Below are 144,179 nucleotides of genomic sequence, written 5' to 3'. Positions count from 1 at the left end.
GAAGGATACGTCAGGCATGTCCATCCTCAGCCAGGCATTGCAGGTGTGTGCCTGCCTCGTGCATGTGCACACTCTGTCCTTGGAAAATGTCTTTTTATCTACTTCACAATCTGTGCGTTTTCTTTGTTAAAATCGATGATCCTCATTGATTTAATCCTTTGCTGCACAGGCTCTCCAAAACCCATGGAACTTCTGCAGTGACTCCTTGATAGAGTTACAAGTCAGTTATAATCCCAAACCCGCATTCAAAGACGAGTGAAAATAAACCTGAGAAAGGAAGACATAAGCCTGCGTTATGAAATGGCCTGGAGCTCAGATGCTTGTCATAGTCAGGCTTTATGAGCTGTGGAATGACTTGGTATTTCTCCTGTTTCTAGGCTCATGCTACAAATGGTAACAAGCCCCCAGCTGCAGTATGAAGGGCTTGTTTCTGTAATACACGTCCATGAAAAAACCAAAGCATTGCAAAACAGAAGAAATTGATGTTATTAGTGTTTCAATTTTTCTCTTAATTTCTATGAATATTAAATTTTCTGTAAATTTGACAATATTATTTCCATTAAAATATACCTGGCATTGAAGTGTTTTATAATTATTTGTGAGAGGTTGTTTCACAGTTTGAGCCCTTGGCCTGAGAAAAGGTGATCTGAGTTCAGCTGCCAGGTTTTGCCACTGACTTCAGGTACATGGACAAGTCATATAACTTCACTATATTCCTCTTTCCCACATGGAACATACAGACAAATTTATAAATGACCTTTTATAAGGTCATTTGAGGATATGTGCTTAAAACACTCAGAAGTGAGGGCTCTCTGAGTAGATGTCCATGTGCATCAGTATGAAACATACTGCAGTCAAGAGATTGGCACATTCATATAAATAGCAGGAGAAAAGCACATCCACTTGTGACTCTGATCTTACTAAATTTAGATTTAACTCGGTTAGATGTTCCAAGAGGCAACTTGCTTTTTACTACTGTTTTGGGAGCTTTTTTGTTTTGTTTTAGCATTGCAAAACTTAGAGGACTGTGAAGATAGGCATTGCTGTGGTGCCTTTATCTTTACAGCCTGTTACAAAGAATGGTTGGGGTTGGGTTGGGTTGGGTTGGGTTCACACCTATGACTGTGTTTGACTTGGGTAGCTTCAGGTTCCTGATGCAGAGGACCTGTGGGCTTATGCAAATGGGCATATCCCAGTTGCTGTCATGTTCCCAGCCTTTTTGCCTGGACTGGCCCTCAAGAACTCTGCCAGTGCCTGATTCCACAGAGAAGTAGTCCAGGGAGCTCAGCAAAAGACTGGGAATACATAGCAGAGAAAACATCCCTCTGTCACCTGGACTAGCAAGTGCCCTTCTGGTGGCAGGGAACATGGACTGGCTCTTTTGACAGAAGCCCACCATGTTGTCATATCTTCAGCCCTGGAGATCCTTGAGTCACCAGTAATGCAGCCAGCCACCCAAATTTTCTTTTCCCAGCCATAAAATGAGAGTTTTTCCCACCCATAAAATGCAGGGGAGGTATTTTTTAACCCTCATCTGTGTTGAAATCACTCTACCAGCTCAGTGCTGACTTAGGGAAAGGCGAGGAAGAGCATCACAGTGCTCTGTAGCTGTCAGACAGGGATTGGGGCTGTAAGCGTTTGTATCGATTAAGAGCTACTGGCACTGGGCTACTGGCACAGACAAATGAGCGTAAATAATTACTCAGCTGCAACTCAGATTTCTTTTTTCCTGGACAAAGAACAGTTATGCTCCCAGAAGGCACAATTTATAGGATGCTTTAAAGCCAGAACTTGCTACTTTTTCACTTCTTTTATGGATTATTCTTAAAAAGGAGACCAAAAAAGGCATGGAAGTGCTGCTTTGAAAATTACACATTTGCAGGAAATCTCCTTGTTTTAATTTACTTATGCTGCAACATTATTTGTCTGTATCACTTTTTATACTGCTTTATTTTAGCTACAGCTAATAATCATATACAGTGCAATATAAATTGTGTGCAGTTTTTGAGACGTGATTAACTGTGCCTCATCAGTACATGAAGGAAAAAAATTATAAACCATGTAATTGGGGGGAGAGACTGTATATATTGCGCTCTAACAGTGATGTTGTGACACATTGCAATCACTGCACTGAGAGCATGACAGTACTCACTTCAGCATCACTCTGCTTTTGAATGCGTCTCTAAAGCCAGTGGAAATATTTTCCTCTGAAAGCTTGTTTAAATATTCTAGGATAAGGCTGGTTCAGGCTTAAGCACTGAGTGCCTCTGTTCCTTATCAGAAAATGTTTGAGTATGTTTGCATGGAAATGTTGGGGCCCATAGCCATTAGTCACTGACACGTTATGGAACCTGTTACGTGCCAGGAACTCATAGCATGCTTCAATATTTAGGAAATCCATAGATATTTTGTCATCAATGGAGAAGCTTGGCACAACAGACTTGAAAAATGGGAATATCCTTGTGGATCATCTTCCTGTCCATGGAGGGATCACCACAGATGGCCATGTCTGGCATAGTGACTTCCTGTAGTCTTTTGTGTGCTTCTCTCTCTCTGTTTTCCATCTCTTGACATTTACCTAGGGTTGGGTCAGCAGAACCTGCTGTAGAGATCTGTTAAGAGATGGAGGCAGAAAAGGAAACTGTAGCTATCAGTGTATCCTTATGCTGGCTTACATGATGGGCCAAGTTTAGCCTCATGTGCAGAAGGCTTGCTTGATTTGCCCTTGGGAGACCAACCTGGAGTTATTTGCATTGCTAGGACTAATGAAAATACACAGGGCTGAGGAGATGGTGTTAAGAGCTGTGCTAACAACATGAAGGTTTGCCTGCTTCTGAGTCTCACAGCTGTGCACTACTGGAAATGTACACAGGTTTTTGTTAGCTAGTCCAGGTAAAATGTCTGGGTGTGACTGAAGGTTTGCTGTGACACCTCAGAGATCCACAGCACAGGGGCTTACGTTGTTTCCACAATAACATCAGCCCTGTAAGGGCTCGTGGCTGTGTACACTAAATCTCTGAAAATTTGGGACCTGATAAAGCAGGGAGTGGCATCAGGAGTGAACTGAGGAGAGCCTTGAAGGGTTCAGGACTTCACTGTGCAGTGTCACAGCTGACCTGTCTTGGCAGTTGAGCTCCAAGTGTCTAAGCTGGACTTGGAGACCACCACAGGTCCCTTCCAGCCAGATGATCCTGTGGAAGGCTGACCTCTGTCACATAGTCCTGTCCTTCTAGGGAATGCCAGCTGGACACACATGGAAGCACACGTACTGCCCTAAAATTATTCAGTTTAGATCTGGGAGCTACCATTTATTTGACAAGAGAGGGAGCTCCCTTTATCCAGAGAAACCCTCTTGAAACTGTCCTGACTCTGGAAGGACCATAAGAAATGTCAAGACTGTTTTTCATGACACCATAGGTCAGCTGTGGGTAAATATATAGTCATAGTGGGCTCAAGAGTTTCAGGTTTCATACTTCGTTTCTGTACAGGACTTAACTCTTTCTTTGGACTACTTTGTGATCTGGTGATGCTGGGGAAGAACTGACATGAGACATTGCTGATAGTGGTACTGACAGATTTTAAAAAGCTAACAGTTGTTGAGTTGAATATTTTTGTGGATGTGATTCAGTGTCAGAGAGCATTATGAAGGGGAGATGTGTTCACAGAGACTACTGTGGCATCACTTGGAAGTAGAAAAGCTCCCAGATTTGCCCACAGAGGTCCATAGATGTGAATCTGTCATGTTTTAACCTCAGCTGCCAACCAAATACTACTCAGTCACTCCTTCACCTCATCCCATGGCTGGCTGGGGAGAAGAATCAGAAAAAAAAGTAAAAACCTGTGGGTTGAGATAAGGAGTTTGATAATTGAAACTAAGTAAAACATAATACCAATAATTATAATAATAATAACAAAACCCCCAATTGTAGTTAAAGATGGAGAGACAAAAAAACCACAAGAAAACCAAGTGATGCACAATACCATTACTCACCACTCATGGACAGATGCCCAGCCCCATCTCCAAGCAGTGACTGGCCCCTCCCAGCAAACTCTCCCCAGCTAATATACTGGGCATGATGTTCTATGATGTGGAACATCCCTTTGGCCAGTTCAGCTCGCTGTCCTGGCCAGATTCCCTCTTGGCTTCTTGTCCACCTGCTCACTGGTAGAGCACAAGGCACTGTGAAAAATCCTTGGCTTAGTGTGATCATTGCTCAGCATCAGCTAAAACATCAGGGTGTCACCAACATTATTCTCATGCTAAATCCAAACCACCACTTCTACTAGAAAGAAAATTAACTCTATTGCAACTGAAAACAGGACAGGGGGACAAATCATACCTGACAAATCATACCTTGGGTCTTTTGCTGAACATGGCAGGAGGGAGTGGTTGGTCCCTCGGTACGGCTGAGGGTCTTGAGAAGGCTGCCCGCAGCAAATCATGTTCTAGGAGGTCTTTTTGCTCGCCATTATCAAGATTATAGACTGTATGCTTATCAGCTGTTTGTGCAAGCTCGTTAGTTTGGGCAAAGCCTGGATGAGTGGCATGTGATTGCTCACTGTGCCATGGAGGCTGGCCGCAGCAGGAGCACGAGTGAGGGAGGAGGCTGAGCGCAGCACACGTCCCCCTGCGCTTCAGCGCGGCTGCATAAAAACCAGTTGGGTGCTGTGGCATTGCTTTCACCTTTCATATGTTTCTAGCTATTTAAAATTATATCTTGATAAGTACATGAAGTCACAGCAGATGGCAAAATCTGAAACGTTCTCTCCAACTCTTTAATTAGGTTTTCAGTTATCCCTTTATGAAAGGCGCTCTGCGAGTGTCTGAAAGTATTGCAAGTATTTAAATAAGCTCCTGGTGCGACTTCTCAGAGCTGAAGTTGACAGTGATATCTTTATGAAAGGCTTTCTTGGGGTTTTGCTGTTGTTTGTAACCTCTTGTGGAATGTTTTGATCTTGTTCAGATACCAGTTTGATAGCTTTCCTTGATGTGGTGCTGGACACATCAAGACATTGGCCATGCAAATGATCTGTATTCCTTACCCCAGCAGTGGTGACACATGTGATTTGGGGATTGGTCAAAATGCCATTGTGCCCAACAGAGCTGTGGACAGCACATATTTACATACTGTATTTACCATCACTACCACGTTTACAGAATGCAGCAGCTCACAGGCTCCTGTCCAGAGTTAAAATGACTGCATGTTTAACAAGCAGGCTGAAAATAAACTGTAGTCAGGGCTGGTAGTGGTGTCTGGTAAAACATTTGACACTTTCTTCTCTAATTGTGTTCAAAATTACATTTTTTACTTAAACTTGGGAAGAATTTTCTGGAAATGGCAACAAACTAAATATCAGTAAACAGTAGATACCACCCAAGTATAGGCTTGAGAGCATCTGAAGTCGGCCAGCTGAAATTCCAGCCTTCTTTCTTTTTACCCCAGGTTTAATTGAGGCACCAAATAGGGAAACTTTCAGTCTAGGAGGTTAAATTTTATCCAAATTATAAACAGCTGACAGGATATTGGTTAATAAGAGACAGTGCTGACCATGCCACCCATTGTTTCTGTATAAGCATAGCAATACATGGACTGCAGCAGGGTAGAATTAGGCTGGTCTTTGATGGTGCAGTTCACATACAACCTGCATATGGTACCAGTGTGGAAGTGGATTTAACAATGCATTGCATTAATAACAGAAAGGTTTCAGAATAAACTCATGAAATGATGCTTCTTTCATCTGATGTGGCTCCAGTAACATTTTAGATGATGTGATGATGTTTGCCGCATCATTATGACACCAGAGAATTCTTATGTTCCTGCTTTGAAAGCTGTACATAGTCAATGCCAAACATGAGCTGTTCACAATGCAAAGATCCTATTTCTAGGTGAATCATACTGTCCTAGGTGCTGTGCATATAATTCAGAAAGGTATCAAAGCCTTAAAGGATAAAAAATAAAGTGCAAAACACAGGAGATGGCAAGTGGATCTAATCCATAAATTAAGCAGCACAGCAAGTTTATATTTACTTTCCAAAGTATTTCATTGGTGAGATTTTGAGGACAGCATTTTCTGTGCTGATTTAATCATCTGTTGCACTTTGTTTTATCTTTTCCTATGTTTCTCTAAGTGTGCTTCCAACAAAACCCTAGATTAGGAAGAAAATACAGAATGTTTTGTAAGCACAAAAATATTCCTGCAGAATAATTATAGATTGATAATTATATATGATATAATTATATATGATAATTATTCAATAAGATTTTAAAAATATGTTACCCAGCTTTATTTAATTATTCCATCTGTCACAACTGAAAATGAACATTTTCTAAGAAAATTTATGATCAAGACTCAATTGAGAACCATTCAGATCATCCTTATTTGGGACATATTAATTGCCAAATTCGTGTGGAGATGTAGAAGGTGTCCAGCTGTTTGGTCTGTCAAGGGGGTTTAAAGAAGAAATAGATTCCTAGTCTGTAAATGGCAGCTAGAGAGAAAGACAAGGAAAAGCATGGACAGGTAAAACAGCTGTTTTGGGGGAAAACAAATGGGTATAAATTGACTGTGAATAAATCGAGGTAGGAATTGGAGGGTGTTTGTAATCTTTGGTTAAGGTATGCTCTGAGGGACAACTCAAACTGCACCAAAAAATTGTTTGTTAAAACAGGAGTAGGAAACTGCTTTTTTCTTTCATGTGTCCATAGTTTTGCTGTAACAGGAGCAGTGCTGAACACAAAAGAGCCTCTGCAATATTGTGACAGAAATATTTGTTTTCTAGAAAGAAATTGTCCACACTTCAGACTAATCTTACTCATATTAGTCTGTAAAAGTAAATTTGATACTCTGAGGAGAGATTTTGTTTTCTTTTTTTCCCCTTTTCCCCCTTTTCTTCCCTCCATATACCTGATGTTTTTTCTCAGTATGCTATTTTCTTGCATGCTATTGCAAATGCCAAATTTTGGGTTAAATTCCAAACTGACAGTATAATCAGGGAAGAAAAAGATGATTTTTGAGCTAAAGAACAGAAAAAAAAAAGAGAACATACTAACTTGAACAGAAAAAAATGAGAACATACTAACTTCATTCTTAGTAATTGTAACACTGTAATGTGGTATCCTCTCATCAAATACAATTTATTGTTAAAAAGGCTTTCAGTGCAATCTGTCAAAAAATTACTAAAATTACAAGACTAGTGACTTTAATAAGCTTCTGCTTTGTAACAAATCCAGTAGGCATAAATACTTTAAAGGTATGTTTTTTTAAAATTATTTTGCTTAAAGGCATTCATTGTTGTCGAGTGGTATTAATCTGCAGCTGTAATTCATTCTTGTGTCTCTGTTGGTTGGTAATTGACACAGACCAATGTGAAAAATAAGGTAAGCTATTGATAACTCAGTAAAACTCTCTACTGCCAAACAAGGGTTTGAATTTTCATACAGCTGTGCAGTTAGAGGTAATTTCTAACAGCAGAGTAATAAAAATGCAGTATATGCAAATGGTATATTTTCATTCATTATCAAACTTGGCACGAAGGGGTAATAAACAAATTCGAGCTTTCAGTTTAAGATGGAAGCAAGTTGGTTTAAGGCACTCCTTTGAGGAAGGGCAGAGCTGTTCATTTCTCGGGGGTAGGTTGCAGGAGGAAGGACGCAGTGTGTTCCACGGGATGGATGTCATTTTTGGTGTCGCTGCGCGGTGAGAGCAGCCGTGCCCGGGCAGTCGCTCTCTGCCAGGGCTGCCCCAGCAGGGCATGAGCGGCTTCACGCCAAACACGGAATGCCGGAGGTGTCCTGGAGCACGGAGAGGGAGGCGAGCCCTGAGGCACAGCCGCAGCCACAGATTGCTGCAAGCGGGGCAGGTGCCAGCACAGGGGCTCGCTGGGAAGAAACATTGCCAGATGCTTTCTTTTTTTTTTCCCCCCTCCTTTTTGCCCGTTCACTGAATATAATTTTAAATCATCTCTAATAACGCGTTTGTCTGCTCAAGCTTAGGAACTATGCTTGCTGGAACCTGTAAGTGAATGCCTCTCGTCCTGATGAGTTGAAAAGTTAAGCTGTGGTTTCCGGATGCATGTTCACATCTTTAATGAAGGTTTTCTTTTTGTGTTTGGCGCAGGGCCGTATCTGCAGAAAAGCTGGCAAATCAAAAAAGTCATTCAGTCGAAAGGAAGCTGAAGCAACATTTAAGAGTTTGGTGAAGACCCATGAAAAATATGGGTGGGTCACCCCGCCGGTCTCTGATGGCTGATGTTAGCAACCTGCACTTGACAAAAATGCTGAACAAAAGTACTGTGACATCTCCTCAGTGCTGTACACCGCCCATCCTTTTCTACTTCAGCTTCAGTTACATACCATGAATGTCAAGGAGACATCTAAGTTATTTATGAACAGATGTGTTTACAGAGGGAGAGAAAAAAAAAATGCTGTGTAGGATTATATTTCGAGACTGGAGAATGGTCATCATTGAAGTCACTTGAGCGGATGCTGAGATTGCGTCATTTGCCCCCATACAGCCCACATTGTCTTCAGCTTCTTTCCATGACAGCAGCACCAAACAGCAGTACTGGAAAGTCTATCCATTACTGCTCAGTTCATTTAAATGTAAATGAAACAGTTAATATTTAATAGGGAAGCAGTGCATTGCAGGTACATGTTTGCTGTGCTGTTTATCTTTGTCTCCTAGCAGGTCAACATAACTTGAAGATTTGTCTTTATGTGGAACTGTGGTCTGCTGTGACTAAATTTAGACCTCATTTGTGCTCTATATATGACCTTTAATTCATAAATGAAACCAGAATTAAAATGCTGAAAGGTCCTAGTGTTAAAAAATTATTAAGTGGAATCACCCAACCGGTTACAATGTGCTCTCTGTGCTGATATTGTGATGTGCTGTTTAGAAATAAACCAGTGCAGTTAGCTGAAGGTTAGGTGGTTTTTTAAAACACATCCACACCAGGGCTCAGCGGGGTTGGTTGGTGGTAGCAGAACAATGATTACCCTGCCGGTACCTTCTGCAGTAGCATGTGGCCTGTCAGTTCTTCAAAACAGCAAAACAAATGAGTGGAAATGGACAAAGCAACCTTAAAATTTTATCTGTTTAATTTTGAAATGATATGCCAGTAACAGAGTAAAAATTTTCAAGTCAAATGGAACATGGTTTGTAAGATGATTTGCATGACTGGAATTTTTCTTTTTTATTTTCATTCAATAGACATTGTATGTACTTAGAGCCCAGTATCTGAGAAAACCCACTGATGTATATAAATGTCCTATTATTTAATCATTAAAATTTAAGTTTTCTGGTAAACAAATTGAAAAAAACAACTTTCTAAGGGACTCCATAAAAGCTGAAGGTAATGTTAAGAATGGAATAGAAAAGCATTAAAAAAATGTGGATTCCGAATGGAAAATGGTATTGGACACGTGCTGAATAAAATCACCAGTATCGTTTCTGTTGCCTCGGGAATTCAATCATTTTGGCTAGCTTTTGTATTCAAAGTAATGGGTTTCTGTTGTGAGATTCTAAGCACCACCTAGATGTATCTGTTGTGGTGGTATTTTAATTGAAAGTAGGACAGTATCGATTGTAAGACTGATTTGGAGGGGGAAAGCAGTGTGTGTTTGGAAGCACTTTCCATTATATGGCTAACACAAGAACAAATTGAAATGGCTGACAAGTTTCTTTTTGTATTGCAGCAACACTGGAGACTGTACACAGAGCTTGGGGCTTTGGAGTTTGATTTAGAACTACATGCAGCCTAGAAGAACAAAAGCAGTACAATGGCGTTCAAGCACAAGAGAAGAAGCAGCAGAGCAGATATTCTTGCAGTACTGGTGCAAAAACACTGCTCTGTGAGGCTGTTGAGCTTTCTCAGCTAGATACAGAGAAAAATAATCAAAGTCCTCACCAAAAGGAATATGCAGGTCAGAGCTACTCAGTTTTGTGAGCACACCTGGTTTCTTGCACTTCTGATCTCCATCAGTAGTCACTTCTGTTTCTCCTCTGATCATCTGTGGTGTGCCTTAACTCAGTTACAAAGATAAATACTTCGTACCACAAATCTGCCCAGATCTTGCTGTCATTTATCTCACTCTGCTTTCTACTTGGAGACAAGGCTATTAGCAGTGTACATATGTACTTTTCCTCTCAAACTGCTTATCAGTTCTGTGCATCCAGCAGCAGAATGTGTCTTTTGAGTGAGGAGTAACATTTGAAGTAATTCACTTTCTCAATTTTTATAAAGTTTCTTTGCTCTCGCTTATGGAAGAGGAAACTGGTATGTTTATTTAAGCATCAAATAATTTGTAATCCCTAGCAGGACTCCCTGAGAACATAGAGAGTGATCTAGCACTGAAAGCATAAGGTTTGTTATTTCCCTTCAGAAAAGCTCTTCCTTCATCAGCACAGTAAAATTATGTTAAAAACAGCATGAAGGTGTGGTAAGTGTTTCGGGGGGGATTATTTCATTTTCTGCTGGTTTTTAACCTCTTTTTTTTCTGTCAGTGGGTTATTTTAAATCTTCCTGAGAACCGTATCTTTAATATTTAATTAAAGGGTTAGCTAAAAGGAACGTAGTGGGTGGATTGCTACCACTTCCCTCAAACCTACTTATTATGTGTCTTCTTAAGTGTGCTTTAAATAGTTAGAGCAAACATCATCGCTAAAAATCACAGTTACTTTCTGGCTGTAGGAGGTTCTCTGCATCACTCAGTGTCTTGGAGCAGTAGGAGAAGCAAATCAAAAAATCTGGAGTGCTTTGAAGCTGTAGCAGAAGGGGAGCAGAGTGCGTGTGATGATAAAGCTGCGGCAACAACTCGTGCGAGGAGGGGAGAAGGCAAAGTACACTGCATGAACTAGGGCAGGATGAAGTTCCTGCTGCACCAAAAATAATACTGATGCTATTAAAGAGACGATGGCTTATGGCAGGAGCAGACTGTGTTGGGGGCATGCAGGAAAAAGGGGACAGCAGGGAGTGCAGAAGCTTTGTGCTTCTGAGCAGGAAGGGAGGGAGAGAGATGCCTAGGAGAGCAGTTAATTAAGAGATCTGTAAAGAGAGTTTATCTATTTTAGGGAAAATTAGTTCATGGTTTTTGTCTAGCTGTATGCTAGACAGATTCTACTTGCTCTGCAACAGACAAGCCTAAAAGAAAAGTGAGGGAGAAATTGGGAAAGGAAGGATGCATAAGAGGAGGGAAAAGAAGAAGACCCGAGAAGAGAGAGAAAATATGGTCTGGAGAAAATATAACTGGGCAAATAAAACACGGGACAAAAAATGAAAGACTGATAATGGAAGGGTGTAAAACAAGGGAGGCAGCACAGCATCAGAAAAAGCAGTTTAGGTAGGACATAGTGCAGGAACTTATTGCAGCCTTGCTCCAGGTACTTAAGATCCAATTGTGTCCTTTTTGCTTGTATCCCAGAAAGTGAGAGCTTCTTCCATGTTCTATCCTTCTGTCAGCTGAGAAGAAGGATGTTAGGATTTGGAGCTGTGTTGTGGAACTCAGATCAGGCTGTCATGTCTCTTCTGTGACTGAGAAATACACCCAAGTGTCATTCCCAGATTCTAAATTCCAGGAGGCCAAAATGAAAACAGATTGGACAGTCATCTGCTTGGTCAAAGTTCCTCAAAATCAGCGAAATGGGAGGATTTCTTTTGCAGAGAGCAAACCTCAATATTCCCCATTTACCCAATCAAAAATCTCCTTAGGATTTCTTGTAAAATTAGCAGTCAGCACGGGTCCTTCGGCTCTCATTAGACCCATTTTATCAGGAACATTATTTTCCATCTGCTGTCCCCAGAACAGATGATTAATTTGAAACTATCATCTGGGGAGGTGTGAAGCTGTATTGGGAAGTTACTTCCTGGCTTCTTTAGAATATATCCTTTTGGAGGATCTTCTTTGAGTCTGAAAAAGCTATTCGAATGAATACAGGCATTGAGAAAAGCAAGCTTATGATAAAGGAAGAAAGCAGTTCCTGAATACCTAAATGCTGAAAGATTTCCACAAAGAACAGAATTGATGATTTATATGGGAATGTATTTCTGTGTCATTAGAAATTGGTCCTAAAAATTCAACAATCGAAACCTTAGCAGTCAAAGATCTCTTGAACTTATATTATTTTCTGTCCCAAACACTACATGTCTCCTTCATTCCAGCTTAAACTTCAGTCCTGAGCCCAGAGAAAGATCATGGATATGGTGTGTTTATTTGGTGCCGTGATACTCTGTTATGTTAAAAAAAGAGACTCGTTTCATTATCCTTGTCAAAAGCAGTGCATAAGATCCTAAAATGAAACTTCTTTAGTGAACACCAGGGTTGGAACAAAGCCTTTCTAGTATGACAAATTCACATGATGTGACAATGTAACATATATATACTTTTAGAAAACTCACTTAGAAAGACACTGAGAGTCACAACTGCCAAGCAGGGATGGATGTGATGTCCAGTGCTCTGACATCCATGCACTTTCCATTCTACAGGACCTTGCAGTAGGGAGAAATAGCTTCTTGATAGGCTGACTGTACAGAGAAAAATAGTGTAGAATTAACTGGCTTTGGGATTTAAATCATTAATTTAAATTAAATCAGGGTTTTTTCTCCACTTTTTAATTTATTTTTTTTCAGGGTTTTCAGGCACCCACAGGGACCCACACTGGCAGTATGATCAGCGTGGTAATTTACATGACTCCAGTGAGGTGGCTGATCATGAACACACTTTTTGTTGGAGAAGTTTTTAGAGGATAACTGACTTCCAGCTGAATGCCTGGGTGTGGAGCTTGGCAGACGCACTGAGGATTTACTTGTCAGTGTTACGTAGGCAGATGTGATGCATGCGTAGGCATCCCAAAGCTTAGCTGAAATCACGGGAAAGCATTTCCATAGAGCCAGTGTGAAAAGTTTGTCTCTTCCATGCAGGACGTAACTTCTGGCGAAGAAGTTCCTCCCAAACTGTGCTATGATCTATACAACAGAATTAAGTAGGCCAACCTGCTGACACAATAAAATTCTCCAGTTAATGTTTTGCCTCCCTGACAAGTACCAACTCAAATAGTCTGCTATAGACTACACATTTCAGAAGATGACAATTAGTAGCAATGCTGAAGTAAAACTCCTGGATATTATCTCCTCCAGTCTTTCCAGTGCATTCCTGAGGGGAAGATATAGCCCTGGTCTAAGTGAACAAGAGAGAGAGAGAGAGAGAGAGGATTGTGCACATACACTGAGATCATGCACTGCCCTACAAAGTGCCAGCTATGAGATGAGGGGGGCAGCAAGCCTCTGAGCTCACCTACACAATGTGCATCCTGTTTTGTTGTCAAATACTGACCCTGCAAACACTTCACAAACATGCATATTACTTGGATTGAATCAAAGGGTTCAGTACGCCTCTGACCCAAGTTCCTGCTTGCAGAGCAGATGGGTTACTAAATATGCACTGGGGGCTTTCGTGTAAGCTAGCAACACAAAGTTTTGCTTTGCTGGCTCTGAAGAGTAAAGTGGCTGTCAAACTAGGTCTGAGCATGAATAGGTTGGAAGTGAGTCACCTGCTATTATCAGAACAGTTGCTCTGTAGAGGTGGTTTCATCCTTATATCAAAGGGTGGAGGTGAGCTGCTGGGGGAGAGTCACCAGTAGGACATTGCAAGAAGCTAAAAAGACAGCCTACCTCTGTCATGTGTGTGTGTGTCCCACATTACTACTGACTACTTAATTGCATCCTCTTAAGGGTACATTGCTCTGCTTTGTAAATTTTAGCCCCTTCCAAGTTTTACTCATATGCTAAGGAAACGTTAGGCAAGTTGTGTAAATTTACATTAAAAACCACGGTTTCAATCTGGAAGCACACAAATGCCATGCTGACGCCTGTCAAATTTCACCAGCAGCTTCCTTGCACAAGTCATGGACAAATCAGTGATGACGGTAGTTAACACAAAAATAGAACCTCTGTAATTTGGATGTTTGACTTCATCTTTTCACTGATTGCTTTGTCTTTCGGTTTGACTGACTGCAGACAAGAACGTCAAGCTAGCAGCAGTGGAACTGTCATAGCGTTTGTTTATTTATAACAGTTCCTTTTGTTCATGCTGCTAAATAAGGTGGCAATAAATATTCATTGCAGTTGTGCTTCACCAAACAGGAATTCAGAGATAACTCCTCGCACTCTGAAAACTTTGCATTTTATACTCAGTGTTTGCCACCACAGATAGCATTTATTATCTTTTGCTGTCAGATATTCTTGTATTTTCTTATTCAGTGACCTCCTGTGTTTTAAATTATTTGTGGTTCATTAACAGAAATATGTGAAGTATTTTGCAGGTTCTCTTGGCAAAAATCAGTGAAATGTAACTGAACCAATTCTAGTTGCCTGGGTGATGTAGAAGTGTACTTCACTTGCCGTTTGCATTAGCAAAATCTGCAGACTTTTACTAAATATTCCTCAACAAAACCAAGACTTCAGTTTCAGCACAAAATCCATGCTGACATGGATTAGCACATATCTCAGGAATGAATGCAGACCATCCTTAAAAGAAATTTAAACCATTTATGACAGGATCATTTAGTTTTGAAAATGCATGGTAACAATACAACACAGGCAATGTCATATACAGGATGAGGTTTTAATTATTTAATTGTTACATAAATATACTTTTGCAATGTATTAATAGAATTTATGATAATCCCAGCAAACTAGGAGGAATGATTGTTATCCTAGAAGCAGGGCTCACATTCAGAGGGACTCAGAGGAGCTGAAGGAATTGGCCAACAGGAACTTCATGAAGTTTGACATGACAGGCATGAGACCCTGTATTCAAATGGAGTCACCCAACTGACCAGGACAGGCTCGGTCTGTCTGGCAGCACTGCAGGAAAGAACCTGGAGTCCTGGGAAGACAGGAGTTACAAGGGATCAGCACTGCACCCCTGTCTCTAGGTCTCAAGGAAGACCAGCCACCCACTGGGCTGCACTGGCAAAGGCATTGCCAGCTGGTGAAGGAGCGCGATTCTTTTCCTCGCTTGTGAGTTGACATTCAGAGTACTGTGTCCAGTTTTGGCCCCCAGAACATGGCACATTTTGACAAATTGAAGGGGCACCAAGAGGGTTCAGGGTCTGGAGCCTGTGATGTGCAGGAAGAGGCTGAGAGAGCAGCTTCTGCTTAGACTGGGAAGAGGAGGCTGAGAGGGGGCTGACAGCAGTCTTGCATTACCTAGAGAGGGATTACAGAGAAGAGGCATGAAGCCATCTCTGAGGTGAACAAAAGAGCAAGAGGTGGTAGATGCAAATTTCAGGAAGCAAGGTCCCAGCTGGATAAAGGGGAGAATTTTCCAATCATGCAGGCAGACAAGCACTAGTGTAGGTTGCCCAGAAATAATGGAATCTTCACTGTGGGAGATTTTTGGGACTCAGCTGCATAATGCCCTGAGTAACCTGATCCATGCTTGAAGAATTTTGACTGGAGATCTCCATAGGTCTCTTCCAAACTAAATGTTTCCATAATTCTGTTATATTACATGTATTATAAAATTCTTCTCTTCAGTGATATTGGGAAAACAAAAATGTGCCTGATTCATAAAACTGCTAACCACGAGAAAGTATAAAGTATCTCTTTCCAAGCACCCTGTGCTCTAACTTCAGTGCATGGAGTTGAAGTTGTACAAACACCTGCTGAGGGTGTCACTAGTTCACCCTAAAATTCTTGCATACCTACACCAGCTAAGACTCCACTGTTACAAATACTTTCCATGTATATGTGTGTTTTGAGAGAACTTTTAATTCTGCTTTCCCTGAAGAACTTTAAGCTTAACAGGTTTGTCATGTTGTCTGTTTTCCTGCAATACAAGATTGCAAAATACTTCCTTCAGTAGAAGTCATGGAGAGCAAACCTGGAGCTTACAATGGGGATCTTCTGCAAGAAAGATACTTAAATTACAGAAAGCTACTCTGATTGGAGTTCTGTCACAGTGAAGTCTTTCACGACTGCTAAGGTGAGCTATCCTTGTAGTTTTTAGGGCCAAAGCCTCTGTTTTCAATAATGCCCTAGTTTTACCTCCTCTAAACATTCTGCAGATTAACATTTGAGGAGGATTTTGGTGACATTTCTGACAGGGACTTTCTCCTGTGATGTGTCATTTCATAGAATTGTAGAATGTGGTGAGTTGGAGTGGACCCACCAGGATCATCCAGTCCAACCTTTGGCCCTGCACAGGACACCCCAAGAGTCACACCATGTGCCTGAGAGTGTTGTCCAAAGAGTGCTTGAACTCTGTCAGGCTTGGTGTTGTTAGCACTTCTCTTGGGAGTCTGTTCCAGGGCCTGACCATCCTCTGGGTGAAGAACATTTTTCTAACATCCAACCTAAACCTCCCCTGACACAACTTTGGGCCATTGCCTCCAATCCTGTCACTGGTAACCAGACAGCAGAGATCAGTGCTTGCCCCTCCTCTTCCTCTCATGAGGAAGCTGTAGCTGGAGTGAGGTCTCCCCTCAGTCTCCTCCAGGCTGAACAGACTTAGTGACCTCAGCTGTTCCTCACATGGCTTCCCCTTGAGGTCTTTTACCATCTCTGTTGCCATCCTTTGGACACTCGTGATAGTTTAATGTCTTACATTGTGGCACCCCAAACTACACACAGCACTTGAGGCCACCCCAGCTCAGAGTACAGCAGGACAATCCCCTCCCTTGCCCGGCTGTGATGCTGTGCCTGATACCCCTCAGGACAGGGTTGGCCCTCCTGGCTGCCAGGGCACCGCTGACTCATATTCAACATTCCATCAACCAGGACTCCCAGGCATCTTTCTGTAGCACTGCTTTCCAGCATTTCATTCCCCAGTCTGTCCACCCATGCAGGATTGCCCTATCCCAGGTGCTGAATCCAACACCTGACCTTGTTAAACATTTATACAGTTGGTGATTGCCCATCTCTATAATTTTTCAAGGTCTCTCTGCAGGGCCTCTCTGCCCTTGAGGGAGTTCCTCCTAGTTTAGTATGATTTGCAAACTTCGTATTTCTTCAAGTCCTGCATCCAGGTCATGTGCAGTTCTTCTGCTTTGCATATGATGTCCACATTCTGCTGCACAACATATCCCAGTTTGGTCAATACATGTACTTCCCCCATCCACCTCATAGGGTCCAAGGCTCTACAGGCAATTTGAGGACTTGGATTTACCTTTCCTTCCCTGCTCCCTTGTGTGCTTTACATCACTGCACCTGAATACAAAAGCCTTCTCTGATTTCACTTATTTTGACCCCGTTTCTGAGATAAAGTTGTGTTGTCAAGTACCCCTCCCTCACAAGGACAGTCAGAGCACTTGGAAAAACAAAGGGATGGAACAAAGGGCTCATATATTCCAAGTGAGTCGCCCTAGAGCACAGCTGGTAACATTGCCACAGTGAATAGTGCTGTGATTCAGCTCCCCTATCCTCTGCATCCCGAAAAATGGAGTCATACTGGAAGTGCCATCAGTCTGAATGTTAGGCACTGCAAGAGCAGTTTTGCTGCTCTCTGAGAGCACAAGTGGTGCCCAGCCTTTACAGGGCTCTTGCAAAACAAGGTGCATCAGTGCTGAGTTGCTTCTCCCCTCTCCTCCATCACCAAGCAGAAAAAATCTGACCCTCAACCTGACCTTCTGAACAGTTACTCTATGGGCAGTCAGTTATTTCTGATGTACTTTTAAATTTTATATGTATTTTTAATTGGTATTTGCTTTTATACATACATCCACACATATGTATACATACATACATATATATATATATATATGTGTATATATATATATATGTATGTATATATGTGAACCCTGAACCCAAATCAAGAAAACAGTTGAAACAGACTCTGTTCATAACACCCATGAGGTTTTCAGACCTGGGGCATAACTACATAGTCATCTTCTGGAGGACTTGGGGTAGAAATAACAACTTTATCTGTGGCCATTTCTGCTCTACTTTCTGTATTGACAGTAATAAATTTAAAGGTTCCTGCCCACTGGAAGTGCCCCTGAAGAGGCCAAGTATTTTGTGACATGAATTTCATGGACAGATGATGTGATCCATCTATTGCTAGCTGGAGCTATCTACAACTCATGCATCAGCCCTCAAAAAGTCACAGCTGGATGCTGCCCATAATGCCCATGGTTAATTCTTTATGGAAGACATAAATGTAACTAGACAAACCAGGGTACAAGTGGTGAGGATCCACCATGGTGAAGGTGGCAAAGGAGGAGGCAGAAACATCCTTCACCAGTACACCTACTGACTGTGTTCCTGGAAGAGCTTACAGATTCTTTGGCAGGAAAAGAAGCAGAAGTTACTGCAGCCTCCTGAGGGAGAAGCTTCAGTTTATGCTGTTGGTTTATCTTGAAATCTTCTTTTAACAGAGAAGAACATTAATTCCTTCCAGTAAACAAAGCCAAAGAGGGATGGATGAGAAGTCAGGGGTTGCCTAGATATTTGAAAGATTACTAGAAAATTCTTTTTTATAGCTCCTTGTCCTACATTACTTCACATGCCTTGAGAGCTATTTTGTTAAATATGCCTTTCCACCTTCCCAGTGTTTTCCCAAGTGAATTGAAGTACATGTGGATTGTACTCAAGGGGTCTTGTCAGTGACACCATCAAAGGCCAGTACAGACTCCTTTTAAATGTAAAATTGCTGGTAGGAGGGAGAGCACTCACAAATGTTAGTGTATTCTCTGCATCCTCAGCTAGTAGGCACTTGTAACTGCAGAGCTGTACTTGATTTGATATGGTTTTGGGGGAGTTTTGTGCAATACACCAGCTGGAATGAGAGAGGAAAATTGTCCTTAAAATGTAAATTGAAGTGTGTGTTTAGCTTAATGACCACAAAGAAACATGCTGCAGCCTTTGTGTGGCTTCAAGTTATGATTTGCTGGATCAGAGCAATTCTGGCAGTCATGTCTTAGAGCTAAATGTATGAATCTGAGAGTAGAGAGCCTTGGTTTACAACAAGGTCATCTCATCTCTGTCACTGAAATTATTTCAAGAAATAGATTCTCTCTTCAGGACACTTTGTCAAGTTATCTGAGATTTTGCCACATGATATGTAACAGGAGCTCTAATATAACAGAGAAATTTTGATTTCCCAATACTAATAAAATAGCAAATAGCAGTATTTTTTATTTCCCAGTATCAACATCCTTTTGTCCTCTAATACTGATGCTCTTAAATGAGGAAAGCTTAATAATACTCATTAACTCATGAAACTAAACAGCTGGTATATCCAGCTTAAACTGACGTGGGCAAAGCACAGAGCACAGAGCGTTTTTTAAACATTTGTCCAGATTCTACGTAAGCAGAAACTAGTAAAAGGATAGGATGTCCCTGTTTCCAATAAAAAAATATGTCTTCAAAGGATGCTTAGGAATGTCCTTAACTTTTTACAGAGGATAGTTTTACGCTAAGGGCAAAAAATCTCTTTTTGACAGACCCCTCTGCCACTGTGCATTGCTTCCAGCTCCACAGACATGTCCTGCCCCTGTTCCCTGATAGACTGCCAAACCAGGAATACTATTGCTCAGCAAATGACAACACTGGCAAAGCTTAGTCAACATCAGTAATGTAAAGAGATTCCTCTCTGTGACTCAAACAACTAGTCAAAATGTAATACTTTGTAGTAATTCAGGTATCTTCATGGAATCCACCATTTTGTAAGAAAATGTGAAGTCTTAGCTTCTCCATCTAAGAAGGAAATATGCAGTAGGGGACTGCTTCTTATTTCACAGCTCCTTGACCAGAGACATCTCTTTGTCTACAGGCTACCTATGGAAAAGATAGATTTTTTCCCCTTCCCATTGTTTTACTTCTCTAAATGAATTATCTGCTGTTGCCCAAGGATAAGCCTATCAGATTTCTTGTGCTGAGGTAGAAATGGAGGGAGAAAAGTAGGGCAGGGTAAGGGACAAGAAAGGAAAGCAAAGTTAACACAGCGTTAACCTGCAAAGATGTTTCTAATCTAGCCAAAGGGAGCAAATTCAGAGAATCAGCTACAAGAAAATGAATTGAGCTGCGACAGAAAACCACTCTCATGTCACTCCTTCTGCACTCTCTCTTTTTGTCACTATCAGTAAGGCAAACATCCATAAAAGGGACTCACACAATTAAATCTCAGTCGCCAGGAAATACCTTGCCCTCTCTTCGTGCATCCATTCCTTCCTTCCTGAGCAACATAACACTTACCATTGAACCTGAGAAATCACTTAAAAGGAAGCTTCACCTTTTTAAAGACAAAAGTAGTTAACATTCCCACCCCCAAAGAAGACAACAAAACCCCATCCATTTTATCAGCACTAGTCACAAGCATGCTTTTTACTCAAATAAAAATAACTTTTAACTTAGTGTAAAGGGACTCAACTATTTCAGAAAGTAGAAAGTGACCTTATGGAAATCAGTAAGAGTTGGTGTCAACTTCAGTGTGATCTGTGTGTCATTCTGAAGACATGATGGCTTCTCCAGATTGCTCCAAATGACTCAGCACTGGGTATTGCATTGAAGGATGCCGGAAGCATCAGCATTGCCTCAGAGCTGTGCATATCCTTAGGGAGCAATTGAAAAGGATGAGAATCACAGAATCATGGAGTAGGGTGCTTTAGAAGGGACCTTTAAAGGTCAGCTAGTCCAAGCCTCTGGCAATGATCAGGGTCATCTTCAACTCGATCAGCTTGATCAAAGTCCAGCCTGACCTTGAGCATTTCCAGGGATGAGGCATCCACAGTTTCTCTGGGCAACCTGTGCCAGTGTTTCACAACCATCATCATATTTTCTTTTCCTTATGTCTGAATTGACTCTCAAGTTGGAAGCCGTTTCCCCTTCTCCTAACACTTCATGCTCTTGTGAAAAATCTCTGTCCAGCTTTCCTGTTGGCCCACTTCAGGTACTGGAAGGCTTCTATAAGGTCTCCCTGGAGTCTTCTCCAGGCTGAACCACAAACCTCTTAGCCTTTCCTCACAGGAAAGGTTCTCCATTCCTTTGATCATCTTTGTGTCCCTCCTCTGGACTTGCTCCAGCCTGTCCTTCCTGTGCTGGGACCCCAGAGCTGGGTGCAGCACTGCAGGTGGGGTCTCACCAGAGCAGAGCAGAGCAGAGCAGAGGGGCAGAATCCACCCCCCCCCCCCCACCCCCCCCCGCTGCCCACGCTGCTTTGGATGCAGCCCAGGACACACTTTGGATGCAGTTTGCCTTTCTGGGCTGTGAGTGCACGTTGCCAGGTCATATCCATCTTTACATTCATCAAAGCTTCTCAGTTTGAAGTGAGAGCTTTGATTTTGTCTATTATTGCACCTGATCCCTCTGCTCAAAGCTAATCAAAAAGGAATCTTAGTTTTCACATTGTTACATGTGAGGCAGCTTTGGCTACTTGGTAACTTTATTGCCAGGATATTTGAAGGCTCAGAACATGCTCCACAAACATACAGGCTTTTCTTAAAGAATACCTAATGATATTTATATATTGTATCTTAAAACCTTTCAATATTACTTGCAAATTCCAGCCTGTGTTCATGATGTGCAATAAAAACAACTGCTTTATGTTGTGCTAGGCAAGATTTGAAAGAGGCATCTGGTTTGTATTTTTGATGTAATATAGAAATGTTGAGATTGGTACAAATTAATTGTCCAGCTGGATGAGAAAGTCATCTAATTCTGTGTCCTGATGGCTCAGAGGGGAGAATCAGACTCTTGTCCTGGGGATCAGAATGATTCAGGTTGGAAATGGAGATGATCTCATTCAACCCTTTGCTCCAAAAAAGATCATATGGGATATTAGATCAGAATCCTCAGGGCATTGTCCTCCTGAATTCCAAATATCTCAAAAGGTAGACACTTCCTCACTCCTCTGGGCAGCCAGTTCCAGTGCTTAGTTACCCTCCGGGAGTTTCCCCTTTTCCTTATGTCCAATTAGTAGCATGGCTGCTGGCTCTTGTCTTCTTTAGGACAGTCTCTGAGAGAGGCCTGCATTGCTGAGAAGTGAATAAAACCAGTTCAAAAAGATAGAGAAGAATGGTCAGATTTATCCAGTTTGTGTCTCAAGGTGACATTTCAGTGTTTTATCCTCATGGAATCTCCCACCAAGCAGAGTCTCCTATGAGCTGCCTACAAGCAGTGCCCAAATCTCACCACCATGTTGGTATTCTTCATCTAAAATTCAAGTGTTTGTAGAGTTTTATCCTCTCCTTCCACTTCTCTTTTCTCTGTGTTGACTATGAAGGGCCATTTGTCATGGAATCCTCCATTTCCTTGTCTCTCATTAGGTTCTTCTTCATTCAACTCACCTTGTAATAGTCTCAGGCTTTAACTAAACAGCCTTGCAGTCTCCACAAATTTTGCTGACTCACTTTCCCATCCCCTTTCCAAATGTCCACATATTTAATATATCATGTAGATCACCTGTTGAAGCTTAATGTTTTTAAACATCTTGATGTTTTTAATCTTTTGCCACCCTGAAAATTGATTTGTCAGTTCTACTCTACTTGTTGTATCATGGCTATCTTTGTAGCCGTAAGAAAAATCTGAATTTTTAGAGCTGCTAAGAAAGGACTTCCTGAAAGGTTGTTGAAGGCTCAACTGCATTATGTTGTCCTTCATATCTGGGTTTTTGTTGTTTGGTTTGGTTTCAAATGATCAGTTAAACTTATTTGCCAGCTGCAGCTCTAAGTTTTACTGGCTCTTGATTCTCAAATCACCAAGACATCTTTTTTTTTTTAAATCTGGAAAACAAAAAAACCAAAACCAACCAAACAAACAAACAAAAAACCACCTCACAAAAACAAGCCAGAGAAAACCACCCAACCCTCCCCCAAAAAAACACCCCCCACAAACAAACCAAAACAAAAGAAACCCAGAAAAAAACAGAACCAAGACAGACACTCAGCACTGTGTGTCTCCTTAACCTTCTAGCACAAAATCAGGATTCAGTCAGAAATTATTGTCTAATATGTAATAGATACTATTTTGATATTATGTAATATTATTTATATAGATAGACTGTATAATGCAATACTATACATATATTTTATACATTCTATAATGTAAATAGAACTGCTTACATTGTGTTATATAACAAACCATAATAAATCAAAAAGGCTTCAAGGTAGCCTAATTCCAGGCTTCCAGTACCTGAAGGGAGGCTACAAGAAAGATGGAGAGGAACTATTTACAAGAGCAGGACAGGGCAACATGGTTTCAGACGGAAAGAGAGTAGGTTGAGATTAGATATTAGGAAGAAATTCTCTACTGTGAGGGTGATGAGGCACTGAAACAGATTGCCCAGAGAAGCTGTGGATGTCTCATCCCTGGAGGTGTTCAAAGTTAGGGTTTGGGTGGAGCTCTGAGGAATCTGGTCTGCTGGGAGGTGTCCCAGCACATGGCAGGGGGTTTGGAACAAGACGGTGTTTGGGGACCTTTCCAACCCAGGCCATTCCATAATTCTGTAAAATAATATGTGACATATTATTATGTAATCCGATAGCATAAATTATATAATTATACAAACATATGCATATATTATACAATTATATAAACCTATAACAACATACATATAGACTATACAGTGTATTTAATATAGTTTATAATATAAAATACATATAGTTTATCAATAATCAGTAAAAATTTTAAAATAATAGATTTAAAGTATAAATAAATATAAGCATTTAACACAAAGTGAATCAATTAAGGCAATCTGAGTATATACATATTTAATAAACATTGAATGTAGGGTAAGCATTGAGGTTTACAATATGTTATATACTACGACATAATTTCATTTGCACCCCTTCAGTGTCCAGTTTACTCTCAAGCACAAATCAGCTGGGCCTATTGGAACAGACTCCTCTTTTATGTGCCATATTGGTTTGGTACCTCCTATTTTGTTCACCAATTTGCTCTGGTACTTCCCATCCTCAGAAGACTTTACCATCATTCCTGAGCCCAGAACTGGCATCTCTTCAATACTGTCTGCAGAGGCGGTTGCTGTTAGGAAGTCTCATTGCTTGCCTAGCAATGGCCTTAATTGCTCCTTTCAAGCACCAGAGAGAGCAGCTCTTGCACGGGTACATTTCCCTCAGGAGCTGGAGCCAGTAAGTGCATCAGTGCTTCATCACGTTGCTCAGTCCTGGAAAGCAGCACTTCCAGCGCTGTACATACACACGATTCCCCAGAGGCATCTTTTCCTTTTAACATCAGATGTTTGACCTTCAAAATCCTTCCACATTCCTCTCAACCGCAGCCAGCTGCAATACTCTAAATTGCTTCATAGTCTTAATGTTGCAGGATCCTTTTGACTCCCAGAAATCTTCCCCAGCTTCCCAAGTTACTCCTAGTGCTTATCCTCTGCCCTCCCGCTTCCCATCGTGTTCATCCCTTCTCCCTGAAGCTTCCCCTGCCTCACAGCCTCCCTGGGGGCTGGCTGCCTATGTCACCTCCCTGCTAGGAAGCCCTTTGTGAATGGATGCATCCTTCTGGGAAGAAGCAGGCATGTAGCATTTCAGAGCACATCCACAGCCAGGCCACGCAAGCTTTTCCCCTGTGCCAGGAAAGCGCTGCGGGGGCACGGCACTTACAGAAACGAGAAGCTTTAATTTGGCATTTGCAATGGTTCTGCTTGCCTACCTCTGAGGAAACATTGCTTGGGAACACTGCTCTACTGAGGGCTTCTTCACCACCCTGGGCTCCTCCAGACACATCCTACCTCTGCCAGGGGTGCAGGGAGGCAAAGGTTTTGAACAGTTTCTTGAACAAGGTCATGCCCCTCTGATGAACACTGACACCAGGAGAGTTTGTGAAGCTGCTCTCAGAAGCTGCCTTTGCTTTGGCTTCTTTTGGGAGGCTGTTTCTGGGCATCCCTTAGCTGTGCCAGAGATGAGAGCAGTTTGGTGCTGGGAGCACACATCTTCCAGGCAGCAGGGGGAGAGCACCTCTAGAGCCAGATCCAGTCTTTCTGTCAGAGACCTTCGATCCCAGTCAGGGGTCTGGAGGAAAATACGGTGATTTCCAGTAATCACAGTGCATTTGTTAGATTCTTGTTCTCAGATCTTGCTTAGAAACAGTAGCTGGCATCTGTGTTTGGTGCAGCCAGCCATAAACAGAAGTGTTGTCCTTACCAGCTGTTTCAGACTTTTTATATTTCTTTTTACAGCATCTACTGTTAATTCTTTCACAGTAGGGCTCCTCTATTGGCAGTTTCAGCAGTGAGCCTGACAAAAGTTATCATCTGTATATTCCCTCTCTAAATCAATAGTAATTTGTTGGTAATCAGTCATCTCCTACTGAGACCTCTCAGTCATCCTATATACCATGCTTTTTTTGTTTCTTTTCTTTTCTTTGTGTTAAAACACATCTACATATTTCAGGAAAACACAGTATTTCAGTACAGCTGTATAAAGTATTACTCCATACAACTCTCCAGGACTGGGGCAGAGTGGTTGGAAAGCTGCCCATTGGAAAAGAACCTGGGGGTGCTGGTTCACAGCCAACTGCACATGAGCCAGCATGTGCCCAGGTGGATTGTATCAGAAACACTGTGGCCAGCAGGACCAGGGCAGTGATTGTCCCACTGTGTTCAGTGCTGGTGAGGCCACACCTTGAGAGCTGCATCCAATTCTGGGCCTCTCACTACAAGAAGGTGCTGGAGCATGTCCAGAAAAAGGCAAGGAAGCTGGTGGAGGATCTGGAGCACAAGTCCTGTGAGGGGTAGCTGAGGGAACTGGGGTTGTTTAGCCTGGAGAAAAGGACGCTTGGGGAAACCTAATCACTTTCTACAACTCCCTGAAATGAGGTTGTAGTGAGGTGAGGGGTCAGCCCCTTCTCCCAAAGTAGTAAGAGATAGGACAAGAAGAAATGGCCTCAGATTGTTCTAGGGAAGGTCTAGATCGGATATTAGAAAAAAATATCTTCACTGAAGGAGTTGCCAAACATTGGAATGCAGTGCCTAGAGAAGTGGTGGGGTCACTGTCCTTAGAAATGTTCAAAAGGTATGTGGATGTGACACTTGGGGACATGGTTTACTGGTGAACACAGTGGTGCTGGGTCGACAGTGGGACCCACGATCTTAGAGGTCTTTTCCAACCTGAATTATTCCATGCTTCTATGAAAGGGTCAGCTGCCTGCGGTTTTTTGCCATATTTTGCTGAGTGGCCTCTATACAGGAGCAGGTAAGCACTGAAGCAGCTGCTCAGCAAGGCAGTCTGCCCTGGGACATTCCCAAGACTCACCTAGACCCTGAACAACCAGGGAAGTTGGTCCTTAGTGGTGCAGGAGGCTCACTGCATCACCTCCCCAGGTGCCTTCCAACCCAGCCTGTTCTGCTGTTTGCAGGGTCCTGCATGCTCGGTTTAATGGACAGAGTTGATTTGAAACACAGTCATGTTTGCTTCAAGAACAGAGCCCGGAAATTAATCTAGGGAGATGGAAAATGACATCAGTTTCTTGTAGATGGCTGACATGCTACAAAGAATATATCAGGGAAATACCCTGTTTCATGATGTTTACTTTTTCAGATTAAATCTGATTTAATGTGCTTTTCTATAAACTTCAGGAAAGAATCAGGCTGAGTTCGACTTTCCTTTCAATGTAGTTCATGGAGGTCAACAGCATCAGCCTGTTATCACAGCCCTGTACCAAGGCAGCCTGCAGTACAAAATGTTAATGTTATTCCCTCTGTTCAGACACACCATTTGTATTACATTATCCCTCCTATTTCTTCTCCAAGGGAACAGCACAGTGTCTGTAATAGCACGATCAGCGATTTCATATTATTTTAACCCTGTAAACCCTTTTGTATGACATCAGTCCTTAACAAAGTGTGTCACGTCCATGACTTGTTGCAATTTGTCACAGGAATGAAAACATTAAGGAATTAGTTGTTTTTTGAGGATTTTGAGCAAGGTATTATGTGAGTTTTCTGAACATTGGATGTAAATTCAAATCCTGTTTGGATGTGAAAAGCAGAATAACTGGATTCTCCATAGGAATCAAATAAATTGTTCATCAGTTGTGATGACTGCTTTAGTTATATGACACACATTTTCTAGGTTTCTATTTCTCTCTCCCTTTTTGCCAATATTGCTTAAGAATGCTTTGATTAGAAAACAAAACAATACAAAACAAAATGAAACACCAAAAACCAACCAAAACACACCCCATCTAACAAATGTTTTTAGCAAAAAGAAAACATAGATAGGCTAATATCAGAAGCAATTCAGTTAAACACTTAAGTCCCACCCACAGGGAAGTAAGGCTCAAGTAAGGAAGTTGCCTTAATGTTGTCTCCTTAATGTGTCTTTAAGATGTTCCAGAGCAACAGAAATATCTCCATGGGACTGGCTGACATCCTGCACTCCTTATAGGAGACCATCAGCACACACATGTATTACTTCTCTCCACAGAACATTTCTTTTTAAGACAGTTGAACTTCTTGCCTGCTATCAACACCTTCCACTGGTATTTCTTCCCTAGAGGCCAACTTCCTTGGAACATCCTGCAGTCCCACCAGGACAAGTGCCTCATAGCTGTTATTCATTTTGTACCATCACTTCCTTTTTCAGATAATGAACAAACTGAATCTCCTGCACCATCTTTTTTTTACAACACATCAACGAGCAGTGTCTTACACCCCCCTGATCAAAGCTCAGGCCTGGGCTGGTGCTTGCTGGGGTGGGTGGCCATTGCTTGGCCAAAATGGATCTTCCTGTGCCAGTAAAATAACCAGACAACCATGCCTTTTTTTTTTTTTTTTTTTTTTTTTTTTTTTTTTTTTTTTTTTCCCAGGGAATAAAAATGTTCATGACTGCTCAGATCTGCCTTTTCTATCAGAAATTCACAATCATTATGTACAACTCATCCTCTGCCTCTAGAGACAACGTAACATTTACAGCTGAACACATGACTTAATGAAAACGGGAACAATTCAGATCTGAAGATGCCTCACACCAATCATGTGCTGCAGCTCTCCTCAGCCAGCAATGCAGCATTTTGGAACACAGGACACAATTCCCCAGCCTTGATACCTCTGCATTGTTTCTGAATTAACAGTGGTGGTACAAAATGCCACACTGGAGGCTCATTTCTACCACAGCAATCTAACATTAACAATTTCATCAGCAGTTTCAACTCTTTTATCCTCTGATTTATGATATAGTTGAAACAACCATGAAGTTATTCCTCCTGCATTTTGACAGATTCCATTGAAACAGCTTGAATTACAGAAAACAAAACACTGCAATACCAACCTACTGTATGTAGTCAGTAGGGGATCCAGTAACTGTGTTGTTAGACCATTGCAGGCTGGTTTAACTCCAGTTAGACAGGCACAGGTGCTCCCCTAGTCACTAAATGCAATATTTCCATGACTGAAGAGCCAGAGGGTGGGTGATGGTGTACTCAGAAAAAGTCTTCGGGGGCTGTGGCTGCCTGTGCTTGGCTGAAGGCATTCACCTAGGAAGTGATCCTAGAATCAGAAAAAGACTAAAGTTTGAATCAGCTCTGGAGGAAAGCTGGTCCAACCCCCTTCTCAAAGCAGAGCTGGCTTCCTGGCTAGGTCAGCTTGCTCAGGGCCTCACTCAGACAAGTTTTGAAGATCTTCAAGAATGGAGATCCACATCTCTCTGGGCCACTTGCCCCAGTGCTCAGCTCCTTTTGTGGGGAGTAATTTTTTCCTCATATGCCACTGAAGCCTCTCTTGCTGCATCTTTGTATCCTTTGCTGTGAGTCACATTGCTTTGCCCTGAGAAGTGCCTTTGCAAAATGAGATCCAATTTAGCAAGACAATTTCAGAATAACAAAATACCATTCTTTGCAGTTTGTTCTTACCTTGTTGAATGGTCCAAAGAAAATGCTGATAAATATATTCAAGAAAAAAGGATCAGCAGATGATTTCAAGCTGAGCTGCCTATTTATTTCTTTTGAACCTGCATTCTTTATACAGTAATTAATGTATCTAAAATTATGACCTAGCCCTTAAACAAAATGAGGCTATTCATGCAAATAAAATCAATTAATGTTCTTCCTCTTAGGGACCAGAGGAAGAACAAGACAGAGAGTAATGAAATAAGTTACACCAAACTAAATTAGACAACTTCCCAAATTTGACAAGCCCGATAAACATCATCAGAGGGTATCTAGAAAAGTAGCTTTCACTGACTCAGAAGACTTAGCAGTCATCTGAAAAATTGAGTATGGGAGATTAGAAAAGAGCAGATGTCTTTAAAAGGCTGGGAGATGCTGGGAAATAATGGAACAATCGGCTTAACTTCAAGGCTGTCAATCTGCCACCTTTCACAAGCTCTACAGTATTTTCACCAATAAAAAATATAAATCTAGATAACCTAAGCTGATTTTGCAGCAATGAATTTAAACCCCATCATAAAATATATTACTAAGGTGTAAAAGACAAATATTTCTAAGGTGAAGACCATTTCAGATCAGCTAAATGCACTTGTCTCTCTATACTCAGAATCAAAGTTAGGAAATTGTAAGATACAGAAAATGTAAAGCCTTCTATGGGGTAAAATGGCTTTTAAAGTCACTTGGGACAAATGACACAAACAATTTTAGTATTTCAGGCTATTTCAAACTCCTTCTTCATTGTCCTGAATTATCAGCTGAAAATATGGAGACACAGTTGCACAGTGTACCAGACTAACAGCTGGCCAGGGAGGCATCCAGACTGACAATGGCAAGGAATCCTGGTAACATAGTGTACAGGATATCACCTTGTTGCACAAGTTAGTTGGTGAATCTGAAGCCTGAGAAGCCACAGAGGAGTTCAGGAGGTGGTTCTCAAGACCCTCCTTGGTAGGTTTCTAGGTTGATGACCCCTGGAAAAGATAGGGGAAAACTGTCACAAGTTTTGCTGTGCTCCTAAGGACCCTTTCTTTCCCTCCAGTAAGTTGCTATTTTCCAGACAAGAGGGATGCTATGAGAGTATTTTGTGGATGTATATTTAATTGCTTAAACATTAGAAAGAAAATACTATAGTCTCTTTCAGCTTCATCATCCTGCTCATCAGCATTTTATACGAAATTCCTCTCCTGTGACCTAGTCATAATAAACAACCAGGTTAGGATCCCTTCAGATCTACTGAGGACCTGCAGACTCCCAAAAAACTATTCTGAGTGGGATAAAATTCAGTCAGCAACTACTGGTTTAGGTCCAGCTTCAAAGAATTGCAGAAGGACCTTACAAGACCAAGGCAACTGAGTGATGAAACAGCAAACAAATCTCAGTGAAGACAAAAGTGATTTATGTGGGAGACAATAATGCTGTCAGCACATGCACAAAAACCCAGGTTCTCAATTGCCACTCAGAACATAATAATGAGGTTATGAAAAGCAATTCCAGTGAAAACTCAGCTTGATATTTAGTAGCATGAAGAATCACCAAGCAGTGAGGACAGAACAGCGAGCACACGCTTCCACAAATGCCACATCCGAAGCATCATGTGCAGTTATTCCCCCTGGAAAAGGACATAAAAACTCAGAAAGGTTCAGAAACATTTGATACAGATGACAAAAGATCTGGAGTAGTCTCCATAGAGGGAATAAACAAGTCAGCTAGGACTCTTCAGCTTGGAAAAAAAGACGACTGATAAGGAATATGACAGAAGGTAATAAAATCACAAGTGTCCTGAGGAAACTACTCAGCAATCAGCTGCTTGTTGTGGCTTTCAATGCAAGAAATGAGGATCATTGAACAAAACCATTAGGTGCTAAAATAATACTTCACAAAACAGGAGGTAGGAGTTTGGGGCCCCCGGCTATAGGATGTCATGAGAGTTAAAAGTCCACATGGTCTCAGGAAGCAAATTTATGGAGGACAAATACATAAAAGACCACTAAACCCAAAGACATAATCTCTGGTCCAAGAAACTCCTGGAGTCTGGAAGAATATTCTGGGCAAAGGATCATTGTATATTTACCCCATTCTTATATAAATTTGTAAGAATTGTTTTGGCCAGCAGTCATACTGGTTTTCCCTTTGAGAACAGGCAAAAGTCCATTATTAACATGCCTGAAAGCATTTGAGTGACACGAAAAAGAGAAACTAGGGAGAAGTCCATAATTTCAAGGGATGGCAAACAGAAAATGGGGAGAGGCAAAATATCAGAAATACAAGGAGATATGCAGGTGAGGCAGGAGTGTACAGGCATGTTCCCAAGTGATGGTTTGGAGTTACCCATCCTGCCAAAACTATGCATGGATAAACCATTTTTAAAAAAAATGTGGCTACCTGGGCAGGCACCTATGTAGCCAACAGCTTGCTTAAATGTTAACTGAATAGAAATACCGAGTGCCAAAGAAACTTAAGTTTGTAACACAAGCAGCCACACCCTAGGAAATAACCCAGATTTTAGTCAAAAACAACACTCAGGTTTGTTTGAGAAAGGCAACAAATGAAATGACAATTAAACACAACCATGTAGTCGGTAGAAGGGCGAGTCCCAGGTGCGGCAAACCCCTCTGCAGGGAGAGAGGTGCGGGCAGTCGGGCCCCGGTGGGTGTTGGATGCTGCGGGCACCCGGCGTGCTGAGAGACCTCGCCGCGCCCCAGCTGCAGAGGCCGACGGCAAAGGCAGCGGGCACGTCGGCCGGCTCCATGGGGACACGGGCCGGGAATAACAGAACGGCTGTTGTGTCTGCGCCGCGGTGCTGGGGGTTGTTTACAAGGCTTGTCCTGGGTCCTGGGCACGGAGAGCGTGCCGAGCTCAGCTCCGGCAGCAGCGCAGCAGGAGGAGCACGCTGCCGATTGTTTTCCGCGACCGAAGTTTCCCGCTAGAAGAATGAAATGCTCTGATTTTCCTTCGCCGCAGCTTCAAGAAGGGCTTGTTACGCGAGATAAATTGCTTTCTTTTGCTGTTTCATCTAAATTTGAAATTCATGGACAGGTATTTTTCATGAGGTCTGTACACTTGGAGAAGCTTCATTGACTTTTAATAGGAATTTAAAAAATCGCCTCAGTGGCACTAGGCTGTGGTATGTCAATTTTGCAGCAAAGCAAGGTAAGAAAATTCTAACAAATTTCCAAAAGTAACGAAGAATAACATCAGGTAAATGTTGAAGAGAAGCATCCCATGTGGTGAGTTCCCTTTGTTCTCTCCTTAGCTTCCTAGGCTTTTCAGTCAATAGATTTTCTTAAGGATCCAGCAGTTATTACTGAGGACTTCTTTGAGCAGCACATCATCAGACTATTCATTTAGATACATGAGATTTTTTTTCTGTTTTCCTCTCTACTACATATAAAACCCCCTGCCATTAGTGCAAATATCTACAGGCCCATGTTTCTAAAAACAGCAATGCTAACTAGAGAAATCTCACAAAATAGGGACTACTTACAAGGACAGACTTCATAATTTGTGTTCAAGCTTAATGTGATTGCTAATCACTTTTTTCTTTGGCTTCCTTTCAAATTATTTGCAGCAACCACCTGGGCAGAGGTTCAGCCACCTGAGCATCACAGCCCCAGTAGCAGAGAACTCAGCAGAGACAGACAAACGGAACACACCCATTTCATTGGGTTCCCAGCCTAGGAAACTGCAACAGGGCTTTCAGCCACTACCTACACAATTCTGTGCATCTTCCTTTCTGGCTATCAAGGCAAGATCAACTGGGACAGAGCAATTTGCGTAAGGAAACTCACAGTATTTAAAAAAAAACCCACAATAAATCTTCAATCTCTGGATTTGCTTGGAGATGTAGCAACTGCTGAACAGCACAAGAAAATTAGACCCCTAGTTTCTTAGCTGAAATCTCCCACTTGCACTTGACAGCAAAAAAATACACCTCCAAAAAGCCAAGAGCAAAGCAAAATTTCACAGATAACACAGGAAAATGGGACTACTGAGAGGATTTAAAATTACGGGCTCTTATTCTATTACAAGTCTTAAGTTATACTCAATTTCAGCGAGTTTATGATCCAAGAACCTACTTTTAGCTCCAAGATAAAAGCTTCCTCCTCTCATTTTAGTCTGCCAGTCATAAGCTCAGTCAAAAAAACCTAATCACGACAGTTCATTTTCTATAGTTTGCTTTCTGCTGGATTGTCTATATCAACAAGTATTCTTCTCAGCTTAACCTGTCAAACTTGTATGCTTAGCAGTCACTGACTGAAAAGCTGAAGCTGCTGCTCAGGAAGATCAGTAGATACAGAAACAGCAGGCGTAATTAAAAACAAATTTTAGTTTCTTCACATAGGTTTTAACATTTGATATTTTTATAATATATGGAGATCATCAGAGCATAAAGATTAGATGAATTCAAATCATCCTCAGGGCTGAGTACTGCAGACTACAATGACGACTTATAAGTGACAGTGGTCTTTCCACCCTGCTTCCATTTCAAATACCCAATATGCCAGAATAAATGCAAAGATACAAAAATGTGCTTGAAGTTTGAAGTTACAAAATCTTTTCTCTCATATACTTTAAGAATTAAAAATTATACATCTCTGCTCAAAAGAAAATTCTGCTATGCTGCTCTTCAGCCTAAGGAGCTGCCAGCACAGAAGCTGTCCCATCGACTCAAAAGAACAAACTCAAACCTTAGCAAAATACAAGGGCAAGAACTGATTTTTTTATTAACCTATTTTACGGACTCTCAAGAGGAAAATGAGTCCTGTCAATGGTTCCTCACTGCATGAGACTAATATCTCATCAGAGGACATGGCATTATTTCACTTTTATGTCTGTCCCTCAAGAATTCTCCCTTTGATGAAGTAGTTCAAGGGCAGACATCAAAAAGTCTGTTGTAGCAAGGTACAGCAAATGGATCCAAGCCACATAAGACTTCATCAATAAAAATACACATGGTAAAATTCCACTTGACAAGCATAACAAATATTTGCATCACTATGGTCCTAGAGGAGGACAATACCTTGTACTGCTGGTCACTTTCCTTTCATCCTGACAACAGTAGAGTACTGCTGAAACTAAGTCACAAAGGATGGAATTTATATTCCAAGTTTCTGAGGTAGTCAACCTTTTTATAAAGTCTGATTAAATAAATTACCCTTCTAGACCTAAATAACCTTTTAAACATCTACTATACAACAACATATATACCACTATGTTTTTTTTAAACTATTATTTCAGCTATAAACAAGTTATCTAACAAAAATTAGAGATGACTCCCAATTGAAGAACTGGCAGAGGGACAGATGACTGCCACAGACTTGGGTGATAGTCACAGACTCTTCCCAGGCACATTTCAAAACAGGAGTCTGAGGCACACTCAGCACACCTGAAGATCTAGCTGGGTCTGTCAAGCAATTAATCACTCTGAAGAAAAACCTCAGACATCAGTCTCTGGTAAAGTGCATTCTGCTTTTTTTACCCAGGATGCTGGACATGGTTTTCTTTTGAATAACCATTCACCAGGTTGTCAGTCAGATATCCTGTATGTGCACTTGTATGGATACTCACACTGACTCTCTTATCCTTTTATAGAACCTGCAGTTATAAACTGTAACCAATAGTGGTAGGCAGGGTAAACAATCACAGGAGAAAAAAATGTTTTTGGAATCTATGTGCTGTGAATGGAACCCCAGGTTTTTCTTCCGAAGGAATTTTTGACCAGTTACACACGTGCAGTGCATTTGTGCATACCACTGTTCCATTAAAAATATGGGCTTTAGATTTTACTGGTGTCTGGTCTGTTGCCAGCAACAGACTCACAAACCCACCAATAAAAAGGAGTTTAAAATGGTGAAAAGAAGACACACTTGAAGAGAAATCTCTTTATAGCTTTCATTTAAAATATAAAATAGGTGAAATTTTAAAAGAGGAACATCCCATTCCAACCAAATTTTAAAATACAGTTTCATGCTAAAAGCAAAAGTCTGGATGTGAGCCTCATGGAAGCTGCCAAGCAATACAGAAGGAAACCTAATCTTTCACATTACTCGCATCCGTGTCTTTGCCTTCCTGGCTTACATGATTGTTGGCATTTTTACTAGATTGATCTAAATCCTCAATTTTATTTTCTATTTCCATAGCACTGCTTTCCACAGGACTCTGGGAAGACTCTCCACCTATTTCTGCTTCCATTTTTGTGATTAAATCATGTTCTTTATCTTCCACATCCATTCGTTCCTCTGTTTGCACCAGTCTGTGTTGACCTTCTTCCTCAGTTTTGTTTTCCAATTCCTCCTCTTTCCTCTTTGCTTTAAACACTTCAACTCCCATCATCCTCAGGTAATGAAGTCTCTCATTCTTGGGCACAAAGGCACGCAGTGACATCTTCCCTTGCCAACCACAGAGCACTATTGGACACTGAAGATCATGAGGTTTTCTACAAACAAGCAGTTAAGTTCAGTCAGTTATGAGAAAGTTCATCTTCAAAACTTCATTTTATAGCCATACAACAATTCAGTTCTAACACTGAATGCATTTTGTAACTATTCACAGAAGATGAAAGTACATTGTTTTTAACTTCAACACCTACACTGGCACTTGCTTGTCTACAATCAAGCCAAAAACTCAAAACCTCAACAGTATTAAGTTTCTGCAACAAGCAAAATAATTTTCTGGCTCTGGTTTCAAAACTAATACAAGGAAGAGCAAAATTAAAATTTATATTTAGAAAATTCTCAAGAGTTTTGCTGACAAAAGTTACTTTGTCCACAAAAAGGAACAATAAAAAGTAACCTTTTCCATTCCAAATGCTGGACTTTACATGGAAACAAACAAATAAATCAAATGCAGTGATCTGTTGATTTCTAGCACAACTACCAGCTCTCCTTTAGGAAGCTAAATTCTATGCTTGTTTTAAGAATTCACAGACAAGAGAGCTTCTTTCCCTGTCTTATTCTCTGTATCCCATATGGCTTTACTCTATGCCTCTACTTCTGGTTTTGCTGAGTGAAAATAAATTCTTGTTCAGGTCTTAGAAGTGCACAAATGGAAAGCAACACATCTACTTACTCGGGGTCTGGGTCGTACTTCAGAACTATACTTCCCATGGCTACAGGGAAGGGGGAATAAAAACAAAACAGATGTGTTACTTGGTACAATGATACAACGATTGTAATCTGAAATTGTTCAAGAAAACAAGTTTTTAGACAAACACAGAGCACGACATGGTCAGCAGTTATCTCCATCAGTACACTGAACTATAGACAATACCAGATTTTATTCTCTTTTTTTTTTCAAACCAAAGCATTTATATAGTTACAGAAGCAATTACCAACATTGCCTCCTCCAAAATCTTGAACAAATTAAAATACAAAATCCACACAGTGGATTAACTAACTCAGTGAATCTAGCAAGGAACTTTTACTTGATTAAAATGAATATAAGAGCATGCCAGACCAAACTTCAGAACATTTTTTCTTCCCATTTTGTCTCATCAAACACGAAAGTAAAAGGATCAGCAATGAACTGGAAATAAAACAATAACAAAAGGCTGAAAACCAATTTTCGTATCTTGAAGCATCCAGTGTAGAGGAAATAAAAGTTTAATACAAGTAGACATCGCTCCCCATATTTAAGAAAATCAAATCTGAGTAACTATATTTGATACATAAGGTCATGACAAGCAATTGCAGATAACAAACTGCAGCACTAACAGGCAGAAAAACCAGAAATGTATATAAAATCTTTGTTCATCAGATAATTTAAATGCTGCCTCACAGCACTATTTCACAGAAGTTGTAAGTTTGGCAACTCTTCTGCTCTTTAAAGCTCAAAAACCTTAGAGGCTGAAAGGACTACAATTTCTAGCACCACACTGCCTTTCAGTAATGCTTACTTACCTAACAAGTATATATAAGAAAATTTAGTTGAAATTTTTAGCAAACACAGTTTATCAGGATTTTCACAGCCATCTTTGCAAAGTATAAAAATAATTTTGCGACAGGAAAATTAGCAGGCTTACCCATATCTTTGACCTTCTTCTGTGTTTCACTGCTAAATTTGCTTAAGAATGGATTTTCTTGGGTTAGCAGAATTTTGACATCTTCTATGCAGACATTTATAATCCTTGCATGAATGAATGGGTACAGAGTATAAATTCCCTGTTTAATAAATAAAGACAATTATTTCAAAATTTAACCACGGATTCCTGAAGGAAAAATGCTAAAAACAGTATGTGCTTTACGTAATACCAAAAAAACAATTTTCACATTTTAAACCATACTGAAAATGTAAATTACCATTAATCTGACAAAGTTAATGCCAGCTGTCTTATAGGCTCTCAAGGAAACCAAAGTACCTCCTCTGAAAACACAATGCTATGCAATTACCTCTTGTGCTAATCTGAATGCACATCCAAACTGTTCACCATCGCTGTTGCGAGACCAGACTTTTATCCCTGTGTTGATAACCTGAAAACAGCAAAGCCAATAAGCATCAGTGGGGAGTATAAATTCTAAATTGCCACTCTGAACTTGTTTTTTTCCTCAACTCTTCAACTAAAGGTTCATTTGCACTGGACACTGAATAAATGTGAAAATACACTCAAAGGGAAAAAGGAACTCTTGCTAAAAAATGTGGTGCTACCTCAACAGAAAATGCCTCTTACTCCTTTCCATACTGAAAACTGAACAGTAATAGGAAGTGAGAGTTATAAAAAGAGGGCAACAAACTACTAGTATCTAATTTTAATTTTAGTTTGAGTAAGAATTTTCTGTGTTATTCTGGTAAAGTCAGTCAAGAACAGGATTTCAAAAATGTACAAGTGATTACTATTTGAACACTCTATCTTTTGTGATATTCAAAGTATCATAACCTAATAAATTGCACCAGTTTCTTAAAATTTTGTCAATTATGTAGCCATTTCCTACATAGGGGATAAAAGCATACTTGTTTATCCACATCAAAGATCTGTTGTAAAGATGTACTGAATAGCCTCAAAAATTTTCAAGACTTGACTGGACGAGGCCCCAGAATGTATCTGATCTAGCTTTGAAGCCAGCTCTGTTTGATGTAGGAAGGAAGGTGGACTAGATGACTTGATTCCAACCTAAATTACACAATGACTTTTGAGACAAATCTTTAGCATTTGCAAGACATTTTCTACAGGGAATCATAAATAAAAAAATTCCTTCTAATTCACAAAAACTACTTATCCCATTATCACTCAGCTTAATGAACTTTGAAAACTGTTTAACTGCTAAAATTTGAAACAATGTCCCTATGTAATACAGCCAGTAAATAATTCAGCTGATTTTATATTTTTTGGCTGGCTTTCAAAGCTCTTAATACTTTTGTAATTAAGGGGGTGATAAATACAACATTGTCAATGTAAACTTGTAAAGTTACCTGAACACTACATAAAAATGCTGGCACACACACGGAAGTTATATATTCCCTCTCTCTACTTTTAAGTTCTCTTTCATCCACCAAAAATGTACTGATTTTCATCTCAGAGTCAACTTTTCATCTCTAACAGAGGAGGGACAGAGAGGAAAACATTAATCCAGACTTAAAAAAATAAAAGCCTATCAGAGGGCTAATCCTCTATGTAAACAGTACCCTTGGCAAGTTCAAGGAGATATACACTGATGCTTATGAACCATACCTTCATCTTCTCACTGTTGTTCAGAAGCACATTCCTTATCTCCTTAGAAACCATGTACAGCTGCCTCTTTTTTCCTTCTTGAGTTCGAGTCAGTAAATTCATCTTGGGAAATGATGGGTCCAATGCGTAAAACTTCCTGTGGCCATAATACTTGTTTTGATTAACCAAGCAATAAAATCACATACTCAAAATGCATGGTTCAGCCCATTTCCTCCAGCTATCTTTGCAAACACTTAGCACTTTGGCTTCAGAACACAAAGATTAGACTTTCTAAGCTGCATGACATCAGAAAAGACAAGCTGTTATAGACCCTGAGACACACTGGAAAACTTCCAGTGCAAACTCTAGTTGGCTATTTTCGTTTAAGTGCTGAGGAGAGGGGGCCCTGGTGCAAAGTCAGGAAAAAGCCATTATGCAAGACCAACGAGACCCATCTTCTGTAATGAACTGAACTTGAACTACTAACATCCCTGAACTAATAGAAATCTTACTGCCAAAACAGAAACATCCTTTTTCTTACTGGATAGGAAGGAACAATGGATCATCTTCAGGGAGAAACACAAAAGGGTCTTCTTTAAATCCAAACAACTTCATCTTTTTAGATGGTGGTGGTCTAAAAAGGAAATAACATTGCATTGTCAATTTCACTAAAAGTACTTGCTTTAAAATCAGTATATTCGGTTCATTTAGTCATAAACATTTGGTTTATTGTAACAACAGTATTCCAAGCAGAATACTGGCATTTTCTTGTGCTTCACTAACACTACACACAATTTAACTTGTTAAAATAAGGAAGTGAAGCAGTGCTTTGAAACAGAGTTCACAAAAACAAGTAAACAGAGATTTCTGATAGGATGATTGTGAAGACAATACAGATCTTCCAACTTCTGTAAGTAATTTTTTTCCCAAACACAGAACCAAGCATTAAAAACTCAACAAATGCTAATTAGAAAACTGCTCATTTTCCACACTTGCTGAATGAACACAGACAAGACAGAAAACATGGAAATGAGAACAACTGAATGAAATTATTAATTTTTCTTGATCGACTTTTAAATTACAAAAGAACTACAGAATACTCAGCAATTGCAGAGCTGTCACAGGACAAATACTTAGATGTGGTCCTTACCCGCATACTCCTTCCTTTTTACTCTGCTCAGTGTCCAAATTCTGCAATTCTTGCATTTTCTTAGACTCTTCATTTTCAGCAAGTGTGGGTTCTTCAACAATACACTCAGAACCGTTATTTGAATTAGCTGCTGTCACTTCAGTATCTCCTGTTCTTTCTGGTGATTTCTGACGAACCTATTTCAAATTACAGTATTTTCAAAAAAGCAAAAGTAGTATCCAGCTTGTAACAGAAGGCACCTCTGTTCTCTCTTTGCATGTGCTTAATTCTTGTCAATTTGTATGCAAGTGCTTAAACAGATCCATTCAGGGAGTTAATCTGATTACTAGATCAAGATACCACTATAAATTGCATTTACCTCTAGTATTGATCCGGACAGTTTCATACCAAGTGTCCAAGAAAAATATTTTTGTAACATCTACAAAATCATATTCAAGCACTCAGAGAAGACTATTTTAAAACAGGATCTGCTGTTTTCCTCCTAACACTCGAAGTGACACATGCATCCTGCTGCTGCACACCTTCTGTCAGAGTGCCATGATGTTTAACTTAGAACAACATAAGCCATTTGGAGGGTGCTTGCTTCTGAATAAATGCCTCTTCCCTATTGCCACATACATTTTACTCCTAAGTTGTTCTAATGAAGCAAATCAAATGAGCACCTAACAGGGATTCACAGAAGAAGTTCTTCTCACAGACATGACCATCTAAGAGATCAAATAAATCACATCAACTTAAAATCCTGTTGACAGGATTTTAAAGACAATTGACAACAAATGGATTAAAGTCAGATGGCTGAAGCTGCTGCTCCAAACAGTTTTACATCCATCCCCCGTGCTGCTGATCTGCTAATCTGCTAGTGAATCACTCCTGAGCAACCAGCCAGAGTAAGATAAACCGACATCAGAATTAGCTTACAACATAGCAGAAAAAAGCCTTTTAGCAGAGGACCACACACAGCTGAAGGAAGTGACAGCTTTAGCTACCCAATATAATATGCTTCTGTAATTCTTTCAAAGCCTTAATTTTAGGGTAAAGATTTATCTTGTTATTTTACTACCATTTCAAAATTCCCCCTTTTTTTTTTTCCAGCTTAAAAATTGTCTTTTTTTTTTTTTTTTCTTAAGTACTTCATGGATTTAGGAATTTTTAATTGACACACTGAACTATAACTGAAGGGCAGATACAGAACAGTTATAGTATGTCTTCCGTTATGTGTAAATTTAAAAAAAAAATCTTGAAACATTATTAGTAATTAACAATTTAGACAATTTAAAACAAGTTACCTTAGGCTGACGTTTATTCCATGGCATTGGAGACTTTTTTATTAAGACAGCCACAAAGAAGCCACCTGTGTTCTGGTGATGGGGCAATATCCTAAGACTAAAGAGAAAAGAAAAATGTTGCAGCATATTCATAGCTGCATTCAGAATCACAAAATACTAGAAGGCATACATTTATATTTACTTTCAGGACAAGATAAGTATTCCTAGTAGAATTGTGAAGATTTAATTTATCAAACTAGAAATAGGATCTAAATAGAGCATTCTGACTAAATTACTTGCATCAACGCAACACGTTCATTCACCGTTCACACTGGAGCTTTAATGACTCACTTCTAAACAATATTTTTAGAATAGCTTTGGAAAGCCTTTAAAAGCAAGTAAGTCACACTGTTAATAAGTTGAAGTTTTACATACTTTTTCAGTAATTTTGACTGTTTATTGGATACAAAGAATTTGACCTTTTCGTGTGAGTACTTATTCTTCTTACGCAATTTGCAGTAATTTTTCCTGATTCACTGGAGTTTAAATACTGTGCACTGCCATTACATATGAAGCAATCAAAATATACTCAGACCTACACATTCCTAATCTGATATTATTATAATTTGCCACAACCATACATATGACATCAAATCCTCGTAAGATCTACTCAGGCAAAACTTACCAGCGTTCCAGATTCATTGCTTTTAGCTTCTCTTCATCTTTCACTGGAAACATAGTAGGACGTATTTGTGTTTGTTTGTTTGTAGGCACATCTTTCCACTCCTCAAACCACTGTCCATCTTTCATCATCACCTTCAAAGGGGTAAATATAAATTCAGTGAAGAATACAGGTCAGCATTTTACAAGTTTTAATTAAAATATTTGCAAACCAATGTTCAGACACCAACATTGAGAATAATACACAATAACATAGAGAAGTTACTTTCTGGTACAGAAAATTAAGTTCTTTAAAGTGCATTGTTTCTTTGTGCATTGTATGAGTGCACTTCAGAGTAGGAGACTCTTGCCAGCTGCAGCTCTTTGCTCCACTTCATATGCTTAAAAAAAAAAAAGCATACAGTAGAAGTGCAGATAGGGGCTGAATCAACTACAAATATCTCTGTAAACCTGCTAAAAACATGTGAACCACCAAAATCCAGTGGAAGGACAGTGGTGAAATACGTCAGATATGTGAGCCATCATATTTAAGATACACTACTCCTTTTTTTCCATGAGACTGGCTGTGAAACATTGTGTTATAGGCAGCTTCCCAGCAGTATACAAAGGAAAAGAGCTGCTGCAGTCTAGTAAAGATCAGAATTGAAGAATCCCAGTTTTATTACATAAGAAATATGTAAAGAGTGCAACACGACAGCTTGGTAGGCAGGAAGCTACATGACATGAGCATATACAAGTCACTGACAGATGCTTTTGTGGAGAGTTGCTGAAGAACCATGTCCCTGTGGATTTTGTAGCATCTGTACCTTTACTTAGAACTCAGAACATACCTACAGATCTGCTCTAAGACACTGTGTAGACATAACATCACCTAAGTTTGGCTAAGGATCAGAGGTTCTGATGGACTCTTAAGATACAAGCAGAAGGTTAGAGCCATAAATAACTCTTACAGGAAGGCATTCTGAATGCTCTTCAAGCAAGGATACCAAAGTGAAAAAATGAGCCAGGGAAAAAGAGAGTTCTAGATGCCTGGTTTTGTACTGGATGCTATTGTAAGAAGGGTCCCAAATGGGGATGCACAGGGCTAATGCATAAAATTAATCAGTGAAATGAAGGCCCATTTTTGTTGTTAAGGCAACAAAGTAAAGCAGTTGCAGTGATGGCGACTTCAGGACTGGCAAGTATGATGAAGTGGTTTCATGCATCTCACTGTGATTGTCTCGAAAGTTTAATCAGGTGCTTTAGTGGAAACTGAAATGTAACATTTATCTAGACTACAATTTCACTGAGAACGCAGATTTTCACTTTGGAACGCAGATTTCAGCATCATGAAGTCTGGCACTGCTCAGCCACTGATCAGATCACACCTTGTGCCTTTCCAAATTTCCTGAAATAGAAATTACTGTACTTACAGAATTAGTATTTCAAGTCAAAACATTCTACATTTCATAGTGCTAGATGGAGACAAGACAGACTGTACTTCTCAACTGCTCTTCTCTGGAAGTCACGACTCAAGCTTGAGAAAAACCAACAACAGGAGTGATAAATAACTAAAGTCTAAAAAAAATCTAGAACTACTTTGGTTTTACCAGAAAAACTGCCTAGAAGTCCTGTGCTGTTCAGTTTTGGTTTACCAGCCTCATTGGTAAGTTGCTGTGACTGGCAGAATGAAAAAGCACCAAAGAACACACTGAACTCTTCTCTATTGCACATTTTACTGACCACCTGTTAGAGCAGAAGGAAGAGTAAAAGTGTTGCAGGAACAGATGACCAAATCTTGAGTTAAAAAGGTGTCTTCAAGACCAAAATAATTTACTGGAGTTCACTCATTATCTGGCTTAAGGAGGGAGTATTGAATGCTATTTCCAAGCACCCAAGTGTCCCTTGAACAAAACCTTTTTTCTGTTTTTGTTGTTTCCAGAGATTTACAGTCAACTGATGTTCAGGAATATTCAATGTAGTCAGTCACAGATCTCCCAGAAAACAAATGCAGCAACAGGGAACAAAAGACTACACCAAGTAAAAATAGCACCAAAGTAAGCAAATACATCCACAGTGACATGCTAGCCAGTGGGGCATGAAAATATACAGTAACAGCAAATCAGGTCTGAACAAAGTCTGGAAAACTTTCAACCCATTTTATCAGACTAATTTTTAAAACCTGTTAGGGAGAGTTGTATTTCGATTGCCAACAGAGAAATTGATGCTACAGGGAACAGAATATACTCTCAGTGATCATTATATAAATATATATATAGTGGTTATGGAGCACCAAAATAAGGTAAAATTAAGATCACAAAGCCACAGTTATGCATTTTACATTTATTCTTCAAGCACACAGTGTAAATTTTAGGAACTCTAAGGAGAAAGAAATCACCTAGCTTCTAAGCTGGATTTCCAGTGGCAGAACAAAAGCAAATATTTATTCCCTGCATGTTGCTCATTAGCATGTATACAGGCATAAACCTGTCTGCCATTGCAAGAGACTAGTGAGATGGCAAGACAGAAAACCCAATGGCATTGCAAAGACACCCACAACTAAAATTTAATCAGTTTCTTTCCCCACTACTAGGATGGTCTTCTACTTTTCTTGACAAGAAGCTGAAGCAGCTTTGGGTTTTTTGCCGCTCCCTATTAGTTTGTTTCCAGAACTGAAATCATTTAAGGCCTGGAACAAAATAAGGATTCTATTAATATTCTAGGATTAGTCACATCACTGTATGCTTTATAGCTTATCTGCAGAAAGCTTCACAGCTTTTACTTCCAAATGAAGCAAAACGGACCAGCTGAAGAACTGCAGAATCTAACATTCACAGACCCTGAAGACAGAGATGGATGGCTAACATGAAAAGTGGCTGAAATTATGTTGCCATCTAGAGGCCACATACATACAACAGAATAGGGAATTATAGCAAGTATAGAAGACAGAGAAAAGAAACTTAGAAGTAAGGGGAGAGCAGATGAGGGAAAAAGAACTTACCCTTGCAAAGACTTTCAGCTTAGCTCTCTCCCCTAAACATCAAATCACTGCCATTAATGCAGCTCAACCTAATGTTGTGAAATGTTCCAATTCAGAATTTCCTTAATTTAACACTCTACCACAGACCAAGAGCTTCGCAAAAATATCAGGTTAAATACCTTCCATTTTGTAATTCCTGGCATCCTCTTCAAACCTGGTAACTCAGAAGAGACATCAGCAAGTTCTAAGGCACCTGCAATCCCAAGAAGGTAAACATTTTGAAAACAGAATTGAAGAGTAATGTTGCCAATTAACTTTTACAAACACAGCTTTCTTTAAAGTTTTAAGCCATTTTAGGAATAGTAAAACTTTTTAAAACTTTCAAGAAATAAAATGCTATACAACTTTTACCACCTACATTAACAAAGAAGATGAGAAGAGCTGTTAATAATAGCAACTATATAACATGCAACCTATAAATTACCCAAAACATAATGGTTAGATATTTTTGTAGCAGTTGCAGAGTAATAGTCTACAACGTGTATCATTAAAAATCAGTGTTCTAAGCAATGGAATCATTGAAGCTCTTATTCTCATTTACTCAGTATTTGGATTTACTACACTGACTAAGTATTTTTCAGGGAATAACTTTTGGTATAACTAAGCTGAAATGCCTACGATATTCTAATTTCAAGGACTCTCAATATATTCCAGTGAGAGAGGAAAGAGAATTTGATTTTTAAAATGGAAAGGAAAATTCCAAATTTTTTAACACTAACATGACAAAAGACTATGTGCCTAAAATATGTCAGATTACTACAAGAAACATCAACAGGGTATAGCTTTATCTACTGAATAAAAGCTTCAAGCTGCCCAAAGTCCAGAAGGAATGATATAAAAATTTACTGTTTAAATAGGTGATCTACCTAGAAAAGACTAACTTATAACATTGTTTTTTTGTGATTCTGAATACTGTAGTTATTTAACAGTCAGGTAGGCTTTTCCTCATGTTGTACACAATTTATCAACCTGTTCTACATGACTATAGCTGTTTAATTCATACAGTGACAGCTTAGGCTAGTCTTTTAAATAAATGAAAAGGAAATACATGAATTCATAGAAAAATTCAACAATGACATCTCAAATGTTATTACACTTGATGTTTTGCATCCATCCTTTGAATACTCCTGCCTCCCTACAGCATGACTTCAGCTGATGTCTCAAGACTACATCACGCTGATCAGGCACTAAAGAATCTGTCAAAAGTGCTACAATTTCCAATAGTTGCTACATGGTACAAAAAGGCTTTCTCCCTATTCCTTCATCCCTAAGGGGAAAGCAATCTCTCAACTGCATCACAAGCAGCAAGGTAACACTGTGCTAGAAGCTACCAACAAACCTTCTGGACTGACCTGAACTAATTCTTGTGGCACAATGCCCCTTGCAGACCACTGCACTACCTCTTTACTACTACCTTTTTAAGCTAAACATGTGTTCAAGTTCCAAGGATAACACTCACTTGCTGGGACACATCACAGCCTCCAAGTATGCCTCAAAATACCTCCAGTGGGCAGAGACTAGATCCGAACATCATAGCCAGTCCTTCCTTCAAAGTATTGAATTTCCCCCAGGTGCTGCAATTGCTGGCCTCCACATCCTACTGCTCTTGTGTTCCTATCCCAACTAGTTCTTAATGCTTTCCACTCTTGTCACTGTTAAAATTAATGCTGGCTTTACTATGGCCTTCAATAAGCCAAGCATACTATACTTTAATGGATTTATGACTACCAAAGAAACTACTTCTAAATAAAGATGTCCTTTCACAGAATCACAGAATAAGCTGAGTTGGAAGGGACCCACCAAGACCATCAGGTCCAACTCTGGCCCTGTGCAGGACACCCCAAGAGTCACACCATGTGCCTGACAGCATCCTCTGAATGTTTCTTGAACTCTGTCAGCCTTGGTGCTGTGACCACTGCCCTGGGGAGCCTGTTCCAGTGCCCAACCACCCTCTGGATGAAAAACTTTTGCCTGATATCCATCCTAAAGCTCCCCTGGCCTGAACAACTTCAGGCCATTCCCATGGGTCCTGTCACTGGTCACCTGCCCTTCTCTTGCCTTCATGAGGAAGTTTGAGACTGCAGTGAGGTCTCCCCTCAGTCTCCTCCAGGCTGAACAGAACAAGTTACCTCAGCCACTCGTCACCAGGCTTTTCCTGCAGACCCTTTATCATCTTTGTTGACCTCCTTTCCATGCTCTCTAATATAGTTTAATGACTTTCTTATATTGCAGTGATCAAAACTGCATACAGGACACGAGATGAGGCTGCCCCAGTGCACAGAAGAGTGGGTGTAGAAATTACATAGTCAATTCCTAACTAACCTGCAAGCACTTAAGCTAAAGTGCTGTTTCTAACACAATAAAATTTCATGCATAATTTGGGGCCAGAATAGTTAAAAGTAAACATTACACAAAACAGGCTACCAACTTCCTGAGTAAGTGCAGCTCCAGGAGCCATAGAGCTGATTCTGCCCTGTAAAAGGCTCAACTTTAAAAAGTCTGTAGAACTTTTCATGCCAAATCCAATTAGATATTTCCGTATTTCTGGTTATTGATTGAGAAAAAACACCAGCTACTAAATGGGCTGCTGAACTCTACTGTCACAAAGTGATGCAGAACAGCTTCCCAGTTCATCTCAATTTTTCCACCTCTTGTAACCTCAGCTTTCACATGCAAGTCAAAAATGTAAAAAAACCCCCCATGAATTTAAACACATTAAAATTCCAAGTGTGTCAAAATGTGGGGCAAAGGATGATAAAGGTATCAGTGACTCCCACCTACTGGTGTACCATTACTTTGCTCTAACTGCTTAACTACACTCCAGGCTTTTTACTCCTATAGTGCACAGCAGCAACATTCCACGCTGAGTTTTCCAAATGAATTACATATGTCACACATGGACCCCAACCGGTGGAAAAAGTCAGTGGGAGCCAGATAACAGAGACTGAATGCCACTGATCTATAGAAGTGTCTTCTGTATCATTGACACAACTCTTCAGGTTTTGTATTTGCACCTAATTCACACCCTTTTAAGAAGACTACTCATAGAACATTAATGAAATCCTACAGTACCAAAAATTTCCATAGTTTTGCAAACTAGCAGCGTATTACCCACACTACGCTTATCACTAGTACCATCACACATGTATCCTTTTCTAGGCTAAGGTTAAAATTTAAAAAAAAAAAAAAAAAAAAAAAAAAAAAAAGAAAAACAAACCCAGAAAGCGTTCCCCACTTCATTCAAGCTCACATTCTCACCTTGACTCTTTTCCAGCAGAGACGCGATCACAGCTTCATTTTCGATGGGATTCAAGGAGCACGTGGAATACACCATTCTCCCACCTTCTGCCAGCTGTTCCACACCACGGGTTGCAATTCTCAACTGCAATCTGACAGAAAACTCTTGGTCTAGCCAGCTATCATTCAGAAAAACAGCTTTACTGCACACACACAACTCTCCATGGACTAAGCCAGCACTTGGGGAGTTCTACAGCTGTCAGCAGTACACAAATTAGTCAGTGCTAAACTGAGTCAGCTTAGTGCAGTCTGTAATGCAGACACACAGTGACACCTTTTAAATTAAAGCAGCAATTAGGTCAAACATTAACACTAATGCAGCATAACTTTCTGTGTTTTGTTCTTTCTAGTGCCCCATCAATTTTATTATGAAGTACTCAACACTGGAAAAATAACACCCAAAAACATGACTCTTCTCAGAAATCCAGTTAAAACGAGGAGCAATCTGACTATTAAAAATATTATGGACAACACAGCTTAACTAGCAGTGGCCTTCTGAGAAGGGTATCACTGAGCTGGACCATGAGTTTAGACCTTACCTGCATATTTCCTACTTCCAACTAAAATGAAACCTCCAATAATGAATGAGTTGCCAAAAAGTCATAGGTCAGCTGCATCACAGTAACCAATGCATCCCCAGCTTGTTAAAAATACATGGTAAAATGTTCTCTGTTTTTCCATCTGTTTCAGTCACTACATTTTGCCATATGCCTTCACCATCAATTTACATAAATGCATCTCAGGTAACTGAAAACATTTGTGTATGATATCTAGAATCCTAAAGACTTTAAAATATCACTATTAAATTTTACAGTTTACTGTATTTTCCAACAGTATTTTACCTGCCTAAATGCTAAGAATCCTAACCAAGTATTTTGCTCCATTTTATTAGCTATCCTTTCTAAATCAAGTCAATGAAAATTTCCATGTCAGATATTTGTGGCAATACAAGCAATTCAGATTCACATGCTTCCCTCCTCACATCTGAAACCCTACACTTCCTCTCAATAGCACTAAGCTCTTGATTTGAGAGAAAAATGACTCTTCTTAGTCTCCACTTAGTCATATATTAACATGTGAATGCATGCAGATGTAAAGATATAGAAAAAGGAGAGAAAAATTAAAGAAGTGTAGATGTGCAACAAGCATTTTTACCCATGGAGCTGCAAACTGTTTTGTGTTGTCCACTTCTTCCACACATCAATGTTTTTCCTCATGGTTCCATCTCCACTACAACAGAGATTGAAGACATTTGTATTATTTGTGTGTAAAACTCATTCCATATCCAAATCATTTATAACAGCACAAAAATACCAGTTCCTCTCCCTTATAACTAGTTCTCCTACACTGTTCTACTTTGCTTCCTCATTGTCTTTGTACTTCAGTCCGGAACATAAGGTCAAAATTTGAAGCCCTTCAACTGATCAAATTTAAGGACCACCTGGAATGAAAAAAATTCACCTTGATTCTGTATCCCTACACTTAAAAGATACACAGAATTTACTATAAATCCTTACTCACTAACCTACTCAAAAGAGACAATTCAGTAACACAAAAAATTGAGCACTGCACTTAAAGAAGTAACATCCACTTGTATTCAAGTTGTATTCAAGTTTACATGCAAGGTACCTGCAGGGGACATCACATAAAATCCTGTCATAGAAGAGGATCTCTTTTCTTCCATCAACATCTATTTGTAGGTTAGGAATGCTGGAGGCATCATGATTTACCACCATGATGCATGGACTGTTTAATCTCTTAGCCTGGTGAACCAGCAAATAGCAGCGCTTGTTGTCGACATCATTGGCAATTATAAAACCATCTGGGAACATAAAATAGGGGGAAAATGCTTAATATTCAACATATAAATATTTTTACATAGTTTATTACCTTATCTTCAAAAGTTCTGCAAACCTTTCACTGGAGATTTTTACTTAATAGACTGCTACTGAGTAGGGGAGACCTTACTAAGCATAAAATAACTTAAAGCATGTTGAAGGTTAACTGATGTGTTATAGTCTCAAGAGTTTTAGCTCTGACCCTGTGGCAGTAAGACAAAGCCAAGAACCCTTCAACTTTTCAAAGGAAAACCTCTAAAACAGAAAAAAACGCCACTGTCACCAAAAGCAATCTCTACATCAGCTAACCTTCAGTACAATGCAGAAAGACTCCACACTCTCTACAACTTTACAGTGTCAGTGGGCAGCATTTTCTTTGAGCATCTTACCAAAAATAAGGATTCTGAAGCTTACAGAAATCATAAATATCACAATTGCTTCAAGTCTACAGCAGCTTAATCCAGTGTTTGCAGGAAAGCACAGAGGCTCAGGGGCCACCATCTACAAAGTAAACCTGATTTACATACAGAAATTAAGTTCTAATCACATGTACTGTAATCTGAACTGTAATGATACAGATAATTCATGTCTGTTTTTCATGCAAAGGAAGCCCAGGAAGTTTCAAATCAAAGGTGGGTACCTTTACTCACATAACAACCCCTTGGGGAATTCAACATGTAGTTAATTGCAGTTACTCATCTGTGACATTAAAAATTATCTACTACAAGAAAAAGCAGAAATTCCAAGTCACAAGTTTTTTGTTTTCCAGACTTACTGGGAAAAGGAACGTTCATGTCTGCATGCAACATTTCAATGAGCTGTGTAGTCTTAGATCCAGGAGCAGCACACATATCCAGAATCTACAAACATAAGAAAGTTTTAAAAAGTCCTGCCTTGTACTTTTTCAGTACTTGAGAAATTTACTATGTTGTTTATATTAAGTATTTTTGAATGTGCAGAATTAAGGTTGTTCTGAACACCAATTTGAAAAAAACCAAAGTTCAATCCTGTTCTTTGTATGCTTTACCTTTGAAGGTTGAAAATATAAAAAGGACTTTAGTTTGTAGAGAACAAAAACATCAGATGAAATGAAATTCTAAAGAGTAACCTGAGTACAGATTTGGAGATATGATCCTTTTATCAGTTCACAAACAATTCTAACTGAAGTCATCTGCAACTTACATATATACGCATATATCAAGGACGAAGTTACATTCAATAGCAAGTAGTACTTTTCTTTGAACTTTTAGTAAATTAATCAGAGACAGTAGTTTATATAGATTTTATAAAAATTAATTGTTTTCCCTCCCCACACATTTACATTTCAATGCACAAAATCAGGGCAGTATATGTCTCCTGCGTCTTTACCTTGGAATAAGCACTTGGGAAGTGTTTGAACTGCCCTAGGGCAGCTGAACACAACAGCAAAGACACCAACACCTAAATTCTAATGCTTTCTCCCTTCTAATTAATCATTAACTGGGCTTGTGAGGAGTCATTGGTAGAGTCACTTTCACAGCAAAAGAACTGACATCTCACAATTTTCTCTTAATAGAGCTTTTCTCTTGCCTAGTTACAGATTTTCAGAAACATGTCTATCTCCTGGACCTCTGGCTCCAGTAAAAATCAGTTGAGATCGTGCAACAGGATAAAGGATGGGAACGATCTGCTCAGATCCTCATGCAAGCCCTTGGCACAAACCAGACTGAACCAGAAGACAGCTGAGAAACTCGAGAGAGAGCTGCAGAGAATGTGTGATAATTGTTGCCATGCAGTAGGGCTAGTGCATCATGAAACACACCCTCCAAGACAGTATCAGATCTGCTGTTTAAATTGAGAGAAGTGATGCTACTGTTTTCTACTTTTGCAGATAATGCAGAAGATAATGAAGAATAAATAAGACTTAACACACTCTAAAACTGTCCAGCAAACTGATGGTGGGGGAAATCTAAACGGGAAAAAAAAAGATCAAAAATGAACACAGCTACGGAGAGGTTTGACAATCATTAATTTTATCCTTGTGGAAGACAGAATCAGCACGTTAGACACGACATACAGAACATGCTGGTTAAGCAAAAGCAACCTGCAGTTCTGGTCCTAACGAACAGCTTCTAAGGTAAGGCACTAAGAAGCATAAAAGGTCCTAAATGACAAGTCAGGGCTTCATTACAATACTAAACATTTGCTGTTTTGGCACAAGAGAGGATAAAGAACCTATTCTTAGTTTGATTTATTAAATCTTGCAGGCATTTCTGGAAAATGCTGCAATACTCACTCAAATTAAACATTCAATGTAAAGCCTTTATACTGCCAGTTTAGCACATACAATGTAAGGTGTGTGCAAAAATATCCCCACAATTTGTGCTTTACATTAAGCTGAACGTGTTCACCACCTGTTCAATTCCAGACAAAAATCAAAATACACTTGTCACGCATCAGGACTGAGACTTTCAATTTACTATTCCCTTAAAAGAGATGAGAAGACCTTGCCTCACTAACAAAAACAGTCATAGCTGCCATACAGTGAAAAGTTACGTATGCTAAGTAATGTCAATATAAAAACAACTGTGGACAAACTAGTCTTTAGAACACACGTTAGAAGTTCGATAAACATAAAATTTTAAGATACAGCATGAAAATTTAAGAAAGAACACAACATGGCTGCTTGAGATAGCAAGGCAACTAGCTCATTAATTTAACAGGTTAACAGAGTAAGGCCACCTGACAGATTCAGCCTGCAAACAAGCGCAAAGTATGAAAACATTACAAAGTTAGAATGGAAAGTTTGCTACCAGATACCCTCATTCCTATGGCGTGCCATAAGAAAATACCATGGGCATTCCTTACACACTTCAGTTAAAGTTAGCACCCTATAGTGTTTAGCCACCACCAACAGCATGTTTGAGCTCACCCAAAATATTTCATCTAACAGATTATTTATAGAGTAGAACTTTTCAGCTTCTTCAAAAGGCATAGAGAAATGAAATCCAGGAGGCAGGACATATGATCACTTGCATCTTGAAAACTACATCTGTTCACAGTGCGATGGAGAGAGAAAGCTAAAAACAGTCACCTTACTTTAAAAGCGGGTTGTAACAAGAATATGTAACTCAGATGCAGCTAAACACATTTACACTTTGAAAATAAGACTGCAACTGCCTAAAATTGAAGTGTTTTTTGCAGGGTATTACACAGAGTGGAAAAAGCAGATGTTCCTCTGACAGTGTGTTTGTGATCTGAACATTAGCTGAGCGTTGCTGTTGATGTGCAGAAAACATAAAATGTACCAACACAAAACAGAACTGTGTATCAGCCTTGATACTGCTCTTGTGATTTGTAGTTTGATTAAGCTAAATTCAGGGAATAAACTTTAGTACACATTATACTCTAGATTTACCTTATGATGAGGGCTGACATCAAGCAGCAGAGGTGGGATCATACTAACAGCCTCCTGACGACTGATATTTCCCTTGAAAGGAAAACAAGAAATTAAATCTGGTTTTAGTCCATGAAAGAATGCATTTCTTTTGCAATAAAACTTTTAAATTGCTATGTAGTAAAATAACAAAGCAGTCAGAAACACACTGCTATATACTTAGGATTAAATTCTGTTAGAATTAAAAAAATCACAGTATTTCACCCAATAGTAATTTCTAACAATTGCATATTTACTCTAATTGTATTAATTCTGTAGTTTCTTCTCAAGAGAGAGGAGAAACTGGCTCAATTCAAGTGACAAACATCACTTAAGTGTTGTCATGCACATGCATACACTTTTTACCAGATTTAAACATTTGGTTCCTAACAGCAACTGATTATTTTACAGGGACTCATTTTAACATCCCCAAACAACAAGAAAAGAATGCAATTAGTTTAGGCAAATATTTGTAGCTGCAGTTATGCACCAGAATCACTGGATGCATCACTGCCAACTGCAACACAAAATCCAGATTCTTCTGAGCTACCCAACTTCTGAGAGAAAAGGTAGAGTCTCCACCTTTCATAAGGTATTTCAATAAAGTGTTGCTCAGGATATGCCAGAAAAAAAAATCAAGATCTATCCAAAACTTACACATTCTGTCTCGCTAACCAGAAACTGATGAAGCTTTTCCAGTTGTGGGGACTTGCGTAAGATTTTTCTACTCAAGTTAGTGTGCCAGGCTAACTCTTCAGGATACCTGGTGGAAAAGAGATGGGGAAAGAACAGAAACAGAAGAATGAGCCAGGCTGGTTGCCGGGAACACGCAGAATGCCTTATCTCGCCTCCAGATCACTCACCAGCTCAGCGACTGCGGCATCTCGACTTTTTGGCCATCCACCTCCAGGTCGTGCAGCTCCCTGAAGTACGTTTCCTTCAAGCAGTGGAGGATTTCTTTGGCGTGGCTGCACGCGAGAGACACGCGGAGGGACACGGGATGGAGAAACACAGGATCACGGAACGGTTGGGGCTGGAAGGAGCCCTAAAGCCCGCGCAGTTCCCCTCCCCCGTGCCGCGGGCGGACACCCCCGCCGTGCCCGGCCCGGCCGTACCTGCGGTAGCCGGTGATGCGCAGCGTGGCGGGCAGCGGCTCCCGCAGCGCCGCCATGAACGCCTCCCACTCTCCGGCGGGCACGATGCCCAGCTCCTGGTAGTACCGCTCGAACAGCTCATTCTCCTTCACGATCTCCGGGTAGCCGCCGGCCCAGCCCTGAGGGAAACCACCACCGCCGTCAGCCCGGCGCTCCCTGCCCCGCTTCACCCCCCACCCCGGCCCGGCTCTCACCGCCTGGTCCCCGCCGCCGCCGCCGCCGCCCCGCTCCTGCCGCCGCTGCTGCTGCTGCTGCTGGCGGCGGCGGTCGCGGGCCCTGCGGCCCATGGCAGCCAGGCGGCGGCCGATCCGCGCCGCGGGCCCCGCCGTGAGGAGGCGCCTCCGCTCCCGCTGGGCCGGGGGACCGCGCGGCGGCCGCGTGCTCCCGGCGCGCAGGCGCAGACCCGCCTCTCCCGGCGGAACTTCCCGAGCGCGGCCCGGCCCGGCCCGGCCCCTCCCACAACGGGCGGGGCGCGGTGGGGCGGACACGCCCCCGGGGCCGCCGGCGCCGCCAGATGAACCGGGGCGGCGGGGCGCGATGGGCTTCGCTGGCGCCGGGGCCGTGTGCGCGCTGTGGCGCCGGGCCGAGGGCCCCGAGGAGCGGCGGCTGCTGGAGCTCTTCTCGTACGGGCTGATGGCGCTGGGCGCCGCCTCGGCGCTGCTGCTGTGCTTCATCCCCATGCCCTACGGCCGGTACTCCTCGCGGCGCTTCGGCTGGCTGCTGCCCGCCCGCCCCGCATGGGCGCTGCAGGAGCTGCCCTCGCTCCTCGTCCCGCTGGGGCTCGCCGCCTGTGGCGGGGCGGGGGCGGCCGCACGGCCCAACCGCGTCCTGCTGGGCTGTTTCCTCCTGCACTACGCGCACAGGTGCGGGCCGGGCGGGAGGATGGATGGATGGCCGGGGCTCCCTGCAGTGCTGGGGCAGGAGAGGGGATCGGCCTTCATGGGGAGACCTCCCTGCTGCCTCCCGACCGAAGGCAGGGAGGTTGTGTTAGTTAGCGTTCGTTACTTAATGTAGTTGTCACTGACGTCTCTTCTGCCTCGCTGCGTGAGGGTAGGCTCGGTGTTGTCACGGTGGCCGGGTCAATGGCCGGTGCCGCTGCCCTGTGCTCCCTGTGCTCCCTGTGCTCCCTGTGCCGGGCATTGATGCTCCGGCTGCCAACGGAGCTCTCAGTGAGCGCCGCTCCATCCCTGTGCTGCTGCCGTGCCTCCTGCCGGCTCCCGCTTCAGCAGTGGATCCGCATCCCTGTGCTGTTCCTGTGCCTCCTGCCGGCTCCCGCTTCAGCAGTGGATCCGCATCCCTGTGCTGTTCCTGTGCCTCCTGCCGGCTCCCGCTTCAGCAGTGGATCCGCATCCCTGTGCTGCCGCTGTGCCTCCTGCCGGCTCCCGCTTCAGCAGTGGATCCCCATCCCTGTGCTGTTCCTGTGCCTCCTGCCGGCTCCCGCTTCAGCAGTGGATTCATCCAGGATGTCTTAAGGTCACAGTGTTACGACAAGGACGGTTTAGCACCGTGTGCTGATATAATCTTGATGCTGCGAACCAAAAGCTATTTTCCAATTATATTGTTCAACGTTGTCTTTCAACACGGCGTTCATTGCAGGAGTTGGACTTGATGAACCGCGCGTGTTTCCTCCAGCACAGCATATTCAGCAGGTTTATTACAATACTGGTAAAGCTGAGGCTGGGCGCCCTATGTTGCCAGGTAGTCAACAGTATCTAGGCATTTTGTAAAAATACTTGGAGAAGGCAGCTTAGCTGGAGCCCAGGTGCAATATTGCTGTTCTTGTGGAGTATGGACAGTAGCTACTGGTCATACTCCACGAGTAAATTTGCCACCAAGACAGAAGGGACAGACTCGTCAGGTTTTCTTAAGCCACTTGTGTGGCTGGTATCTTATTTTCTGGTGCTTATTGAGAAAAGCTCTTGCTTTTGACCAAGTGTATTCCACAGCCTTGTGGTGGGGAAGTATATGACTTATGGCTGGTCTGGAGGCTGCCTTTGAAAACCTGGAATTGTGTCTTTGCTCCCCCTTTTCCTTCTCTTAAGCATAGAGACATTAGCTTTTACATGGGATCTTAACTCGTCCTTGATGTCTGGGAATAGCTAGGAATGTGAGGCAATGGTTTGTACAAAAAGCTGAGCGCTGTCCTGCAATTTCTTTTTTTCCAGTTGCTTATTGCTATTCCCAAACCTGAGGGACTCTTCTGTAGGTGGACCTAGGCTGGAAGAGGCCTCTGTTATCTAGTTCTGTTTGTAGTAGCATTGCGTGCTTTAAATCATCCTGTAATTAATTCATTACTCTTCTTGGAAGCTGCTAGGATTGGACTTCCTTTGGAAAGGTTATTTAGAAGCAGTCGTCCTTGGGTAGATGGAAAACACGTGAAGAATGCTCAGGCTTCAGTGATCCTGCTTCTGTATCATTATGGATCATAATTAAATCAATAGACAATTGGGAGTTGGCTAGTTCCGCAAGAAAGAACACAAAATATTCACCTGCTCTTCTTGTTTGGAGCTAGTTTGTTTACTTGCATAATCCCCCAGGAAAAGCAATCAAGATTCCTTTCCCGAATGAGGTGGCAATTTGGGGTTTGTCACGTCTTTAGAAGTACCATAGAGTAGACCAAAATTGTCAAGGTGAAGCAATTAATGTTTGGGTTACAGGCTAGGGAGGAAACTGAGGTCAATTAAGTTAATTTTAAGGGGATTAACTTTCCCCATAGAAGTGCTGGGGGAATTTGGTGGAAGGATCTTGAGTCCTAGCTTGCCTCAGAAAGCCTGATGATATAACTGAGGATTTAGGAACAATAATGGTCTGTGCTTAATATCGATTGTCTTTATTCCTCTCACCAAAGTAATTGCTTTGGATACAAAGTTTAAAATTTCTGCCACATGGGAGAGAGGAATGATCTGGTAATTCTAATTAGGCAAAAAAAAGAGAATGTTTTAGATTTTAAAGCAAGTATAGCTATCCTTTCAAACAGGCACCAAGGGCTGGTGCTGAGAATTTGAAAAGTGGAGTAGTGTGGACAGTGTTTGGACTTCAAAGCTATCTTTTTTTGTTATTAATACAATAAATTTTCTTTTCTTTGCTGTAGGGCACTCATCTTTCCTCTTCTGATCCGTGAAGGAAAACCAACACCGTTTTTCACTTTTGTGTTAGCTCTTCTGTTCTGCGTTTTCAACGGATACTTGCAGGGCCGAAGCTTAACCACCTATGCAACTTACCCTCCAGGCTGGCTGGCTGATTCACGCTTCATTACAGGTGAGTTAAATCACTTCTGAGAACATCAGGCGTAATTTTCCTCTGTCTTCGTAGCTATTAATTTTTTTATTGTGATTTTATAGTATCTTCAATGCCATTTTATAAGTCTTCCCATAATTTTCTCATTGGTGTAGCTGGCCTTCTAACCTTTACCTGGTTTTTGTCTCCTTTTACTTTAGAACTGTGAACTGGCACTTCTTTCTGCAGTGCTAGATGATTTGATTGTCATCTTTACTCCTTAACAGCCAAGTAAATCCAGGTCATTTATTTTTTTTCATGTAGAAATTTGCAGCCCTACATGGAACCAGCAGCATGCATGTTTAGAAGAAGCAAAGATTTTCTGTGTAACGTGGATTAAACTAAAGTAAACAAGTTAATGGAGTAAAAACTCCAGCAAGGATAGCTGCTAACTACCAACGTGCCATGGCAAATGGTACAAGTCTTTGGTGTCAGCTTATCCACACTGGATACACACACCGGCACCAATCCAGCTACCCTGCTGACTGGGGAGTGGCTTTGTCAAATGACAAAACTGGTGCCACAAGGAAGGGGTGGAGGGGTTGATCATTCATTCCCAATTGGGAATTGAGGTTACATTTATACTTGAAGCCATGGATATGATTAAAAGACTAAGGTATTTAGTGAAAAAATGTTTTATTTGCTCTATTTTTTTGTTTCCTAGCATCGACTTTTGCCTACTGTAAAAATGATAGTATCAATTCCTAATTAAATCTTTACAGAAAGATCATTTTCATCTAAAGATAAACCAGAATATTTTACCTTATAGGCAGAGTACTGAACTGTGTAGATCCTCGATGTGAGTCAGTACCCTTCTTTTTGTGATTCTGTAGCCAGAGCAAGTTAGTGTTTCTCCTATATTTCTCAAGCCTTTTACAACAACAACAACAAAAAAAATAATTGCTTGTCTTTATTCCAATGTTATTTTAGATGACAGTAGAGGACAACTGTGCTAAATGCTGTCATGAATATAAGGTTGAAGAAATTTCAATCTGAGAAGATTCTCTTGCCAAGATTAGCAGGCAGTTCTGTTTGTGCACTAAAAATAGAGAAATGGAGGTACAAGGGAATGATTTCAGTGGACACTAGAATATATTTGAAATTTTCTTGATTGTTTCAAATTTCCACTCTCCTTAAATCAGAATCCAGAAAAAAAAGATAAAAGGATTTGTTGATCAAAACTGTTGAAGACTGAAGCCAGGCAGGCTTTGTTTTCAGTACCTTAGTTGAAAGGTATCTCAATACGGTGCTGTGAATAAATCATGATTAAGGAGCCATAAATCAGTTGCTCCTTACTCAAATATCTTAAAAAAAAAATCTTAATAAGACTTGATTCTCAAGTTTCCTTGAGTTCTTTTGGGTGTTTGGGTTTTTTTTTTTTAAGTTTCAAGGATTTCTGAAAGATGCAAATGCATGACAGTAGTTAGGTTCATCTGCCTTCAGCTATGAATACTTCTGTATATGAATTAATTTGGTTTGTATTTGTGGTTTTGTTTGCTTTTTTCCCAAATAATACCAGTTTGAAATATATGCTTGTGTATATTTCTAGTACTGCTAAACATAAGTGAAGTGTTGCTCTGGTGACTACTGTTAGCCAATACAGTGCTTTAAAAGTTATCCTGAAAACTAAGAAAGTGAAGATTGCTGGTATGTGCATCAACCACTTTAATAGTGTGACCACTGCTGATTTTTGAGTCTAATTTTAACAAATCTCGAGATAAAATTTGTCATGCCCATTAAACAACTAAACTGAAGACTTCCTTTCTTTTTTTAATTCCTGTAATTAGAATATATTTTAGGGTTTTTGTTTGTTTGTTTGTTTGTTTGTTTTTGTTTTGCAATGCATATCAACATAATTGGATCTTAAGAACTTATAATTGCTATTTGGTATTCATCCCAGCTGGGGCACCTCTAAATACCTGCAGTTTATGCTTATAGCTTTGGTCAAAGCAAATCCCAAGGTGAAGTATTGTACACTGGGTACTCCCTGAACAACTGGACTATTCAAAAATATCTGACAGTGTCTTTCAGCTTCTGTTTAAAATTACTAAAAAAATTTTCTAGGATATTAGAAAACAATGATAGCAAGAAAGTGCATTTCCTGGTAGTTAATATGATATTTTTTAAGCTGTGTGAAGTTACATGTGGAAGATAATACAAGTATTACAAGTAGTGGCCAACAAAGGTTCTATATCTGGAAGCTGAAATGAGATAAATTTCCAGAGAAGACAGAAATTTGGAGAAGTCAGGCTGATTAACTATCATGGTGAGAAGTTTCAAACAACTGATGTGTTCTCTGACTATGGAGCCTTATTACATAGTTTGTCTGTTTTGGGGAACACAATAATTTACATCTATAGCAGCAGTTGATTTGGAGCAGGAATATGGTTTTTGATATGATTTCCTCATGGTTTCTCTGGACTGTGTGTTGGTTTAGTTCAGAGCAGTGAACCTGTCTGTTTTCAGAGGAAATGGGAATGTTCTGCTTCAAGTGCAGAACCATGAGCTTCCAAACCAAGAGCAATGTTGTAATCTTTCAGCATGAACCTACACCTGCGTGCCAATAAAGAGCTTGTGAAGAGGGCTAGTGGTGCCCCAAAGTGGTGACTGCTATGAACAGGACACCAACACCTCTGTGCCTCACCCTTGTGCCCTTTCCTAATGTATCTGCACTTTTAGTTGGAAACTCCTTTCTTCCTTTGCTTGCTTTAGCTTCTTCAAACCCTTTGCAGTATGCCATGTCTTTTCTTACTCCTTTAAGTTCCTATTCAACAACTTTCTTTGAACGTTGATGGCTAACTCTTTTGTGAGTCAAAACATTTTTTTAGCAGCAGCTCTACAAAGCGGAACAGCACCTGCAACTCACAAGGTGCAGGTTACAGAACATCAGCACCTCAACTATTGCATGAATATTTTATCTGGCAATGAAACAATTAGGCACACGTGTCACCTCTGCTCTGTTCACACATCAGACCTGAAGAGAGTGTATGCATTGCCCATATTTGGATATAATCTTGTAGGAAAGGAATGTGGATTAGCAGTGTCTCTCCTAATATCAACAGCTCTTTGGATGCTCCAGATGATTATATCTTGTTGGAAAAACTAATCACAGAATCTGAGATGAGGCTGTGGTTAACCTCAAAACACAGACCTTATCTGTTCCTTATCAGCAGGGAATGTGGCCTTCAAAGGAAGAAAAGGTAACATGTTGCCAAGGGATAAAAATAATTTTAACCCTAAATTCCTTTTGATTTATCCCACCCTCATGGCAACATAAGGATGTAGAATGTGACACAATCTCAGTTTCTGTGAAAGGCTGTAATAAATGGCTAAACCGTTCTGCTGAACGGCACGAGTAAATGGTACGTTAGTTCCTTCACAGTTGTATTCCTTTTATTGCACAGAAATCTGTTGGGGAAATTTTGATATGCTATCAGTAAAATAGTAAAAGGAGAGTGGGGCTAAAATGTGTCCCTCTGGGAAGATTAAAAATGGCTGTTTCTTTCAGTGTGTAAAATTTTAGCGTATTTGTTTTTCTGTGTGGAAGTTAGGGAAACATACACCTTGCATCTGCATATATGCACATACATATATTTATATAAGTCTAGCACCATAAGAATAAACTTCATATTTACAGTGCTATTTCCCATCTAGGGAGCTGTTGATACTGTGAGCTCTACTGACTGAGGAGCACAGTGTGGGACTGGCACTGTGCAGGATGTCACCAGAACTATTTACGCTGCTTACATTACTACTGCTTTGAGACAATATGCCTAATGTGATATCTGACTGTAATTTGTTTTCTGAACAAACACAGTGCACTAAATATAGTATTTTCAATATTTCTCTTCAGGTTTATTAGGGTGGTTGATTGGCATGGCCATCAATATTCATTCTGATCATATTCTCAGAAATCTGAGAAAACCAGGGGAAACCGGTTACAAGATACCAAGAGGTAAGTGAAATGGTACAGAAATTAATATAACAAAAAGAAGTATCTCTCAAAGAAGAGGTAGAGAGAGCTTGGACTGGTGAGGATGGAGAAGAGAAGGCTCAGGGAGATCTTACCAAAGTTTATATATACATGATGGGAGAGAATGAAGAAGAGAGAACCAGGCTCTCCTTAGTTGTGCCTAGTGACAGGACCAGAGGCAGTAGACACAAAATTCAAATACATAAAATTATATCTGATTTCTTTTTCTTCTGGTAGTGGTCAAACACACAGGTGTCCAACAGGTTGCTCAGAGAGATTGCAGGGAGACTCGAAGCCAGAGTAGGCATAGTCCTGGGCAACATATTCTGGCTGATCCTGCTTCAACAATGGTGGTTGGACAAGATTATCTCAAGACATCCCTTCCAACCTAAAGTGCTTCTGTGTGAAAATGATCTGAAGCTTAGTGTATATGAAGCAAGATAGTAATTTATGATATAAGAGGCAACTGAAAACAGTATTTTGTTTTCTACCACAGGAACTGATTTTATAGTTTGGGAAACATTTTTTCCTCTTAAGCTAAGTATTGTAAGGAATCCGTTTAATGATATCACTTGGCTTGTGCAAATCTTTGGGTTTCTTGACCCATGTTGGCTACATTTTTAGAAAGGGGTAAAAATGTAACAGCATGCCCAACTTTCCAGAGGATCAGCAGGTGGGTGGAGAAGAAAGACCTAAATTATTGACTCAGTGTGGGGGCAGGAGGGGAATGAAGAAAGTACTGAGCATGTGACCCATCTGATGTCCCATATATGAAGAGGGAGGTACCTAAAATAATTGGGGAACAGCAACAATTTTGGAAAGGGAGACACAGGGTAAAGAGGACAGAAATCCAAATAAATTTGTCATTATAAATTCTGGCCTTTGTGGGAAAATGGAGACTATGAAAGGCTTTCTTATGGAGTCTATATGGAAGTGTTAAGTTTTATTGATGCTTTTGGAAACAGGCACTCTTCTGGGCACATTACACTCACTGAGAGCAGAAAGATAGTACTGCCTCTGAATTCTATTGTCTCACTATATTTTTTTCTCTTAGTTGTTACTTTTTCTTGGCTATTAATTTTTTTTTAATAAAACTGCAAGAACTAAGATATATAAACTAGACTGTTACTTTTCACCAAGAAAGTGAAAATAATTATGATTTTAATAGATGTAAATTAAAGTGCTCATGTGAAAAATTAATATGAATACACTGTACTGTGTTCAAAAAGTATACAAAAAGGTTCTGAAGGAAATATGTTATTTGCTGTAAGATCAGGAGGAGCTGATCTTTTTGATGTTGCTTATCCAGTTTAACTGCCAGAATTTCAGAGAATGTCACAAAAGTAGTGTAATTAGAGCAAGGTCAAAACGTGTCCTTTATTACATTTGCCAAATACTTGTTTGTTTATCCCCACTGGAAAAGCACATACTGAGACGTTATCAATTTGTACATTGACTTTGGAATTAGGGTGAAATTCTTAATTTATAAAATACCCAGCAGCTGAGTACCAATTATTTATGCACATTTGTCTATACAATAGACTTTATAAGGTAGAGAATAAATTTGGAACTTTACTTGATAATAATGGTATTGTTCATAATTAACTTAATTTCTAAAATACTTAAAGAAATGAAAAATTGTAGGCTAACTAACCCTAACCCTATGGGTACCTTCTGGGACACAGGAGGAGTATGTCTTCTATTTCTACCTATTTTTTAAAAGGTTTAGTGTATGATCAAAGAACACGTTATTAAGTAATTATTCACAAAGGCATGTACTTGCTTCTGATGCTAATAAATCTGCTTTTTTTTTCTTTATTTAAAGAGGAAAAGTGGAGCTACAGAAGGTCTCTTAGAGTGAGGTCTGAAGTGATCTTTCATAGTACAGCTTGAACTGAAAAATGCTGTCTCCACTGCCTTTAAATATTAAATAGAGACATTGGTGATATAGCTCCTATTTGATGTATGGAAAAGATAACGCTGGACATCTTGATTAAGGTATTTTGAAGTAACTCTGTCCTGCTTTCAGGAGGAATGTTTGAGTATGTCAGTGGAGCCAACTTTTTTGGAGAGATCCTGGAATGGTTTGGGTTTGCCCTTGCCTGCTGCACCATTGAAAGCTTTGCATTTGCATTGTGTACTCTCTTCATCCTGGGTTCAAGGGCAAGACAACACCACAAGTAAGTGTTCCTGCCTTGTCATTTCTGCTGTCTCTACGCCACACTGCATTTCCATTTCACAAATAATGCCTCATCCTATAGGGATGTTGCAGAGCAAGTTTTGTGAAAGACACTGCTGCTGTAGGGCAGAATATGATAGAGAATAATCTGAGAAGATTAAGTACTGCAGAATTTCAGCAGAGTAGTACAGAGCATAAACACAGTACAACAAAGTGGTAAAACAATGTTTAAATGAAGATAGTTCATCCTGGATCTGTAAAGATTATAGTCAAGTTTAGCAATATTGTCTTAATTAATCAAACACTATACTTTCCCTTCTCAAACTTGTTTCTGTAACATTAAAATTTTGGAAATCACCCAAGCTGTCTTTAACAGGCACACTTTATAGTCATGTCTGTATCATATTGTCTATAATCAATTATATGGCCATTATGAAAACAGTTGTGGTAGATGATATTTAATGAAGTCTCTGCTCTAAACATTCTGACTGCTCATGTACTGCATTTATAGTGCAGCTTTCCTGCTAACAAAAAGGACCATAGCTTGGGGAGACTTGATTCATGAAAGGATTCTTATTAAGGAATAGCATGTTTAAAAGATTTTGACATGTTAATTTTATTTTGGTTATTTTCAGCTTCCTGCTTTGGTTCTTATGTTGAAACTTAGTGGCATAAGAGGAAATAAACATGAATTTAAGGAGGAAATGGATTGGAAAAATTACTGACCATCTGTGAGGGCAGCCATGTCTATGTCTAAAGGAATCCTGAAAACCTCTAGAAATAGGTTTGCCCCTTGTTTGTAGATGTTCCGGGTCTGTGTTACCCTCCCAGAGAACAAGTTTCTTCCACTAGCCAACCTGAGCCTTCCAAACCTGTTGCCTATGACCATCTCTTCCTGTTTCATCACCTGCTATTAGTGAGCAGAGTTGCAGAGTATCTTGAGTTGGGAGGAGCATTTGAAGGTTGTCCAGTCAACTGGTGTGGCTGCTCCAGACAGGGCAAACCACAAGGCTCTGCCTAGTAGCCCAGGGCTCATCTAATTGAGTTCTGAGTGTCTCCTCCTTGCCAGATGAAGCAAGGACAGGTTCTCCTGCCTCTCCTTGTACATTACATTCTTCAGGCTCAAATTCCATGGTTGGTTTCCATCAATCTTAAGCTTTGATGGCAGTCTTTCAGAACATCAAGAAAGGCTAAATGTTGTTAGAGGAAATTATTTACACTAAAGGAAAATGGAAGAGGAGTACAGGAAAAAACTCCAAGTAACTAAAAACATCAAATCCATGTAAGTGAAGAAACATGTTAGTGTAGTTTATTTTAAAAACTTAGGCTAAGTGACTCAAATGGGTAAATAGCGTAATAATTGTATTCTCTAGATGCAGGTTATCGTGCATGTTCTGTTTATTCCAGCTTTGATCTTGCAGTTAGCTGTTGATATTCATAATATCTGCACCTTCAAGGAGCCCAAGTGAACTTAGTTCTTTCATTTCAGAGAAGCAGAAGAATAAATATTCAAAAATGGGAGTAAACATGCTTGTTATGGAAGGTGAAAATACAAATATCTGATAGTGCTGAGCATTTTGTTTTTCTTGTCTGAATTTGTAAATAGTGATGGTCTTTGAGAGGTGTTAGCAAAAAAGCCAGTGCAACGTTTTATTTATGTTCAAATTCTAACTGCAGCCAAAGATGTTTCTATGCAGAATGGGACTCTCATTCCAGTGTGTGAAGTATCCCTTGCTTTCATGTGAAGTCATTATGCAATGACATGTTTTTGATTTAATTTTTTCTCCCCCTAATTCTAAAATGTATAAATACTCAGGATGTGTAACAATATACATTTTGAAAAAATAGGTTATTCCTTACCTGACATAACTCACCACATCTGTTGGTTTGATTTCCCATTGCTGGCAGCTGTAACTTAGTAGTGTTGTATTTGGTGATTAGATGTCATTAGGGTGAATGCAGTAAATGCCATTTTTCTATCCAGAGTAGGTTCTAAAGGCTTTTGTTTGTTTGTAGACAACAATGGATTAAACACATTGTACAATTATTTAATTTCCTCAATAGTGTTTTGAAGACTCAATACTCATCAGATTTCTTTGTTTTTCAGATGGTACCTTAAGAAATTTGAAGACTATCCAAAGGACAGAAAAATTGTCATCCCATTTTTGTACTGAGCTGTGCTTTTAACACTTTGAGGCGGGTGGCTTTTAGTAACAGCCAACATTTTACAGATGCTGGCAGGTTAGCAACACGCTCAGATCATCACTGTGACAAAGCCTTTCCATCAGTGCTATTACTTACTGCTTTTTCCTCTTAATGGTAACCCAGAAATCTGATGGACAGGGTGAATAGGAACAGAAATGCCTTTCCAGGAGTGAAGCACCTTCATAAATACATTAGGCAATGAGTCTGAATTGGCATCGTGAGAAGTACTGTGCATGACTTCTGATGCTTTTTTTTTTTTCTGCCTGTGAGGGCTTCTGCTGTTTCCACTCAATGTAGCCAAGCTGTCCTGACGATTGTGCTGTGAGCTCAGCCACCCTCACTGCAGTCTGGATGGTGTGTGTTCTGCCTACATACACAAACAGGGTTGATTTTATTTTTTTCCCTGCTTTACTAATCCTTTCATTTCCCCCCACCTGCATCTCCAGAAGAGCTGGTGATTTAGACCAAGGAATTAGATTAATACAGTTTCTTTTAAATGAGAGGCAGTGTTTTTCCTTCTCTTTGTACTTTTAAAAAATATAGGGACACTGTATAGACAATATTTAATGATATTTACAAAAAAGTTTTATTGCTAATAGATTAATATTGTCATCTACCTCTTAAAATTGATAGCTATCTCAATATGCAATGTCTGTCTTCACACTCTAAACTGGTTTTAGAAGTCTACTTAGGATACTTAGGCAAATCTAGCATTGTTGACAATTGTGTAATGTTTTCTAACTTACTTTATAAAAAACCTTTTTAAAAATTTTTAAAAAATTTAAGATTTAAAAAAAAATTCTTACTGTGCTGTTTTAAAAAAATCAAGTGTCTTCCTTCTTCCGTTGTTAACATTGTAGATGATCTTATATTCCAAAATTCTGGACCTTTGCATCAGTTCTCATTCCCAAGCCTTTTACTCAAAGGACTCCAGAATGGTTTCAAGAACATGATGGAATCCCAAGCATATAGATTTTTAAGTTAGCTGTGTCTTTTGCATGATTGAAATAATAAAGCATCTTTTAGAATTGCTGACACCAAAAAAAAAAAAAAACAAAAACCAAACCAAAACAACTCAAGAGAAAACCAAAACAAAAAAAAAGAAAAATCCAGCAAAACCTCAAGCAAACACCCAAATTCTAATAATTAAAAAAAAAATTAAAAACCAAACAAATGAGTACTAGCTAAAAAAAAACTTTCCACAAAACCTCAAAACTCTGCTGCTAATATAGTCTGAAAATAAATGGAATTCAAAGTTCTGCCAAGTGTCATCTGCTCTGTTCACACTTTTATGTTGGGTTATGTTGTTCAAAACAAATTAGTAACAATTTTGTCAGATGTTAAGTTTTCCAGTAGAGTATTGCAGTAAGATTTGTTTTGATGAACGGTTGTGATGCTTGCTGGGGAGAGAGGATGGTGAAGAGTTTGATTTACTCCTCAATACTATAATTGAGTTATTGGACAATAGAAGGTCAATAGAACCACTTAAAGCCTATTCTGAAGATAATTTTAGAATCTTAGTCTTAAATATCAGGATTATTCTAAATCCTGTCATCTCTGTAATATTTTTAAAAATCTTCTTGTCCAAATCATACACCTATCAAAATCTCTTTTAGTGGGGAAAAAAAAAAAAAGGGATTTAAGGCCCTTGCTTGAATTGTCTACCCAAGGTGTTTAAACACTTACATAGTTTATGGTGAATTAATATCTTTATTGGGTTTGTGTGGCCAGATTTTGGTGGTGGGGGCTACAGGCATGGCTTCTGAAAAAAGTTGGTAGAGCTGGGGATAATTCCCCCCATGTCTGGTAGAGCCAGTGCCAGCCTGCTTCTGACCAAGGCTGAGCCCATCAGGAAGGACAGTAATGTCTTTGTAACAACATAGTTAAGAAAGAAAAAAAATATGTTCTTGGGCAGACAGCAAGTGGAGGAGTGGGAGGAGGTGCTTCAGGTGCTGGGGCTGAGATTTCCCTTGCTGGAGCTGTATCCATGGAGGAGCATGGGGATGTGGAGATCCACCTGCAGCCTGTGGAGGATCCTCATGCTGGAGCAGGTGCCTGTCAGAGATGAGGCTGTGAACCCATAGGAAGCCCGTGCTGGAGCAGGGTTGTGACAGGGACATTTGTAGAGAGGAGCCCATGCTAGGGCAAGTTTCATGGTGGGACTTGTGACACTGTGGGGGACCCAAACTGGAGCAGGCTCTGCCTGAACGGCTGTACCTTGTGGAAGAGAATCCACATTGGAGCAGTTAATGGAGAACTGCTGCCCATGGGATGCACTCAAATTGGAGAAGTTCATGGAGAATTGTCACCCATGGGAGGGACTCCATGTTGGAGCAGGTGAAGGCATTCTCTCCTTTGAGCAGCAGGAGAAACCACAGGTGATGAAGTGACCATAGCCCTCATTCCCTGTCTCCCTGGGCCTCCCTGGGGGAGGAGGTAGAGCTTGGGAAGAAGAGAAAGGGGGAGGGAAGGTGTTTTTAAGATGTGTTTTACTTTTCACTATCCTGCTCTGATTTTATTAGTGATAAATTCAGTTAATATCTCCAGTATGAGTCTGTTTTGTCTGTGGCAGTATTTGATGAGTGATCTCTCCTAGTCCTTATCTCAACTCATGAAGCTTAGGCTTTGTTTTCATCCCCCTGTCCAGTTGTGGTGAGCAGTGACAGAATGGCTTTGGTGGACACCTGGCATTCGGCCAGGGTCAATCCACCAAAAATATCTTCAGGGATATTTGTTTAACAATCACTAATGGGAAAACCTACCAGTTAAAAATATCTTTCTGCAGCACTTTAGACTCTAATCTAACACTTTTTCTTTTCTTTGCCTTTTCTGAAAAGGCAAATGTTCTTTTAATACTAAAAAGTGAAAGAAAGGCCAGTGTTTATTACATCTCTATATTCAAGAGCTGTAGCTCTCTAGTCAGTAGTCTTTTATCACAGTTTCCAGAATATTTGAACAGATGCCTTGATTTTGCTCTGCTACTGTGCTAATAAATATTTATCTTGCCTAAAAGTTCAGTTGCTTTGCCCACATAATGTTAATTTTATGGTTTCCTACAGTGGGATGGGATCTAAGTGTGGTGGTCTGACAGCTTATCCCTGTTTCTCTCTCCTGTTACAGAAAAGGAAAAGCTAAGGTCTGTGGGCTGTGAAGTCAGCATGTTTAGAAATTTTAGTTAATTGGATTTATAAAAAAAACCCCAAACCCAAGCCAGAAGGTTTTGTTCTTTGTGTGATTATATTTTATATTCTCATTATACTTTTAGAGCTTTCCCTAAGAAAAGTACAGATTTTATTTGTGGCAGTTCTTAGACCACAGGTCTGATGAGGAGCAGCTGAAAGAGCTGGGACTGTTTAGCCTGGAGAAGAGGAGGCCCAGGGGGAATCTTATTACTCTCTATAACTGCCTGAGAGGAGGTTGTAGCCAGGTGGGAGTTCATCTCTTCTCCCAGGTTACATAGAATGAGAGGAAATGGCCCTGTGTTGTGCCAGGGGAGGTACAGATTGGCTATTATGAAGAATTTCTTCACTGAAAGGGTTGTCATGCCCTGGAGCAGGCTGCCTGGGGAAATAGTGGAGTCACCATCCTCGGAGGTATTAAAAGACATGTAATTGTGGCACTGAGGGAAATGGCTTAGTGTTAGACTTGGTAGTTCTCGGTTAAAGGTTGGACCCAATGAACTTTGAGGTCTTTTCCAACCTAAATAACTCCATGATTTTAACATTTCAAGACCCAGGTACATTGGTAAAAGGTATGATAAGCTTGGTCAAATGCTAGAATTGCCTTTTGTTTAAACAATATCCTACTTATTTGTCATGATACTTCACTCATGATCCCTTCTCTTTTCAGCAGCTCTGAAAGATTTTTCTGTTGGAAAACATCTAATACTGAACCATTTTTCTCAAGAATACGTAATGTGAAAATGAACTCTGTTTTGCCCATTCCAGAGGGAGAAAACATGCATACTTGCTATTGGGTGTAACATCTGTAGCTATTTTAATAGAGATACTTCTAGTCAGATTGATTCATCTTTCCCCCAAATCCCTTACTAATAAAACATGATTTGTGTAGTCTTGCTTGAATATATATATATTTTTCTGTTAGCAATCCCCACTCTAACTTGTGGAGATTGTCCAAGGCTTTTGTACTAGCAATTTCATTATCCCAGCTGAGATCCTGGGGAGTGTGAAAACAAGATTGGATTAGACTGACCTAGATGCGTGTGTGAACTTGATGAGATGCAGTCAAAGCAGTTATTAAAAGTCAGGAGATAAATTTGTCTAGTGATACATTTGGAGTTACATAAAACAAAGTATGTAGCTGAAATGTTCTACACTTGCAGTTAGAGCAAAGATTAACAGAAGCAGAGGCTGCACCTTTGGGTTCCTCTACTGTTGCTAGGTCACTTTTCACTTGAAAAAACTGTAGCACCTGCTCTTTCAACGATTTTAATTGAGCTTCAGCACAACACTATCTTTTGGGGGAGTGAAGATAGTGTACAAATGACTTGTATAAACTTGAATTCTTCCAACAGGCAGGAAATCTTGAGTGCCCACCACAGTTTTTATATCTTGTTTGTGATTGAAATATATTAGTAACTTTAGTATGAGACTGTCCCAGTCTGTTTTGTGCTCCTCAGTTTTACCAATAACAATTGCAGTTGTCAGGGCAGCCTTTCATACACACATCCATTTTATGATGAAAGCAGATTTCAGGGTAAAATTGCACCACTTTTTACAGTGATGCAACATTTCTATTACCATCTATGTACTCATGTACCCATACAAAAATATGCATAAGCAAGCAATCAAATTTCTGTTGCAGGACAATTAAAGGGCAAAGCCTTAACCAAGGTTTGCACCTGAAAGAATTGCACAAGTGAAGCTTGCTCTTGAACTCCTCAGAACAACATGTTTTTTACATCCCTTGCTTGATTTACCATGTCTGCTTAAAAATCAAAGGCAATTCATGATGCATTGTTGGGTACAAGTGGATAGGGGAAGCAATAGGTTATTCACTCACAGAGATGAAAGAAAATCTAACACTTGGTACAATCTTTGGTGTTCCCTGGAGATGATGCCTTACCAAGGTGCTAGCAGGAGTGTCTCAGTGGTGGTGTTTGTCTCTGCTCCCTCTTGATTTGGAAGTATCTGTCCAGTTTCTGAGAGGACATGGGTGGCTGGATCCAAAGAGATAGCACTAGCAAAGCCACGTGTTCCAGCTGCTCTGAGAGGGGGCACCTCATTTCTCTTGGGCTACTGAAAGGGAAAACCACTACAAACTTCAGCCAGAAAAGGAGAAAGCTGTGTGATCTGTGAATGGGCATTCAGACATTGAGCAGCACTGTCCAGACTAAAGACCAGTCCAATGTAAGCAAGCAAAACCTACTTCAGGTGCCTGCTATCTTTGTGTCCTGCTGGCTGCTTCATGGGGTTGGAATTTAATCTTTTTAATCCATATGAGTCTGCTGGTGAACTGTCCAAGAGTCTTCCAGTTATGCCCCCACTCTGTACGTTGTCTTTGCTGCAAAAGACCAAGGGACACATGCTGTGCAGAGCCAGGGTCCTGCTAAGGTGCAAGGAAGCCCCGTGACAAAGCAGCCCAGGGCAATAGTGCAGATTTGTAGGATTTTAATGTTTTGCAAAGGCAATTATGTTTTCTCTTTCATTCTCTTGCCTGTCTCTTTGAAAAACGGTGATGGTATTGGAATAGAAGTGACTTGAAAACGCCAAATAGTGCTGCGAAAATATTCAAGTGTTAAAGGAGATGTTCAAGTGTCATCAGGATATACTAAAATCAGTAACCAAAGATGAAAATGGTTCTTTTTACACTTTGAATAATCTTTTCAGATTTTACTAGGCCTCAGAAATAAAGACTATTAGATTAAGCATAATATTTTGTCTGAAATAATGCAGTATATGATAATTACTGATAAAATAAAGTAATACTAGGAAAAGTAGTTTAGAAAATATGAGTAGCTATGCAGACAGCATATAGCAGTATAATCTTATGAACAGAAAGCCAAATGACCAAGAAAAAATGATGTATTTTCATAAGCAAAAAGAGAACACTAGTGTGGAGTCCTCCTTTGGCTGCAGGTGGATCTCTGCTCCATTACAGACTTCCATGGGCTGCAGGAGCACAGCTGCCTCACCATGGCCTTCATCACAGAATGCAAGGGAATCTCAGCTCTGGCACCTGGAGCACCTCCTCACCCTTCCTTCCTCGTGCACCTTGGTGTCCACATAGCTGCTCCTCTCACATATTCTCACTCCTCTTTCCATTTGCAGTTGCAGGATTTTTTGCCCCGTTTTAACTGTTGTCCCAGCGATGCTACCCACCATCACTGCTGAGTTCAGCCTTGGCCAGTCATAGGTCTGTATTGCAGCTGGCTGGCATTGGTTCTGTTGGACAGGGGAAAGGCCTCTGGCAGCTTCTCACAAAAGCCACCTCTGTAACCCTCCTATTACCAAAATCTTGCCCTGTAAGCCCAATAAAATGCTTGAATTTCTAAAAGTTCAAAATAAAACACTAACATAGCACTTGTAGGAAAAGTCTTTTGTCAATTGCTTTAAGTGGTTTTCCTAAACTGAAATTGCCATGTAATGTAGACATTCCAGACGTCTATGAACAATATGCTATAATTACTACTCTTTAAATGGTTACTATTAAAAGTAAAAAAACCCAAAGTAATTGTACTTTGTTTCCTAATTCTTCATACTAGATGAATTGTCATTACAACAGCTTTTAATTTCAATTCAAAGCAGACAAAACAATCTCCTTTGCAGATGCAACCCCATCTGCTACTGTGGCTAAGCCTCAGAGATCTTCTTGAATATTCTTGTTTCTGCATCAGATCAATAAAAGATAAATTGCAAGTTACTCTGCAGATGACAAACCATGCCTTATTTTTCATCAAATAATACTGTCATCTTCTGCCACTTTGTGTCTTCATTAACACTAGGCTAATTAGAAACATGAAATGATTATCTAACATTTTCTTACATATAAAATCCAGTCTAACACTGTTCTCAATTGTCTTATTGTGGCACTGCACAGATGTGGGCTTACTGAGTACCTATTGCATCATAGTTTCCAGTCCCCTCTAAGCACTGCCTAGAGCAGAAATTGTTACTCACAGCAGCAAATTCAAAGACAGTCCTCTCTTCTAGCTCAGGGACCCTGGAAGCAGACAAGAATGCACCCCCAAACAAGCATGAATAAATTACCAGCAGAGCTCTGCACCAGCCATCTGTGTCTGTATTGCACAACGTGTAGAACAACATGGAGTGCTAACCTTCCTGCTCATGATCCTCTTTTATAAGTTTTTTGTCCATTTCTGGGAAATAGATCAATACAATTATACAAAGTGGATGCCTCCAGCAGCTGGGCTCAGGCACCCAGAGTGCCCAGTAGCTGCCCCTGGATCTCAGTCTCCCCAGTCACTGGCACTTGGATGCACCAGCCCATGCATGCATGGAGATACAGTTTGAATCCACCAGTAACTGTGCTCAGACACGGACGACATCCAGCAAGGGGTCCTGTGTCCTCAACCTCCACAGCTGACACCACTTGGAAATGCAAAATTCTGAGAGGCCTGCAGCTCCATCCCAGCTGCTGGTATATTTAGTCTGTTCTTGTCTCAGATTTTCACTAAACACCTTCAGTTAAAACAAACAAACAAACAAACTACAACATCCAGGAAAAAAAATCCATTCAATGATTTATTAATGTAACATTGTTTTATGCACAATGAATTTATGGACTATCTCATGAACTGATAATAAGAGGGGTTGCTGGAGAGTTTCCTGTGGAGAAAAAACTGCTTACTCTGAGCAAAGTTTTACTTTAGAGTGGTTTGTTGTTGTTGTTGTTGTTGTTGTTGTTGTTGTTGTTTGGTTGGGTTTTGGTTTGTGTTTTTTGGTTTTTATTTTAATAATATTGAAACTCTTTATCATAGAATTGTTTGTGTTTGTGCTGGTGAATTTTTGCAAAGCACTGTTTACAGGAGGAGAAGAAAGGGAAATGCTGGTACTGATCAGAAAAGTTGGATTCTGCATTTATTAGTTATTTGCAACTTAAATATGTTCTAAAGCAGCTGGCTGTTGCATAAGATGTAGATACACAACATAAAGCATAGCTCTATTGTTTATAGAGATTGCTTTCCATAACACCATATTTTTCAGCCTAGGAACATACATCTCAAAAGACATGTTAGACACCAGCCTTTGAATGGGCTTTCATTTTAAGTAAATCAGTTTCTTGAAAGGCTCTCCAGTAAGGATTTGAAATGGATAATCATGAAGACTACAGGTAATTTCCGTTTTCAGGGACAAGGCCTCCTGTCTTTGTTAGCCTCTGTACAGATTTTTCCAGAGAAACATACTGCCTTTTCCTACTCTTTGTCCAACAGCAAGGCCAGCTGTTTGGCAGCAAGGCTGGGCATTCAGCCAGAGCTCTACTTGATCTAGAAAAGGTTTTATCTTTCCTAATGTATACTGTAAATATTTTGTTCTAGCAGATCCAATTCAAAACTTTCCAGGATGATAGATGAGATCTGCCCTGAGACATCACAGACCATTTCTCCTTCCTTGTGGGTAACTGCAGATGTAATTCCTGTGAGATCAAAACATTTTGTCTGTAATTCTTGCTGGCTTCCATGTGGCCCAAATGAGAGAGTTCAAACTGAATGAGAGAGTTTAAAGCAGGCCCAGTAAAGAATTATGCCATGCAGTAAAAATGTCAGGAAATTGTTCTTTGCAGAAAGCTGAGGCAGAGCTGTCTATCCTATAAATTATATAATCAAGGTCAAACCATTTCCACCCTGTCTCCTAGCCCTATGCCAGAGCCATTGCCAGCAGTAACAGATGGTTTCCAGGCCAGCACCAGGCAATAGAATCTTTATGGCAAAGCCAAGTAGTGTATGGTTAACTGTAACATGTCCTCAACAAGAAACATACCCCAATCAGGGCAGGGAAAGGATTTCACTTGTCACAAAGATACTGAAAGCAGAAGAAAGCAGGAAGAAATACAGAGCAAAAGGTGAAAAAGGCAGCTCCCACATCTTCAGGACAGACCTTTGTATGTTCCCCTGTCTACCTGTAACAGATCCTGTTCAAGAAGAAGACTCTGAAGGGGTCTGTACTTCACAGCCAGGAGTCAGCCATAGATTTATGTGATGGAACTCCTGAAGCATCTCACTGGATAGTGTAGGGCACAGACTGATACTGTGTATGGTTCTCAAAGGTAAGTCATGGAAGAGAAGGACCAAGAGAGGGTCCCCCCTAGAGTGCAGAGGGACTGATCAGTCTACACAAACAAGGAACTGTAGGAGGAGGACTGTATCCTGTAAGAATTGGCTGAGGCCCTGACACAACACTCTATAAGAACACTACTCTGAGAAAGGATCACCTCAGGACAGTATGACCTACACCATCAACAAGGGAAGGAATCAACAGAAGCATTTAAAATAGAATGGCAACAAAGTTGTCAGAGAAGCATTTTTCAACCACCAAGAGATATAGCACACAGCTGGAAAGGGCAACAACATGGCTTTATGCTCAGAATAACTACCGTGTAGTTGTCTGTATGGCCAGTCTGATTAACTGATGGTACATGAACTGAGAAATAACATGCAGAAATTGCAAAAGAGATTCATTCAATGCATTTTGTTTCTCCCACCATGCAGGACTTGTTGGCAGTACTGATCTTAACTTCCTGCACCTGTAGCCATATGGCTCCACCAGGTTCTGAGATAATCCTAAAAAGACTGGTGTTTACATTGTGTTAAGTACTGTAACCTTCTGAGTACATGATCAAGAGATTATTTCCATCCAACAAAAGATAAATCTCATGGAGCATGTCTGTCACTGCCTCATGAGGAACCAGCTGGGATAAACTTCACAGCTATCACCAGACCACTCTGAATGAGAAAACAGCTACAGCCTGGTGATGAAAAGAGCCCTTCCAGGACCCACAAGGCAGGTGGGGAGCCACAGCACATCTTGTATCTAAATTAACTTGTTCCCCATGAGAAGGAGGTCCATGCATCCTTGCTACCATATTGAAAGAAAAAAACTGAACTTTTATGTTTCTGTGAGCAGAATGAATACCTATCTCCTTGGTGGCATTAGGCAATACCATACCATGAGTTCTGCAGGAGACTTTGCAAGTAAAGCCTATCCCATTGCAAGTGTCATCTGCCAGCAACTATGGCAAAGATCATAATTTTGAGCTGTAACACTGGATGAAGACTACTCGAAGGCAGGCTCCTGGCTGCAGGGCTCTCAGACCTCTCACTCAGCTGAGAAGCACTAGAATCATCAATGAACTGCCTGGACACCAGGACTCAGTGGAATGTATCACCAGCCTGTGAAGCCTCACTGCAGAAACCTGGAGCTGTTTCTAGGCTTCTGGATGCTTTGAGCCAGTGGTGAATTTGAGGCATGGGTAAAAGCAAAGCTTTCACAAAGCTGCAAAGCCCATCACAAAGCTGCATGGGACCTTCAGCTTGGCATGGCAGCAGGAATGGCAGCCTCTCCTTGCTCTGGCCCATGACCTGCCTGGAGGAAGCAACAGATATCCTGCTATCTTAAATGAAGCACAGCAATCTCAGGCAATCAGACATCCTAATCTGTTTCAATGCTGACATTTCACTCTTCCCTCCTCATGCTTTTTCTGCTCTCACCACAATAAATGAATGTTGTTTCTTCAATGTTACCTGCATGTCCACAGAGCTGATGAGCCCAGCAGTTCAGAGGTATAGACTTAATGTGAAGCCTATGTTTGCTGAGATTAGAGACTGATACTATGAACAGACAACTCAGTTTGCATGACTGGAATGGAAACTGCCATTGCAGGTAATTATCATGTTCTCTATGCTGGGTTCTGTCCTTGGATCACAACAACCCCCTGCAGCACCAGAGACTGGGGGAAGAGTGGCTGGAAAGCTGTGTATTGGAAAAGGCCCTGGGGGTGCTAGTTAATAGTCAGCTGAACATGAGCCAAACTGTGTTCAGGTGGCCAAGAAAGCCAATGGCATTCTGGCATGTATCAGCAACAGTGTGGCCAGCAAGACCAAGGCAGTGATCCTCACCCTCTGCTTGGCACTAGGACATTGGTAAGTACTCAAATCCTGTGCTCAGTTCTGAGCCTCTCACTACAGAAGGACATTGAAATGCTGGAGCAAGTTCAGAGAAGAGCAATGGACTGGGGAAGGGTCTGGAGCACAATTTTGATGAGGAGCATCTGAGGGAGGTGGAATTATTTAGCCCTGAGGAAAGGAGGCTCAAGGGTGACCTTATCACTCTCTACAACTACCTGAAAGGAGGGTGTAGCAAGGTGGGAATTGATCTTTCCTCCCAGGAAACAGGACAAGAGGAAATGGCCTTGTTCTGTACCAGGGAAGGTTTAGATTAGCTATTAGGAAAAATTTCTTCACTGAAAGGGTTGTCAAGCATAGGCACAGACTGCCTGGGGAACAGGTAGAGTCACCAAGGGTTGACTCCCCGAAGGGATCCTGGAAGTATTTAAAAGATGTGTAGATATGGTGGACCTAGTAGTGCTGGGTTAAATGTTGGACTCAATGTTCTACCAGGTCTTTTCCAATCTAAACAGTTCTGTGATTCACTGCTGATATCCACATACAGGAGATACTGGCACTGCCATCAACAAGGTGGATTTGGAATGCCCAGGCATGTTCTGTTCATCCACAGCCTTCAGAATCCCAAAGGCATGGCTGTTGGACTGCATGTGTGTAAGGTCCCAAGGTGAAATGGTACTGACAAGCTGAAGAAGTCTTGGAGAAGTCCCAGCTGATGTCTGTCCACGCACTGGAAAGAGCTGATGGTGAGGCTGGTTTTTATTTCTCAAGAAAGGCAGAGAAAGTTGTAAAGTGCTATATGATTCCAGTATTAAACCACAGGATAAGACCCATAGGAGGATTTGGTGCAAGAAAGTTGGAGTGCTGGTAGAAAGTCTGGAGGAGAGGTGCCTGAACACTCTTCTGGTTCCTGGCCTTGATTTTAAGTCCTTCAAAGAACAAATAGGCATGTGTGTGCTGACTAATGAGCCTTCACTCTGACAGTTTTCCTGGCCCCCTGGCCAACACCTGCATCTGTCCACTCCACCTCTTTTGCTCCCCTATTCCTAGTCCAGCTATTTCTCTACATCAGATAAAATTGTCAGCCTTGTTCTCTTACCGATGCATGCTTTTCCTATCTTTGTTCTTATCCTCATTCTAAAGGACCAGCTAAACTATATTATTCTTTCTTATCAGTCCCTATCTAATCTATCCTACAGCTGCTGCACATCAACTTTAGCTAAAGACCCTGACAAAAAATCTTACTCTCCTTTGATCTTCTGTACTTCTCTGCTAACTTATCCATGGCCCAATGCAAATACAGCTCAGGTCAGCACTTTTACATCAGCAAAAAGCTGTTTCTCTTCTGGAAATCTCCTTCCTGAGATGTCCAAGTGATATAGTTGTGGCCCAAGAACAGTTAAAAATAATAGCTTTGAAGGTGGAGATGCAGGACATAGATATATCTAAGGAGAGGGAGGTGCATTGCAATAGAGTAGATTCTATTTAAAGAGCAAATGCGTGTAGGTATGTGCCTGTGCTGCCTATAGCTGGGGAGCAGTGGGCAGGATGAACCAATGATAAATACTTAGGCAGTTGACCAGGCAAGATAAATTATCTTCTTGCAATCTGTACAAGATCAAATATGGCTTTGATCTAGCATGGAATCTAATAAAAGTGGGCTACATCTTTCACAATGATAGTTTTTTGCTGACACCTGACGTAACCTTAATTCTAACCACAGTCACTCTGCTATACATAAATGATCCTTCCAGGTTTAGTACAGAAGCAGCTGGTGCCCTGTCTGATTGCCATGTGAATATGGCAGATCAGGGTTCAAGGGCACATCCTCAGTAAGCAACTTTTACATCAGCTTTCTCACAGTTTATCCTCTTGTGCTCTCCCCAGCAGAAAGCTTACACCCAGCAGATATGAAGCAAGAATTTTTATTCTAATGTTTTTCCTAGGAGGAACAATGCATTACTTATAGATTCTTCCCCTAGAAGACAGTCTAGCCAGATCTACTTTTTTCCTTCCATATTAGTGTATGTGCAACCACACTGTGAGCTGGGATCCCTCCCCTCTGCCAGGATTCACGCAACACGTTCTGCATGCCCTCAGCTGTCCTCCACAGCAGCCTGGAGAGTGACAACTTAAAGATGATCCTGGGACCACCTAGATTGCAGACACAAGTAAGGCAGGAATCCTGACCAGTTTATTCCTATGAACTCTCATGAGTCTCCTTAATTCTCAACCTGTCATTCAAAGGCAAGCTGTCCTTCTGACAAAAGCAACTCTTTGCTTTTGGGGCTCTGTGGCTCAGGGCTCTGTGTTAACCAGGACAGGAAGACAGAGCATCTGATTTAATACAACTCTTTAGATTCCACTTAGAAAAGTACTTTCAAAAGCTTTATAGATATTTAGCATAAACTTCATTTGTTTATGATCTCTCTAATAGAGTATTTTCTACAGCTAAAATTATTCTTAAAACCCTCCTTGTGCTTGTTATCACAATTTAATTTCATGTCTAAATAAAGCTTTGAAGAAAGAAAGTTGGTTAAATTTGTCTTCAATTAAGTATTACTGCTGGCCGAACATATTCTCTTATGAAAAGTGCAAATCTCAAAGGCTAATCCCTGAGTTAAAAAACAAACCTTCCAAAACCTGTATGCTCCCAAACCTTCTCTAAACTATTAAAGGAAACAAAACAGAACACAAGAACCAATTTTAAAACTTTCATAGACATCCTTGATACAGAAGAATTAAATATATCACTGAATACTGTAAAAATATGCTGTGTTAAGTATTTAATTACTGCGTCACAAGCTAAGATAAGCATTCATAATAAAGCAGACTTTTGAAAAGTAATCCCTATCAGAGTCCCAAATATAGCAATGGAAACAGACTGTGGGAATGTCGAGGCAGCACCTTTACCTTGCTCCTGTAGTAGTATTGCACATGCATATCATGCACAGAGTGATGAAAGGCCTCCAAGGCAGAGAACCCTCCAGAAGTATTGACACACATCCAGCAGTGTGAGGCAAGAATCACACCAGCCTGTCCGTGCACCCCCTCCCACTGTGATGCCACCCTGAACGCAAAGAGAACGGAATGACTTGTGAACTGCCTCCCACGCTTTCTCCATTTACCACACAGCTATTTTATGTAGGCAGCTAGAAAAGGATTTTCATGTGCATGAACATGCCTGGCTGGAAGCTGCAGCTGTTCAGCTGCTGATTTATATGTGCTCAGTTTCTGTGGCACAGGGCTGGCAACCCTTGTAAGAGCAAGGAAGACAGGGTGGGAAGAGGAGATGGCTGGTGGTTGACAGCTGTTCCAGGCTCTATACTTTAATTGGCTCTGAATATACCTCAACAACCTAAATTTGGCTGATGCTTACTGTTTGTCAGAAGAGGACATAGAGCCTTGAAGAGAGGAAGGACTGAGCCAAGTAAGGGAGATTTAAGGGAGAAAATATAACATGATTTAAGCCTGTTCAGAGTTACTCATGCCCAGCCTTCTTTAATGGGAGACACAAGCCATTTTGAAGAAGGTAAAAGCCCGTATTTCCAGACAATAGATTAAAAGATTGCCCCAAATCATACCTTGTAAGAACCAGAAACTGGTGTTCTGGATTTCTACTTGTCTCCCTATTGTGATCAGCTACATTTGAGACACAAAAATTGTATCTCCACTCTCCCATTCAGGAATATGTTTACTGAGAAGAAAAAAAAAGTGATGATAGTGCAGCTAAGGAAACTGTCTTCCTGTTACCTCCTCCCCAACACTATCTTCTGGTGACTAGCACACTCTGAAGGTCACTTGTTAGAGATGCACCTCCTTTGGCGAGACAACCTTTCTGTCACACTCCATCCAGCTTGAGACCTTGATTTTTTCAGTTCTTTCCTCTTCCTGCCTTCCTCAGGCACAAGTGTGGTCAGATATACTGCTGAGCCGTAGCTTCTGTGCTTTCTCCATCTATCCCACCACAGAACTACAGAATATTCTGAGTTGCAAGGGACCCTCAAGGATCATTGAGTCCAGCTCTTAAGTGAATGGCTATGGGGCACAAGGGCTAGAGTTGATCAGAGCTAGTGAGCATGAAGGAGGTGAAGCATCAGAGGCTTGCAGTGTGCTTGTGGGTTGCCAGAATCAAGGTCATATGGGCCACAATCCAGATTTCATGTCCAGTCTTTCCTTACACACCTCTAGGGATGGCGACTCCACCACCTCCCTGGGCAGCCCATTCCAATGTCTAATCACTTCTCCTGTGAAATAATTCCTCCTAATGTCCAACCTAAACCTCCTCTGGCACAGCTTGAGGCTGTGTCCTCTTGTTATGTCAGTCCTTGGCTAGGAGAAGAGACTGACCCCCACCTGGCTACAAACTCCTTTCAGGAAGTTGTAGAGAGTGATAAAATCACCCCTGAGCATCTTTTTCTCCAGGCTAAACAACCTCAGGTCCCTCAGCCACTCTTCATGGAATTTGTGTTCCAGACTCTTCATCAGTTTTGCTGCCCTTTCCTGGACTCACTCCAGCACCTCAATGTCCTTCCTGATTTGAGGGGCTCAGAACTGTACACAGGATTCAAGGTGCAGCCTCACCAGTGCCAGGTGTAGGGGGAGACTTTTCATTATCTGCATCCACACAAATTCAACAGGGGGAAGGAAGCTTTATTGAAAAGAAAGGATATTTTTCTTATGATCCAAACTGTATTTGACTTTCAAACATTCTGACATTCTGAGAATTTTACCTTCAGTGTGGAGTTTCACTCAGTAAAGGACAGCTGAATTAAAATCAAGCAGACTTTAAAAAACTTAATCCTTGCAAAGGAAGTTCTCGCTTGCTACTTTTAGAGGGAAATTCTCACTTTAAGGAGATGAGATTAGAAACATGCTTTATTTAGGTTTCTCACTGGAGAGGCTAGAAACAGAGGAGAAAAAAAGTTGATGTTAGAAGATGATAATTTTTCTTGTCGTTGTGCCACAGCAGACCACCGGGTATTATTTCTCCATGTTGTACACATTTATGTAGGAAAAATGTAATACCTCCTTTTTTGCAGAGATATTTCAGTGATGTGCCACAAGCTTTGAAAAATCATCATGAGATAGATAAATGAATTGGTGTACTGTCAAACCCTTGCTTATCAATTTCTCAGAGATTTCCTTCTTCTCCAAGTACTTAAAATGTGGCCCTTCAAGCACATTGTGCCTACCCATCCCTCCCATGTCCCCTATTACACTTACATGTATCTGCTGCCTTAAACATATACAATGAATTGACAAAGCACTATTGTAGCTTCAGAAATTCTGTATAACACAGCTTAAGCCAGTGAGAGACAACTCTCTCTGTGATTACTTCAGGAAACAACCTAGCCTCTTTCAAGACAGTGCTGGGATTGGTGAGAGTCTCTCCTCATTCAAAAGCTGTTTCTAAGTTACTGCCTCTTACAAAGCAGTGGTCTCTACCACTTGGACCCGAAAATTAAGTTGGAGATAATTTTGGCAAAGAGGGAAATCAGGCCCTCTTGAAAGTGCTGACTTTTAAAAGATGGCAGCAGGGCAGGGAAGGAAATAAAGAAAACAGGTCATGAAACTGCTGAGCTTGGAAAGGTCTCCGTAAGATTGGCCATTGTGTGTTTTTGGTTTCCCCCTCCACCTCTTTGAGCAACCTGGTCTAGTGGAAGGTGTCCCTGCCTATAGCAGGAGGGTTGGAACTAGATGATCTTTAAGGTCCCTTCCAATACAAACCACTCTGTGATTCTATGATCCAATGAAAACATTGATCAGTACTCCTTTATTTTAAGAGTTTTAATTCGGTAGGTGGGAGATGCGATCTTTACTGGTTGTATGAAAAGCCAAACCACGGAAATAAAAAAGCAGACGTGGGCTCTGTAGCCACCTCAGCCTTCTCAGCATTTCACAGTCGATTTACAAAGTAACTCTTCCAACCATTGGCATACCAGAGCAGCTACTATTTCTGGCAGAAATACTGTGGATCCTCACCTTTCCTTGCTGTACCTAGGCCATCATAGAGGCAAGAATGCTAAAAGAGACAGTGTAATTCTCTGGTTTATTTCTTACAGCATTTATATAAAAAGAACAGAGTCAAGGGGCCTGTTTATTCATCTTCTTTCAAGTTCAATTAAAGCCAAACCAAAAAAATCCAAAATCCTTTGGAAGATCCATAAAACCAAGGACTGCTATTAGCAACTCAAGCTGAAATCTCTGCTGAAGATCTGAATACTTCATTGACCATGCAAGAAATTGTGGTGAACATGCTCCCACACGAGACATAATTGATAGCTCTTTCATGTGGTTTGGGTTTGGTTAGTTTATTGTGTACTTTTATGTGTACTTTGGCTGTTAGTCCTGAAAATGGGCCTGCTCCTTAACAAAAACAAATTAATGACCTGCTTTTCCTAAATGACTTCCGGAAATAAACATTAGGCTGTCACCCTCATATCTGTTTCCCTTGTTCTGAAGGCTAAGGGTATAGTTTGACAATACAATTGCATCAAGTACAACTACTCTTTGCTAACAAATGACAGTCTTGCTCTTTCATACTCTCTCTACCCCCCTCCTTAGTGCCAGCTCTGATCACTAAACAAGCTAATTCAAAATGAACTGCTGAAAACTATTGCTTTTCTTCCAAGTGCAGTGTTCTCTGAATTAACAAGTTAAATTGGCTCACTGATCGATATCAGGGATTGTGCAAGGCAGCAGGGAAAGGAATTATGAGGATTATGGAGAGCGGGATCTCTCCTTTTCTCACCTTCTGTGGCAGCCAGTTCATTCAAGAAGTCCCATGTAACTGCATTGGAGGGCTGTTCTAACTAGGATTCCCTGGTAGTATTTGGCTTTATGCACCTACAACTCTTCTCTGTGCTGTTCTGCAGTCAGGTTAAGGATTCTGGGGAGTCCTAGACCGTGGCAGTTTCTGGGAGGTACCTCAGGAGAGGACATTTTATCCATATGCAGGCTGAAGCTGCTCAAGGAAAATAGGCAAATCACTGGATTAGAGAGAACCATTATGGACATCATTCTGGGAGGCTGGCTGTTAAAACCCATCTTCAGATCATGGCGTGTCTGTGTCTGATCCCATTCCAATAGCAGAATGCATTTTACTTAGTGATCACTGCCCGTGAAGCCCATCCATTAGAGACACCCCTCGGAACGGGCACTGTCTCCCTGTCCTGTCCACAGTCCTGGACTCAAGCTCAATAAAAACTGAAGTGCCCAGTGGAAACGTGGGGCTTTGCACTGCTGTCTTGGTGCCATCAATCCAAGGAAAGCCTTCCCTTGGTTATGAACTGCGTGGTGCTGCCTGGACACATCGCCCAGGCCTCCCCTCTCCCCCAGGAGTGAGGGGCCCTGCTCAGGCCTGCACTCTCCCTGTTCAGCCTCCCCAAGGGAGATCTGCCTGCACTTGCTTCTCCTCCGAACTGGCCCTCAAAATCCGCCCTTTTATGTTTGTGGGAATCGGGCTCCAGCTCTCCAGAGGGATGAGCTGTGCCATGGAGGGGTCAGCCAGTGCAGGATTTGGGAGAAATCCACACCGAGGCGGGGCTGGGGCCGCACCAGCCGCTCACGGAGATGAAGGGAAGTGAGAGGGAATCCCATGAATGTCTGTAAGTACCTGAGATGGAGCCAGGCTTTTCCCGGCGGTACCAAGCAATAGGACAAGAGGCAAAGGGCAGCAATTCATGCAAAGGAAGTTCTACCTAAACATAAGGAAGAGCCTCTTTTCTGCCTGAGTGACTAGACACTGGAACGGGCTGCCCAGGGAGGCTGTCGAGCCTCCCTCACTAGAGATATTCGGGAACTGTCCGGGATGCAATGGCCTGCCACGTGCTCTGGGATGCGTCTGCTCGAGCAGGAGGCTGGACCACTTCCAGCCCGGCCCATTCGGTGGCTCTGGGAGTCCCGGAGCTCCCGGGCCCAGGCCGGGGCCGGGCCGGCCCGCCGGGCGCCGGGCGGGGGAGCATTCCCGGCTCCCGCTCCCTCCCTCTCCCCGCGCATGTGCGGTTGCCAGGGCGCCCGTCTCCGGTGAAGGTTTAAAATCTGCGGGACATGCGCAGTGCCGGTTCTGGCCCTGGCGAGGGGGACACGCCACATTGGAACGGCGAGCGGAGCGCTCCGGGCAGCGCCGGGTACAGTTTGCGCCGCGTTCGCTTCTTCCCGAGCCGCGCTCGCCTCGCCCGGCCCTGCCTCCGGCCGCCCCGCCGCCCTCCCCCGCTTCCTGCTCCCCGCGACACATGCCGCTGCTGCCGGGCCGCTCCTAGCGCCGCTGCCGGGCCGAGCCAGCGAGGGAGCGGAGCGGGCGGGGAGCGGAGCTCTGGCCGGGCGGTGAGGGACGGCGGCGGGCGGGCGCGGATGGATCCCCGCGTGGCCTGGATCCAGCCCGAGCAGAAAGGACCCGCGAATGCGCTGTGGATGCAGATCTGGGAGACCTCGCAGGGCGTGGGGGGCCGGGGCGGCGCCAGCTTCCCGCACTACCTCTGCCTCAACTCCCCGGCGCTGGACCCGGCCGCCTCTCCGCCCCGCGGGCACGGCTGCCTGCGCCTCGGCGCGCCCGGCGCCTGCTGCTCCTCGTCCTCGCCGCCTTCGCCCTCGCCCTCCCCGCCGGCCCTGCTGACTGGACTGGTGCCCGCCGGCCCCGGCGGCCCCGCGGCGCTGAACGGCGGCGGCGAGGGAGGGCGGCGGCTGCAGAAATCGCCTTCCGTGTCTTCCTCGTCCTCCTGCTCGTCGGTGGAGTCCGGCACCGAGAGTCCCGGCTTCTCCTCCTCGGGATCGTGCAGCGGTGGCGGCGGCGGCGGCTCCTCCTCTTCCTCCGGCGGCCCCCGGGCGGTGGCGGTGGCTCCTCCCGGGCTGCTGGGCAGCGGGGCCGGACCCGGGGAGTTTTTTAACTTCCACGAGAACAAAGTGAACGCTGTGAACGGGCACCACCAGCCGCCGCACCCGGCGCGCAGCCCGCACCCGCCCCCGGCCTCTCCCCAGCAGCACCAGTACCACCCGGGCCGCAGGAAACGGGAGAATAAAGCCAGCACCTATGGCATGAATTACCTGCTCTCCGGCAGCCGCGGCATCGCCGCCAACAGCTCCCCCCACCAGCAGCGGCAGCCGCCCCAGCCGGCGCTGCAGAGCCCCGGCACCCCCTGGAAGAGCAGGAAATACAGCCCGGGCGTGCAGGGGTGAGCAGCCGGGGCCAGGGGCGCCTCGGCCGCCTCCTGCGGGCCCGCCGGGAAGGGGGCGGTGGGTTGGGATCATAGAACTCCAGAGGAGCCGGCCCCGCCGGGGAGGCCGATGGTGGGGAATGGCGGGGCACAAACCCGTGCCCTAAATCACCTTGGTCTGTGCCGGCCTGGTGGCTCTTGGGCCAAGCAGCGATTCGGGATTCACGCAGTGCCAGGGAAGCCGTAGATACAGGGGGGTTAGGCCTTACCTTGGAATAGGTTGAGAGGTGAAGTTGTCAGGCTGGTACCAGAGGTCACCCGCAATAATTAAAGCGGGGATGTGTTCAGGATGCTTGTTAGAGCTGCCAGGTGCCAATTCACATTGTAAGGGGGAAGTGGAAGGCTTCTGTTCAGAGGAGCTCACAGCCCTTGTGTTAATTTTTAAATGCTTCTGCTTAGGCTGCAGCAAGCTGGTTAGCTCGAGGAGTGTTAGTAACATCAGTTGAAAGGGAGGTGCCGAGTTCTGTCTGAGACAGGCATGAAAGTCAGCGTGGTCTTAGAACATTTCTCTCAAGTGTGTTTTAGCTCTAGGATAGGTTGAGCCGGCCATAACCTGTACGGAAATCTTCTCTTTTTGAAGAGAATGCTTTTATGAAGCTTATCCTAGCTTGTAAGCCATTCCTTTCTTGTATAAATGGGTAGTTAGAAAGGCCGAGTATTCAGTTTGGTCTGATTGGCATGGAGAGGGGACTGAAATTGAACAGTGTGTCTGGGATGTTCCATGAGGTTGCTATGTTTCACCTGTCAAATTTCATTCAGTCAAGGGGAAATGTTACTTTCTAAAGTTAAGGCTATTTTATTCTTGGAAAAAGTGCTAGCTGCATTGACTGACTGTAGCAGATTTCTGATGTCACTTCAAAAATAGTTTGTTGGAACATCCTTGCATCAAGACCCTTGGATGCCTGTGGAATAAAGGCACTGCATATTTGTAGAGGGGAAATAGCTCAAAATAACAGGCTAAGAGCTGGGGATTTTAAAGTGAGAGATTTAACTTAAGGACGATGTCTTAATTTTCTCTTTTGTGTAGTACTGTCAGGTGTTGAGTATGTTAAAAGTTATGAAGAAGTATTAAAATATATTTTTAAAGTTCTATTTTTGCAAACCATAACCTCAAGAGGGGGAGGACAAGACTTGTGACTACTGCTTTTCCATTCTGGACTGACAGTGAAAATTCAAATTTCTTATAGGAATCTAGAATTTTATTCTTTTAAAGGTATCTTGTGCTAGGAGCTTTGAGTCTTCTACTAAGAAGATTGTATGTCTCAAGTTCCAATAGTATCTTTAAAATAGTGTGAAATTTTTCTTTTTTTTTCATAGAGATGCAGTAGAGCACTGAGTTAACTTTTTAATTTAAGTCAGCTCAGTGTAAGTGAGGCAGATCTCCAGGCAGGTGGAGGCAGGAGCAGCCTGGGTTCACCCAGCAGCTCTATGGCAAATGGCAAACTTGTCCATCAAATCCAAGCACTGCAAGTTCTGTCCTGTAGCTGTTAGGCAGCACCACCTATGCCATTCACATACCTTTATTTTTCGTCTTCTGTCCTCCTGTTTTCTTTTAGCTGTAATAGTGCCTGTGCCACTTTTCACGTATGAGTTTACAGAGAATCCATACACAAGAAAATTGTTAAGCTGAGATTCAGTTGCACTATTCAGTTCCATAATGTAGGTAGTTATTTTGCTGATGTGTTAATGACAAGTTTTTTGCTAAATATCTTTGAAAGTGGAAGCTGTGTTTCCTGATCTTCTGTCAAGGATCTCTGTTACAAAAGTGGGACCTGATTCTGGCAGTGGGATATCAGTAAACTGCACCTTGTGTGATCCTGTAGTTCCAGAGCATTCCTTAAAGTAGCAGGGAACTAACTGGTGCTGAAGGAGAGCATCAATCTTGAAACCATAGACCTAAATATGACAAGCAATTTCTGCCTTAAAGTTTGAGTTCTGTTACCCAAGGTGAATCTTGGACAAGTGTATATTCTTAAACAATTTTCTGTTTAGTGTTAGTAATTTTTTATAAAGTGCTTGTATGATTGAAATAAGAATAAGTCACTGATGGAGTGGATTTAGGTATCTCTCTTTTGCAGTAATTCCTGTTAAATGGTGAGCTTAAGTTTTTCCTGAAGCCTGGCTGGCGTGTTATTTGGCAATTCAAATAAAAATGCACTGAAAAGGCTGGGATGGGGACAGATCCCCACAGGAGTTTCTTGTTGATCCCTTATGTTCCTTTAGTTGCCTGCTGTTCCCTGGAACTGTCAGCCTGGTCCTGAAGTATCACTTTGATAACTCATCATCTGCTGACTGAGCGTCTTCAGTGTTGCCGTACTGGTGTATCCAACTGTTGGAAAATGTGATCCTGGAAATCTTCAGCTGCAGTCTGGTTTGGGCATTGATTATAGGATGTAGGTAGGACTTGATCATAGGTGCTCTTATGCTCGCCCTGTCCATGAATGGTGGAGCTTACTCTGCTGTGAATATTGTTTTCAAAAGAATGCTTTTCTACAACATGCTGAAATTCCAGGTTATACGCAGTGGCTCACGGTGTTACTGTATTGTCTTTTGGTAACAGAGTAAGCAGGGTAATCTCTGCTAGTCCTCTCAGGCTGTGGTTGCACTTCTGAAGAATTGCCTGCGTGCTTTGAGGCAGTACTGTGCTCTCCTGCTTTCTCATTTCAGAGCTGAGGATGGTCTGTAGCGCTGCAAGTCATCGTTTTATTCACACTGCTCGTAGTCAGTGGCTTTGTGGTGGTAGGTGTGGTGATGTTCAGGAATACTGTATAAACACTGTGTTTTCCTCTGTTTTATGTACAGCATTCCTTTTTTTCCAGTGGCCTCATGCTTCCACCACTTCGATAACAGCATGAAAATCTTTGTAAAGGAAATTTTCCCCATAAAACACAGGTGTGAAAAGCTGTGTTTGATTAGATTTCATCCTAAAGCTGTGCTTTTGGATGCCCTAGATTTTCTGCTTTATGCTTTTACAGAATTTTGGAAGGTAAGGAGTGAGATTGAAGCCATATTTATTCTAGTGTTTAACAGAGTGATTAATACAGCAACAGTGTAAATTCCTATGTGCCTGGATTTAGTTTAGGACAAAATTATTGGCTTCAGCTGCAAGGCAGAGAAGTGTCCTTTGATATTATGAGGTTAGTTCAAACTGTTGTGACTGATGTTCAGAACTATATGTTATTTCTTGGTAAAGTTGCCTCTTGTGTGGTTTAAAACTGCATCTAGCCTCTTAGGGTGTGCATTCTTTGTTCAGCAAATATCTGTTTCTGTAAAGTCAGTATCTTAAATATATCTGAGTAATTTAAGCATCCAGAGAGTTTAAAAGTACTCAAATATTACTTCAAAAGACCCCATCAAGCTGTTCTAAACTCTTTGCTAAAGCCTCTACTGCTTTTGTTTGGAAGCACAGCTGATAGAGTACTTTCTCTGAAGGTGTAGCTAATAGCTTGTGAATAGTATACAATCACATCAGATTTGGTTATTTTGCTTCTTAATACAAATTTAACAAAGTAAGTAAAGAATTAAAGAATTTTTAACAATATGAGCCTGTTCTGCTTAATATTTTCGCTAAGTGTTCAGTCTAATTGTGGATGTTGAGTGAGATTAGTGCTGAAATAACTGGCATATCTGCTTGGCACATTACAGTGCTGTGCAGAAACAACAGAACTGGCTTGTTGAGGATTAGTTTGGGTACCAGAACTGTTCAGATACATTGGAATGGTGCTCTGCCTGGACTAATTAATGTTGCATAGTGTCTGATGACTTCCTGCATTCATTTTTCCCCTATATAGCTGCTTTATGTCTTTAACTCTCTTGATAATGACACACGAGTTCTGCTGTAGAGTGCAAGAGCACCAAGACCTCCACATTTCCTTATGCTGCAGGAGGATTCAGGGCAGCATTCCCTGATGACTACAGCAGGTACTTGGGGAGAGTTCTCATAAGCAAGGTAAGCTTATGGCAGTGCTTCCACAGAAGACTTGCTTCAGTGTTCACCAGTTTGCAGCTGAATGATGCTGTGCTCAAAAAGTGATGTCCAGAGATGTGGTGCACCTGTATGTTAAGCCTGTATTTGGTCATTATTTCTTCACCTGTTTGCGCTGTTTCTAATTACAGTCTTACAGGGTTTTTTTGCGTTTTTGATACATTTGAGAACTTTAACTAGGATAAATTTAATTAAAATTTAGTGCAATGCAGTATTAGAAATCCCTTGCATTCAGAACTGCGCATAGCTGCAGTTGCATGCTTGTCAGCCCTTGCTTCTTATTATCCTGCTGTCAGGGCTGTCCGATACAAATTAATGTGTGAGCATGTCACATTGTCAGCCCCTTATGCAAATTTTGTTTTCTGGTACTTTGAGCTGAAAGAATGTAGACTTTGGAAATACTCTGAAGCCTACACTGTCTGCAGTGAGATGTCCAGCTCTTGTAAGGGCTTTAGGGGCCTTCTTAACTCCTCCCTGTGCTTAACAGTGCTGTCTTGTACCTTCTGTCTTGCACTTGCTGTCTTTACACCTTTCAGTAAAGAATCAACATAGTGGGCTGTGCTTTAGCCACATTTCTGTCCAATCCTTGCTGTCTATCTCTGGTACCAGCTGGACAACTGTAGTGGAGGTGTTCATATAGGAGGCAGGTTGTGCTGGCATGGCACACTCAATTCTTGTTTTGCTTGACTATAGGGTCAGGGTAGATCTAGGCGGTATGTACTGGAGTGTGTGCAAGTAGAAGTGTGGACATAGTTGCCTGTTAGTCATAGTAAATTTCTGGAGAGAAATTTACCTGGAGCATCGGGATGTAGTTAAATGGATTGTTTGCATGCCTGAAGGTATGAAGGAAAAGTTCCAGGGAAGCTGCTGGATGAATTGTTAGAAGAACAGAACGTCTTTTTCTCTGTGGTCAAGTAAGTTGCCTTGATAAAGCACAAAGTTTCCGTGTGAAGTGGATACCTAGTGTAGAGTTAGAGACTGCTGCTTTGAGGAATGAATGAAAGGAATGTTTTGGCAGCAGTAGGCTCCAGAGTCACCAGAGGTACTAGGGTTCAGAAAGGCTGAGCTGCAATAGTAAAACATGAGAAGGCCTTCCATGACAGGTGCTCACATCTGTGTGTAAAGGAGATTGGGGCATGTTTGGAGCAGTTTAATCCTGGCATCAGCTTCCTGGTGTTTTTGCCAGTTGTTAGGCTTTGGCAGTAGAGACAGCTGGCACTAAGAACATCAACAGCTGTACTGGGTGAGGCCCTTAGAGGCCAATGCCAATTATTGGGAAAAGAATATATCAACATGATCTTGTGGTGATATTTCCTGGAAGTATCTCCCAGCTTTAAATAATCTGTGGTTCTTGGACTACCTGGGCTATAGGCAGTGCATTGTTATGCTTATTGTAGATTTTGTCTTGCCTTGATCTTTTATGATGTGGGATTAGCAATGACTTGTGGGAAGAGGTTCCTCAGTAAAGCCGTGCATTATGTAATGATTTTTTTTTTTAATCCTGAGGCTGTCAGCAGGGTCGTAGTGGCTGCCAGTTGCATGTCTGTGCATTACAGAGGCAGACCGTGAGTGCTTTTTGCAGGGAACTTGAAAAAGGAGGAGGTGGGAGGTTGAATCACCTGACAGTTGCTTGTTTTTTAGTCTGTTAAATCATTTCTTGTATTGAAACTGTTTCCTGCCTCTAGATGTTTATCTCCTTTGCATGCTTTGCAGTCTCTGTTTTATCTTTGGGACTCACATGAGCCACACCTGTGTGTGATCATGTCACAGTATTCCTGCATCTTGGGCTATCTTGTTCTATCTTGTGTTTTGTCTCCTGATTACTAAGGTGGGGCTTGCCTGAGGTTTTTATGCTTTGAGGCTTCACCTGTGATCTTTCTTTAATATGGAAACTAAAACTTCCAGCTGCTTGTTCCTGTTTAAAACAATTCTTTATCTATATGAAATGTCTTTCCCCTCATCCCACGTCAGTTTAGTTTCTTCATAAACCTGCATAAGGGTGTATGGAGCGTTGTCAAATGCCATTTGTAAATCCAAGAAAATAATAGATTTTCCTGTGTGGTTCTCTGATTCTTCCCAGTAGCTGTGAATGGTTTTTTTTTAGGACACTACTTCCATTTATGATAGTTATGTTAGCATCTTGATATAGTCATAGCTATTCATTTATTGCATTGATTCTACTTTGGGCTACTTTGACTATTTCAAATGTCAAAACTAATCCTTTTAAATTAAAAAAAAAAAAATTGCTTATTGTTCTGGTACAAATGCAGTATTGAGTGAGTGTGACTTTTGGTGAATACTGAATTACCAGGGATAGGTTTTGCTGTGAAGTATTTTCTATTAAAAAGTTCGGAACAAGTTCTCTCTTTGTGGTTGTGTATCAGGGAAATCTCTGAGGAATTAAAAAAAAAATAAAACACTAGCTTCTCTACATATCATGCATTGGGATCACTTAACTTTCTCTGTACTGATCACTTAATTCACTTAACAGAAGCAGGTTTTTGGGCTCTTGAACTAGTTTAGCCTTTCTCAGTCATAGCTTTGCATCTCGTTAAATTGTTCCTTATAATCGTTTTTGATATCCTTAATCTTCCAATCCTCTTTTCCTGCTTTGTACATGACTTCAGGATTTCTGAAGACATCTTCTGATGGAATCTTATGACAAAGTAGTAAGAGTTCTTTTTTTCCCCTAAACCCTGATTAGCGATGCATACTAAACAACCAGTGTGATATCTTTAAGCACAGAACCACTAGTTTGGAGGAGACCTCCAAGATCATCAGATTTAGAAGTCTCTGAAACACATTGTTCTTTTGGTTATGATTTTAAAGGAGCTTCCTCTGTTATATGGCAAAATGCAGCAGTGCTTAAATCCAGAAAATACTTTTCTAGCTTTTTTTGCCTTGCGGAGATGCTGACTTTGAATGTGAAGAGTTTGTTGCCAGTAGTGCTTTGATGGGTGCCTTCTGAGTTAGAGTCTGCTGGTCAAAATTGTGTCAAGAGTTGCTTCTCTTTAATGTTTTGGTGGCTAACCTGAATGAATACCTGATCTACATGGGCATAATAAGTCTCTCATCACTAATATGTTTCTGCTGTTGCAACCTGACTTGTCTGGGATGTTAATTGCTTGTTATCTTTGAGCATTTGGAAAAGAATGGTACTAAGGCAGGGATTTCGGGGTTTAGTGGTTTTATTTATTGGCATAGCAAGCTTGTCCCAAGGTTTAACATATGGCATTCTCTTCCTTTGGTGCAACAAAATGGTTATGATGTTTTCTTGGTGGTGTAGGGAAGCCCATCAGCTGAAGTCAGGAGTAATGCACTTCAGAAGCTTACGTAGCAGGTCTACATTGCCCTGTATTAAATTGGAGATGTACATCTGTTTATTTTTATTTTTTTTATAATGCAGCTTTTTCAAAGTTCATCCAGCCATTAATAAGGTAATTGGTTGAGTTTTATTGGATGGACATAGTTTGCAAAAATAGATTAGTTTCTGATTTTCTTCAAAATGCAGACAAATTCTGTTTACTTAGGTCTGGAAATTTGCAGTGTAAATCAATCCAACAAATGTTGTTTCTTGAGTGCATTGACTGTCAAGGTGTTCCTAAGAGGTAAAATCTAATTGGCAAGAAACTTGGTCTAAAGTTAGGATGGGCTCTGACCTGCATGACTGTTGGGCAAAGAGAAGGCTTAGAGAGGAAATAAGAGCAATATGATCCCTTGTGGAAAAGGTACAATATATTTTATACACTACTCTTTGTTCTGTGGATGAGAACAAAGTACTTTTTTTCTTCCAATTGCTCCTTTGTAGCTAACTTGCAAAGTGAGCTCAATTCTTATTTGAGTTTGGTATTTGGGGTGCCTGTCTGTAAAACATTTCACAGCTCTGATTCGTAAGTTCTGTATAGTTGAGATTTTTTTTTTAATTCAGCCACTGTAGTTTGCTGCCTTCCATACAACTACAGTGACAAAGATAATTGCTGTCTAAATAATCATAGTAGTAGTACAAGACTGATTTGCTGCAGCAGTATGGTCTGTGAATGTAGCACTGCATTTTCATTGTTTCTCTCATGTGTAAGCTTAGAACATTGCATAGGGCATAGAGTAGTACACCTGAGCCTTACTGCTGTTGAGGAGAGCTAGTATGCAAAGGTAAAGGCATCTGATGGGTGTTGTGAGTGGGAATGTGAAGAATTGCAGTTCATCTCTTCTTGGTCATAGTTGTATTTTAGCCCCTTTTACAGATGTCTTAATCTCAGATCATATTGAGAGAAGTCTGTCTCAGAATGCATTATTGCTTTCAGACACTCTCTGTCTCTGTGTGTGTGTATATATCTATCTCGGTATATATCTCCTCCTTTATTTCACTGAACTGTCTGTGTTCCTTAGTTTTAGACTGTAAGACTGACTGATTTCAATTACTGAATGCAGTTGGTGGTTGTAGTGTGAGATTTCACCTGCATTTCCATGACAATGCAATTGTGCTTTGCCCTAGTCATAGGTGAAGGTACAGTTCAACATATTTCCAAAATACGTGCAGTGACTGATGTGCATTTCATTGTTTAGTCTCAAGACAGTGAAGTCACACATGGTTTGGAATTCATGCTTCATGAAGAGATTCTATGACTTTTAACCTTTATTTCAACAGAGATTCTTTAGAGATGCTGCCTATACCTCCCCATTTCTTTACCTCCATTTTCTATACACCCCTGGTGTTAGACCCCCTGCTTTAACTGTGGCATCTCCTTTCCTTTTATAAGAATCCTTGGATAATGTGTTAGCCTTCAGCTAGAAGAGTACTTGTTCTAATAAGTAAAGAATATGTTTTATAAAAGTGTTAGTTCCACGTTAGAGATGCAATCATGTTTCTGTCTGTTCCTTTAGAATAAATTAATGTGCTTAGTAGTGTAGTCATGTTGAAAAGGAACCAGATGCTTACTCGAGGGAACAAAGTCTTTGTAGCTTTTCATTTGCCTTCTAGTTTGTCGATGATGTTTGAGAATTTCGTTTCACTGCATTGAAGTTAGCCCTTGAAGTAATAAGTCAATCTTATGTATAATGATGTTTGCAGTAAATGAGTAAAATGGATGATCTTAGTAATGATTTTCTTAGAAACCTGCCTTTGAGGAAAACCATTGCACAAGTCTGAAAATGTCACCTGAGTGTTATTTTAACCTAGAGACTAGAAGAGTGGCTGCCTTTCCTAAAACAGTAGAAGGGGTAATTTTTTGATAAACAGAAGATGTTCATTCTGTTGCAGTAGTTTCAGCCTGTAAGCAGCAGATGCTTGCTGTGCTTTGCAGTAATAACATCAGTAAATGGTAGGTTCCTCCAGGCTGTTAAAATTAGCAGCCTGAAAATTGTAGCAAGTACAAGTAGCCTCTCTTCTGCATCCCTGTGTTCTAATCTTTGCCATCTTATATAAGGTAAGAGTACATTTACAGCTTACGAACAAGTTTCTTTCCCACTATTTCTATAAATATGGTAAAATCATCTTGTGAAAAAGTTGATTAAAAGGCCTACATTTGCTAGTAAAGTAATACAACAGGCATCTTAAAATGTTACAGGAGATTGCTAGGTGCTGTGATGCTGTTGGGAATCCAAAATCTTTAAGAAGACAGAAGAAAATTGAGAAGGCTGACTTGCTATATATTGAAGGAAGTTCTATAAATAAGAGTTAGGATGTTACTTGTATCTGCAGGTACATCATGTGCTGCAGATGGAAATTGTGTTCCTAATGGCTAAAAAATACTGTCACAGTCCTGACTTAAGAAGTGCTTATGAAAATCATAGAGGCTACATGGACAAAATACTCAAGTAAAAACCATCCCTGTATTGGCTGGCTGAATATTCCACTGTTATCTATCTTTTTCAGACACTGCATTATTCTTTCAGCTAGTAAGAAATTATGCTGGGATTATTCCTGAACAGCATACAGGATCTAGTTTTATATACATGAGAGCTGGGGTGGTTTTTTTTTTTTTTTTTTTTTTTTTTTTTTTTTTTTTTTTTTTTTTTTGTGACAGTGTTCCAGTAACCTTATCTGAGTGAAGATGTTTACAAAAATGCAAACTACTGTAACATTAAAATTTAAAAAAAAAGCATCTCTGTTTTGAGAAGCTTATTCAGGGTATAAACCAGAAGGTAAAATGCTACAGTGGTTGTGCTGCCATATGTTGACTGTGAGTATAGTGTTGGTTTTTGTATGGAAGGACATAGACCAAGAAGATGATCTCTGAGAAGCAGAAACTTGAATTAAGGAAAACTGGAAAGAGCAAACAAAATAGAAGTCTGTTAAGACAAGGTTGAGAACTGGTTTGTCAAATGCATTAAGACCTGAAAGTCTTGCACATCGAAAGCAAGAAATTTGCCAGAGTCAGTAGGGCTCAGAGAGAGACATGAAAGGCACCAGGGGGAACACAGATCACGTAGTAAGAAGTAAGTGAACTAATTGCTTTCTGTCAGAGAAAGACTTAAGAGACTTCTCAGCATAACTTTCTTTGACTCCACGCAATGGCAATTTTAAATTTTAGTAAAAGTTTAAATCCAGTCAGCAGACTGATACCTGTTATACACCCATGTCTTGTGGTATATGCCAAAGAATTTCAGAGGAATTGGCCATAAGTATGGCTTGAACTCTAAATGAGCTTTGATATCTCGACCTTTGCTGTTGTCATGTCCAGATTGAAGCCTTAAACCAAGTGCTGCCTTGCCAGTGCAAAGTAGAAAATACAAACCTGACTTCATATGAAAGGTAGATGAGGGAAGGAAATGTAGACTAGTGATGAGTGATAGTCTTCTGAGTCTTTCATAATGTGTTTAACAATTGTGACAGTGTTAATCATCAGAAGAGAGGCGCAGTGGGGCATCAAAATGAGTACTTGTGTGTTGGGTATTTTTCTGAGCCCACAAATGCACTGGGGCTGCTTTTGAAAGGCTGTGCTGTGTGTGGTGGAGGTTGTGATGGGGATGGAGACCCCTTTCATTCTCTTCCCTAATACAGGATGGCTACTGTAAATGCATTTTTTCTCAGAAATGTCTAGATCTCCTGGAGTGGTTGGATGGGGCTGATACCATAAAAAACCAGAACTTGTTGCATGACCAAACATAAAGAAAGCATCTAGTGTGTATTTTGATAAAGGTAATTGTGTCTCACAGGTCTCATTTTCTTGAAGGATTCATTGTTAATCCATATTCCTGTGTTCAGTTTGATAACACAACTGCTGATTTTTTTTTTTTTCAGAAGAGTGTTTGAGATCCTTTTTGAAGACTTTGTAAAAACCAAACAGGTTTGCTGGGTTAGCTGCTTAGAAATAACCAACGGAAATAATAAATTATTTATAATAAGGGAAAGTTGCGAATAGAATTACTCTAGACTGTTGCTTGATAGGTTCATAAATACCTGGAGGGAAGAAATGAGTGAGAAAAGGATAGAAAGGATAATAGAAAGCTAGCACTGACTGCAGACAGACACAGTGGGAGTTCATTGTTCATTAGATTATAAAATTGCTGGTAAAATTAAGTTCTAGTAAATATAGAATCATGACTGAAGAAAAATAATTCAGGCTGAATGCACCCAGCGAGTGGGCTTTATGTTGGTGGTTTTGTTCAGAAAACACCTTGAAGCTCCTTCATTATGGTCTCTTTTAAAGAGCAGCTGTGTGCTCAGGTACCCTCAAGCAGCAACAATATTCCCAAGTGTAGGGACAATGAAATGAGAACAGGTGTGTGTCCTGGACTGAATGGCAGAATTACGTGTTCACTCTGTGTGTGTTTCTGCCCACCTGTCAGAAAACGTGGTGCAAATTGAAAACAAGCCGAAGAAAGTTAGCAGTGATCAGACTTGGGACTTGCTCTTGTGGAGGGAGACGGAAAGCCATGAGGGTTAGTAGCTTGGAAAACTGCTGGTGGATAGAGATAAATGGATTGACAGCCTGAGAAGTCTTGTGTTTTGAAATGAACTGCCAGTAACAATTTCTTTTTACCACAGGAGAAAACATCAGATAAAATCATTACCAGGTACCAGTTTAAAATAAGGCACTCTTTATTCTGATGCATACTTAAATTCTCATGGAATACCATGAATAACAAAGCTGAAATGGATTAAAAGACCTGGAAAAATCTATGAAATTAAGTTCTTGGAGATAATTCATGTCATTGTTGGGATTCACCCTGAAAGTATACCAGATGAAATTACTGGAGGCTTGGAAGGATGGCTGCCCCTTTGTTTTCCTTGCCTTTTCTTGCTTTGACCCTGTATCTGCCTTCTGCAGAGTATTATAGGCAGAATAGGAAGGCTTTAGGTTGTCCCCATTGCTGTTAGGTGTATTCAAGTATTTATTCATTGGTCTTTTTGTCTTGGAAAGGTAGAAAAAAGCATACTTTCTATAAACAGAAGAGCATTTTAGTTTGTATTTTCTGTCTTGCTCTAAAATTTTGGAATCAAGTGGATTCATCAGCAAATTGAAATATTAGTTAAATCTGCTGTGTAGTTAAATGTTCAGTTGTGGGTCCAGGCTCAGTTTAAGATAAGAGAAAAGGCAAACAGTAATTCAAAATACTTTTGCTTTTTTGGAAGTATCTTTGAGCTTTGCTGTGAAAATCTTTGTGTGTGGAATGGAATACTGACACTTAAAAATTAGGCATGTGGTCTCTTGGAAGTTACCTGTTAGCAGGAGAGTTACTTACTAAGATTAATTGCAAAACTCTCAGATGAGTAGTTGAGTTCTACTAGAGAGATATTAAATTTTGTTTTTGGAAGGCTAAGTGTATTAACCATAGATTGATTTTTGGGTTTAGGACAGCATTTGGATTTCACTGTGATGTTGACTAGATGCATTCTGTGAGTTAGACAAAAATCTCAGAAATATGTCAACATCAAAAAGATACTTTGAAAAAATGTTACAGCAGTAGTTATTTGCATTTTTGTTTGGCATGGATTGATGCTTTTCCATTGAAGGCAAACATGACATTCACCTGAAAACTCAAATTTGGCAGCAAGAGTTCCATAGTACTGGTAGATGTGAAACAAAAGGGCTTCATAGGTGTATAAGGTTCCAGTATCAGGACTCCTGGTATAACATTGGTATAAAAATACTTCACACTTGAGAATATATTCAACATTTCTCACTTTGAGTTCAGTTGGAAGGTCACTTTCTATATGAATAAATGGCTTGAGTGTCAAAGTGAATGTTTTTATGTCAAGAAATACTCAAGTGTCCTTTTTATTGTCCTCTGCAAAAACTCACTAATGCCAGTGGCCTGTTTGCAGCCTGTGCAAACTGCCACATACACAGAAGTAAGAATTGCTGGAAGAATAAACCTGCTTGAAGACTTTGGTTGGTCTTGTGCTGCTTCACATTTGCATCATTATGTAGTTTTTAAGATTCAGCTTTGTTTTTTAAAGAAAATAATCATTAAGAATCAGGAATTGAATTTGGCCTTCACAGTTAAGCCAGTAAGGAATTTAGTAAATGTCTAGTTACTAGAGTTAGTGTTCTGAGCCCTTTGGTTAAAGGATGATATTAAAGCCTATGGCCTGTTTCTTGTAAAATTTATTGTCATAGGTAAATAGTTCAGTTGTCACTTTAACTGATCCTACTTTCTCCATTAGACTTCATGAAGAAATCATTGACTTCTATGACTTCATGTCCCCTCGTCCTGAAGAAGCAGCTATGAGAAGAGAAGTGGTAAAAAGGATAGAAACAGTCATCAAAGATCTTTGGCCTACTGCTGATGTGAGTGTAGCTTCAGTTGTGATTTGCTTCTCTAGTAAATTGTAGAGCTTAGTTCACTTAACCTTGCTATTATTTTCCTTTTTTTTAGAAATGAACAGGTAACTCTTCAAGTTGAAGGCAACTGACTTAATATCACAGTTCTTGCAGTATTTGGAAATTCATTTTAAGAAGTGGGGAGATTTCAAATTTAGATTTTGGGTTAATGAATTCTACTGATTTTTTTTTTTCATTTTGAGAACTGGGAATGTGAAGAATTGTCAGCTTTTAGTAGTGCATTTCTTAAAGTAAAAGCTTATTAAATTGATTCTCTGTATAATTTAATTTTGAATGTTAAAGCAAGACTGACTACCTATGTATCCTATTAGTGCAAGGAGTCCTGAATGTGTATTTTAAAATCAAAATATTTTATGAAAGAGCAATTAAATGCAGGGGGTTTTTTTGTACTCTTCAAAAATTTGACCTTCAAGGAATTACTTTAGCCCTACTCTAATGGGAAAATTGTGCTCCTTGAGATGTGTTACAATCTAACTAAGCTGGTGTAATTTCAAACACTTTGTTACCCAATTAATAAGTCTGCTTATTCAAAAAGAATCTATTCTAAACTGTATTTCTAGCACCACCTTTGTGACTGCCAGATTGTAGCATTGTCATTAACAAATAGAAAAATGTTTCAGACCATAGTGATCTCGTAGCACTCCATGGCAGATAGGGAGGGCTCAGGCCATAGCACTGAGCTAAAAATACTGTAAAGCTCATCTGCTTCATCCTTACCCATGTTTTTCCTTCATAGTGAGATTTTTCTACCTTGTAGAAATTGATATAAACACTGGAAAGGACCTGTGTTGCCCAGGAAAAACTAAGTGAGCTTGAAAATTGGGCTCTGCTGTATCGGTGAGGGAAGAACAGCTCAATTCTTTAGATAGGAAGCTCACTGAAAGTATTTGATGTGGTCTGTGGCTGTATCTTCATTGTGCCTGCTTTTCCACATGCAAACACCTGCTGCTACTTCACAGTTGTTATTAACAGTAAAATCTGGAGTATTTATATTTATCTGAATGATATGTTTAGATGTACCTGCTGCTTTTTAAACCTAAACATTTGGAAAAATTTTCCCTTAAGCTCTTTCAATTTCAGTAAAGCTGTCCTGTAAGGAAAGGAAGGAGCAGGAGGGAAGGAAATTGATAAAAGCTTGTTTGTCTGTCAAACTGGAAATAAATAATGAAAAGAACTTATTTAAATTTATTCTCTGCTAGCTGGATTGGTAGTTATTTCATGTTAGAGAAGTCAAATTTTCTCTAAAGATGCATCTGTAAGAAAGTGTATTTGTAGAGAGATTATGTAGTAAAGTAACTTTTTTACTTGGCTATATCCTTAACAATTGGAAAAAAGTGTGAAGTTTTGTGAAAGTAAAAGGAAGTGAGCATTCATAATTGCAAGATGTTTTCCTGCTGTGTTCTTTTCAGGTCCAGATATTTGGCAGCTTTAGTACAGGGCTTTATCTTCCAACTAGGTAAGTAATAGTTTACTCTTGTCTTCTCTTAGAGAAATGGTAAATTTCAAAGAGGTGTTTAGAATGGAATGTGCAAGTTTGTCTAACTTTCAGTAAAACTTTTATCTAATATTTCATGCGACAAAGGGAAGAGCTTTTGAACTTCAAGATTTGTGGTATTTGATATATCATGAAATATATCAAATATGCTCTGCTCTGCTTATTGACCCTTTGATGAATTACCTTTTCTTCCTTGTGTCTGGGGTTAGTCTTTGGTTTTTTGTTTCTTTTTTAAGAGACAGTAAAACTGAATGTTTAGCATTTCTCTTGTAAAGATTGTGTTTTGTTAAATAAGATGAATTATTGAGAATGTGTCATTTATCACAGAGTTACTGTGTAAAGTCAAAAGAACTATCACAGTGTTGTACGCCTATCTTTTTGGAGAGGAAAATGTCATACTTAATTTGGCATTTTATATCACTTAATGGTTCAATTGAATGTGGAAACTTGTGAAACTCTCCTTAACAAGGATGTTGTCTTTATATCAATTAAATTTTCAGAAGGAAAGCACTGGAAATTTCCTTTTTATGTATACCAATCTCCGATAAAATTTTTTGGATTATTAAAATGCCTGTCAACATGAGTAGATAGATGAGTGATGGAATTGGACTGTGGAAATCAGAAGGGAGGGAGCATGAAAGGGAAAAGGAACGCAAAGAAGAACTCATCACAGTAATGGGAGCAAGAAACTGGAATACTTCTTTGGGTCCTAAAACACCTAAAACTCTCTTGCTTAATGTTCCTAGAAAAAGCTTACTGGGAACTTACATTGCAAATTGCAAAATATTCACCTTCTACAATTTATAATATTAGAACGCCAATCTCACCATATTTTTTGGTAGTGTATTGTACTTTCTACTTAATGGATTTCATACTGTGTTCTTTTTGTCTAGTGATATTGATCTAGTTGTTTTTGGGAAATGGGAACGACCCCCTTTACAGCTGTTGGAGCAAGCACTGAGAAAACACAATGTGGCTGAGCCATATTCCATTAAAGTACTTGACAAAGCTACGGTAAGTAATAGCTTTGGAACACTGAACTGAAAAACTTTCAGACCCCTTCGGATGCTGGTGATAAATAGTGTTTTTAATTCCTGAAGAAAATTGTATTGTCCTAAGCTCTCTGCAAGATTTCAGTAGAATCTGTATGTGCTTAGCAGTGGCATGGAGTCTTTTACATGGGCATAGGTAATTCTGTGTACTGTGTTCACTGAAGGCCGAACTTTATACTTAGATTGTCAATAAAGTTCTGAAAGTTAGTATCTGCAAAATATTCAGTAAAATAAGTTATCTATTTGATAATGTTTTTCCCCTGACGTTTGAGGTGAATTTGTTAGGCCAATAACTAGAGCTGTCTAGCTTTCAACACAGTTTTCGAGTTGTCTTGTTTCCAATGGCATAGTGAAGTGTTCCAAACCTAACATTGGGTTTTCCCATCCAAAATATACTACTTGAGAGTTTTATGCCATTTGTGAGACTGATGTGTGTTATCTCCTGCATCTTTCTTGTAAGATTGAATCATGTTGAATATGTTAAAAACTTAATGCATGAGAATTTTATGTTACTGAGCAAGTGATGTTTTCTTCAGGGGACTAAGGTGAGTATTCCAAACTTATGGTAGCAAGCTTCTGTTTTGTGGTCTCTAAAACAGTCTTCCTCTTTTAGGTTCATAATATTCCTCTGGCTTTCATTAGAGCAGTAGTACATAATAGTAGCTTTGGTAGTCTTTGGTTTACCTGAGAACTAATGGGATTTCAGAATCTGTATTACCAGTTAATGATGGAAAATAGCCCTAGGCTAGGCTTACAATTCTACTATCCCTTCTTACTTTTTTTCTTCTGATGTTGGTATAAAATGATGCTATACTTCTGCTCTTTTTTGTTTTCCATTTCAGATTAAAAATATGAGGAGTTCAATTTAAAAGAAGTGCTATCAGATGAAATTTAGGTTATGATTGTAGGATGATTTTGTAGGACACTGCCTTCCAGGTGGTGGTGTGAAGCTAAACTTACATATTGGGTTGTTTTATATTAATTTATTCTTGCCATATTTCTATGGCTGCTTTGCTTTATCTCTTCTGGCTTTCATTTCACTCTGTATTGAACCAGTTCATCTTGATAAACCAGCAGGCATTACTTTATGCGAGGTTGGTTTTCTGTCAGTTCAGTAAGTGAATGGTGCAATGCTGGGTCAGGAATGCAGTTCCCACAGGTTAGGAGATTAGAAGATCTCCTATTAACTGGAATGAGTCATTAAATTAAATAAATTGTCTTATGAAACACTGCTATTGCAACTGTGAAGGCAGATAGGTAATGTCTGTTGGAGAGTACCACAGTGATGGTAAGTTAACATGGTTGTGCATTAATCACCTCCTTAGAAAGCATTCACTTATCAGTCACCTTAGGATTGTTACCTCCTCTCATGCAGATTTGAAAGTTGCATTCATTTGCACTGCTAGTATCCATGTGTCTTGAGTAAGCTAGGGAATAGCCCCAGTGTTGTATTTCTGGGGATTCACATTCTTGTCTTAATTTTTTCAGGTACCAATAATAAAACTCACTGACCAGGAGACAGAAGTGAAAGTTGACATCAGTTTTAATGTAGAAACTGGTGTGAAGGCAGCTCGATTTATCAAGGAATACATGAAGGTATCAGCCATGTGTTATTGAATGTTATGCTACTTACCAAGGATGTGCTAGATGCTTACTTAACTTTTTGATACGCTTGACAATTTATTGCTGAAGACTATTCTCATTAATACTATTTAAACAGATATTTTAATTTATTATCTATTGGTGTCCATTCAGTGTTCCCTTTGATTGCTCCATGTTTGAGTGAATAAATCTATATACTGTGAAAAGACTTCTGCAATCATTTCTAGATTTGCAGATAGGCACTAAACTTTGCTTCTGAAGCAAGTCTCATCATGTTTTGCTTACCTTGAATTTAAGTGATGCTGCATTATGAATACTGTTTTGCTAAACTGTCAAAAACTGATTCTTGTGTAGCTACACACTTTAAAGTTTCCTTTTATGCTCTGTAGTAAAAGTACTATTTCGAGTGAAAGCTTCAACTATGGTCAGTGACACTGGCATGTGAAGAAGGAAATAAAAAATCTTACTGTTTAGGTGGGAAATAAATTTGATATGTAAGGTCTTCGATTAAATAAGAATTGAAGTCTGTTCATCCATTTCTAGAATAAAAAAAAGCCTGTTTCAGTTCTTCCCATGGAAACACTGTATAGCAGAACACTCGACATATTTTTGTATTAGATGAATTGTTGTGTGCTGAGATTGTGTACTTCTTTATCTGTTTTGGAATGTTGACATTTGTCATTGATAAGACTTATTTTGCTTTGCAGAAATATTCTTTGCTACCTTACTTGATTTTAGTATTAAAACAGTTCCTCCTTCAGAGGGATTTGAATGAAGTTTTTACTGGTGGAATTAGCTCTTACAGCCTAATTTTAATGGCAATTAGTTTCCTGCAGGTAAGTCTGTTCCTTATTTGTTTCTATGTTCTTTAAAATATTTTGGGTTCTGTATCTGTGCCTTTTTATTGTTTCTTCAGCTGCCCCTTGCAATGTGCAGCAGTGCTGTTACAGCTCTGGGTGTTTGACACTTGAAAGGTCCTGTGGACTACATCTCAGACATCCAGGATCTATCCTGTGTGGACTGGAGCAGCAGCAAGGGCCTTGTGAAAGGCGTAGAGGCTGTGCATTGCTCTCTACACCAGGGCCTGTACCTGAATCACCTTAATGGTGCTTCATAAATATGCAGGATGCATTTTGTCTTTTACTTCCCAGACTACTGGTACTGAATGTGCAGAGTAGTTGATTTCAGTGTTTATTAAAACGATGAAATCTAACAGTCTTTTTTTTTACTTATATGTCGGTTAGGTTTTGACATGCTTAAGACTGGCAGATGCTGTACTTGACAGATGAAGTAGCCAAGTTACAGTGTTACAAACAAGTTACAACTTCTCAATACATTTTTGTGACAATGAGCCTGGTACAGATATGATGAGATGTGGGGTTAGCATCTCTCAGCAGCTGTGGTAATGGCAAACTTACGTATTCTGCTGCTGGTGGTGTTGACTGAAATACTACTACAGATTTTGTATACCAGATATAGTAAGTGGAGATGCAAAGACAAAGTGTAGTTCAGTTGGGGCCACCCCCTGCTTTCTGAAAACATTGAGAGGTGCATTTGCTGTGGAAAATTGGGTACTACTTTCTTACTAACTAGGCTATACATTAGTATGCAGTACTTCTGTCTTGATTTTGACCTAGGGATACGAATTCCCTGATCCTCAAAAAGCTACATGAGGAAAGATGAAAAAATTCTTTGGATTCTAGATACTGCTGAAGTGCTGCCCCCTCTCGGCTATGTGAGAGTGCTTTAAGCACACGAGTCATTCACTCAGTTGAGACTTATGTGAAGAAATCCTCAGTTGTTTAAATGAGGGCTTTTTGTTGCCCTGTGTTGTGGTCTGAAAAATACTGATTTTTAATAAGAAAAAACTGATTTGTGTTATAGCTACATCCAAGAATTGATGCCAGGAGAGCTGATGAAAACCTTGGAATGCTTCTAATAGAATTTTTTGAACTCTATGGAAGGAATTTTAACTACTTGAAAACTGGTATTAGAATAAAAAATGGAGGTGCCTATATTGCCAAAGAAGAAATCATGAAAGTCATGACTAATGGATACAGACCATCTATGCTATGTATTGAAGATCCTCTCCTGCCTGGTAAGACTGTACACTTCTCGCAGTATTCCAGAGCTCTGTCTCAGCTTGTGCTCTCAGCTTGCTTTAGTCTGTCAGACGAGTTCAGAAGCTGCACTGGGAAGAGGCTGTTGCTGGCACAGAGGTACAGTCAGGTAGGAGGCCTGAGGGATGTGAACCTGAGGTCTCCCAAGATTTTTAGCCTAAGTAAATTAGATTACATGCAAACAGTGCAGTTGCAAAATGCTTTGGAGATGCAGAGCTGTGTTGAGTACATAATAAGATTCTCTGACCAGCCCTGAGAGGTAGTGAAAGAAAGAATTCCAGGAAATCCTGGAAGGGGGGTTGTTAGCAGAACAGTTCTCCATTGTTTTCTGTGAGAATGAATTGGAAGGTGTAGCTTTTCCTGCCACAGTTTGTGGTGCCATATGTCAGATAAATCACAGCATATGGGAAAGATGCAGAACCCGTCCTGCAGGGCGGTGCTACAGAGACTGCACAGGAACAGGGGTTGGGTATCTGCAAAAACCAGCTGCATTGTAGTGGTGTGCAGAGAGCTTTGCATAACTGGCTTCTTTCTTCCCCTAAAGGGACCTTTAGGGAATGCCAGTTAGAGTTTTAGAGTTGCATGTTCTTTTGAAAGTACTTAACATAAATTTTATTTTTTTTTAGATTTGGTTTTGATTCAGTAACCCTCAAAATAACTGAGCTTAATTTCAGCTAAGTGCCTCAGGAAAATTTCCAGCTTTATAGTACTCAGTTTGTAGTCTATTTAGACCATCACAAGTAGCTGAAATTCCAAACCAGCTTTTTAACAAAGTCAATTTTCAGTTAATTTGGGCTTCAGCACTTCGTGTTGAGTACTTCGAGAATGTAATTGGCAGTCAAAGTCCATACTGTCACATCTTGTGTGTAGACTGCTTATTTACAGCACTTTAAAAGCAAATACCATGGATCAGGAGCTAAAGTCTGGCACCTTTCTAATACTCAATATGCTGAACGTTCATAGTTCCCTAGAACAGGTTGCAGCCTGTGATGCTCATTTGTCTGATCATGTCTCTGGTCTTTTTATAACTCTTGAGTTTGTGTCCATCGTGACTCTTGTACTTGGCCAGGCATAGGTTAGGGTGTGATTGTGCGTAACTGTCATTGTCAAAGAGATTTCCTTTAGGAGTTGTGTACTTACTGAAGACCCATTTGAATAGCAGTATGAGGCACAATTGTTTAGAGTCAAAAATCTTTGCTGGCCTCCAGTTCTGGGCCTTTCTGTCTGCTGGGGATTGAAGGAGAACAAATTGTGTGCACTATGCAATGCTTTAATCACTGCTGATAGTACTCTGGAGAAGAGAGAAAAACCTTTCAAGTCTAATAGGGGTCTGAACTGTTCCTCCTAGCATTAATCTTGCAGAAACAAAGAACTGTAGTTCAGAAGAAGGAGTAGCTGTATGCTGTCAATGACTGGATAAGAATTAAATTCTAGAAGAGTTTGTGTGGTGTGAGATAATTTGATTCTTACAGGAGATAGTGTTTTGGCAATGGAAATGAAAGCTGACAATATTTTGAAGTTATCTGACCACTATGTCTCATAAGGATATTTTTTAGCAGCTACCACAGACCTTCAGATGAAGCTAGGAGGAAAATTACATTGAACATACAGGATGGCTCTTTGAATCAGATCTGATAAGTATACAGCCTCCTTAGATCTAGACTTAATCACGTATTCCTACAGTATCTAAAATTGCCTGTCAAGTGTATGTTAGTAACATCTAGAATTCTGTTAATTAGTTTAGTTCTGTTAGTCCTTCTGTCCCAGTAAAAAGGTCTTTTCCAAGGGTTCAGGTCCTTGCTCAGTTTACAAGTTGTTTCTGATTAGTTTGTGTCCAGCTCCACTCAGTATCTGACTCCGAAGGTTGGTGGCAGTGCTGTGAAGGAGACGGGAATAAGTTATTTTGATAAAGACTGGAGGCAGATGTCTTGACCTAAAGTAGCATAAGGTGCTGCGGAGTTTTACCCCCGAAAACGTGTCTTTGCACTGTGTGCACAAGTTTTTAATTTTGTCTTTCAGTCCTTTTTTTTTTTTTTTTTTAGCCTGATCACAACTGTCTCTAAAGTTCCTGTTAAACCTTGGAAGAATACTTGAAAAGATGGCTTCTTAATCCCAAAATGAGACAAGAAATACAAGGATTAAAAAAAACTTCTCCCTTTCAATTTCTCAAAGATTATCAAAGTAGTGTAGAAGTTGCTCGTGTGAGTGTATGCACTAGTTAAGCAATGGGATACTGAAGGGTATAAATGAAAAGAATATCTTTAAAGCAGTCTTGTAGGGAACAGGAATGTGTTTAGTGGGATTAGTTTCTTTAAGTTGGAGGAACTATTTTTTATTCAGCATGAAATGTTGGGTTTTATCTGACTAAGAGATAAAAGGTGTCACCAGAAGGATGTGATACATTGTTCTACCTGCTCATTACCTTCTGTTAGTTCCCAGATTTGGGAGGAACAGGCATCAAACTATTGTGGTGTTGTTTAGGTTGTAGTGGGTTTTCTTAAATTCTTTTAGGGTACTGCAGGGTATTCAGAGACTGATCATTGTGTGCCAGAAGATGATAATTTCTGTGATTTAAGAACCAGGATTCCAGCAAAGATATCAGAAGTCTACACTTCAAGTGGAAAGCTTGTTGAGGTCTGGATTTGAATTATCAGACTAATAGAGCAGTGGTGCATTTTGAAGTAATCATTTATACATGATCTTTATACACAGTCAAAGATCTTTCATCTTCAGTTAGTGTCCTAGGACAGGGTAGTGAGATGAGAGTCATTCCCTTAGTATTGTCTAAGGGAGGGAGTTTCCATAAACATCTTCTAGCTGCACCATTTCAATTTCTCAAAGCACTTGTCCATTTTGTAGAATATGTCAAAAGTAAAAGCATTTATTAAGGAGAACTGCAAAGCTAGGCACTCAGACGTTTGTTCACAGGAATATGTTGGAGGAGGGTCTTGGAAGACATGACTGTTTGCAGTTGACATATCTTTTAATCTGTGGTTGTAAAACAAACTTCGCACTTATCCAGCAGACTGTTGAGGGGCTAGTTATTTTATACCTTTGTAAATAAGGTGATTATCAAGGTCCTCCAGTAATTTCTGATGCTCAGAACAGGAATAATTTTGATCTAGTTTCAGAGTGGCAGTGGCCAGAGTAGCTAAATTGTTACTCTTTAACACCAGGTTTAAAACTCAGAGTTTCACCTGTGCTGCTCCATTCATTAGAAAGTTTGTTCTTCATTCTGAATTGCTGTGGGCAGTAATGAGAGTTCTACACCTTAAATTCAATGTGTTTTCTTTAAAAAGAGAATCTTTAACTTGCAGGGTTTATTATGCTTCATGTTGCTTGCTTCTGCATCTTGATCGGTCACAAGTACAGGAAGTAAATAGATTTGAGATTGGCAACATCTATGAGGTTATCTCTTCTAGCTGTAGTGGCTGCCCAAAATTACTCATTGCAGCTTTTCAGTATCAGCTATTTGTCATTGGAACCTGCAAATATATATGTTCGTGTGTGTGTATAAAACATAAGTGTTTATAAAAATACACAGGTTCATTGAAGTTAGCATTTGAAAGAACCTCTTTTATGCTGAATGTTGCAAAAAGCTGTTTACTAGCTAATGGCTTGACATAAATGGGTCTGCTTCAGTCTTAGCTCATGGTCTTACCTTTACCTTTTCAGGCCGTGTTCTTAAAACTGCTTCAGGTAAAGGAAGGCTACCTGATGGAGTGGTAATACTGATAGCAAGTGATGGAAATTTTGGACATGCTCCTTTAGGGATGAAGGCTTTGTAAGAAAAAATAAGGATTGAATTATACATGAAATCATACACCATTGTTATCTGCTAATGTACATCTGAGGATTGAAGTATGTATGATTTTTTTAAAGAGTGACAGCATTTGGGTTGTGTGCTTTAACTGATTAGTCTAGATGTGACAAAAGAAGGATGCTCAATTATGTAAGACGTGGTTCTCTAATGAGAGTAATCTCTCAGAAGAAAATCTATTCAGGGCAGAAAATGCAAATGTGTGATCTTCTGGCTTCTTTATTATGTTGCTTTCTGGATTGGCTAGGGTCATCTTTATAGAGACTTGGCAGGTGTAGTTCACGGTAGCTCCAGCTGCAGCACAAGTAAAAAGCTCTGCAGACTGTACAACTGATTAAGACCTGTTAATTCAGGCATTTTCATTAACTAGTTACAGGTGCAGAATGAGGCAATCCAGGAATCTAAGCATGGTGTGGCATGAGCGGATTTCTTTTGCTGGCACAACAGAGAAGGTAGTGACAACTGATGAAATGAATAGCCAATAATTTGTGTCAGCTCTGTCTTCATTTTGGTATAACTTTATGCAGGATACATGTCAAATGTACCTACCTAGCGTTAGATTAGACTAAACTAATACAGGTTCTTTGAGTGTGCATTGAGTGTGTATTCTTAATTCATGTTGTGTGAATTGATAGAATCACATAGGTTGGAAAAGAGCCCTAACATCAAGTCCAACCATAGATGGACTTGAATTTAGTGGTAGGTGTGATTATGTGTGTTCAGCCACTTGTATGTATTCCATTTCTGTATTGCTTCTCAGTTTAATTCTCTTACATATCTATATTTAGAATATCATTATGTGGCTGGATACAAGTGTATTGCCTCTGAAAAGCCCATACTGAATTAATCATTACTTTTCTAGTAGAATTAACATTGTGTTCTGATTTTGTGACCACTAAAATATTTTGGTCACTTTTCAGCCACTTTTGGACTGTCTGTCTTGAAGTCCTCTGTGAAGAACATTGCTGTGTGTTTCCTCCTAGATTTACTGTATTAGGCCCACACTGATCTCTGCTTTTACTAAGAATAGAATCCAGTAGTAAATAAACCATTTGGAGAGGCTTCTATAACTTTAAGCCTAGTGGCTGCTGGATACCACAGTGGTGCATTTAGAGCAAGATACTCAGTTATGTCAGTAACCAGGACGTGTTTCTTGATCAGGTTTTATTTGGCTGTGTAAATTACTGGAAAAATTCTGTTTTCCCAAAATGCTTTTATGTTTTCAGGTAATTTTCATTGATTATGCTTTTCTGTTAGAGTGGCATTATGGTTGGAGAATTTTGAAAGGAATCTGTGTTTTTTTTCACCTGGATGGCAGATGTCAGCATGTTTGTCTGAAGTGGTTTGCTGGACAAAACACTCAGGGGAGTGAAGTGTTCTTCTAAAGTCTGATTCAGCCTTGTTGGATTCAGTCCTCCAAAGGATGGATTCTATCCTTTACCCATCAATTTTTCAAAGCAGAATTTTCATTGATTTCTTTTATTCATGGGCCCTGAACTGATTTTCATATTTGCTGGATCATTGTTTTCTAGTATTCTCACAGCATTTTGCACATCTGAAGGAGGGAACCTTTCAGTGTAAGCAGTTTTCTACCCACTCAAGACCTAGTCTGTATTTTACACAATTTTGAAAATAGTTTTATTTGTTTCTTAAATTGAGTGCTGACAGTGAATTTTGATGTCTGGTGCCAAATACATCCATAGAAAGCCTCCAAATGCTTTCAGCTAATATCAGCAAGATTGTTCTAGGTATCAGATGGGAGAACTGTTCTTGTACATTGTCACTGGTACAGAAGGTGTCAGGAGCTTAAGAATGTTCTTAACTTCTGCAGTTCCTCACATGGCAATAGATTTGTAAAGGATTCCAGTTAAAATGTCACCCATGCCTAAAGTAGGGCAGTTGAGAGTGCCACAAACTTTATCAGCAAACAGTACTATAAAAGCCTCTGGAATCTTTTATGATAGATTTTTGAAAAACTGGCTTATCCTGTAGAAATAAATACCTGTATGTACTGGTTTATTAATCTGTAGTTTTGATAAGGTTAAATAGGATTTGATTGAGTTATATGGGGTTGACAGTGAGTCTGTCAGACCTAATGAAGGTAATGTGGTTACACAAGTGAATTTTTAAACTGAATTTGCCTGCAAGAACTCTACTGGTAAGTGAGATATGATGCTTTAAGCTTAGTAGGTTCCTTCTTGAAGACAGCTCTAGGAGCTTTAAGCTGTTCTCTTTGCTCTGTTTCTTTCAAGCACTATATGTGAGTATTTTAAAAGTGGTAAATGGAATGCATAATGTTGTGTCATTCCCAAGGTCAACTTCTTTTGTTGAAATAGGCACATTTAGGTGTTCCTGTGGGGCTAGGATGGGATAACCAGTTTAAACAGAGTTAAGCTGTATTGTTAAGGCTTCTGAGCTTTAAGTATGATTAATGTTTTGGTAACTGATATTAAAAAAAGATGATCTGATGACTGTCACATTATTTCAGGAAACGACGTTGGCAGAAGTTCTTATGGTGCCATGCAAGTGAAACAAGTTTTTGATTATGCCTACATTGTTCTTAGCCATGCAGTATCACCACTTGCAAGATCATATCCAAATAGAGATTCTGAGAGGTAATTAGTTCACTTTTTCAATATTCATTTGTCTGTGTAATCAATTAGGAATGTTTGGGTCTGGATTCATAAAAGGAATGTTACTATTTATTGTTTAACTGTGGTTGTGTTGAAATATGCACAGAAATTTAAGATGCCCAGGGATATAAGAGTGCAATACTTCGGTGTGCAGCATTGAAATGAGGATAGATGATAAAGCCCAGGATGAGTCCAGTGTAAGATTCTGATAGTGTGGAAGGGAGCCAGAAGATAATTGGTCTTTCCTCAAACATTCTTCTTGAAGTATTTCAAAGGAGGGTTTGCTGATTTAATGTTTAGTATGATGCATGTCTGTATTGTGGCAGAAAGAAATGTGTGTGATCAGATTGCTTGTTTAGACAATTAGAAAACTAAACAACAAGGCTAAGACTTTCCCTGGTTCTTTAATATATGCCCCCGTAAGCTGTTTTAAAAGACAATTAGAAAACTAAACAACAAGGCTAAGACTTTCCCTGGTTCTTTAATATATGCCCCCGTAAGCTGTTTTAAAAGACTTGATATGTATTTGAGAATTTAAAAAAGAATTTAAAGTACTATATTTAAAGAAACTAATAGAATCAGTCCTGTTTGATCATAATGCCAGAACTGCCATTAAAAGTGGCATGCTTCTAGATGTGCCATTTTAGTGCAGCTCTTAGTCTCTTTCATAGAAACCCCAGTACTTTGAGCTCTCACCTTTGCAATTTCTGTTTTTTTGAATGAGGGAGGAGAAAGGCAATGAAGGCATGGCAGCCGTGTGGTATTTCCATTCATGTATCTGCTCTAGCACCTTTTGTTCTAACCCTCAGTGTGAATTTGGGCTAGATTAGAGGATGTCTCTTCCCCGAGACTTCCCTAAGATCCCAATGGCTTTGAGCTCCCCAGCTAATCACAGGGAAGGATGGCTGTAAGATGTCACATAAACCATCTCAATACAACTGCAAAGTCTAGTCATGATGTAAACTTCCAGCATTAGTGTCACTGGAAGGTGAAATAGTTTCCTCTAGTAAGTTTACATCAAAGTGGATGCAGTCTTTCACTTTGAGTTCAAAACTGACAGTACTTTGAGAATGCCTGTAGGTCCTTTTGGTTTCCAGTGGTATTAAATTCACAAAAGTTGAGACTGATGGAGGTACAGAAGAAGTGGAACAGTGTGTTGCACACTGGCATTTGAGACTGCTGCTTTAAGATATTAAAGGTCACTGTTAAATGTGTATTGGCTGGCAATTCTTGGTACTGAATGAAACTTTGTTCTTACCTAATTACAGATAGAGTAACCTAGGGATTCCTGTGGTTTTGTCTTGGGTCTTGGCCTCCATTAACTTCTCTGTTTTTCTCTGAAGGATATAGTCAATCTCTTATGAGGTGTCTACTACAGGCATCAAAAAGAATATTTGTACAGCATCTAGTGGGAGCCTCAGGTGTCATTAGTATGGGCACTTTGCATGGACTTGCACTTGTTACTGTATCTGGGAAATGTTTGAATTTTTTTAACTACTGCAAACCTGTGGAGCAGTCCCAGCAGCAGTGTTCAGGTGTCATGTCTGGGCTGTCTGTGCCAGTGACATCTGAATCTCAGACCCCATCATGCCACTGGCTTGCAAGAGGACCAGCATTCAACAAAGTTCTGCATACAAAAGGTTCCCCTAGCACCAGTCTTGTCAGTGCCAAAGGACTTGTAAATGGATGATGAGCGTTTGGTAACAAGTTCATTGCAGAAATCAACAGTCCATGTTTGATCTCAGTTAAATCTGATGTGCTTGGGTAATCCAGGTATGTTTGTGGATCCCTCTTCTTGCTGCAAGGCAGAATGGTCCATGCTCTGTATGAAGACCTTTCTGATGGCCTGACCATCTGGGAGCCCTTTGTCCTGATCCATTTTTTTCCTTTTTCTAGACTTGTTAGTAAGCAGGTTAAACTATAGCATAACTATAACTTTAGTCTGTGAGGAATGATAGTTTCATAGAATGATTTAGCTTTGAAAAGACCCCTAAGATCATTGGGTTACCAGCCCACTACTGTGTTCACCACTAAACCATGTCCGTCAGTGCCACAGTTACATGGCTTTTAACTACACCTAGGGACAGTAACTTCATTGCTTCCCTGGACACCCTGTTCCAGTGCTTGACAACCTCTTTGTTGATGAAATTCTTCCTAATATCTAATCTGAACCTTCTGTGGTGCAGCCTGAAGTCATTTCCTCTTATGCTTTCACTTATCTGGGAGAAGAGACCAATGTCCACCTGGTACAACCTACTTTCAGGTAGTTGTATAGAATGATAAAGTTCACCCTGAGCTTCCTTTTTTCCCAGGCTAGACAACCTGGATCCTCACAGGATTTATGCTGCAGACCCTTCAGCAGCTTCATTGCCTTTCTTTGGACTCAGTTTTGAGTTAGTGACTGTTGCAGCAGCTCTTTTGTTAGAGAGTAGAAATTAGCCAAGACAGACTTCTTGTTAATCTCAGAATGAAAAGGGTCCTGGTTTATTCCTCTTTAAAGCTTAGCCATCCTGACTCCAACTATTCCCTGACTCTGGCTGCAGCAAGCTCCTATAGGTTTCCCTTGCAGTCTCTGACTGCTGGTTATTTCCTGCTAAACTATGACTGCATGTATTAGTTTATTATACTCTGAATGCAGGCTTTTACCTAGCTAGACTGTGACTGCAGGTTCCAGCAACAGGCTTTAACTTCAGACCCAGACCAACCTCACAGCAGTGATTCTCTCTCCTCAGGATCCTCCTTCATGATTCCATTCACCAGCTGACCCACTCTCTTTTATCACACTTATCTTTATTGGATATAGCTGTGACTCACCATGAGCGAGGTTGTATTGGGTAATTAACCCAGCTGTTACTTACTGGGGGCAAGGTCACCTGTATTCCCTCCTCCTACAGGTGACCCTTTTTTCCAGTTCTGTTTCTTGATCAACCATAGGAAATCTTAGCACATATTTGGCAACGAGCTCTTGCTTATTGATTCGTGTTCATTTAAATAATGGATTATCTGTTACCACCCTGTTCCATGGCTTTTATATTAAGGTGTAATTTCATATTATACCTTGCCCAGGCTAAGTACCTGTGTACTGTCTTCTGTCAGCTGTGCTGTTCCTTGCCTTGCAGGAGGCCTAGGAATCCTGCAGTCAGGTGATGAGTCAGATAGACTTTCTGGTTTGACTGAAAACAAGTATCTCAATGCTTCTATCATGTCAAGAAGTTGATCCAGCTTGTGGCTGATGACAGGCAGATCAGAAGCAAGATAAGCAGCAGGAGTTAACATTTAGGACAAGAGGGAGAGAGTGATATTGTACCATTTCACAGCCTTAAGTTATGCTGCTCTGGATGTGACAAAAATGCATCCTTAGGTTAATTGGGATGTTGGCAGTCATGCTGGTCTGTCACATAGTTCAGCTATGAATGTGTGCTCAGACTGCATCTCTAAACAGCTCTGTAGCCACATTCAGGAAGCTGAGGAGGTCATATGGAATGAGGAATGGAAGATTTGGTTTTGCTGTCACATGCCCTTCAGTATAAATTAGACCTTGGAAATCTTCTGTATTGTGATAGACAATTTGCAGCTGGATAAGGGAAAGAGACTGTCATGCCAACTGATTGGTGTTTGAGAAGGCCTAGGCAGTTTCCTACTGCATGTCTGGAATTGTCATTTACAGGTGATAGTCTTCAAAACAACCATAGCCAGATAGAAAGTGATCTTTCCATCTCTGTGCTTGGAGAGTTGTTTGGTCTCTTCCTAATGTTCATCTCAACTGATCTAACTTCTTACTGGTCTATATGTTACCTTTGGGTTGCCACTGTTTGGCCAAAATAGTTCTGGGAACTGTTACTAGAACGCCTTCTGTCCCTTAAAAGGTGGCAGTAATACCAGTTTTTCCTACACAGAGTATTTGTTAGGGTAAAGGGTTTAGGTTTGGTTTTTTTTAAATCCTCATGCCCAAGGAGATCATTCTCAGGTGCACCTTAGTGTGCTCTTAGGTTATATTGCACTTCTAATACCTAGGAGACATTTCAATTATTTTGACCATTCTTTCACAGACTCAATGTTTTTCAGGCTCTGCTACTCACTTGTTCATGTGGAGCTTGGCTGGAGCTTTCCATATTTGATTTTACTGAATGTGATGTCATCACTCTGGTCCTTTTAAGAGTGATCTTAAGACTGATTTGCCCAGTAGTTCTGCTCTCATGAGAGTTAGCAAGTGTCCCTGTGAACCAAGGTCTTGCAGCATGTAAAAGAAGAAGCTTCTGAGTTCTTACTATAAAATAAATTAGATCTAGCTTATTCCTGGTCTTACTATATGATAATACTAAGGGAAAAAACTTTAGGGGCATTTTTCTCAGGAGACCTGTTTGATTTTACTAACCAGTTAACAGTATTTTTTCATGTCTTTCAAACAAGCATCTTTGAAGAATTGTTGGTCTCCGACATCTGTAGAAATTCTGGTCTCAGTCAAAATAAAAGCCCCAAAAGCATGACATTTTTTCCACAATAAAGGCAGGGTAGATTAATAGAGGTTTTTTTATTCCTAGGCATTTTTAGTGTTGAAAACAGATTTAAGCACAATTTTCAAATGCTTATTTTAAAAAATTGTTCTTTGAACCTGTGGATATGCTTGAGTTCCATACATAGGAAATGGTGTTCTTTTGAGATCAATACCTGGTTTGATCACACTTGCTTCCTCTTTCTGTGCTGTTTTTTTAGGTATATGTCAGTATAACCTTAATCACCTTTCAGTTTCTGGTATCTCATAACGAATGTTTTTAATTTTGCTGCACAAGCAGTGTAGCATGGATCTGCCTTTGGACTCCTGACCTTATAACTTAGTGAATTTCCTTTTTTTCTGACTTTATACCAAAAAAGAGAGTTTAGAGCTTTGATCTCTGTGCTCTTTGAAAGGAAAGAATATTCCCCCATTCTGTGCTTGCAACTCTGCCTCAGTTGTTGGTGTAGCAGTTGCTTCACCCATCTTGCCTATTTGATAGCAGACATTTTTGGTATGTCAGTCACCCAGTCTGATAAAAATACCAACCTCTGTTGTTTATTTTGCTGCTGCTATATGAAATCATTACTCTTGGTTTTTGTGTACAGGAAAGTACTCCAAGAAGCATCGGGCTTGATGAACTCCTTTTATGTAATAAGCTTGTGTTGCTCAACCCATGTTAACTTTCTTGTTCCAAGACCCCAGCAGCAGATAGTTGTGAAATTTGTGTAATCCTGGGGTAAAAGCTTAACTCTTTCTCAATGCCTTCTCAGATGAAACTTTTTAATTGCAAGATTTCCTTCCCTGTCCTGGTGCTGATGAAACCCAGCTGGTGCATGTTTGAGTCTCATGGCATTTTTCTCTTGGGGAACTGCAGCTTTAGGGCCACAGCTGAATCTCTGCAGTTTTGGTCATCACTGTCTTCATTCTGTCTCCTCTTGCTCAACTTACTCTTTGAGATTGAGAAACCAGAACTGCATTGAGTATTTAAAATGCTGTTACATCATGGGAGTATCCATTAACAAAATGTGATCCTCTGATTTATTTGTTCTTTTTTTAGGGTGTGCTCTGCTTAGCTGTTGAACTGTGGTTCCCAAAGTAGGATCTGTTATAACCCAGATTTTTAATTTCTGAGTGGTGACAACCACACCTTTAATTCTGTGTGTAAAATTCAAGATTTTTTTATCCAGCATGCATTATTTTATCCACGTTACATAAATAGAATGGTGGATGACATGCATTCTGTCCTGGTGGCCCATCTGCAGCTGTTGGACTTGTAATTTAGATGATATTACTTGGTTCAATGTTTGCTGGACCGACTTTTTCAGTGCTAATAGTAACATGTCTTTAAAGCTGGAAGACTGACATGGAACATGTGGTATTTGGTCTTGCATGAGATAGTAATCACTAGGATAGTAGGAGAATTATTGCTACCTAAAGCATTACTATGAAACCCAGTAAAGGTAGTCTAAATATGTTAGGGTATTGTATGTCCTGCCTTCCCATTGTACACCTCAGCCAAAACAAAATTCCTGTACAGGTACAAGGTGCCTTTACGATGTGAAATAAAAAATAAATTTCAATAGAGCTATTGAAGATTAAGAGGAATAACATTACCTGCTCCTCAGTGGTAACTTTGCCCAGCCCATTTTTGTGCAATTTCTTCATGTATCTTGAGTGTGGAGTTAGTGTTTCAGTGACTAGTCTCTGATGAAAAAAAAAGCTTGAAAATGTATCGGTCAAACAAGAACACAGGTAATTCCTGCTCAAGAAGTACGATTCAAATAGCTGAATGTTAGGAAAGTGTGTTGGAAAAACATTACTTTGTCGATAACTGGTCACTGTTCAGCAGGACCAGGTAAGCTTTTTCTCTGAGCCTCTTACTGTTATGAATATATAGAAATTCTACCTTGTTTTGGTGCCAGTCTGTTTTTGTTCCACTACTTCATGATTCATGGTACTTCCTTTATAATTCTGGAGCCCTTAACACCTTGTAAGTTGTTTTGTAAGCCAGAAGCAAAGATTAAGAAAGGTCTCTGTCTCCAGTCAGTCAGTTGTGGTGCTGGGATTTTTGTCTTCTGTGCATCCTATACCTGTTTATAATCCAAATTCTGTGGAAAAACTTTCTGTATGGAGAAATGCAAGAACCATAAATTGGTTTCATCAAATATACTGTTATCAGCATGTGCCTTCTTTATTGTCAATATACACTCCATTTAGAAATATAGAGTAAAACTCTTACCTGTGTATCACTGCTTGCATGTTAGTATGGTAGAACAAAAATAATATGAATATAAGTGGTGCTTCAGTGGATTAAATGGTGTACTAAAAGAAGGTTCAAAAAGATTCTTTGGTTAGGGATATCTTAAACTGACTTTTAGTATAATTTGGTAGCTTGTTAAAATGCTTGCAAATATGTAACCAACAGTCTTTGTTTAATACTTAATTGAAAAATTTTTTTAGCACATTAGGTAGAATCATCAAAGTGACCCAAGAAGTGATTGACTACAGGGCCTGGATTAAAAAGAAGTGGGGGAGCAAAATTAATTTATCACCTGAACTTGGTAGGTATAGCAGGAAACCAACTTAAAATTTTTTCTTGAATTTGATGTAATTCAAAATACTCTTGCCTTGAAATTAATCATTCAGATATACAGGAAAAATAAAAGGAAGTTGTAACTTTCTAACCCAAGATTAGTTTTCTCTGAGCCTGTTTTTCAATTAGCTTGTTAAACTGCAGCTCTTCTTAGACTTCAAGGCCCATGTGTTTGTATTCTGTGCTCTTAAATGATACTTATGTTTTCTGTTAACAGATAATAGGTTGAAAATCAGAGACCAGATAGCTCTCTGCAATGGAGAACAGCAGCAGAACAGAGACTCTGAGCCATCTTACAATCAACACTTGGCATTGTCATTAGCCAGTACACAACAGTTATCCTCTGGTTCATCTGCCTCTTCTGTGTCATCACTCTCCAGCAGTGACATTGTAAGCTTTTTCTTTTAATGGGTTCAACTAGTAAGTAACAGAGATTATTTTCAAAGCCTCAACTGATAGAATAGCAGTTAATGTGATACTATCCCTAAACTGCTGCAGGAAATCAGTAATGTCCCCTGCTCAGAAAAATTACTGAAATCAACTATTTTTAAAAATTAAATTAAATGGGTCTTACTTCCGTCCTAAATCTCTGGTACCCTTTTGGTAGTAGTTTAGATGTAATAAAATATAACAACCCAATTTAACAGTAGCTAATTAAATAGAAGAGGAGAAATGTCTTCATATATCCTTCCATTAAGCAAAATTTTCTATTGTCAAATTCTGATCCTTGTTCCCCATACCTGAAATTGAACATGAACATTATATTATGCCGTGAAGGTGAATAATACTCATTATTTTCAGCCAAGCAGTGAGTTCATGTTTTAATGGTAGCAAGGCATTTGCATAAAGTCTTGTTGTCAGCTTCCTTATTTTAAAATAATTGCTAGGGTTTATTATAATTTCCTGGAAGAGAAGGCTGCAGTCTCTTGAGGTATGTTCCCAACTCTTTAAGCTTCTGCTAGGTGGTTTTGTTTTGGTATAAAGTTAAATCAGTGCAAGAATTGGGCAGTGCAGATCATAAAGCACAGCACTGCGAGGCATGAGTGGCTCATTGTAAATCTTCTGAAGCATTTTATCATAGGTAGAGGTATTGATGGAACAAGATGTCAGTCAGCTATGACAGTAAATAACTGGATGATGCCAAGAGAGGTCCAAATACACGTTTCTTGACTACTTTCAAAAACTAGTCAAATACAGAATTAAAAATGGGGAAATAAAAACTTAGCAACTTTTGAGGAACAGGTCTTGCCTATATATGTTCTGATTATTTTCTGTAATTACTATAAGCTACTGTTTTTTTGGTGTTGAATTGCCTTTTTATGCCACCTTAAGTAAACAGAACAAATGTTTTAGTTGTACCATGTGGCTAATAAACAAAGAACAGTGTGATACTTGCCAGTGATACTATTAGCCATGCTCCTGGTTTAAGTAAATCAGTGGGAAAGATTTTGCTGTAATAAATTTTAAGAAAAATGCAAGTATTTGTTGATTACCTTGACAGTGCACAATATTGGGTGTTGAGTTGTTATGAAATCCCCTTAGTCCTATTTAGTCTGATGTTGAAAGTGAAACTTCATTGTCTGGTGCCAGAGAAATTAATGAAAAGTGAAAAGGAAGCTCTCAACAAGCTAGAACTGAAATCAACTTGGACATTCACAAAGTAAAAGTAAATGCTATTTTTTCTAACAAAAACCCATGTCCTTGTGAGAAAGGCCGGGTCATGTATTGGCATTATGTCCTTAGCAGGCTGATAGCATGTTGTCTTAATCTGGAATGGAATGACTGGTTTCTGACAAATGACTGATGAGTTCATCCTATCCTAGTCTTACCTGTGTGTGTGAGGAGGAGAAAGTTCTGGCTGAGCAGTCCTGAGCTGCACCTGATTCTGGCAGAGACCCTGCTCTGCCATAGTCAGGTAATCTGTGCCATGATCTGGCACAGTGCTGGGCCCACGTTGCAGCAGAGGAACATCTGGCATGTGTGACAACTTGGTATTTGTGCCAGAAATTCTGGTACATTGTTAATAGGCATGATGTGGTGAGCTTTTCTGTCAGCCTCAGAGGAAGGTAATTGTGAATATGGTGCATCTCATCACTTTAGAGTTAGATGCAGTGTTACTGCTGATCCTGTGGAAGGATTGTTCTTCAGGAAGGATTCTGTATTTATTTAGTTAAATCATTTGAAATTTTCTGGTAGTGGAAGACCGAAAGGAAGGTATAGATTGTAAAGAAAATGCAGGAAACAAGGAGACCCTAAAGTTACAGCTTGCTGACCTCTTCCCACTAATTAAGGTTTAATTTTAATAGCAAGATATTATTCCCTATGTCACTATTAACCTTAAGCACAAACTCTACATTAAGATATTGTTTCAGGAGGTGTATTTTTCATGACTGCAGAATATCTTTTGCTGTGTATGAGGTGCAGGATGCTATCTGTTAAATTGTAGGGGCCAGATAGCGTATTTGCTTTTCTATTTACTGCTAAAGTTTCACTAGTAATAGTGATCAACTGCCTCTGGTCTTTTCTGAGTTGTACCTACCAGTATAATAGAAATCAGCTTATTTGTGCTGAGGAAGAGGAAATAGGCTTGAAAACCTATGACATTACTTCCTCACATTGCCCCTCTATAGCCATCCACTGAAGTGGGTGTATTTTGAAGGCATCACATCACTGTTCACTGATGATAAATCTGGAGGCCTTGCATATATTTGTCAACATGTCCTGGAAACAATATTGCAGTATTGCTCACAGGGATCCTAGAATTTTTATTAAACCCTATAGTTTAATAGTTGGTTGCAATGCAGCATGCTATATGGTTTTTAAAGATTTGCTTCCTTGGAGTTCTGGCAGCATTACAGGTTTTGCATTAATAATCTGTAAATATGACTCAGCAGCTGAATAGATAATTGTTCTGGTGTCTTGGACTTACAGGTCTGTCAGCTAAAGCAATGGTTATAGATTTATTCCAGCAGCAGGAGACCAGAACATAAGGAGCATGTTGTTCTCAAGGCTGGATTGGCATAAACCAGAGCTGGCATTTAGATGCCAGCCTCTCAATGTCTGTATATGCTCAGAAAAATAGAAGAAAATGGGAGCTTACTGTTACTGCCCTGAGTTCTCCATATTGGTGGCAGCCTTTTAAAGATGAGAACTTAAGTGCCACTGAGGAACAAGAGAACTCTCTCCTTAAAGGACAGTCTTCTCTTTCACCATGTATTTTAGTTTTATGTGGTTTTTCTCAGCACACCATCTGAAACTCAGGAGGATGTTTGCTTTCATCTTTCCACATCCTAGGACTAGCTTTGCAGCAGAACATGCTTCTGGGCCACTGTCTACACAGCCCAAAATTAGAAGCTGGATCTAATAAGATCAGTTCATTATTTGAACAAAAGGTATCCTTTTATGGATTTCCCAAAGTAGCAAAGCTATTTACCTATATGTCTTAGTCTAGCACTCTCTGGCCAATGAAATTCTAGCCATGCTGTCTTTAGTAGGTGTTCTAGCCAGCTGCAAAATTGTGATCACAAAGGTCAGCTTTTCAAAGGGCCAGTAAATTTTGGATCAAAGACCTTGTGCAAGAAAAGCCTGTCTTCAGGTGTCACTAAATGTTAGTGGGAGAGCTGTTCAGTTTATGGGATTGTCCTATTGTACATGTCAATACAGAGCTCTGACTCACTCAGGAGTACTTCTAATACAGTTCTGTGCAAAATCTGGGGTGTTAAAATTCCTGCCTTGTTACCTTGGCTCTGTGGAGAATGTAAATATTAATGATCAGGAGCAAACTGAAGAACACGTAATAAAAAACCTCATGGACACAAGGAATCTAGTTATCAGAACATATTAGACTGTTCATATATTTTTCTCAATTATGTTAATTATCAAACTGATCTATGTAGTTAAGTCTTCTCTCAGTGAAGCTTTCTGCTGATTTCAAATACCCTATGCTGCCCTGAAAAAAAAGCAGGCATATTCCTCACTCCTGCAAACAGGTAAGTTGTACAATAGTATGCATTCCTACATGATCCAACGAAGGTTGAAGTGAATAATGGAAGATGCTTTGCCATCAAGGACAGTGCAAAGTATATGAATTTTCAATGTATGTAAGCCAGACTCAAACTGTTCCACAAGAGAAAACAAGCCTCTGGCATTAAAAAAAAAAATCTCACCTTCATACTGATTTAAGTGATTGCCGTGAGAATCTGAAACCAGATGGCATGAGCTATGTTCACCCCCAGCTCTCTACTTGTTTTGGGTAGTTGCAGATCTCAGTCTCACAATCTAAGCAGTGACCAAATTCCTTTTGAAAATGCTATTTTGGTTGGTTGCTGGGGTTTTTTTTCCTGGGTGCATTGTTTTTTCATTCTGGACCTGCACTCTGTAACTGGTGACCAAGATTTCTTGTTGCTTAAGCACTGTGGAAAAATGCTTTTCATTAGCTCAGGAAGTCCTAGAGTAGTGCGAGAGAATATCTACTGCCTGATGAACAGTCTCTGCCAAGTAAGAAATAATCCTAGGTATGTTTTTGCAGTCTCACTTTGGTCTGGTTTGATTTCTGGTGCTAAGTATGCTCTGCAGGTCTGATGACGTTATGCCAAATAAAGCTTAACCCTTTGTGTGACAGTGATGTGTGCATATTAGTAGCAGAAGTAATGGCTCAGGAAATTCTTAAAGCTCTTTTCTATTACCTTATGGATATATAATGTCATATCCAGTCCATCACAGAAACTCCAAGTTGTCTGTAAGAAGTTTGATTCTAACAAATTTCATGCACATTCCCTCAGTATTTCTGGTGATAATGTTGTGTGGGCTTCTATGATGAGATAATTTTGTGAAGACCTCTGAGTTCTCAAGACCATGCAGTCGTGCCAAGGCAGTTGAAGTTTCAGTGAACAAGATACCCCTGTAGTCTAGCTGTGGAGATGACATAGTCCTTGCCTCTTTTTAACTTTTTAACATTTATAATACCTTCTTTCAGACTGTTCTTGAAATTTTAACTGTAACCCTTACAGTGTCATAAAACTTTTCATCAGAATGTCAGTGCTTGATCTACCCATGCTTCAGCCCCATCAGCTGGAGAATATGCTGAGCAGAAACTTCAGTGTTTTGTGAATCTGTCTTTTCACTGTATTGAAGTATTGTGTATTCAGTACCTTGATTGGATGCTTACATTCTGAGACTAATATAGAAATATGATTGATAAGAATAAGACTCATTATTCTTATAGTTCTGCTGAATGCACACAAGAACCTACACTGATTTTTGGAACTGTTACTTGTTTTGCAGTAATTGTGGCTTCGTACTTGAACTCAACATACTTAATGAAGTTATTAACCATCTCACCTTCCTTCCTATTAGCCAGACTAAATTTCAGCTTATTAGCAGGAATGGTTGTGCTTCCGTATATACAGAGAGAGGTGATTTATCTTGTCTGGATAAATGCTGTGCTTTTTAAAAGTGATTAAATTTGCAGGCATGAGGTATGCTTATCTGCAGTAGAGGGACAGACACTTCAGAATATGTAATAGCTCTTGTAAAATCTTTTAACAGTCTTGTTAAGTTCATCTTAATGACTGATTAATTTGTAGAGTTGCAGTTGAAATTGTATGTGCAAGGAATGGGGGCAAAAGGAGGTTGTCTAATAAAATTCTTAGCCTGAGAGCAAGAGCTACACACAGTTTTCTCTCTTGCTTCTACATGTCTGAATATTCTCAAGTCCTAGCCAAAGTAACTGTTCAAATATGTGTGAATACTTGATCCGCTTTGTGTAGAGTAATGCAGGTTTTGTATTAAGCTTCACCCATTCCTGAGCAAATAGAGGCAAATTCTTTAAAAAGCATCTTAGCCTTCAGAGAGATGTAAGTGCTGACTTGCAGACAGCTTGTCTCCAAATAAAGCAGTGGACAACCCTGAGTGTAGAGACAGGGACAACCTGGTGTTACTGGGGAAAAGCATTTAATTGACATTTCATTTGGGGTGTTTAAGAATTTAAGCCCCCAGATCCTTTAAAACTCTGTTCTTATTTTTTGCTATGCAGATTGCTAACACTTCCTGTGGATTAGAGGAGAACAAATTTTTCCAGTGCTACTTTTGCCTATTTTCCTCTTTCACTGTATATCCTCACATTTGTTTTTGAGATTTTTAGCCTGTATCTCTGACATGGTAGGGTTTAATACTGTCTTATGCTGTTCTTCAGTTCTTCTGTATCAGTTCCTTGAGTAGTCTCTTCTTCATATCCACTTGAAGTAGATTTCTGTATAGCTGCAGGAGACACAATTTTGAATACAAAATTCTAAAGTAATTTTGTTTAATAAGTTATTCTAAGCAGCAGAGGATACAGAGGGAATCTGTAATTCAGCAAGTAAAGTGGGATTTTACTGCTGTGAGGTCAGTGAAGTGAGGAGAGAAGTGAGGAGAGAAGCACAATTTTTTGAGAGTTGGCTTAAGACTAGTTTCTAATGGCAAAGTCTAAGCTGTAATCTTGCCATATCTTAACATTCCCTCCCATGAAAAAAAACAAAACACAGAGGTACCTAAGCCATTTTAAGATGGAAGAAAACCTGATTTCAGTATTTCTAGTCTAGTATGTTGCATGTTCAGCTTTTACAATGAGTCCTGTAATTTACTGCATAACTTTAAAATCAAAGTGGAAATATTTCTATATTGTTAGCAATACAGACCAATTGGAAGCCTGTGAAATAAAAGCATTGGGGCAACAAAGAAAGTTTTAAATTCCACACTTTTGGGACATATTTTATTTAAGTTGACTTCTCTGAAATACAGTGAGTATTCCTAAAACCTGGAATAAGCTTGCAGTTAGGCCTCTCAGGGTATAATGAGATGTGGTTGAAGGCATACTGGACTTGCATTTAATCTGCTAGACACTAATTAGATAATGTTTTCAGTTCTCTTTCTGTAAAACAAACACTGATTTGATAATGGCTTTTGGCTGATGCATATTTTTCAGTTTGCCCTGTGTATCATATATTATTTTATTTCTTCACTTCTGTAATCACGAAGACCAAGATACTTTGTTTTTGCAATGAAAGGCAGAAAAATTAACCAATTTCACCTTAACTCAAGACTTGTTTATAGGCTGGCCAGTGGAAGTGGAGCAATGATATTAATGCAAATTATCTTGTGACCTTCCATAGAAGTAGAAATTTTGTTAATCTCAATTCTACTTTATTTACACCATAGTTGAAGTGACTCCACCTACCAAGAAAGGAAATGGCACACAATGTGGAAGAAATGGGATGAGGGCAGGGGGTGATCCTACAGTCACCTTTGGAATTGTGGTGGTTTATCGAGTACAGTTAAATACACTGGGGCTAAAGCCATGCGAATGAGAGCATGCACTGAAGTTCTCCTCCTGTGCATGGCCCCAAATTATGAAATGTCTGAAGTCCTCTGGTGTTGCTTTATGTTCAAAGGAGTGTGGTTTTGCACTTTACTAAGTCAATTCAGTAATAGGATATATTTGCTAGCCAAATTTCCTTTCATTAGCTGCTCCTGCTTTTCTACACTGGTTTCACCTAATGTTGTGGTGAGCTGATTCAGAAAGTGAAACTAGTAAGAAGGTGATTACTGTGGTTCACCTCTGAATTAGCACATAATAATGTCAGATGCTAATACAGGTGTAATGGAGAAGGCTGGAATAGGAAAAGAGGCAGAAGGAGTAAGACTGGCAGCAGTCATCTGTTAAATCACTGTAATTGTAAGTAAGGAGAGGAACACTTGAAAATGTATAGTGTAAAGTGTTAACTATAAACAGCAATTTTCCGTTCTTTGCTTTTAAAGATGGAATAGAGTTTTTACTGAAGTGATCATTGTTCTCTCACAGCTTCTAGCTCCTGAATGTTGTGGGAAAGAGAAAAAAATTGTTTAATTGGTGGAAGAAATTTTGAGGGTGGAAACAATAAGGATCTTTTTGCCAAGGCTTTTGTAGTTCATTCTTGGAAATGGGGGTGAAAGCCCAAATCCATCACATTATCAGGAAACTTGCACTCTGTTGTTTTAAGTTTTTATTTCTGAATACTGACTTTAGCAGTATTCAGAAATAGACTCCTTTAGCATTGAGCCAAACTTAAACACACTAGGGTCAGGAATTAATCTTAGGCAAGTTCAGTTCTTAAGAAAGCATACTGTCTTTGAAATGGAAAGCTCTGAAATGGTAGCTGTTGTTAACTGAGAAGTTACCAGGTATCTTAAGCCTTGGAATTGAAATAAACTCTTATGGCCAGACCTAGTTAGTGATTTGGGAAGTAAGTACTCTCTTGGTGATGGAGTCCTGGGTCTTTTTATAAATGGAGGTGCATTTTGCAGAAGAGTAAATGATTTTACTTTGTTTTCATCCTGTGTCAGTTCTTCATCTTGCGTATCACTGCAGTGTTTCACTGTTTCTGTCTAGGCAGAAAAGTTCATTTGTAACACTTGAGTTTCTAGGTATCTTCCATACTTTCTTTTCTCCGGCGTTAAAGTAAACTAGAGTCCTCAGTAATCAGAGCTATGAATAGTAGAAATCTTCCTTCTGCATACTAAGTTCTTAATCAGAAAGTTGAAACTGGTTAAAGAGCATGTTTTAAAATGGAAATATCCCAGGAGGATAAACCTGGATCTGTTAGTCTTTCTTGGTTTTGAAAAGCACATCTTTAGAAGATATTTTCCTTGCAGGATGAGGTACTGCTACAAGGTGCAGTCTTGTAGCTTTATCCCTGCATTGTCTGCTAAAATCAATTGAGGCATCTTGCCTCTTTAGTGAACTTATATCTTTTTTAATGTGACCTCCGTAGCCCTCATCCTAGTTGTGGCCAAAGCTTTTGTCTTCCAGATCCATACCTGACTTGTTGGAAGTGTTACCTCCGTATAGTTACTTGTAGATATCTGGACTTCTATAGTGCTTCAAGTTTGCATGTTGCACTTAAGAATCTGGTCCAGAAGACCAAGAAAGATATAATCCTTCAGTGTAGGCTGTGTTTATGGAAAATCAGATTTGTTCACATTGGGCTCAATTTTCTGATCAGAGTTTAATCTTTCAGTTTAAGAAGGGTAATGCTGTTCTTTACAGAAGGATTTTGATGCTTTTGAGAAGTCACAATATCAACTCCTTACAGTAATGCTATTGGCAGTCCAGGATTGCCTTAAAAAAGGATACAATCTGCCTTTATGAGATGTATTTTAGTAAATAACACTTGTGGCAGAAGGTACCTATTACAAAATTAAAATAAAGCAAAACAAGCTTTGTGGTGAAATCTAATCTCTGTTAAATGATGTGATGCTCTTTTCTCTTCCATCTGCTACTCTTTTTCTTTTGAGCAACTTTTTGTTGCTCTGAAACCCTTAGAAATATCATTAATGAGAAGTGTCCCATCTGAGTGAGGTATGTGAACCTTCAGGGCTATAATTGTATCTAAGCTGAAGAGAAAGGGGAGATCCTTTGAATGGAGGTTTGTGAAGGCTACATTGAAGTAGATTTGCATATTGGCTTGGCTAGACAGTAAGATCCCTTTTTCCATCCCATCTACTAGTTCATGGGTACTTGTGAGCATGCTTAGAGCTTGTCTGTTCATTTCTCTCCCTTCTCATTAGCTTTTTAATAATTTCACGACCAAAAGTGTCCAAGGAAACTCATCTTTGTGGAGACCTTAGCCTATTTCCACTGTGTTGATACTCTTGATTGGGCAGAGGAGAAAAATGCCACCTAATCCAGGCATCAACTAAGCTTAATTTTTGGTCTACAGCAAACTGTAGCATGTAGTTTCCCTCTATGATGAACGTATTTATTAAATAATAAATACCTGATCTCATAAATAAGAACTTTCTGCACAGATTCTTTTTACAAGTATGATGTGTGTCTAGTGAATTGATGATGCAGTTATCTGCTTCACAGAGGCATACTGTAACTTTTATCACTAGTAAAACTAATAGGAAAGTAGCTTCATTCTTTTCTAGATCTTATTTTTTAGTAAGCACAACTTTATACAGACCAATAAAAGGCTGGTTGTTCTAACAAATTGGTTTTATTGAGGACTCTTTCTACTTTGAGTATTCAATTCAGCTGGGACGCAAGTTTTGCTTTGTAGTAGCTCATTGCTTAGGCTGCTCAGTATTCACAGTTGTCAGACTCACTTTTATAATATTTTTCCCCAAGAAAAGCTTTTAAACATTTTCTTGTTTGTTCTTGAGCAGCCTATTCTCTAACTGAAGAATCTAATTTAGAAAGCAAGGCCATTTGAGGGCAAGTAGTAGTACTGGAGATCTATTTAAAGTTTACGTGATTTAAGTGAAGTTATTTCTTCCAGGCAATTAATCTTTAGAGACAGAGCAATAGAATACTTCAGTAATTACTTCAACAGTAAAGATCCGCATTGACCTGAGCCAATAATGCCTTTTAATGTGGTAACTTCTAAACTACTAATTGGCCAACCCCCATCTCTTGTTATATTTTGAACTTAACAGCGGGAAGTGGAAAAAATGCAAGTGGTTTGGGATAAAGAATAGGTTTTTCCATTGTTTTAAGTTCAGAATGCTTTGGAGTTAAGAACGTGGTATAAACCAGCAGTGAAACATAGGGAAAGCTACTTCTGCCATTATGTTATGGCAGAACTTTTGTTATGTTATGTCTGAACTTTTATAAAAGTTTTTGTCTTCAAAGTTGTTTTAAAAGGCCATAGCTTGCTTTCCACCTTTCTCAACTTAGAAAATAATTGATCATTTAAGAACTGAGGTAGTCGGGTGTTTTCAGACTTCAGTAATTCCTGTAAACCCCTGGATCTGGGCTTGCCTCCTTTATGTTAGGTGCTCCAGACACACACAGTACTTCAGCATCACCAGTGTGTCTGCTTAGGATGCATCTGAGATGGCAGGTGATCAGGCTGGAAGGAGGAAAAATCGTAATCAGTGATACTAGTTCCATTGCAGTATATTTTCAGTGATCCTGCATCCATCTTGCTTTCCCTCAAGAACTATCCCTCAGATTTCAGATAGAAAGTGAGGCGAGCAGAACTCCCTGAGAGCAGGGGTGTGTGTGACTGGTGTGTATATACTGGTCCTGACTCGCAGAGCATCAACTTGTTTCTTGGTAGGTGGAGCCCTAACTTTGCTGTTGCTGGATAGAGTGGGGAGAAGATTTGTAACAATTGCAGTAACTTTGCCATATAAATCAGTATACTCCAGAACATGTTTTGAGGACCAAATCTGTCATGACAACTAAAATTCTTGCCCTTCTGTTACCCAGAGTGTTGCTGTTCTTGTTCTGTTTCTTCTCAGCTTTAGTTCTCATCTTCTAGTTTGAATTTGCTAGAGACAACTTTGGCTTTACATTTGTGCTGGCTGGAACTGACCTGTGATTGCCATAGACCTGTTGACACTGTCTTCTTAATGGAGGTTCAGTTGAACTTTCGCTAGATGTATAAAATAAACATAGCACTGGCTTTTATTTTATTATTTTTTACTATTGAAAAAAGATCATTATGTTTTACAGTATTCACTTGAGTTGATATTTGGGTGCAATTTCACGTGCATAGTCTGTATATACTGTACTTTCTGTAAAGTTGCTTTTCTTTTCCCCTTTTTCTCTGCCAAAAGGAATCAGATACACCACCTTGCACAGCTCCTAATGTTTACCAGTTCAGTCTTCAAGCACCGACCCAGCTTATGGCCAGTTTAGCGCCCGCATTGCCCCTGCCAAGTGGTAAACCCCAACCTGCGCCTCCGAGAGCCCTGATAATGGCCGCCAGTAATCAGGTATGAGCCAGAACTCCGGCACCAGCAGCCGTCACTTCGCAGCTGTAGGGCATGTGCTGTGCTGTCAGTCTGAAAGCCTCTGAGGAGAACCTTCATAGAGCATGTGCTGAGCTTCATGTGGGCATCAGAGTACTCGCCTGCTGTGTCAGAGGTGCGGGGAGAGCTAAGGGTGGGAAAGGGTTTAGAGTGGAAGAGCCCCTGCACAACACAGACGCCTGGGAGTAACTTAAAGGAGGAGTGTCAGGTGTCTGACTCCTTAGGCTGTGTTTGAGAGTCCTGGTGCCCGACTAGTGGGATATTTGTAGATCTTTAGGCTATTTAATTTCCACCACCCATAGTGAGGCTGTAAGATAGTTTTTGAATTTTAAGGAATAGTACTGACCTTTCTATACATATTTATTAGGCTTGATTTTGAATTATTAGAACAGATTTGGTTACACTTGTAGTATTAAAATACATTTTAAAGGTAGAGAACGGAAGATTAATTATGGGGATGTGCACAAGATTTTTTACCAAAAAATTAAATGTGTGCATAAATGTGCTGGGACCTGAATATATTTTGGCTAGTGTATCCATTCTGGTAAAACCTCAGTGCGTCCTTCTGCAGGAAAACGCTCTCTCAGTCTTAATAACTAAAGCTATTAGTCAAACGTGCTTAACATGAGGTTTAATGCAAATTGTGGGTTGTAGATTGCCTGTAGTAACAAAACAGTGAGCTGAATTCTTTGAAACTTAGTTTTGCTCAGGTTCTCTTTCTTCTTCTCTGAGTCCTTTTATCAGAGTTCTTGGGAATCAAGGACCAGGAGATTTTCAGCTTTGCCTTCTTTTATTTGATTCAGCACTTACTTCATGGGTCTTCACTGGACACTCTCCCATTTGTCCATATCTCTGTACCTGGGGAACCCAGACTTGGGCCCAGCACTTCGTGTGTGACCTCACCTGTTCTGAATAGAGGGGAAATGATCACTTCCCTTGACTTGCCTTTGGTTTTAAACTTTTAACTGATCACACAGATTCTTCCCCTCCTTTCTTTCCTTACTGCTCAGTCCCACTGAGGCAATACCAATTTACCTGCACAGGAAAGAAGCTAATAAAATAATATATTTATGTTATAGTGTCTGCAATTGATTATTCACTAGCTAGTGAATACAGTCCAATCTGAAACTTCAGAAGTTTTTAAGAATAAAACTGGAGAGTTATTTTAAGTTAAACTTCATCTAGAATACAAATTTAATGTAGATTACTCTTTCCTTAACAGCTCTGCTTTTCTGATGAAGTACCCTGGGGCTAGTTAGGAGGCATGCAGTTGTTAGTACAAAACAAGTTGGCATTCAGTGTGTTTGCCACAGTTGTGAAAAGGCAATGTGTTGTGTGAGTTTTGGATCTCTGCTAGAATTTTGAATCTTAGAAAACAACTGCTTTGTAGCACTTAGTTTCTGGCTTTCTGTTCCTTCACTGTCCTTTCAAGTGATTGTTAACTGTTCTGTTAGTAGTTTTATAGTACTTATATGTTTAAAAGCAGGAATTTTTCTGTGGCTTTGCTTAACAAAGATGTGCCTTTGAGAATCACACAAAGTCAGAAGAATTTCTTGCTAGCTATAGTTTAGAAATGGGATAACAGGCTATTTGCATTGCATTTACCAAAATCTTGTATTTTGTGAAGTAGAAGTGAGATTTTTGGATAAAGTTTTATTGAGTCAGAAGTGGAAATAGTTATTTTATCTAGAATACTGTAAATATCTCCTTTCCACCTCCAACTTTCTGGAGCATGACTGTGCTAGATTAGGCTGATGGCCTTTTTTTTTTTAGTTGATGAGACTCAGCTAGCTTGTAACTCCTAAAAGGCGCATTCTTCCATCTTACAGGACTACTGTCCTTGTGAATTTGAACATGTGTAAGACTTTCTTAAAAGCAAGTCTTCTTTCATATTCAAAAAATTTTGAAAGGATCTCATTTGTCTCTGCATGGTGTCTTCAGCTTTCTCACTGGCAACATTTTCTATCTCAGTTCAGCTTGGAAAGCTGTACCTAGGTGTCGAGTACAACTCTCAAAAGCAGGAGGTGCCAAGAGCATTTAAGTGTATTTTGAACAAATCACTGCCTTCTAGGCAAGTTTTCTGCTGTTAAAGCTTCCTGGTATTTTCATTTTGAAACATGTTTGATGTGATTACCAATTCTATTTATGTACTGCATAATTAATGGGAGAATTTCCAGATAGTTCAGGGACTAATTAAGCTCCTGGCACAGGTCTGTGTGCTTTTCAGGATCATCATCATCCATCATTTTTCCAAAGTAATCATTCTTCTACTCTGTTGACAACAATTTGAAAGTTTACTTGGGGGAGCAGAACAGTTTATGAAGCAGTGCTGCCCATTAGAAATAAGCAGAAAAACAGATATTGACATGCATGTCCAGATGAGTAGAGGGGGCAGAAATTGCTTGGTAACTTCCCAAGGAGAGGAGGGGACTACATTCCCTGTTGCTACTTTGAGATAAGTTTTTAAGTCATGCAGGGTTTGCTGTTCACTAGGTTGCCAAAATGAAGACAGAAGAAACTTCCTTTTTCTTAGGTCAGAAGAACTCCTTCATTTAACTTTTAAGATGCTTTCTTATTTCCCCCAAAGGGTTATGTTCTGATTCCAAAGTATCTAAGGCCAATAAGCACCAGTCCCTCTGCTGGCACTGGCCGGCTTCTAGTGTGTCTGAGAAACTCTCCAGGAAAAATGAGTGGTGTCTGATTGGGAATATGTTTGTTGCTATGGAGACAACTAGGAAATGAAACCTTAATGTCAGTGCTGAAATACAGTCCAAACTTGTAAAAGGACTTGCAGGAGTAGATTCTTTTATTTCAGATTCTTTTGAGTTTGGCCAAATAAGGCAGAACATTTAAACTTATAAACTGCTTTTTTATCTTGCATTACAGGCACTTGTGTGGCTAGCATGCTTTGTTTTAGAGTTTGCTTTTATCCAGGACAATTGTTAATGGTGTTGCTTTGTCTCACTAGTACTGCTGGTACTGCTAGTATCTCTGAGATGATATTGCTGGAAGGTTAGAAGCATTACAAACAAAATTGGTCAGGGACTTGAGTCAAAATTTCTTTTGGATGAGTGCAAACAGTCACGTGTTGCTCACTTGGATGAAGGATAAATTTGTAAAGACACATTTTAATTCATATCAGTGCAGAAGTGTGCTGAATTCCATTTGTGTATTGAGATACTTCAGTGTTTTCAGTATGTCAACTTCAATGTAGAAATAACCTGATTTGTTCAGTGGCATTTTAAAGCTGTTTGGGTACTGAAGGCTTCTTCACTCAACCAAATGACTTTTGTGTTATTTTTTTTTAATTGAGAATGCTCTCATTTGGGGTGGAAAAATTTTTCAGTGTCCATGTGTGAAACTACCTAGGAGGTAGGCTGTGGTTGTCTACTTCGGAAACAGTTTTGATTCTAAATGTCACACTCCCATCTTCTGTGTCTAACAGAACATTGTTTGGTTTTTAACACATGTGAAACTTAAGATGATATTTCATTTCCTTTCCTAAGAAAAGAAGAGAAGGAAAAAGTGGATCTGAGTTTCAGAGGTTGTTCAACTGAAAACAGTACTAGAGATTTTTCATCTGGGTTGCCCTATACTTACATGGACAGTCTTTATGTGGTGTTAACCTTCCATGTGTGGGAACTGACTTAGCCTGACCCTGGATAACCTAATCTGACTGCTTACAATAGAATGTTGGATTGAATGATCTCCAGAGGTCTCCATATAAACATCCAGTCTAGGTGTTTATAGAATCGTTATGAGATCCTCTGGCCACATTGGCAGTTGCTTCCTGAGTGCTTTTTGAGTTGCAGGAAAGACAAAGTCTAAATAGTAGTTTCTTAGAAACATAAACAAACCCACCATAAATAAAAGACTTATGGAAATGTAGAAATCATACCTTCCTTTTGTTAACGTAGTACTCCTTTATCTTCCTGTGTCATTGTGATCAGATTTTGGCTCACAAACTGAGATTGAATAATCACGTATGTATTTCCTCTGCATACTTTTGAACATGTACTGTATTGGTATCACCTAATCATTTAGAAAGGGTTTTTCTCATTGTAGTAATAGTTTTCTGTTCCAAATCAAAAGTGAGAATTCTCAGTGAGGTAAGATTTTTCTTTAAGGTCTGAAACTGTCAGCTTTGTGCTAAAAAAACTATTATCTCTTGTTCTCTGTAGTGACAAGTATGCAGATACACTTCATGGCCTATGTCACAACAGCAGCAAAGTTGCAGTATGAGTTCTGTCTTCTGGTAGCATTGTTTTGACTCTTGCCCCTCAGTTTTGAAACTTGGGTACTGACAAGATCAAAAAGGGTATTTATTTCATGTGTCATTCTACTTTCTTTACCATAATGTAGCTCAGTATTTGCTGCAGTGCTGTCTACTGTCAGTCCCTCATTTTGGGGATTAGGCCCTCTGCTCTCTCCAATACTAGTTTATCTTGGAGCTGCTCGTACTAGTATTGCCTAACCTGTTGTGGAAGGTGAAGAGAACCTTGACCTTTGGTAGCTCTGCCAGTAGTCTGTAATGAAGTGAAATAAGATGTGAAATATTTAAATCCACTCCCTTGCAGCTTTAATTTTTCCAGTTCTCTTGTCTGGAAGATAAAAAACATCTAAAACTTTTCTTGCTTTTGAGCTCTTTTTAGTCCCTATGTTGGTTTAGCTTTTCTTTGCTGTTGTTATGGTTGACTCCATGAACTTCCCCTTTTAATAGCAGCAGAAAAGAGTTTGGGCTCATTTTATAAAACCTGTTCAGGACTCAAGATTTTATCTGTTGTGGCTGAAAGTGGCCTGTAGGACCCAAAGAGAGAAGTATCTTTGTTTGCTGTGCTTTAAGCCTTATTTCCCTAGATTACCAGTACTAAACAACTTTTGGAAGAACTTACTTTGGTTTGTCTCTACTTCAGCTTAGAATTCTAAACCACATAGAAATATATAGAAATCTTAACAGGTTAAGAGCACACCCAGGTAGCATGTGCAAATATCTTGCAGAATCTTGTTAACTAATCTAAAGTAATGAGGCTAAGTTGCCTAATAATTGACTTATTGCTTATGCAGTTGTGACTAAAATGTTGGTTAGGTCATTGTCTATTATTTGCCTGCAAACCAATGAATCTTATTTCATAAAGTAGAAGGAGCAGTTAAATTTTTTAGTTTATTTAAAGATGTTGTTATGCTCAGAAAGTCAGTGGGTGCTACAGGCCTAAAATAGAGAATTTGGAAATAGTGAAACTTTGTGAAATATTTTGAGGTTTGAATATTTTGTATGTTCAAAACTTTGAATATTTTGAATTCATGATAGGTTATTTAAGGGATACTTAAAATGTTAATGTCACATGAAGTAGCACTGAATATTACTGTGGTATTTCACATGAAATGGTTTTGAGGTGTGAGTTTGATTACAAGTCTGATCAACTGCAGACTAGATTCAGTCATGGCCTTCAATCCTGTACTCTAAACAACAAAGTAGCAAATATGTGAACTTTCAAAATGGTCTTATGCTTTTTCTACGCGTTTCCTTTACCTCTGTAAGTACTTACCAATCATTTTGGAGCACTGTATGTATAATTTCTTTTTAAATTGAGTACAGATACTTTATTACCAACATTTTTCTGCCTTTTATTTCTCCTTACTTTAGAAATGCTATTAGGCCAAAAAACCCCAAGAAACTAACAAAAGACCAGAACAATTCAGAAGCCTGTTTATGTTTAGACTTCAGCTCTGTTTTGTTACTTGTGCTATTTCAAATTGTAGGGGGATTGATTTTTGGCTATAAATTTTCGTTTTGAATAATGGCATTCTTTAAAATGTCAGCAGTTTTGTACAGTAAATTTGCCAGTATTTAAGAATAGAGATTTGGTTTCCTTAGCAAGTAATTACTTGGTATTTCTATTGCAACCAGATTTGTTTTCTTGAGTTTTTTTTCTGGGGCTTTTTCTTTTTTTTGCTCCTGTTTTTTTCTGTTAAGTTCTGGGGATTTTGTTTGCTTTTCTATTTTCTGTTGGTTTTTTCCCCTGGAAACTGTTTTAACCTGGTGTGTGATGCAGAATTTCACCTTATCCCCACCTCCAACCTTATCTTAAATGTGAATTTTTTAGTTTACCTTCCTGATTGAGCAGATTATTCAACACAGCTAAAAACCAAACCAATTCTATCATTCATTTCTCGAATCAATAGCTTTAAGATGGGAGAGATTGTTCTAGCTAGAGAACTAGATCCAAAGAAGTTGAAACTTCTAAATTGAAGATTTCTCTGTTGTATCACAGATGGAGAGTTTTCTTTTTGGATTATCTGATCTCTCTAGACATCGTATGCTTACAGATGTCATCTCTCAGTGATTGTGTGAGTCCTGAACATGGGAGTGTCCAGAAGTTTGTGCACAGGAGAAAGATGTTTGATACAGCCTCTCGAGATTTCCAAAAACATGAAGTAAATTTCTTTTATCAAAGGTCCTGAAAGAAGAAGTTACGTGAGTGATATGTGTCCCGTTTTAAACAATAAACTAATTGAAAACAAGGAACAAAAAATTTTCGTAAAAGATGGAGTTCACCAGGAAAGCCCTGCAGGAGTTTGTGCTGCCTAATGTCTAAAAGGCAGTGGATGAAGTCTGGTGGAGTTTTCTGGTGGTGTGAAACACCTTAAGGGCTACCTGAGAAAGGATGCAGAAGGACCTTTAAAGCTGATGCACCAGGAGGGAGAGAAATAATTTAAATTTTGTAGAGAGTGGTAGGCCCTGAGCAGCAGCAGCTAGCACCAACAGTGAGTATAATTTTGCCATTTCTTTCCTCATCAGAGGAAAGTCAAAACACAAATGGAAGCAGAATAGGGAAAGATGTTAATAGTGATGAAACTCATGGAATTGCTTCAATGATTGTTTAACCTCGACAAGATGGGGTATTATAATCTAGGTCCGTGTCATCATCAGCAGTATATGAAAAAGTTAGAGAACAGAATGACAAAAAATCATTTACTCCAAGAACTGATAGATCATCCTGTAGTAGGCTCAAATTATATGTGATGGTCATTTAAGGTGTGAAATGCCATAGTATAGGATGCAGGATGCCAAAAGCTCTTGGTTTTAAAAAAAGGAACAAACCAGTGAACAAAATGTAGTTGAGAACTGGTAAATATAAAGGTATCATCTCTGACTGAAACAGTCTGTCCCTGAGTCAACTTCCTAAAGCAGCACCTCTCTCAAGTGATGAGTCATAAGACTTGATGGATCTAGATCCTGCTCCAATAGATTGACGTTGTTTATCTTGATGGCCTAAAAACAGTGCAGAATGCTTCATCACAAGCTCGAGTTCACATTGTGGCTAGGTTATTAATCATTCTTTGAAAGTTTACCTTTTGGGCAAACAAGGGGTATGACATCTTTTAGGATACAGGTAGATGCACTTGTCATACTTGCTGTGCTGCTTGTCTGATCTTGGGGTCACCTGCCATCCTGCTCCCAGTAGATTTTTTTTTTTTGTGAATCTTCATTCATATTGAAGAAGAAATTCCCACATATTTCACATTTTCAACTGAAGTGGATGGATTGGCTTCCTGGAAGTTTGTATAGTTTTGATCAGTTGATCAGTTGATCAGTTTTGTTCTGGCTCTTCAGTAGGAATACTAAAGTTTTACCCTGCCTTTCTTTAGCATATAGTTGAGGGTCACTGCAATGACTGGCTACTTTTAGTGTTTTATTATTATAGGGTAATTTTCAGTATTTTGAAGTAAACGTTTATATAAAATTGAGTCAGAGAAATACTTACTGAACTAGAAAACTTTGCACAAGAATGTGACACAGTGTGTTTGCTTGAAGGACCACTTGCCAAAAATACAAAACATTTTATATCTTTTAGTTTCATGTTGTTTGCTTGCTAGAACATCTACTAGAAGCTATTTATGAAACATACATCAATAAATTATGTTTGGGAAGTAGCACTTCTTAAGGATGAAAAATTCTCAGCTTGTTTACTTTTTCTGTTTGTCCTTGAATTATTTTGCTACTGGTAGTCTGAGAATAACACTTGGTGTGTCTATCTTGAGAGTTTAGAAGTTGCACATTGAAGGTTGATTAGATTGCTGTAGGACACTGTATAAATCAAAAATCATTTTTAGGCTTCTTTGCCACCCTGCAGTTAACTATGGTTGTTCCTCAACACTGGTCTTCACCAGTTTGTCTTTCTGGATGCTCAGCGTCTCTTCTAGTAACAGTTTGACAGTAAAATGTTGCTTATGGCATTATGCTTTCAATAACTATTTTTGTTTTGTGCACCCAATTGTAATGGTGGCTTGGTTCTTGTTTCTACTTCACACTTGTTTGGAAACACAGAATATGCAGTACCTGCAATATTCCATATACCTATTTAAGTGTTCCAAGCAATTGTCCCAAATGTTAGCTCTGTGTTCCTGTTCAACCACTTAAGGTTAGAATTATTTCTTGTTACAGGCAATCAGTTGTCTGTCAAGTTATTGCTGTCAGACATCAGGAAAGATTGATATGAGGTGCAGTCCAGGAGCTGTGTAACCTGATGATCAGGCCAGTAGGATTTACAAGCTCCTCGCAAGTCATCCACAGTTTGCCAGTCACTGACTTGAAATTATGGGGAAAGCAGACTTGTGCTCCCCATGAGTCTGCTTGTGTGATCATGCCCTTACATTTCTCCATGATGTTTCTGAAAGGCTGAAGTATCTCACTTGGTCATGCTCTTGCTGAGATACTCCAAAATAGACACATCTGTCACAACTAGTATTTAATGTGGAAGTTCTCTGGTTTTTTTAAGGGAGTTCTGCAGTGAGTATATTTCATACTGAGATCCAAGGGGTTTAAGGATGCATTGCTGCACCATTTCATTTGCAGGACATTCATTTTTTTCAGAAAACACTTAGTAAGCTGTTAGTGCCTTGGGACTTGCTCAGCTACAAATAAACAAGCATGAAAAGACCAGTTGCTTCAAGCAGTGTTTTGTGGAAGTGACTTATATGTTGAGGAAATACAACTGGTAATGTATGTTCTGTTTGCTGATTGTATGCCTAAATGAATGCTTATCTCATTTTATTTTTTTTAGCAGCACAGTGGAATGAAGTTTTCCATGAAAGGAACTCATAACCAAGGCAACAGCTACAGCCCCGTCAGCAGTGGAGGCATGAGGCAACCAGTTGGTAACCGGGGACACCACCAGTACAATCGTAATATATGGAGAAGGAAAAAACACAGAGACAGCTTGCCCATCAGTCTGAGCAGATAATGGCAGGTGCCAAAATGACCTTCCCTGTTCAGACAAACTGAGTGAGTGCCACTCGACTTGAGGGATGGAGACCAGCGTCCAGCACATCGTTTTATTGGTGTTGCCAAATATCTGCAGCTGACTTCTTTGCATGTTTCTTTGTGTGGTGGTTCAGTCCATCTTCAAGAAGTAGTTGTGCTTATCTGTGAAGCCTTATTAAATGTGGAAGTTTGTTTTCTGCCTTCCCACAATGGTTCATTCAGTGCCGAAGCAGCTCTGACAATAGAACTGCAAGGACATTTACAAATGCTGTAGCTTTTTTGCTGTGGCTATATCTGTTCCTTTTCTTTTATTTTAGAAGTGAAGGAAACTTCAGCCCCTTGGATTTTTTTTTCCTTTGCAGCAAATCACGTTGGGAATTCATAAAATTAAATTTGCTGCTCTCCTGTTTGTTTTTTTTTTCAAAGCTCAATTTTTTTTCTCTGTAAATATTGGAAGTATGATTTGTGCAATAACTTGGAATTTTTAATTTAATTTCATATTATCACATAAGTTATATTTAAGGGGAAGAGGTTTTTTAATTTACAGATCCTTTCCCAGGTTGCATTATCTAAGTTGGGGTCATAGTTTTGGCAGGTTGTCTGAGCAGTGTTATAAACATGACATTTGGTAATATTTGAGGCTTCTTGATTCACAATGAAAGTGCGATTTGGCTTACAGTTTTAAGAATTTACTAAGCTCCAAAGCATTTTGACCCTGTGTTTTTTAGCTCATTGTCTGGCCTCTATCAGTCGTCTTGCTCTGACCAATGAGTTTTAATTTTCTTTAACTAGACAACAAATCGAACATTTGTAGTACCAGAAGTAAAACTTTTGAGGGGAATGGGGAAAAGGTTGGTTCAAGTCCTGATATGAAATTAAACAGCTGTGAACTACATGCTGGTATGCATTTTAGTAACGTAACCTGTTAATGTTTGGGTTTGAAACAACACTATTAAACAGAGGTACCCGGCTTAAGGAATGTGGAGAAAGGAAATATGTTGATTCCATTAAGGAATCTGTATAGTAGTATGCATTAGTTCTGTTAAGAGCAAATATATAAAAAGTACTTCAGCTGCTCTAAGCATTACAAGAAGTATCTTTTAATGTGTTGCAGGAGAGCACAGCCCAGTGTTGTACACAGTTTGAGTGGCTGGCACTTAATTTACAGATGCATACAGGTATACTATGCAAGTGTGTATTGCCATGACAAACACTGTCTTTAACTTTTTGAAAAATGTACATCCTGCCTAACCCTGAGTTTTTAAAGCACCACAATTGTCCTGGGAGTAGGTCACATCTCATGCCCTCTGACTTCCCTTTTTTTAAGTGAGAGTTCTTAAGCTATACAGAAAACTACAGGTGAGTTGTCTAAGTCCACTAGCAGAGAAAGCTGAAGAATCCTGTTAACAGGACATCTATACTGTGTACAGATATAGAAGGTTTTAAAACTGGTATCTGAATATTGAAATGAGGTGTCAAGCATGAAGCTTTTTAATATGCCTTTGAAGCAGAAGTAGTTCATGTTATTACTGAATCTGTCAAACACAAGCAGGTCCTTGAGGGGAGAGAGGGCAACATTCCAAACTAGAGTAGTGCATATCTGTTTGCAGAAAGTTTGTCTTAATGCTCCAGACTCATCACAATAAAAAAAGTTCTAAAAATTGTGAGCTGATTCATAAATAATATCTAAGGGCTGTTACATGAGCCTGTACTGCTTAGTCTTCACACACTAGCAATATTGAGCATAACTACATTAAAGAGCCTTCAGAGGCTTTAATTGGTGTCTTATACTAGCGTCCATTTTAAAGCAAAACTCATTTGAAAAGTGGTATCATGTAACACTTCAGTCATGGTGAACCAAATGAATTGGCCTGGCTATCACTGTGGTTATGTGCTACAGGTTTAAAAAATGTTTAAATTTTTTGTGTGGACAACTATGTGGAAGCTAAAATTGACATATTTTTATGTAAAGTTTTCTATTCTTTGATTTTTAATAAACTTTGGAGACCAGTCACTCTTCTGTACTTTTTTTATGGGAAACTTAATGGATGAAGTGACACTCGACCTTGTCCCTTTCTTTGATGTGCACTTTGAACATCTGCTTTAAATTGTTCATGCTGAGCACCTTCAGAATGAGTTTGGAAGGTGAGTGGGTGCTGTCAAATGACAATGTTTTTCTAAAGGGGGTAATGAGCTTGGATATTGCTTTTGTAATTGTGGATTTGATCCTTTGATAATGAGAACTCAGAGAAGCTGAGGTAGTGCCCACAGTATTCTCAAGAAGAGATCAGCTGACTAATTCCTTGGGATCCCTTAATTTTTAATTAACTTTTTTTTTCCCTAGTCTCTTCCTGTAGCTTTTAAATTCCTTTTAGAATCTTCACCTAGGTTTCAGCTTCCTCAAAGACTGGATGTATCTTGTCTTTTTTTTTTTTTTTTTTTTTTTTTTTTTTTTTTTTTTTTGTTGAATTCTGTTAACCCTCTGAAAGGACTCTGTGTCAGCAACTGACTATAAAAATTAAAAAAAGAGTCTTTGGGAGGAACTAGGATATATGGATATATATATATATATATATGTGTGTGTGTGTGAATGCCAAAAAAGGGAACTGAAGTGTTTTTAATAGACAGCAATGCAGAGCTAGGGATTGACAATCAGAGAGGTCTGTGATACTTGGTCAATCCTAATTAGTATCTGCTGGAGAAGAGCAGAGAAGTAGTGGGAACAGAAAATAATAACCACTCAGTCATAGCTGGGATAATAACAATTATTTTTTCTGTCAAGTCAGCCAGTGGGACATGGCTGACAGAGGGGTATATAATCTCTGCAGACACAAAGATTGAGTGCAGCAGCATTGGTGTTGTAGCTTCTGTTGTCCTAGACTCCACCTTTTCCCTCTTTCTGTTCCCAGATGATGATTTTACTTCATTCTTCCCACAGATTCTGCTCAACTATCTATCCTTGTTAGTAGTCTGCATTTAATGCCTTTGGGTCTCCCCTGAACCCTTGTTCTCTGATAAAAATCTGAGATCCCCCCTTGAAACCAGCCCTAGTGACTATTTCCTACACTGTTCATAGGCAAAACTAGTCATGGACTTAAGTGGAAGGAAGAGGCTGCAGACTGAATGGAGAGATGAGACCCAGAGGATCCATCATAGAAAGAGCTCAGTTGTGATATATTCTTGTACAAGAGCTGTCAGTGCTGATGTTGCATTGGGCTTTCTCTGTAACTCTATCTCTGTGCACTCAGGCAGGGTAAGAAGAGAGAAATGGGACTGCTGGCACTGTGCTC

The 144,179-nt window shown here is 40.0% G+C and overlaps 4 protein-coding genes across 6 annotated transcripts in view; 3 read left to right on the top strand and 1 right to left on the bottom strand.

The window, feature by feature from the left end:
• Positions 1–9,452, top strand: part of UBE2QL1 (ubiquitin conjugating enzyme E2 QL1) — a 17,522-nt gene extending 8,070 nt beyond the window's left edge. The window contains exon 2 of the mRNA XM_083879014.1: positions 8,119–9,452. Coding sequence (XP_083735140.1) covers positions 8,119–8,250 — 132 coding nt within the window. The 3' untranslated portion in view covers positions 8,251–9,452. The remainder of the gene's footprint in view (positions 1–8,118) is intronic.
• Positions 9,453–34,719: 25,267 nt separating this feature from the next.
• NSUN2 (NOP2/Sun RNA methyltransferase 2) lies at positions 34,720–54,616 on the bottom strand. Of its 2 annotated transcripts, XM_083875465.1 has the most exons (19): positions 54,509–54,616; positions 54,276–54,433; positions 54,024–54,128; positions 53,818–53,923; positions 53,143–53,214; positions 50,521–50,605; positions 49,537–49,729; positions 49,063–49,137; positions 47,869–47,999; positions 44,730–44,803; positions 41,596–41,726; positions 40,932–41,028; positions 39,646–39,821; positions 39,037–39,129; positions 38,517–38,652; positions 37,240–37,320; positions 36,873–37,011; positions 35,921–35,960; positions 34,720–35,288 (listed from the first exon to the last, which is right to left on the bottom strand). In XM_083875465.1, the coding sequence occupies exons 1-19, from the start codon at positions 54,599–54,601 to the stop codon at positions 34,883–34,885; spliced, it is 2,391 nt and encodes a 796-aa protein (XP_083731591.1). In that variant the 5' UTR covers positions 54,602–54,616; the 3' UTR covers positions 34,720–34,882. The 2 variants fall into 2 exon arrangements, with proteins under 2 accessions (XP_083731591.1, XP_083731590.1); XM_083875464.1 differs by having other exon boundaries at positions 54,276–54,616.
• A 235-nt stretch (positions 54,617–54,851) lies between these two features.
• SRD5A1 (steroid 5 alpha-reductase 1) lies at positions 54,852–67,205 on the top strand (the record flags this gene model as incomplete). The annotated part of the gene is made up of 5 exons (XM_083876433.1): positions 54,852–55,177; positions 57,406–57,572; positions 61,444–61,545; positions 63,593–63,743; positions 65,850–67,205. The coding sequence occupies 5 exons, from the start codon at positions 54,852–54,854 to the stop codon at positions 65,914–65,916; spliced, it is 813 nt and encodes a 270-aa protein (XP_083732559.1). The 3' UTR covers positions 65,917–67,205.
• Positions 67,206–85,403: 18,198 nt separating this feature from the next.
• TENT4A (terminal nucleotidyltransferase 4A) lies at positions 85,404–142,889 on the top strand (the record flags this gene model as incomplete). Of its 2 annotated transcripts, XM_083881129.1 has the most annotated exons (12): positions 85,404–86,221; positions 99,859–99,982; positions 101,446–101,492; positions 102,425–102,545; positions 104,072–104,179; positions 104,893–105,021; positions 106,070–106,283; positions 112,614–112,740; positions 119,714–119,814; positions 120,064–120,236; positions 131,430–131,588; positions 140,690–142,889. In XM_083881129.1, 12 exons carry the CDS (start codon positions 85,404–85,406, stop codon positions 140,867–140,869), a joined length of 2,301 nt encoding a protein of 766 aa, XP_083737255.1. In that variant the 3' UTR covers positions 140,870–142,889. The 2 variants fall into 2 exon arrangements, with proteins under 2 accessions (XP_083737255.1, XP_083737256.1); XM_083881130.1 differs by lacking the exon at positions 131,430–131,588.
• Positions 142,890–144,179: the final 1,290 nt, after the last annotated feature.

This window comes from Zosterops lateralis, assembly GCF_965231275.1.
Source record: "Zosterops lateralis genome assembly, chromosome: 1".
Classification (NCBI taxonomy): Eukaryota; Metazoa; Chordata; class Aves; order Passeriformes; family Zosteropidae; genus Zosterops; species Zosterops lateralis.
The sequence above is the reverse complement of the archived record's forward strand: the minus strand, read 5'-3'. Positions and strand labels throughout refer to the sequence as shown.

Coding starts and splice junctions, on each gene's coding strand:
- NSUN2 (XM_083875464.1), bottom strand. CDS start 54,601: ATGGGCCGCAGGGCCCGCGACCGCCGCCGCCAGCAGCAGCAGCAGCAG. Junction 41,029..41,595: donor GCAATGAATCTGGAACGCTG/GTAAGTTTTGCC, acceptor TTTTCTCTTTAG/TCTTAGGATATTGCCCCATC. Junction 39,130..39,645: donor AAAAAGGAAGGAGTATGCGG/GTAAGGACCACA, acceptor TTTCCTTTTTAG/ACCACCACCATCTAAAAAGA.